The sequence below is a fragment of the Hyla sarda genome, chromosome 1, assembly GCF_029499605.1.
Source record: "Hyla sarda isolate aHylSar1 chromosome 1, aHylSar1.hap1, whole genome shotgun sequence".
Lineage (NCBI taxonomy): Eukaryota > Metazoa > Chordata > Amphibia > Anura > Hylidae > Hyla > Hyla sarda.
Window position 1 is genome coordinate 334161526 of NC_079189.1, and position 144179 is coordinate 334305704.

Below are 144179 nucleotides of genomic sequence, written 5' to 3' on the forward strand. Positions count from 1 at the left end.
ATTTTCCCTATTTTACCCCCCCAAAAAATGCAAAAAAAAGATTTTATATACATATTTGGTATCGGCGCGTGCGTAAATATCCGATCTATTAAAATAAAATGTAAATGATCCCGTACGGTGAGCGGCGTGAACGTAAAAAAAAAAAAATCCAAAATAGCTGCTTTTTTTAATAACATTTTATTCCCAAAAAAAATTAATAAAAAATGTAATAAAAGTTTTGTATAAGTAAATATGGTATTAATAAAAAAGTACAGATCACGGCGCAAAATATGAGCCCTCATACCACCGCTTATACGGAAAAATGAAAAAGTTATAGGTCTTCAAAATAGGGGGATTTTAAACGTACTAATTTGGTTAAAAAGTTTGCGATTTTTTCAAGCGCAACAGTAATAGAAAAGTGTATAATCATGGGTATCATTTTAATCGTATTGACCCAGAGAATGAAAAACACTTGTCATTTTTACCATAAATTGTACGGAGTGAAAACAAAACCTTCCAAAATTTGCTAAATTGCGGTTTTCTTTTTAATTTCCCCACACAAATAGTATTTTTTTGGTTGCGCCATACATTTGATAAAGTGAGTGATGGCATTACAACGTACAACTGTTCGCGCAAAAAACAAGCCCTCATACTAGTCTGTGGATGAAAATATAAAAGAGTTATGATTTTTTGCAGGGGAGAAGGAATAAACGAAAATGTCAAAATAAAATTGTCTGAGTCCTTAAGGTCCAAATGGGCTGAGTCCTTAAGGGGTTAAAGTAATAACCATGATTGCCTCCTACTGCTTTGTGCCTAAACTGATTAGCTCAGGGTCGGTAGGCGGGGTATACCCTTGCCAGGAGGGACCGACTTTTTTTTCTTTGTATGCCTAGTGTCAGGAGCATATACCCACGGTTCTGTGTCCCCCAATGGTTCCGACCAAGAAATTAAATTTTTCATTTTCATGGACCACTGTTCCAAAAATCTATCAGACACCTGTTGGGTGTAAATGCTCACTGCACCCCTTCTGTGAGGGGTGTAGTTTCCAAAATTGGGTCACATGTGGAAGGGGTCCACTGTTTCGGCACTACGGGGGCTTTGCAAACACACAAGTCCTTCAATTTCGGACACATTCTCTCTCCAAAAGCCCAATGGCACTCCTCTTCTGAGCATTGTAGTGCACCCACAGAGCACTTTACATCCACATATGGATTATTTCCATACTCAGAAGAAATGGGGTTAAACATTTGTTTCCTATTCTCCCTTATGAAAATGAAAAATGTAGGGTAACATCAGCATTTTAGTGAAATTTTTTTTTCTCTTCATTTTCACATCCAACATGCGCCACATGCATTTAAGGTCTAAATTGGGGATTTGCATCCGCCACCAAAATACTTTACGTAAGCGTGTCACAAACCGGGTGTCTCCAGCTGTTGCAAAACTCCCATCATGCCTTGACAGTCAGTGGCTGTCCAGCAATGCTGGGAGTTTGTGTTTTACAACAGCTGGAGGCTCCGTTTTGTAAACCGTGCCATACCATAGGTTTATTTTTTTTTGGGGGGGGGGGGGGGGACAGGACTGTGTAGGGGTGTACGTATATGTAGTGTTACTTGTGTAGTGTTTTTAGGGTACATTCACATGGGTGGGGGTTTACAGTGAGTTTCTCACTGAGATGTAGCAAATTTTCCAACGCAGCTCAAACTCCCAAACTTGCAGCAGAAAACTCTGTAAACCCCTCCTGTGTGAATGACCCTGTACATTGACATTGTAGGGGGGGGGGGGGGGGGTGTCAAACCTCCAGCTGTTGCAAAACTACAGCTCCCAGCATGCTGACAGACCATACATGTTGGGAGTTGTAGTTATGCAACCACTGGAAGCACATTGGTTGCAAAACACTGAGTTGAGTAACAAACTGTTTCGTAACCAGTGTGCCTCCAGCTGTTGCAAAACTAGAACTCCCGGCATGTACAATCTCAGTGCATGCTGGGAGTTGTATTCTTACAACAGCTGGAGGCACACTGGTTGCGAAACACTGCATTAGGACACAAACTGTTTCACAACCAACGTGTCTCCAGCTGTTGCAAAACTGCAACACTCAGCACGCATTGACAGTCGAAGGACATGCTGGGAGTTGTAGTTTTGCAACAGCTGGAGTTCCAACTACAACTCCCAGCATGCCCTTTGGTAGTCTGTGCATGCCGGGAGTTTTAGTTATGCAACAGCTGGATGCACACTTTCACAGAAAAAAAATGTGCCTCCAGCTGTTGCATAACTACAACCCCCAGCATGCATAGACTACCAAAGGGCAGGCTGGGAGTTGTAGTTGGAACTCCAGCTGTTGCAAAACTACAACTCCCAGCATGTTGCTTGGCTGTGCATGGTGAGAGTTGTTGCTAAGCAACAGCAGGTGAACAGGCCTCACTTCCTGCTGTATCCTGCTGCCTGCACCGCTCCTGAGGGGACCCCAGCCGGGCCAGGGAAAGGTAGGAGACCCCCCCACCCCAATCAGCAGGGTAGTGATTGGTCGGTCCTGCTGACCGATTAATCACGTGATCGTGAGGTGGCACCCGTGCCGCCTCATTCCTGCTGGGTAAGGATGAATGGGGTCGTCTAGGACAGCCTCATTCTCCCTTCTTTTCCGGGTCACGAAAGACCCGATTGACCCGTACAGGTACGCCCTGTGTCCTTAACTACCAGGATGTCAGGGCGTACCTGTACACCCTGTGTGTTTAACAGGTTAAAGAAACTATACCAAAGAATGAAGGCAGTTCTGATGTTACAAGAGGCCAACAAGATACTTGCGAGAAGTTTTAATCTTCCACCTCAGCTTTACTTTATCTTGTGTGTTTGAGAGAACCTCTGGCTAAAAATAGTGATTTAGTCTGGGATTACATTTGGCCCCCCAAAAAAATTTAAATAATACACAACAGCTGTCACACAATATTTATTGCTTACCGGTCTACATACAAAGGTAAAATTAATCACCTGCTCAGGCAGTTTGACAAACACTTATTTTAAGATATGTAAAAGTAACTGCATTACATAAATAACTGAAAAGACCTCAATGATACCTGGAAGGTCAAAAGGATTTCATCTTTAGAACAAAATGCCTTCCGGATTAGTTTAGCTGGTTAAAATGCAATACTGTATAGACATTTCAGAACAATAAGTTATATTTTGCAACTTTGTAGGAAACAAAAAGTGGAAAACAAACAAACATTGAAACGAGGGCGCAGAAGCCTCCTGCTAAAGGAAAATGTGAAGAAAATTGAAATGGGCACTGTCCGATAGAAAAACCAATAGGTTTTGCGATAGCTTTCATTAGAAAATTCAGTTATTTCATAATGAAATAGCTAAACAACTGCCCCCCCCCCCCCCCCCCCGCCTGCTTGGGCACATCCTAGCCCTGCTGTGTCCAGGCATCATCACTTATGTCATGGACACACGTCCTTGATTGACAGCTGTGAGCGCAGGGCTCACAGCTAGAGGAAAAATCCTCCCACTGTCAGCTTGTGTCCCGCTACTGTCAGTGAGGTCATGCTGGGAGTTGTAGTTTTCCTAATGCTAGGGGAGATGTGAGCAGACAGAGGGAGGGGGTGGAGACTTGCAGTGAGGCCACATCTCCCCCCCCCCCCTCAGACTAGTGAGCTAAATTAAAAGTGTAATGAAATAAATAAAGGTACAAGACACAAAAATTACATGTACATGGTCAGGATTAGGTAATGAGTGATATATTTAAAAAAATATATATATATATTTTTGTTGGATCTGACGGGTATGCTTTAAGTTGCAGGCAGTTTAGGCCCAAAACCTCCTGAAATGTTGATTGTTCCTTTAGGGCCATTTCACAAATTAGAGCATTCTACCCAAACACATTTTAAGCAGGATATCATAGAAAAGTGTATTGCTAGCCATAATTTATACCATTGTGCAACACTGGCAGCAGCAATCCATTAAAGAACATCTGCAGCCCTGCAGGATAGGGGATAAGAGATCGCGGGGATCCGACCGCTGGGACCCCTCGTGATCTCCTACATGGGGCCGTGGCTCTCCCGTGCAGGAGGCATGTCGGCCGAGTATAACGCTGCAGCCAACACGCCTCCTCCATGTAACTATGGGAGAGGCGGGGAGGCAGCGTTCATGCATCCCCTCCTCCCCCATACAACTGTATGGGGAGGGGGCGTAACAGTCGACCTCTCAGGTCGACAGTCCACACATTATCGCTCACACTGAGTGCTAGTGCCAGGGCCCCATTTAGAATATCACTGGGGGTCCCAGCGGTCGGACCCCTGCGGATAGGGGTAAGTATTAATTAGCTGCAGATGTCCTTTAAATTATATAAATTGTTATGTAGCTTTAATTTCAAATATATATATCTTAAGATATCATGCATGATCATGTAAGTTTAAAACAAAAGCCCTTCTCTCTATTCTATAACTTCAATGTCAAGGAAAAAAAATATTCATAAAAATATACCTGCTACCATTTAACCTGTATATCACCTATTCCATATTTAGGGGGGGGGGGGGGGAATAAAAATAAACAAGCACATAAAATCGAAGGTGTTTAGTCTCTGTTCACATCATGTTTGTAAAGTGCATTGAGCATGTTTACCAAAGGCGGGGGGGTAGGGGGACACTCCTGCTGTAGCCACTTACAATCCATACGGTCACAAGTCGGAGAATTTGGGGGCTCCATACAATCTTTGTAGGCATAGAAACAGTTACCCATTTACTGCACCATTTTCACAGATGCCATACAGAAAGACTAAAGCAGTGATGTGCACTCCATTCTAACAGAAGACTAGGGTCCCCATTCTCAAGATCGCAAGGGTCAGACCCTTTTTTTTGTATATTTATGCAGAAAGACAACAGCATATTGCATTCTCAGCAATATGAGAGATTTAAAGAAACCACAGGGGCAGAAAATAAAATATGCAGCAAGTTTATAAACGCCATGTCAATGTATTGCTGTGGGTACACTGCAGAGTCTCTTAACTTCAACTAGGAAAATTTTTTTTTTATAAAAAATTAAAAACATCTGCAGTTGTAGAAAATTTTGATGGGGATCAAAGTGTAGATTTCATATACATTGGTCTTTTTACATTTTAAAATATTAACATTATCCCCTCCAAAATCCACCGGTGCAATTTCACAAAAACCCCAATACAATCTGCATTATGCTCCTGAAGATTTAGTCCAGATTTACATGCAAAAATGGAGGGGAGAAGGAGGGGAGGGGGGGGGGGGGGGAACCCACACATTTTCAACTTTTGTAAAAATACCTAATTAGGTTAGGTTCACATGTGTGTATTTTTGCTACAGATCTGCTGCAGATTTTGCTGCCATTGACTTCAATAAACAGCAAAATCTACTGAAGCAGGTCAGCAGCGGAAAACGTGTGAATGCACCCTTATTGTGGGTTTACTACTTGTTTTTTTATTCTAAACAATGCTTTTCCTGTATAGTAAAAGCTGAAAACTTGTGCAAAAAAAAAAAACTCAGATTAAATTAGGAGCATTTAACGCACAATTAGTGATATTATGCTCTTAGAAGCACACCATTCCCAGAGCAAAAAAGGTAATTCTTATTTTTGAGTGCCAGAACTGTGTCTTCTTCTCCCCCCCCATGACTAAGAACCATATGGTTCGAAATGAGTCGGCGTTTCATCTATGCTTTTAATTCTCACCATCTCATTGATTTTTAAAGGATGAAATAAATTTTGTGTTTTTATACCGTTATTCTATATTTTACGGGGGAGCTGGATTTCCTTTTCCTTCTTGGATTCTATTGCAACTGGCTACATGGCTTGACCTGCATCCGTGCTCCTCCACCAACTACCCTTCCAGTGGCTACTTCTACAGGGCAGTGAGCTGGTCTATTTTTTTCTTTACACAATTACTGTGCTATATGTCTACTAAAAGTGGCATTAAGATTTCTTCTATACAGATTTTTTTTTTTTACTGGGATAGAAACTCTCCCCACCCCCAGTGTAAAATACATGTGATATGAACAAAAAAAAAGTTATAAAAGCAAGATGGGCCTTATTATTGAAGTATGGAATATCTAGCATATTAACCACCAGTGTCCATTGGGCCGCTAATTTTAATGTAGATCAGTATGCCAGAAGACCATTTCTAGTTTGCCTTCATAACTTAACCCATTTTCTTTTGCAGGAAGAAAAGTTTTTGTGAGATAGGTTGCTGACGTTTACCTTTATTTGGCTTGATAAACATTCTAGGCTTTTTAGGCATAGAAACCCCTTAACAGTGTCTCAAATATATAGGATTAAGCATTCTAGGAAAAACAACTTTACATACACAAAATACATTAAGTGCAAACAAAATGTGACTGTAAATAAGCCAAAAGTGCTTCTAAGTCCACCTTTATGGTTCTGCTCTCAAAATCAGGACAACCAATCACTTGTTTAATTTTCAACAGAATTTACAGTAGGTTTGGGAATCTTAAAATACATCTTGCTGATGTGCGACAGCATTTACACTTCTGTACAGATCCATTCAACTAAAAGAACGTTCATAATTCTACAATTTTATTAACTGTCCTACACTGTCATCTGTGCATTTCGTAAGATCTAATATTGGCTGCGTGAAGTCAAAGGTCTCATTCAAAGCTTCAGTACCTAAACAAGAGGGAGAAATAAAAAAAATATATAAAACATTTCAAACTGTACTGGTGTAAAACAGATACATGATAAAATACCGTAATCATTAAAAGGGGTATTCCAAGATTTTTTATTTTATTTGACTATGCTACAGGGGCTGTAACGTTAGTGTAGTTCATAATATAGTGTCTGTACCTGTGTGTGACAGTTTTCTCACAATTCTTATGTGATTTTCTCCCCAATATTATTTTTTAACAGCATACAAAAAGACAGGTCTTGGTACACTGCAACCTGGGAAATCCAAGACCTGACATCACTAGTCAGGTGATCAGAGGAAGTCCTGCTTCAATGGGTGGAGCGACTGCTGGGTAGGAAAGAGTTCCTTTTGCAACAGCTGTAGGTACCCCGATTAGGAAACACTGGTGTATTGCATTGAAGGGATCACAGGTGTTTCAATGGGTGGGGTGGCTGATGAGTGGGAGGGAGGAAAGTGACCTCATACTTACAAACTATGGGATGTACAGGAAATGTTCTGGCAGGTACATACTACTCGAATTTTTTTATTTTTTTACCTATGGTGGATAACCCCTTTTAAAACTTGTAGGAAATCTGTCACTGGATACATTGCACACATTTCATATACAAGGCTAATTATTTCAAGAAAGTTTGTCCCATGCACCCCTTGCAGTTCTGTGCTAAAAGGGATTGTGCCACCTTGTTATTTCCTGGGTTTTCCAGCAGCTAAATGAGGGCAGAAAAGCTGAACACTGCCCAAGCAAGGGAGTTACACAATTGGCACAACTCCCATTAAAGTCCATGGGAGTTATGCAAACTGCATAACCCTGCAAGATACTCAAATGGCCCTCATTTACTATTGCAAACCCTACATTTTTTTCAGGTTGTGCACCAGATCCTGTCTGTGCCAGAATTTGCACCAGAATTGAAGAAACGCGGACTATCCATTTTACAGAGAAAACCCAAAAAAGGGGAGTGTCAGGAAAAGGTGGAGTGGCCACCAAAAAGGGGCATGTTATGACATTTTCACAAAAACCCAACATATTTACTAAGGTTTCCACATAAAATGTGTTGGATTTCAGCTGAAGAAAATCCGACAGGTCAGAGCATGTGTTTAAAAAAAAAAAAAAAAAATGCAGGGAACCTTAGTAAATACTGAGGATTTTTTTTTTACTTTTTTAGGGAATTAAAAACCTACACTCTACTCTTAGTAAATCAGGGCCAATTTACATAAATCCATAACTCACAAACAGTAGCTTGCGGGGCTATGAAATTTGCCTAACTCCAATTAAACCCTTAAAGGACTAAGCCCATTTTGGTTTTAAAGGACAGCTTCATTTTTGGGTGTGTTTTTTCCTCCTCACCTAAAATTTATAAAACTATTTTTCCCATCCACAGACCCATGAGGACTTGTTTTTTTCATGACCAATTGTACTTTGCAATTACACCTTTTTAATTTCCCCACAAAAGTCTTTGGTTGCGTCGTACATTTTTTGTTAAATTAAAAGAAAACTGCAATTTTGCAGGTTTTGTTTCTTAAACAGTGCACTTTACAGTAAAAATGACATGTTTTATATATTCTGTGGGTCAATACGATTAAAATGATACCCATGTTAACACGCTTTACTATTATTATACCAATTAAAAAATCTCAAACATTTAACAAAATTTGTATGTTTTAGGTCGCCCTATTATGACCCCTATAGCTCTTTTTTCGTATACGGGGCTGTATGAGGGCTCATTTTTTGCGCCATAATCTGTAGTTTTTATTGATACCACTTTTGCGTATGTGAGACTTTATAAAATTTTTCTGGAATGTGACAACCAAAATGCAGCAATTTCTGACTTTTTTACGTTTACTCCGTTCACCGTACGGGATCATTAACATTATATTTTAATAGTTCAGACATTTATGCATGCGGCGATACCACATAGGTTAGTTCATAAATTTTTTTTTTACACTTTGTAAAAAGGGAGGTGGGGGGTGGATATTCATCTTTATTGGGGAGGTGCTTATTCACTTTTCTTCCCCCCTACTTTTATTACACTTCTTTAGTACCCATTTATGCATAGGCATAGCACTGAAGACCAGGACTGACACCAGGACGCAAGTGAGGAGACCTCTGCCCGCCATCTTGAGTGATGGGATCCCCGCTGCCACACATGTTCAAAATGCTGCACTGCTGCAGAGGAAGTGATCAGTATTGATCACGGCATTTGAGGGGTTAATGGCAGACATCAGTGTGATCACTGATGTCCGCCATTACCGGCGGGTCCCTGGCTGCTGATAGCAGCCGCGACCCGTCATGTATTGGATGTAAATGTACATTTTGGTATGTTAACTGCCACCACACCAGGACATGCATTTACATCCAAAGTCTTGGATGGAGCTTTTCCGAAGGAGCTGGATAAAACAAGGTGGGACAACTCCAATGCAGTCCTTAGAGAATGAAGTATACATGAAAATCCTGCACTCAACATTCGGCAAGCGACTCGATGCTCCTCAACGGGAAAACCGGGGACACAGGCTGCAGAGATGTGTGCACTCAGAGGCGAACCGGTAGTTTCCACGCAAAACAGCGCTTTTTCCGGCCTCTAAGTCATTGCACTCTGCGTATGAAATACCCTGTGGACAAATTAGTGACTCGTGATTCGTCCAGGTGAACGCCTCAAGGTGAGTAAAGAGAGTTAAAACCATATCCATACAGCAAAATATATATAAAAAAATATAATATATATTATATTTAACAAAGTATAATAATTAATGTGGACCTGATATTTAAATCTCACTGAGAAAAGGGCTTACAAGAATGGAGACATATCTAACCTATCATTAAGACCAAGCAGACCTTGCGCATTTAGACGCATGATCAACCGCGCAGTACAGTAACCCCCCGACCTATGATGGCCCCAACAGATGATAAAATCGACATACGATGGCCTCTCAGAGGCCATCGCATGTCGATGTCAGCATCAACATACGATGCTTTTATATGTCGAGGCCATCGCATTAACTGTTATCCGACAGCGCAAAATGCTTAAGCTGCTGTCGGATAGCAGTTTAAGCATCCCTGGCAGGTTCGCTTACCTATTCCCGCTGCTCCGGGTACACTTCGCGATCCTCCGGTGTCTCGCGCATCTTCTCCAGGGTCCGGGCCTTGCTTTCCGGCGTTGTTATTACATCACTACGCACGCCACGTCGGCGAAGCAGCGTAATAACGTCACCAGAAAGCAAGGCCAGGACCCTGCAGAAGATGCGGAAGAAGCCGGAGGATCGCGAAGAAGACACCGAAGCAGCGGGACAGCATCGGGAGCCCCTGGGACAGCATCGGGAGCGGTGAGGACCTGGTCCGGAGTTTCGGGGACAGGTGAGTACAGCTTCCTATACTTTACATTGCACGGATCCCTCAACATACAATGGATTCGACAAACGATGGGTCGTTTGGAATGAATTACCATCGTATGTTGAGGGACCACTGTACTCGTCTATCTGTGCAGGCATTTTCATGCCTCACTATTGCTCACTAAATGCAAAGAAACAAAAAGGAAATTGGCTGACCAACATTGTCCCTAAAGGAAATTAAAAAAAAAGTGGGAATTGCCCTCAATGCAAATATAGTATTTCTACAGATTCTGTCTGTTTAGGTAACACATATTATGCTGTTAACAAACTGATCATCTGTCGCACTACCTATGTCGTTTATTTTCTGTTATGTAGCTGCATGCGTTTCTATTTAGGTAAAACCATTAGACAATTGCACATCAGGGTTCACGAACATTTACACTATCAAGACCGGACTAGGCTCCCCATGTTTTATACAACATGAGAGATTGTCATGAAGGAAGAATAGAAAAAATAAAATTTGGAGGTCTCGAAATAAAGAGGCATGAAAATGCCGGCACAGATTAGAGAGAAGATTTCTGCGCGCAGAAGCGCAGTGGATCATGTGACTAAATGCGCAAGGTCCACTTGGTCTTAATGAGAGGTTCGATATGTCTCCATTCTTGTAAGCCCTTTTCTCAGCGAGATTTAAATATCAGGTCCACATTATTATACCTTGTATAAAAAATAAAAAAAAGTGTGTATATATACATATACATACACACACATATATACACACACACATATATACACACACACACATATATACACACACATACACACACATATATAAATATTTATTTGCTGTATGGATTGCTGTATTTTGCGCAAAAACTACCAGTTGTTCGCCTCTGAGCGCAGACATTTCTGCAGCCTGGGACCCCGGTTTTCCCGTTGAGGAGCATCGAGTCGCTTGCCAAATGGCGAGTGCAGGATTTTCATGTATGCTTTATACTCTATTAGAGATGAGCGAACTTACAATAAATTTGATTCGTCATGAACTTCTCGGCTCGGCAGTTGATTGCTTATCCTGCATAAATTAGTTCAGCTGTCAGGTGCTCCCGTGGGTTAGAAAAGGTGGATACAGTCCTAGGAGACTTTCCTAGGACTGTATCCACCTTTTCCAGCCCACCGGAGCACCTGAAGCTGAACTAATTTATGCAGGATAAGTCATCAACTGCCGAGCCGAGAAGTTTGTGACTAATCGAATTTACTGTAAGTTCGCTCATCTCTACTCTTTATTACACTGAATCGTTTCCACTACGACCTAGCACCACCCTTGACTCAATACTTTATGTCGGAAGACTGCCAAATTGCTACTCCCCACTAGTGGTTACCGATTACCTTCCAGCAGCGGTGCCGTATCATGTCCTTTCTTTGACACGTATGCAGTCCTAAGTAGATTTGACTTTATGACTAGAGGAGCAAAGTGACAATACTTTGATTCTGCACGAACCTCGCGGCTCGGCGCTTGCCGACCCTAGCCTGCATACATTCGTTCAGCTTTAAGGTGTTCCAGTGGGCTGGAAAAGGTGGATACAGTCCTAGGAGACTGCCCTAGGACTGTATCCACCGTTTCCAGCCCACTGGAACACCTTAAAAGCTGAACTAATTTATACAGGCTAGAGTCTGCAAGCGCCGAGCCACGAGGTTTGTGCAGAATCAAAGTACTGTAACTTTGCTCCTCTCTATCTATGATGCTTGCAGTGGATCTGTAGTTCGATTCCATGGATTTCACGAACAGCACTCTGGCTTAGGCTGCATTCACATTATGTTTGCAGCCTACAGCTGCCGGTTCCGGCTGGGAATTTTCAACCAATGCAGCTTTTCATTCACTTTAATGATCCGACCGGCTCATTTTTGCCCCGTATCTGGTTTTGTGACCATATCTAAAACTGTAGTATATCACGGTTTTAGTTCTGGTGACAAAACTGGATACGGTGCAAAAAATTAGCTGACTCTGGTCAGCTCATTCAAATGAATGCGATGGGGGCCAGGTCAGACAGGGATAAGGGAGCACCTGGTTTTTCCATCCCACAGCCGGATCTGGTCCCCAGACAGCCAAAATGTAGTGTGAACCCAGACTTAAGCTTTTTATCTAAGATTTTGCAACTATGTTTAAGAACTTTCACAAATGTAATACTTATCTCAATGCTTCTATTATCCCAATAAGAGTAATGTAAACTCACCCTGAGAATCAAACACATCTGCATGTTCCTCTGGGCCTTGGACATAAGCATCTTCAGCAGGGGAAAATGAGATTAACTGTGGGAGAGAGAGCTTTCTACCTTTTGGTGATGGCGTCACTAAATGATCTAAGAATAAACCTTTGTCTAAAGGACTAAACAGCTTCCCAGAGTCTGTTATTAAGCTAGACTCTGATTTTTGTTTACCACATCTCCTTAAAGGAGTCTGTTCTTGACAGTTCTCACCCTCTGTTAAAGATGCATGAAAAGTCCTTTTAAGAGCTTCATATCTAGTGCGTATAGAGTTTATGTCCATTTTGCGTTCCATACTATTCCAGCTATAGTCTGTATTCTCCAACAATTGGTCACCTCTTGACACATCCTTTTTTGCTTCAGGTGTATCCATACTAGTTGTACTATTAAGACTGACATTACCAGGTCCTTCTGGAAGGGTTTCATGCAGTATACCAAACTGGATGACCTCATGACTGTCTGAACTATTGTTATAATCTATCATATTCGAGGAATTCCAGGAAAGGGTTGTGTGAGCAGAAGCATTTTCCGTCTGAAGAGAAGATAAAAGTATTGTGTTGTCCATTATTTTACCAGATAACTGGCCTTCACATATATAGGTCTGGTTCTTTTCCACAAACTGAGAATAAATTATTGAATTCTCACACTCCTTGGAGGGGTTAACCTGTTGCAGTGTATTTTTTGAACTTTGTGAATGTAATGTGCTCCGATTTGCAGTTGGCTCCTGGAGTAAGGAAGGCTTTAAAGAGCTTGTATGAACTTGTGTGCCTGGTGACTCATTCTGCTCGGACAAGTGAGAAGTAGACAAGAAGCAAGCCATGCTTAGGTCTATTTGACTGCAATGTGCAGATTCTGGTTCGTTAGGGGACTCCATAAATGGAATTTCTAATGGACTAGACACACCAGAAAATTCTTCTGTTTGGATAGCTTTTCTCCAAGACGTACGGATATCTGAAACTAGAACAGTTAAAATAAGCAACTCTCACAGACCAAAACTGAAAGGGTTAAAGCAAAAATCAGCATTTGCATGGAGTCCCAAGAAAAGGTCTCTGCCACATTCCCTCACCACTGACATGAGCAGTGCAAACAAGACTAGATCGTCCCACCCAGCCTTGATTTATCCTCATCTTATTAATAGTCCTTTTGCTCCTATAGCTTCTCTTATAAAAAGGACACCTCAGATGTGTGAATAATTATGTACAGAAAATTTTAAAACACGTGGAGCAGCAATATTTATAGGCATTCCATAACTTAAGATTTAAGATGGAGCCTGCAAAGCAAAAATCTGATAAATGTCATAAGTTATCCCTAGAGAGGGGTTCTTACGAGGGGAATTTATCAAATCTGGTGTGAGTTTTGGCCGTTATTAGTCCGCAAATGTAGGAGAAAGGATGTGCACCCAATCAATCAAATGGTGCACAGACTGATGAACCACAACAGAACTGTTCTACTTTAGACTGGTTAAATGTCACAGAAGTGGCGACCGTGCAACAATTGTATCAAATGTTGCACGGACCTTAATACAAATGTCGAATAGAGCCATTTCGATAGTTCTATTGGGCAGGGTTGACCTGCCGTGTGACAACTTCTAAATATAGCCAGCGCAACATTGGATTATCGTGACTTTTTGTGAAATGCCGCAACAGTCAGTACTCATAACTTTTCATGGTAATTAAATGTTCTAAATGAAATGTGGCAGAAAATGTCACACAGGACCAGCCTGCAACAAAATTTAAACAAAATGCAGTCTAAATGGTTTGATAAATTCCCCTCTTAGGGTGTATTCATACATACAGTATTCTGCGCATATTTTATGTGGCAGATTTTATGCTGCAGCATTCAATTATCCAAATGACTGAACACCACTTCAAATCTGCAACTTCTAATCCTGCGCAGCAAATATGTGCAGACCCTAAAAAAGAACCCGACCAAATCTGGTTGCAATTGATCAATGTATATTCATAAAAAAAATAATTACTTAAGTTTTCTGGGGTCCTAGGAATTTCCTTTCTAGATAAGAAAGGATCCGAAGACAGCATGCCAAGTAAATCATCAAGCTCCATTCCTCGATTTGACACAGACTTTGGTGATTCATATTCATTAGCTATGTAATCTGCAACCTAGACAAAAAGATAAAGATGCTACTAGTCATTAATTCAGATTCATTGTTAAACCAGTGTTTCCTCCTAGATTTTAAAGAAGCACTGTCATTGTTAAAAACTTTTCATATATTGCAGGACTCATAATAAGACATTTCACAATATACACCTGTTAAATAAAATTTTCACCTGAAATTCAAGCTCAAAATAGCCACCACTAGGGGTCGCCTGTCTTTTAGCCAGACAGACTAGTCTAGATTTTACAGCATACTGGATACCGGCCGTAAAGCATACCGGTATCCAGTATAGGAGATTTCTATTGTGTATGCAAAACTACAGATAAAGGATGTGTGGACATGCTGGGAGCTGTAGTTTTAAAACAGCTGGAGGCAACACTGCTCTAACACAGTAATTTACAAACATTGCAGCTTCAGTTGTTACTAAACTACAACTCCCAGCATGCTGAAATAGTCAAAGCTTTCTCGGACTCCTGAATGACAAAGAAGTTGATCAGACATTCAGGAGTCTGTGAAAGATGAATGACACATAGTGACAGCTATGCTGATTAGCATCCTGCTTTACTAGAAGATAAAACAGATAGAACATGTGTTGATAAAAATGCTGTACTTTTATCTAAAAAATCCTTGCACTAATTTTATAAAGATCTATTCTTATATTTATACATTTTATCCTGTTATGAATTCACCATAATGTCTTCTGATTATTGCAGGCAAGCTCCAAGTAGCTTCCTCTGACACATGACAGCATAAAACCAGAGAGGAAAGGGTTACAGAGTAGAGAGTACTGATTGGCTGACTGCCCAGGATTGCTCCTGTGAGGGAGACAGACTGACACGCCCCCTCCAGCCTGCACAATGAAAAAGTAACTCACCAGCAGATAAATGCTTATATCTCTGTATATATAGGTCAGAGATACGTAAAAATTATATGCACATGATCAGGATTGGGCCCTGAGTAACATATCACTTTTTTTAATTTTTTTGCACTACGACAGGTACGCTTTAAGTACAACTTGTGGACAAAATTTACAAAAACTACCATAGCAAGAAAAATCTTGCTAAAAAGCCCCTGCATTTTCTACCTTAAAGTAATGTGGGAAGGTAGTTGTGTGGGTGACCTGATCTGCTATCTTCTCCATGGCTGTCCCATGCTCAGTCGGTGATAGGCTGAGCGCACTGTCATGTATGACCGGCTGAGACAGGACATCGCTGCGGCACCAGAGGAACAGGATGCAGATACCGGCACAATATGGGAATGTATGAAGGGGAGTTAAAGTTTTTTAGTTTTTGCATCGCGGGCACAGGGAAAGTTAAAACTTTAGCGCCACAATTCTCCTTTAAATCCATTGCCGCTGAAGGGCCATGGCTGTATTGGTATGTGCAGATAGTATCAATAAAAAGATGATGTTCTTAACATCTGTAACATGTACCATCAGCTTTTTCTCTTGCTTCTCCTGCCTCTAAAGTCCACTCCAAGTGTTCCATTCAGGCTGATATTAGTGGAAGCTCACCAGTATGAGGAATCCTGGCACAATGATGAGAAACAGAGGAAACCGTACCCAAGATCTGACAAGGCCCAGTGTACCCAGCATGGGTAGTGGGACAGGAAGTCTACAGAGAAGGCACGGAGAAAGCTTCACAATGGAAGGGAAGAAAATGGAGGCTCAGAGTAGAGGTGCCCAAAGAGTGCTTTGCTTCAGCCTGTTCAACTTTTGTGTTCAGTTTTGGATGCTTCAGTCACACAACAAATCTCATTTTATGATTCTAGAAAGCAAGATTCTAGAAAGCAAACTCCATATACAAACATGTATATAGATAAACACACATACTACAGCTGTGGGAGGAGTAAAGTGCAGCTAAGAACAGCCCATCGCTGTGTGGCAAAGACTACTAGAGAAAAACAAAGGAGACCTGTATCATGAAAATGTTCCACAGTGAAGAGGAAAAAAAAAAAGTTAACAGCAGATACCGGAAAGAACTGCAAGCAAAGTTAGACAGTCACAGTCCACAAGAGTATGTATAGACAAGATGGTGGAAGGCACCAGGAAAAGAACTTGGGGGGGGGGGGGGGGGGGTGAATGTCACAGAGCCACAATGCCCAACACAAGTCAGAGGGACCACGGAATAGGCAGCACCAGAGGGGACCAACAGCAAGTAGCTGAAGTAACCAGAGTGTTCCTGGGGACGGGAACGGAGAGCCGTCCAGCTTCTTACATGACAGTGGGCTCAACCCATCAACGGCCGAGGCGGAACATCGCTGCGGATGGTGATAGGCTGACTGCTCTCCAACGTTCGCATGCTCAGGAAGCAGGTCAGGACCAACGGGGGAACGTAGGAAGGCGTGTTAAAGTTAATTTCATCTTCTGCAGCCCGGGCATAGGGATACAGCGTACAGTACAGAGTTCCAGCACCGGCAGCCAACAAACAGGAGGACGAGAAGGGCAGCGCTTGCGGGTGACATGTGAGTAGTTCCCAGATGGGGGAACAGCGCAACGCTGGGCTGATAATATGGGGGGGGGGGGGGGGGGGAACTGTGCTCGCAGGTCACAAATTAGTTCCCTGAAGTGGTGACAGTTGATAGTTCATTCCCGAGGGGGAGGGGCCCAACCGTTATTGCCGTATTGGAAAAATTCATATCATGCAGGACAAAAATTTCGGTATCAACCGGTATACCGCCCAGCACTACTCCCACTGTTCATTTTTCGTTTCCAATAAGGAATATAAAGATAAAGGGGGAAAAAAAGAAGGTCAGACAATGCAGCAGATGCAAAAAGCCTTAAAGTCATACTAAAGTTACCAAGTGCTTTTTTTAACCAAGACCCAAATAGGCAAATATGAAACATCTACAATGATTTATTTCTCCCATTATTGGCATTATTTGGTCAGGTGGAGTTTTTTCAGACCACCACAAATTCTGGCATTTTTCACCTAGTTTGCATATTATAAAAAAAAATAAAAATAAACCCCCCCCCCCCCCATGAATGACATAACTTGTACATAAAAACTGCATACTGAAGGGGAGGAAGGCGTCAGCCCCTAGAGCAGTGTTTCCCAACCAGGGTGCCTCCAGGTGTTGCAAAACTACAACTCTCAGACATGCTGGGAGTTGTTTGCAACATCTGGAGGCGCCCTGGTTGGGAAACACTGCCCTAGAGGAGTAAGCTGACAGGGAATGCGGTACTACAGACAGAGGTCTGCCTGCCAGGACACTGGAGAGGGAGCTGGCGGACAACACCACCTCAGAGCTTCAAGATTAATACAAAATCCAGCAGTGGTCACAACACCCTGCTAGGTGATTTTTGTAATTTTTATTTTATTAAATGAAGATAGTCATATTAGTGAAAAACAATACTTCTGCCAGTAGGTGGCAGAAGATTATAAGACCAGACCACAAAAAGAGAGCTAATGTGAAAAAAATAAACTAAACACACACACACACACAAATATACACACAAATATACCAGAAAAGGTTAAAAGGACCTTAATATGTACAGCTTGGAAGGAAGATGAGGCAAAAGGGGATATGATATAAACTTTGAATGTCCAATACCATTTATTTTTTTAAATGGGAAAAGGGGGGTGTTTAAAAAGGTTGTTTTATTTTTTTTCATATAAAGCCCTTCCCCTAATAAAAACTAAAGGGTTACTACGGTGCTAAACATCTTATCCCCTACCAAAAGGATAGGGTACAAGATGTTAGATCGTGGGTATCCCGCCTCTGGAGACCCCCGCAATCTCTCCTGCAGCACCCCCCTTTTTTCTAGCTGCACAGAGATCAAGGATCACTGCCACGCCCCCTCCCATAGACTTGCAATGAGGGGGCGGGTAGTGACATCACAATACTCTGTCCCCTGCACCGCCCATCATCAGCCACAGAGTGATCCTCGCTCTGTGCAGCTGAAAAACGGGGGTGCTGCAGGAGAGATTGCAGGGGTCCCCTGCGGTGGGATCCCCATGATCGAACCTCTTATCTCCTAACCTTTTGATAGGGGATAAGATGTTTAGCACCAGAGTACTCTTAAACTTTACTCCCCACACAGCCCTGTGTACTACCTCTCACCCAGCTTTCCCGGTCTCCTGACAGTCTAAAGGCACATGGGGGTGGATCATTTGGCACATGGGGATGGAACATGGAGACTACTTTCCTTTCCATAGGATAGGGGATAACATGCTGATCAGTGAGTTGAATCACTGGGATCCCTGCCAATGCAGAGAAAAGGGATATAATTCTTCTCAGAATGTTGGGCACACAGCGCTGCGCAGACACCGCTCCATTTATTTTTTTATGGAGGAGACGAACGCTTCCATTTTCTGAACTTGAAAACATTCAGCGACAAAAGAATAAATAAAGCAATGGCCGCGAAGGCTGTGTATGCAGAGCACTATGTCTTTGAAGTGTCCTGCAGCTAATGAGCAGATTAGAGAGTGGGTGGTGCGGACAGCCGTCCAAACCGGGTACTTTTTAATATGCATGGAGAGAGTGGCGGGCCTACCACACCTCCAAGATACCTGCCTGGTATAGGATTAGGTATCAGGGACATTTGCACAAGTACAAGAAATATCCAGTATCAGTCCCGATACAGATACCAGTACCAGAATTGGGACATCCTTAATAAAAACCTTTAAATACATAAAGGTGAATAAACAAAGTAAAAGGAGGAGAGTCTATTTAAAAGAAAAACCACCACAAGAACATAGCATAAGAAAACAAACAAGAATTTCCACTGAATAAAAAGTAATTTCATCATATCTTAAGACATAACTAATGTTCTGGCATAAAAAGAGAATTGTGGCTGTATGGCATTAGTTATTCAATCTGTAGTACATATGAATCGGATTGCATAACATTCAATAATAGTTTGTATAAACTAAAGTGCACTGAGCTCAGGAGGATGCTAGACATAATGCCGAAGCATCCACCTTGCATAACCCAAGACCAATTCTAACAGTAATCCCAGTAAGACCTGCATCACTACCACATTTATAACTATCTTGTGGACATGTCACAAATGTTGGAAATAGGAGCACCCCTTTAAGGACCCAGCCCATTTTCACCTTAAGGACCCAAGCATTTTTTTGCACATCTGACCACTGTCACTTTAAGCATTAACTCTGGGATGCTTTTACTTTTCATTCTAATTCGTGACATATTCTACTTTATGTTAGTAGTAAATTGTCGTCGATACTTGCATCATTTTGTGGTGGAACATTGCAAAATTTGATGAAAAATTTTGCATTATTCTAACTTTGAAACTCTCTGCTTATAAGGAAAATGGACATGCCAATACATTTTGTATTGATTCACATATACAATATGTCTACTTTATGTTTGCATCATAAAGTTGACAAGTTTTTACTTTTGGAAGACAGAGGGCTTCAAGTTCATTAAGTTCTTTAATTGCCCCCGCTCTGCCCGCCCCTGGATGCAGCTGTTGCATAATTACAACTACCAGCATGCATGGTCTGTCAGTGCATGCTCGGAGTTGTAGTTTCTCCCCCCCACCCAATGTGGATGTACAGGGTACATTCACATGGGCGGAGGTTTTTTAAAGCAAGTTTTCCGCTTTAAGTTTGAGATGCGGCAAATTTTCTGCTGCAGCGGGAAACACTGTAAACCCCCACCCTTGTGAATATACCATAAAAACACTACACTACCCCTAAATAGAGAGAAAAATACTACATATACACACACACACCCTTACACACTGGGGTATTTCCGTACCTGGGAGAAATTGTGCTACAAATTTTGGTGGGCTTTTTCACCTTATGAAAAGGTAAAGTTGGAGTCTACAACAGCATGTTCGTGTTAGTTTTTTTTTTACTCTAACATGCTGGTGTTGCCCCATTCTTTTCATTATCATAAGAGGTAAAAGGAAATAAAGACCCCCAAAATTTGTAACAATTTCTCCCAAGTACGGAAATACCCCATATGTGGGTGTAAAATTCTCTGCGCAGCACACAACAGGAGTGAGAGCACCATGTACATTTGAGGCCTAAACTGGTGATTTGCACAGGGGTGGCTGCTGGTTACAGCAGTTCTGTGTCTCTTTTTATTAATATTTTTCATCGTATACAGTTAACCACACATTTCATGTACATTCAATCATCCCATACTTTCATACATTTATACCCTTCCACCTGCCAATTACACATCTATCTATCACTCCATGGTGCCCCCTACTTCTATATCCTTTCCTAATCCTTAATGTGTTTCATAATATGCTAACTCGATTTTTCTTGTTTATAGTTAACTTCCTATTTCTCCCCTATATGTCCTCCATAATACCCATTTTTTATAAAAAGGTGTACTCTGATTATTTCCAATTGCTATTTCCTCTAATTTATAGCAATGTTGTATCGTGTTTATTATTTCATTTACTTCAGGGAGCTCCGCTTGCTTCCAATATCTGCATAGAACTAGCTTTGCCACTACTAGAATCTTACATACTAAAAATCGCATCTTCACTGGATATGTTTGGGTTTGTATCAGTAACAACGCTTTTTGAGGTGTCAATCTGTTTGAGATGTGAGTGATGTTTGCTAATAGTAGTTCTACTCTATGCCAATAGTCTTGTGCCTTCAGGCATTGCCATAGGATATGTATAAGGAATCCTGTCTCCCCGCAGTTTCGCCAACATTTTTCGGAATTTACCGAGGACATCTTATGGAGCCTGTCCGGGGAGTAATACCACCTTAGATTTGTTTTAACTATAGCTTCTATATGTGGGACTGCTGTCAATGATGAGTGGGCTAGCTTGAACGCATAGGTCCATTCCTGCTCTGTATATATGTTTGAGAAAGATCTCTTGCCCATGCTAAATATGCCCTACATGTTGGAACTTAGAACGATTATCCATTTCATCATAGATTTGTTGTATTCCTTTTGATGTTACGTTATTTAAGAAAGAAATCAAGATCGGTGAACAATAACACGGAGTAGGTTTACTAGTTTGCAAAAAATGTTTAGATTCTAAGATATCCAAATAACTCTTGACAGTAGACCATATTTACTCTAACTCCGGAAATGATATCTTGTTTTTTTATATATAAATTGTTTAATTTGTGTTATACCAATTTTCATCCATCCTTGTAAATTCAAATCTTTAATTTTACATGAGAGAAACCGCAAAGGAGTGTAGTCCCTATATTCCATTGAAAATGTTTCCTACTAATCTGTGACTTATCTCCCAGCAGCGTATACCATTGACCATCAATGGTGTCATGTCCTTTATTTTTTCATATCTCCAAAACGGGAAAAAGAATAAGCAGAGTGTATCCCTATTCTCAATATATGTCTGTTCAATCTGTACCCAGTGGATATCATATGAACGTGTCCACCATGCCTTAATTTGTTTCACTACTGTCACTATATAGGAGTGAAAAACGTTGGGTAAGCCAAGGCCCCCCCCCCTGCTGCCCTATTCTTGGTCATCATTAAGTATTTTACTTTAGGTTTATGGTTTAGCCAAATATACCTAGTTATTTTAACTTTTCTAAAGAAAGATACTGGAATCCTGATTGGGAGAACCCTATATAAATAAAGAAGTTTAGGTAACAGCATCATTTTAAATGCAGTGATTCTCTCCAACCAGGATACTTCTACCTTTTTGTATTGTTCCAAATCTAACTAATTGTTTAATATATGGCATATAGTTCAATTTATATAGCAAACCAAATGTTGTTGTAATCCAAATTCCCAGGTATTTAATTTGAGTTGTCTGCCAATCTAATTGATTTGAAGACTGAAAATTTAATTACGGTCTGAAGGTTTATGGGAGGGCTTGTGATTTTGCTTTAGATAATTAGTATGAAACTAATCCAAAATTATCTAATAGATCTAAAAAAACTCTTTTCATTGATATAACCGGATTCGATAATATTAGAATATCATCTGCATATAAGGATATGGTGTGGGTCAGTATAGGGATCGACGGATTATCGGTATGGCCGATAATCACGATTTTGGGCATTATCGGTATCGGCAATTACCTTGCCGATAAGCCGATAATGCCCCGCACAAGTATCGACGAAATTTTACAGCTATGTTAAAGTAGAATATGTCACGAAAAAAACTCTCGGAATCAAATTCATAAGTAAAAGCATCCCAGAGTTATTAATTAGAGATGAGCGAACTTGAGGAAAGATTCTCCTAGGACTGTATCCACCTTTTCCAGCCCACAGGAGCACCTGAAAGCTGAACTAATTTATGCAGGATAAGTCCTCAACTGCCGAGCCGAGAAATTTGTGAATGACTGTGCGGGCTGCTTGTAGCATATGGCTGAGGAGGGATTTACGGAACGCTTTTCAGTTTATTTTAGAACCGCAGTAACAGTCACCCCTGTGCAATTAACCTCAAATGTACATGGCACTCTCACTCCTGGGCCATGTTGTGCGCCCGCAGAGCATTTTCCATTAACATATGGGGTATTTCCGTACTGAGGAGAAATTGTGTTACAAATTGTGGGCGCCCCCTCCCCCCCTCTTTTACCTCTTGTGAAAATGAAAAGTATGGGGCAACACCAGCATGTTAGTTTTAAAAATTTACATTTTTACTATAACATGCTGGAGCAGACTCAAACTTTACCTTTTCAAAAAGGGGTAAAAGGAGAAAAAGCCCCCCAAAATTTGTTAGGCAATTTCTCCCGAGTACAGAAATACCCCATATGTTGCCTTGAAATAAAAACAGGGCTCCGAAGTGAGAGCGCGCCATGCGCATTTGAGGCCTAAATTAGGGATTTGCATAGGGACAGGCCAGGATGCAAGAATGACACTTTCCTCGAATACTAAAATTACCCTACGACAGTGTTTCCCAAACAGTACCTACAGCTGTTGCAAAACTCCCAGCATGCCTGGACAGTCAACGGGCGTACTTGTACAGCCGACGGGCATGCTGAGACTTGTAGTTATGCAACAGCTGGAGGTCTACTACTGCAACTCCCAGCATGCCCTTTGGGTGTCAGTGCATACTGGGGGTTGTAGTAATGCAACAGCTGGATGCACACTTTCATAGAATAATGTGCCTCCAGCTGTTGCATAACTACAACCCCCAGCATGCAAAAACTACCAAAGTGCATGGTGGGAGTTGTTGCTAGGCAACAGCCAGAGGCATGGCCTTACCTCCTCCTGCTGCTGCTCTGCCAGATCCTGCCTGACGCCGCTGCCACTGTCTCCGCTCCTGGAGCCCCGCTGCAGGTGAGGACTCCCGACACTCGCCCTCAAGAATAGGGGCGGAGCAGGTGCAGTTAGGGACACCCCCCACAGCAGGAGTCCTGATTAGTTGGCTGTAGAGTCAGGATGATCGTGAGGTGGCACCTATCAGCCATTTTTTTTTACCGGGTCACCGGGGACCCGACTGACCCGAAATCGCCGATCTGAATTGATGGGGTGGGGGTCTCAGGACAGGGCCGGTCTCCCAGGGGTTTGCACGGGGTGCCTGCTGAATTGCACATTGGGGACCAGAATTCCCACGGGCATACAGGTGGGCCCTGGGCCTTAGAGTCCCAGAACGTCAGGGCATACCTGTATGCCCCGGGTTCTTAAGGGGTTAAGGAGGTTCAGAAAGAAGGTAGCAACTGCCCTGCAACAACCTGAATATTAAGGATTAGATAATTTTGACATGCATACATGTTACATAAGAAAGAATTCATACCTGTTGTGCAAGCTGTAGACGTGCAGCACTCCTGGCATTTTGCTTAGTTGGTGTTGGGGTATGATGTAGTAAGCTGCCTGCAGGAGTTTTCCAGCTAGTGTCAGACCTCCTTTTCTGCATTGCAGAGATTGGCGTTTTTTGTATTAAACTCTCTTTCCCATTAGAGGTAGGTGTTCGAAAATCCTGCGAAAGTACAATAATTGTAAAGTGTGATAAAATTATAAAAAATATATTATATTATATATATATATATATATATATATATATATATATATATATATATATATATATATATATATATATATATATATATATATACATATACATATACACACACACACACACATTAATAAATATATATATTAATAAATATATATAAATAAATATAATTATATATATATATATATATATATATATATATATATATATATATATATATATATATATATATATATATATTAATTACACACACACACACACTATGGTGAAAGTACATTTTAGAACAAGTTCATTGACCCATTTATCCCAGTTCTCAACAAGGATGCGACACAGAATTACTAGCAGGTGATGCAAAAGAAAATAAGGTTAGGTTCATGCCGCCTTTGACTCCGGAGGGGTGCGTCGGATATCTAGTATAGTCGAGTGGAAGGGGGGAGGGGTAACTACATGACCGATTTTCTTCTCTGTTCAACTTCAGTCAAACTCATGACAGCGCTTCCTTTAAAGGAGTAGTCCAGTGGTGAAAAACTTATCCCCTATCCTAAGGATAGGGGATAAGTTTGAGATCGCGGGGGGTCCGACCGCTGGGGCCCCCTGCGATCTCTCTGTACGGGGCCTCGGCTCTCCACCTAGATAGCGGGTGTCTACCCCCGCACGAAGCGGCGGCCGACACGCCCCCTCAATCCATCTCAATGGCAGAGCCGGAGATTGCCGAAGGCAGCGCTTCGGCTCTGCCATAGAGTTGTATTGAGGGGGCGCGTCGGCCGCCGCCTCGTGCGGAGGTCGACACGCCCCCTTCCCGCGGGCTGTCGGGGCTCCGTACAGGTGATCGCAGGGGGCCCCAGCGGTCGGACCCCCCGCGATCTGCAACTTATCCCCTATACTTAAGATAGGGGATAAGTTGCTCACCACTGAGTCACCACTGGACTACTCCTTTAAGGGAGTATGGTGGCAGTGTAAAAAGGGCCCCAAGTACTGATCAGGACATCTAAAAGGGCTAATCCACAAGATTTGAGGTTCTCTAATTCCTACCATAGCAAGCTGTTCACAGACTAGCATTTCTTTAACCCATTAAGGACACAGGGTGTACAGGTATGCCCTTGGGTCTTGGAATTTAAGGACCATGGGCGTACTTGAATGCCTTGATTCATTAAGTGGCTTTGATGAGAGCACAGATGTGCAGCACGCTTCAGAGCAGTAAGTATCAGCTATCAGCCTGACGCTTACTGCCGATGACAGGCAGAAGCAATCCTGCTGATGCAGTCATTTAACCCTTTAGACGCAGTGATCAATGCCAATCATGCGTCTAAAATTTGCTAATCGCTCAGGAGGGCTCACCGATCCCCCACAATGTGATCTTGTGGGTTTGGGGAGCTAAAAATGGCAGAGGAGGGTCTCCTTACCTGCTGCCAATACAATCATGTAGCTTGGCTTAGCCAGTGAATGCATTCTAATGATTGTATATAAAAGTCCAAAAAAAAAAAAAAAAAAAAAAGTCAGACAATATGAATAAGCCCATCCCTTAAAAGTTTGGATCACCCCCCCATTTTATAAAATTAAATAATGCAATAAAAAAAATCATATGTAGTAACGCCGTGTGTGCAAATGTCCGAACTATAAAAATATAAATGTTAATTAAAACCGCACGATCAATGGCACACGTAAAAAAATTCCAGTCCAAAACCGCATTTTTTTTGGTAACTATGCATAACACGATAAAAAAAAAACATTAAAACAAAAAAGGTACTGATAAAAACTTAAAAAATTAGCCCTCATACATACCTGTATATGGAGAAATAAAAGTTGTAGGGGGGGGTCATACTAATTTTGGTGCATGTAGTAAAATAAAACCTATATAAATTGGGTACCCTTGTAACCGTATGGACCTACAGAATAAAGATATGGTGTCATTTTTACTGACAAGTGTACGGTGTATAATCAGAAGTTACAAAATGGCGTTTTCCCAATTTTGCCCCACAAGTATTTTTTCTGGTTTTGCCATAGATTTTGTAGTGAAATGATTGATGTCATAATTGGTGCACAAAAAAAATAAATAAATAAAAATAAAAAAAAAGCCCTCATATGAGTCTGTAGGTGCAAAATTTAAAGCATTCTGATTTTTAGGGTGCATTCACACAAGCGGATCCCCAGTGCGTATTACACTGCGGATCCGCCGCTGAAGGACCTCTGTATGCTGCCTTTCCAGGTGCCTGCTCGGGGCAGCAATCTCCGCTGTAAATGCAGCATACAGAAGTTCTTCAGCTCGGGGTAGCATTGCAGAGTTGCCGGGGTAAATAAGGCTGCACGATATATCGCAAAAGCAATCGAATCGCGCTTTTTGCGATATGGCCCCCCAGGGAAAACTTGCGATTATCTGTTCGGGCCGGCTCTCATGTGCTGCTGCGAGAGGTGGCTGGCCAGAGCAGATAAAGAGAATTCTAAATACTGAAAGTCAGTGTTTCCAAACCAGGGTGCTTCCAGTTGTTGCAAAACTACAACTCTCAGCATGCCCAAACAGCCAGAGGCTGTCCGGGCATGCTGGGAGTATTAGTTTCACAACAGCCAGAAGCAACCTGGTAGAAAAACACTGAGCTAAGTGTAAAAGGCCACCGGGAGGAAAATCAAAAATCCTTCTGCTCACCTACTCCCGGTCCCTGCAGATGCCGTTCCCCTCCGTGCGGTCCGGGGTGTCCTCTCTTCATTATTCAACTTGTAGGACCTTTCCCATTTCAGCCAATCACTGGCCGCAGTGGTGTCACTTGTCAAGCCAGTGATTGGTTGAGAGGGGAAAGGACTTGTTCGGCAGCAAATACACTAGGTTTGAAGTCTTCCCGGCAAGCCTAGTGTGTGTTGCTGCCGAACAAGAATGTGACATTGGGGCGGGGGGAGGGAAGAATGTGACATATGGGGGGGGGAGGAGGGAGAATGTGACAAGGGGGAGGGGGGGGGGGAGGAGGGAGAATGTGACATGGGGGGGATGTGAAATGGGTGGTGGGCATAAAATGGGTAGGTACAACACAACGTCAAATTTCCATGCAAAAAATGGTACCACTTTTGGTACAAATTTTCTGACGCAATCATACCGCCAGGGAGGTTAGAGTATTCCAGGATATTTTTTTATTTGACTATGCTACAGGGGCTGTAAAGTTAGTGTAGTTCATAATATAGTGTCTGTACCTGTGTGTGACGGTGGTCTCACAATTCTTCTGTGATTATTGCCCCAATATTTTTAACAGCATACAAAATTACTCATGTCTTGGGATTTCCTAGGTTGCAGTGCATCGAGACCTGACATCACTGGTCAGGTGATCAGAGGGAGCCAGTCCTGCTTCAATTTTGCAACAGTTGTAGGCCCCCTGGTTAGAAAACACTTTCAAATGGGTGGGGTGACTGATGTGTGGGAGGAAGGAAAGTGACCTCAAACTTTCAAGCATGGAACTGTGATTTTCTTCTCTAAACTAAACATCCCAAACAGGAAATACCCAGTTCTGGCATGCAAGTACTAAAATCACCTTATGGTGGGTAACCCCTTTAAGGTTAAGGCCAAAATGGGCCTTAAGGGGTTAATGGTACCTGAAGACAATTGTTCTCAACAGAAGGTAAATACATATACGTCATGGTCGTAAATGTTGGCACCCCTGAAATTTTTCAAGAAAATGAAGTATTTCTCACAGAAAAGGATTGCAGTAACACTTTTTGCTATACACATGTTTATTCCCTTTGTGTGTATTGGAACTAAACCTAAAAAGAAAAAAAAGAAAATTGGATATAATCTCACACCAAACTCCAAAAATTGGCTGGACAAAATTATTGGCACCCTTTCAAAATTGTGGAAAATTAAGATTGTTTCAAGCATGTGATGCTCCTTTAAACTCACCAGGGGCAAGTAACAGGTGTGGGCAATATATAAATCACACCTGAAAGCAGATAAAAAAAGGAGAGAAGTTCACTTCGTCTTTGCATTGTGTGTCTGTGTGCGCCACACTAAGCATGGACAACAGAAAGAGGAGAAGAGAACTGTCTAAGGACTTGAGAACCAAATTATGGAAAAATATCAAAAATCTCAAGGTTACAAGTCCATCTCCAGAGATCTAGATTTGCCTTTGTTCACAGTGCACAACATCATCAAGAAGTTTGCAACCCATGGCACTGTAGCTAATCTCCCTGGGAGTGGACGGAAGAGAAAAATTTGAGTAAGCCAAAATCCTTCTGGGAAAACTTCTTGTGGACAGATGAGACCAAGATAGAACTTTTTGGTAAAGCATATCATTCTACTGTTTACCGAAAATGGAATGAGGCCTACAAAGAAAATAACAGTGCCTACAGTGAAATATGGTGGAGGTTCAATGATGTTATGGGGTTGTTTTGCTGCCTCTGGCACTGGGTGCCTTGAATGTGTGCACGGCATCATGAAATCTGAGGATTACCAATGGATTTTGGGTTGCACTGTACAGCCCAGGGTCAGAAAGCTGGGTTTGCGTCCGAAATATTGGGTCTTCCAGCAGGACAATGACCCCAAACATATGTCAAAAAGCACCCAGAAATGGATGTCAACAAAGCGCTGGAGAGTTCTGAAGTGGCCAGCAATGAGTCCAGATCTAAATCCCACTGAACACCTGTGGAGAGATCTTAAAATTGCTGTTGGGAAAAAGGCGCCCTTCCAATAAGAGAGATCTGGAACAGTCGGCAAAGGAAGAGTTGTCCAACATTCCGGCTGAGAGGTGTAAGAAGCTTATTGATGGATATACGAAGATACAACTGATTTTACTTCATTTTTCAAAGGGTGTGCAACCAAATATTAAGTTATGGGTGCCAATAATTTTGTCCAGCCCATTTTTGGAGTTTGGTGTGTCATTATGTCCAATTTGCTTTTTTTCCCCTCTTTTTTTGGTTTAGTTCCAATACACACAAAAGGGAGTAAACGTGTATAGCAAAACATGTGTTACTGCAATCCTTTTCTGTGAGACATTTCTTAATTTTCTTGAAAAAATATCAGGGATGCAATCATTTACGGCCATGAATAAATTTATTTTAGGGTTGCACGATATATCGCAAAAGCAATCGAATCAAGATTTTTGCGATCTAGCTATATGGCCCCACCGAGAAAACATGCAATTATCTGCTCGGGCCATCTCCCGTGGCGGGGCCGGCCAGAGCAGGTAAAAACAAAAATACCCGTATTTATCGGTGTATGACACTCACCCATGCCTGCATGTTATAGGCAGATAAATCTTCTGGTCACTGATTTCAAGCGGCCGCAGTAGCTTGTGAAGTATTAGCAGCCCGGCCACTTTAAATCAGTGACCAGCAGCGGCTCCTCCCCCCTCCCTCATCATTCCCCTTTTCCCCTGCTTTTTATAGGTTTTTTTATTTTCCTTACGTGGCTGCTTCGGCAGGTCAGACAGCGGGTCTTGCGGGCTGTGTGGTCATGAAGCAGATGAATGAAGTCCTCTCCCGGCTCATCTGCGTGGCATCAGTGACGTCACTTTTCATTTCCTACAGCCACCGCGAGTCAGACTGCAGGAAATGAAGTGACGTCACTGATGCCACGCAGAGAAGCCGGCAGAGGAAGTCACTGATCAGTTTCACTGACCACACAGCCCGCAAGACCCGCCGCCTGACCTGGCCTGCCAAAGCGCAGCCAAGTAAGGAAAGTAAAAAAAAAAAAATTATGTGATGAAGGAGGGGGGAGATAGGGAAAATGAAAAAAAAAAAAAAAAAAAAAAAAAACAGAGAAAGCTGGGGGGGGGGGGGGGGGGGCGGGGAGGAGTGAAAAAGGTGATTTTATGCTTACCGTAAAATCTCTCGAAGGATCCATTGGGGGGGGCCTGTCCTCCACTAACCGACCCAGGGCTTTCATGCAAAAGCGAATGGAAACTGGAGCAGGGTGCCAAAGTCATCGGACTCTTGATAAGAGAGTCAGCCAATTAGTCGGCAGAGTCGAAAGCGGGCAGAGGCCGCGTCGAACTGGAGCCCCAGGAGAGCGGTTGGACTTGTCCCGTTTGACCATCTATCTGAAGTGAGACAAGTCCTGGAGGTTGAGACTAAGACTCTTCAGGATCGGGGCCCTGGCTGGAGCGCCGATTAGGAAGTCGTCCCAGTAAGGAATCATGTAAACAGCTGTTGTCCGTAAAAGGGCTATCACAGGCGCCAGGACTGTGGTAAAGGTCCGCGGAGAAGTGGCCAGACCGAAAAGGAGGGCCACAATAGAAAATGACCGTCCGGAACTGCAAAGCGGAGGTACCGCTGATGACCGGAAAAAAAAAAAATCAATGAAATCTGGAGGCAGGCATCCTTGATGTCCACCGAGGAACGGAAACTCCCCGTGAACCATGGACGCCAGCACCGAACGGAGAGACTCCATTCGGGATGGGAAAGCAGAAAATGCTGGCTGAGATACTCAGGAACCAAGATTGGGCGAACAGAAACGCCTTTCTTGGGGACCACAAAGAGGTTGGAATAACCATGAAAACGTTCCTCTGAAGGAACCGGGACAATTACTTCCTGGATAAAAAAGGGGGCCCGCCCCGAACTGCCTTCGCTAGAGAGGGGAAACCGGAGGGTCTAGGAAAGAAAAAGGCAATCCCATGGAAGGGAAGTAAATTCGATCCTGTATCCGTTGACTACCACATCCCTGACCCAGGAATCCTGAATGTGTGTGGTCCGCGCATCCCGGAAGAATAAGAGGCGACCAACCACCCGAGAAAGGTCGGCGGGTGGGGGCGACCCTTCAGACCGAGGAAGGCCTATGGGTGCCTGATGGGGCCGCAAAAATGGCCGGAACGGATAGCCGACCTCCGGGAGTGACAGGTCCGGAAGGAGAGAGCCCCCTTCCCGAGAAGGTGCCTGGCTGGACCCTTTGTTGGTACCAAAGGTCCGCAGAAACGGAAGGAGGACTTAAAACGGAAAGCGGTTCTGTGAGCCTTATCCAGAGGTAATAAAGAACTCTTTTCCGCCCTTCGCCTTACTTCTAGAAGGCGGCGTCCACATTCCAGGCTTTAAGCCACTGGATCTTTAAACTTAAATGTCTCCAGCCTGATGGGTCGAATGAGACAATTGAAAACATCACATAATACTAATTTGACCAGTGTTCCTTGTTGTTAGATTTTTACAGTAATTGATCTATGTATCTATTTTTATATGTATATTTATATTTTTTATATACACTTACCCTATGTTGACTGTATGTAGTCCGTTTTATCCCTTCCGTCTGTGCGCCGTGATTCTGATGACCACTTCCGGTTTGGCACAGACGGAGTAACCACCCATTGTGAGTTGATTATCTTTTTGTCTGTTTTTTGCATAAATATGTTCCTTTGTCAACATTTGCTATTAACTTAAGACACCCGTCCTGGTGTCGAAATGCGTTGTTCTGCATATAAATGCTATCGTGTATACATCTATAACTTCTCATCCTTTCTGCGCCTATTGAAGTCCCTTGGGAGTATTTGGAGGTTGCTTAAGCCACATGGAGGGACGGTGGCTACCAGGTAGTTTGTGGCAAAGGCAGCACAGTGGATGTGCATGGAAGAAAAACACAGAAAATGTCCAGCTGCGGAGCATCGGAGAGCTAGATTAAATAAATCCACCAGATGGATCTTGAAGACCACCCTAGCGGAGATGGAGACCCTACTGAAAGGGCCTTTGACACCCAGGCCGAAGCAAGAGCAGTAATAACCTGCTGTCTCAAAAGGCAAAGTTTGCCAAAATCTCCACCCTTATGTCCGCTAAATCCTTGAAGGCAGCCGCATCAGCCAACAGCCGGGTAGGTACCTTAGAGAGACGGGAGACCGGCAGATCCACAGTTGGAGAGGAGGTCCACCGAGCAATGAGGTCCATGGCGAAGGGATACCGCGCTTGAACCTTTGTTTCCTGAAAGTTCTGTCACAGTGCCTCCAGGCAGATACCAGCAGGGCGTAAAATTCAGCGTGAGAGCTGAAGGTCTTGGGTGCCGGTCAGGCACGAAGAAAGGAGACTTCTGGAGCCAAGTCCGAAGTTCCTGGGTCCTTTAGATGGAAGGTGACACCACATCAGGCATCCGTGCGTTCCTTCGAGTCGGAGGCCGAATCAGAAACCTCATCCACAAGTTCTCCAGGTGAATGGGAACGAGGTGAGGCAGCCCTGGAAGAGGTCGGGCACGATGAGAGGCAACTTCTGGACCACGTCCGAAGTTCCTGGGTCCTTTAGCTGGAAGATGTCTCTTATGGCCAAAACCAATGAGTACACCACATCAGGCATATCCGTGCGGTCCTCTGAATCAGAGGCCGAATCTGAAACTTCATCCGCAAGTTCTCCAGATGAAGGTGAACGCGGGAGGCTGCCCTGGAAGAGGGAGAGACTGGCTTGGTACGCAGGTCTGGAGAACCAGAACTGCCACCATGTGACCGTCCTCTAGTGGAGTGACGCGAGCTACAAGCTGGAGCAACGGGGCGATGCCTGTGAGGGGAGCGCCCGTGCCTGCCCAGACTCAGGGGATGAGTCAAATGAAACACCCCTGTGACGCTGCGAGAGCGTCAGAATAGGGGGGAGAACGGAACCCTCCGAGTAGAGAGGACCTCTCCAAGGCAGTCACCACATACTGGGAGGCCTGAGCCAAGTTGGGGATCTGGGGGGGAGCAGTGGTGCAGGAGAACAAGTGGGTTTAGCAGAGCCCGCCTTTTTTTTTTTTCGGGCGCTGTTGAATGGCCCCGAAAACTTCCCTCTGCGCGCGCACAGTGCTAATAGGTAACTAGTCCCTGCTGAGAAGCACAGATAGGCCGGGTGGGCGGAGCTAATGCGCCCCAGCCCGCCAAGGTAAATACAGCAGAAGTAATAATGGTGCCCGCTCCTGGCCCCTAGCGCATATGCTACTGCATATGGGGAAAGGAGCGGGCGCAGTACCTCCGGCAGCCTCCCTTGCCGAAGAAAAGAATGTCAGGGTGCTATGTGCGGCCGTGGGAACAAGTTCCCGCTCAGAGAAACCGCGACGGCCGGGTGGGCGGAGCCAAAGCGTCCCGGCCCGCCGAGTAAATGCGGTTGAGAAAATAATGGCGCCCGCTCCCGGCCCCGCTAGTGGGGAAAGGAGCGGGCGAAATACCTTCGGCAATCTCCGCTGCCGAAAGAAATATGGCAGAACTCCTGGCCCCGTCCTAATGTAACAGTGGGCTAACACTGGGGGTCTCCAGAGGTTGAAAATCAACCACCTAAAGGGGAAAAAAAAAAAAAAAAAAAGGGAGGAAAATACTCACCACATGCTGAAGAACATACCTAATTAAGTCTTCAGCCAGCTTTAGTCACCTGCATCATGCCGGGCTACCATGTGCGAGCGAGGTGAGCAGGGAGGTAGGGGGACCCGGACCCATGAGGTACAACCCCAGACGCTGACCATTGGTGAGAGGGGGTTAACAGTACATATACGCAATTTCTGTGCCCCACCTCAATCGCAACGGGGAAACAGTGAGCCGCAGTTCCCGAGTGCCCACCTGAAAACCGGAAAGAAAACGGAACAAAAAACATCCCTAAATCTAGGAAAAATAATAAAACATAAGACCTGGTCTGGAGAGAACTCCAGACCATGTCCGCCTCCTTAAGACACTAAGCTAAAACTGATTACCTCAGGTGCCTGTGGGCGGGTATACCCTGCTGGGAGGAGCCGACTTTTCTGGTTGCCATAGTGTCAAGCCTCCTAGTGACAGCAGCATGCACCCATGGTCTGTGTCCCCCCCAATGGAGCCGATAGAGAACATTTATAATAAATATATATATATGTGTGTGTGTGTGTGTGTATGTGTGTGTGTGTATGTGTGTGTGTGTATGTGTGTGTGTGTATGTGTGTGTGTGTGTGTGTGTGTGTATGTGTGTGTGTGTGTGTGTGTGTGTGTGTGTGTGTGTGTATGTGTGTGTGTGTATGTGTGTGTGTGTATGTGTGTGTGTGTGTGTGCGTGTGCGTGCGTGCGTGTGCGTGCGTGTGCGTGCATGTGTGTGCGTGCATGTGTGTGCGTGCATGTGTGTGCGTGCATGTGTGTGCGTGCATGTGTGTGCACATGCATATGCGCACGGGAAAAGGGGGAGTGATGAGGCATGGGAAGAATGGCATAAGAGGAACATGATGGGGGGCTGATGACAGGGGGAAATGATGAGGGGGGGGAATTATAAGACATGGGGGGGAGGCGATGAGAGGGGAAAATGTGGCACAGGGACTGATAAAAGGGGAGGAATGATGTGACACTGGAGGGGATGGGACCAAACTGAGGTGCAGGAGAAATCAAAGTCGGGGCGGGGGGGGCTGATGTGGCATTTAGTCCAAGTTTAGATTACATTTATTTATTTTTTTACTTAAATTTCCCTGTTAAAATGGGTGTGTGTGTTATACACAGATAAATACAGCACTAAAAGTCAGTGTTTCCCAACCAGGGTGCCTCCAGTTGTTGCAAAACTACAATTCTCAGCATGCCCGGACCGGCAAAGGCTGTCCGGGCATGCTGGGAGTAGTAGTTTCACAACAGCTCGAGGCAACCGGATAGAAAAACACTGAAGTAAAAGGGTGCAGGGAGAGAAAAATAAAAAACCTTCTGCTCACCTACTCCTGGTCCCTGCAGATGCCGTTCCCCTCCATGCGGTCCGGCATCTCCTCTCTTCACCAACTAGTAGGACCTCCCCCTTTTCAGCCAATCACTGGCCGCAGTGGTGTCACTTGTCAAGCCAGTGATTGGCTGATGGGGAAAGGTAATTTTTTTTCGGCAGCAAACACACAAGTTTCCCGCGGAAGATTTGAAAACCGCCCGGGAAACCTAGTGTATTGTTGCAGTACAAGAATGTGGCAAAGGGGAGGAGAATGTGACAAAGGGGAGGAGAAATGGGCAGGTAGGTGGATTGGACATGAAATGGGGGGGGGATTTCACAATTTTATTTATTTTTTTTTATTATATATCGCATTGCATATCGAAATCGCATTTTGGGGCCCAAAATCGCAATCGCACATTTTCCCCATATCGTGAAGCCCTAATTTATTTGAACACTTTAATTCATTACTCACCTTTTCATTTAGAGACAGTCTACGCATACTGGGAGTCTTATTAAATTGTAGAGATTTCCTTAAAAAAGTGAAAAAAAAAGTATAAAAAAAAACTCTCAATGTTCACATCATGCTTAAAAGCAGAGGAGGCCTGTTCAGTGTCTGATCTAGACCAAACAGCAAGACCTCTCATGGCTTAAGGATATCAGCTGTACTGGTTAAATGAGATCCTGACGTGTACTATTTATTTTGCTCAGTACATATTGGGGGGAGATTTATCAAACCTTATGCATGGAACAGTTGTCTATAGTAACCCATCTGGTTGGTTCCATCATTTTTAAAACAAGAAAACCTCAAGTACTAACATCAAACGACAAACTTACACAGAATTAAACTTAATGGAATTGAGTGTCTTAATGAAGGAACACTTACCTTCCAATGGGTGTAAAGAGTGTAGCATCCATAAAACTCATGAAGGAATCATTAGGCTCCTTGTTCTTAACACTAGAATCATCATTTGTTAACTCTAAAAAATATAAAAAATTGCATGTATAGGTGCATTTAACTCATTTAGCATGTGGTCCTATGACTGCAATGTTGTTGCTGTACAGAAAACTACTAGTAAAGTGAAAGTCTACAGATATTGCAACAAGCACTTGCTGCAAAATCTTATCCATATAGCATCCTACTTGGGTGAGTCTCTCATGTGACCTATAGCTATTTCAACACACTGAAAGCAGAAAGAATTAAAGTCCGGCACCACTGATCAGACCTCCAGGTGTAAATAAATATGTAGACAAGCAATGATGAAGCACAAATTTGTGGAATCCCAAATAAAGCCTGAAGTTTTTTTTACTTCATTTGCTTTCCTTCTCAATTTAGTTTACTCTACCAATGTACAATCTTAAATGATCATATTGCTGACCACAAACGTGCAAGGAGAAACATGATAAGAAACCTATTGTATTGCTCAATCTTATCTAAAATCAGAAGTTGGCACAGATTTGTGACCACAGAAAAAGACTTCCTGTATGCCAGAAATGTTTGTTAGTCAGCAATTGGTCCAGCCTTCGGAAGAGAGGTAGTAGAGGACTTCTCGCACAATTCGTTTATTTTGTTACCTTGAAGACAAATAAGCAAATGAAATGCTATACCTGGACTAAGTATACATTTTCAGTAGTATTATTAACCAACAATCAAAATTAATAGTAGCACAGGTGTGTCTGCCCCGTATCTGTCCGTTACGATTTCTCTCATTTCGTCCCGGTCATCAAAAGGCAATTTCACTTTAGGGAGATTTTGTGACAAACAGATCAAGTTAACACTGTTTGGGTATCAATCTCCCATTGCTCACCTTTCATGCCAAAAAGGAATATTAAAAAGGTGAACAGGGGAAAGGTTAAAAAAATAAATAAATAATAAAACACACACACACACACACACGAATGACAAAAGCCTTATATTCATACTGAAAAAAACTGCACTTAAATTTTTTTTGGGGAGCCAATAGTCAAATATGATATTATTTACCTACAAAAGATAAGCTTTTTTATTATTTGGGAAGGGGGGTGGGGGGTCTTTTTTTTGGATCAGGTGGAGTTTCTGCATAACATGGAGTTTTTGAATTTTTTTTCAGCCAGTTTGACAAACATTGCCTAATGAGTCTGGCCTTGGGTCAGAGAACACATTAGTTATCTCCATATGATACCATCAGAGCACTCAGAGATCATAAGTTATATAACTGGAGAAAAGCCCCTGAAATCAGTTTTCAATAGGCTACATATAGAGAAAAGCAAAAGACATGCATGCTCTTCAGAAACTCACTAAAGACCATTCCCATAGAAAAGAAGAAAAAAAAAAATCACATGTAGTTGACAAAGCAGTGAAAATCTCACCAGAGAGAGATATTGGGTATTGACTAAAAACACTGTTTCTTAAAGCATCATCTGCAGCAGGGTCAAATGAAAGAGGAGCCAGGGGAGGTTGAAATTCAAGGACCTGAAAAATAAAACAAGTGTAAAAAGTTATATATCACAGATTTGACTGTACTTCTATCTTTCTCAACTAAGTTTATGGTCATTTATACAAAGAATGCTAGAATATTTTTTTAAAGAGCTAAAAAGTTGCAATACTAACTTACTGGATTCAATCCTTTAAAGAGGCTGAATGGTGACTTGCCTAAAATCCTTTTCCATTTTTTCTCCCAGTCATGCTGTTTATCAGTAATTGACTTGTTAACAGATACAATGTCCTCCCTTCTTATTTTGTGCCTGCACCAAGTAAGAATATCCAGTATTATTAACCAGCAATCACAATCAATAAAAAGCAGAGATTTGTCTGCCCCGTATCTGTCCGTTACGATTTCTCTCATTTCGTCCCGGTCATCAAAAGGCAATTTCACTTTAGGGAGATTTTGTGGCAAACAGGGCAAGTTTTAACACTGTTTGGGTATCGATCTCCCATTGTTCACTTTATATACCAATAAATAAGATGAAGACACAACAGAAAACGAAAGCCTTATATTCATACTGAACACGTTACCTCAAGTGCTTTAGTCTTTGAAGAATTTCAGTTTCAAGTTTCACTTTAGCTGAGAGATACTGGAGATCAACTTGGAATTCTTTGCTGCCTTTGTTGTTGTTTTTCTGTTTAACTATTTTTAAGGCCTCATTTAGTAGCTGAATAATGGTTACAAGATTCACTTTTCCAGCTTCATACACATTTTCCAGTTGCAACTGTGTTTAAGAAGAAAGTTAAAAATTTACCGGTACTTTCAAAAGCTTTTTAAAACCTAACTGGCATTGTTATATTAACCCCTTGGGGCCCGAGCCCATTTTGACCCTAAGGACCAGAGCATTTTTTGCACATCTGACCACTGTCACTTTAAGCATTAATAACTCTGGGATGCTTGTACTTATGAATTTGATTCCGAGACAGTTTTTTCGTGACATGTTCTACTTTATGTTAGTGGTAAATTTCCTTTGATACTTGCAACATTTCTTGGGGAAAAATTCCAAAATTTCATTAAAAATTAGAAAATTTTGCATTTTTATAACTTTGAAGCCGTCTGCTTGTAAAGGAAAATAGACATACCACAATCACTGATATATAAATCAAAATTAGCTAGCTCTAAACTACCAAATCAAGAATTACAATAGCTAAAATATAAACCTTTTATTACAAAATAACCATATTACAGAATAACGTACACAAATCCCCATAAAAACAGTAGATATCAATTAGTTCACAAAGTGCAATGATAATAGGGACAATCCCCCGTAATACATGCCTCACCCGACGCGTTTCCCCGTAATTCAATAATTATAAAAAAAAAAACATACGGTTCATCAGGGGTACAACAGCAATTAAAGTGGTCGCTTTAGGACAAAGGTACACATAGTGAATACATATAGAACATATACATAATCATGCGATGAAAAAAGCTCGGCTCTGCTAATTATCGATGAGAACTGCCGTAACGTGTTTTCAGACCTTCATTGTTGTTCCAACATATTCATGATAGCAAAAGTATGTCTCTTTAAATAGCCGACCTCACACATCTATAGAGGATATACTCAAGACAATATGTTCTCCAGGGATGTCACAATTGTGGTATAGTTCTACACAGATATAGGTAGAGCTATCCAGCTAAGAGCCAAGACTGAGGAACAGGACTATCAGTTGTACAAAAATACCCGAGAAGTGAAAGACAATTCATGTACTCTAGCACTCCTCCTCAGTTGAGATATCCACCATCTAGGCCTTATATTCAAGAGCCAGAGAATCCTTTAGCATAGACAAATAGCAACAAACAGTCCCAACCGGCTGCACTCTAAGGGCACTCTCCTCCGTAACAGGTCCCACTGTTGGTCACCACATTAACTTTTCCTAGCGACCACCACTGCACATGACCACCGCTCCTGATAAAGAGGGATGTGGTGCCAATCTTTATCAGGAGCGGTGGTCATGTGCAGTGGTGGTCGCTAGGAAAAGTTAATGTGGTGACCAACAGTGGGACCTGTTACGGAGGAGAGTGCCCTTAGAGTGCAGCCGGTTGGGACTGTTTGTTGCCATTTGTCTATGCTAAAGGATTATCTCTGGCTCTTGAATATAAGGCCTAGATGGTGGATATCTCAACTAAGGAGGAGTGCTAGAGTACATGAATTGTCTTTCACTTCTCGGGTATTTTTGTACAACTGATAGTCCTGTTCCTCAGTCTTGGCTCTTAGCTGGATAGCTCTACCTATATCTGTGTATAACTATACCACAATTGTGACATCCCTGGAGAACATTGTCTTGAGTATATCCTCTATATATCTGTGAGGTCGGCTATTTAAAGAGAGACATACTTTTGCTATCATGAATATGTTGGAACAACAATGAAGGTCTGAAAACACGTTACGGCAGTTCTCATCGATAATTAGCAGAGCCGAGCTTTTTTTTTCATCGCATGATTATGTATATGTTCTATATGTATTCACTATGTGTACCTTTGTCCTAAAGCGACCACTTTAATTGCTTTTGTACCCTGATGAACCGTATGTTTTTTATAATTATTGAATTATGGGGAAACGCGTCGGGTGAGGCATGTATTACGGGGGATTGACCCTATTATCATTGCACTTCGTGAACTAATTGATATCTACTGTTTTTATGGGGATTTGTGTACGTTATTCTGTAATATGGTTATTTTGTAATAAAGGTTTATATTTTAGCTATTGTAATTCTTGATTTGGTAAAATAGACATACCAAATACATTATCAATTCACATATACATGTTGGCATCATAAAGTTGACATGTTTTTACTTTTTGAAAACATCAGTGGGCTTCAAAGTATAGCAGCAATTTTCCAAGTAAAAAATCAAATTTTTTTAGGCACCAGTTCAGTTTTGAAGTGAACTTGAGGGTCTTTATGTTAGAAATATCCGACAATGGACCCCATTATGAACACTGCACCCCTCAACATATTCAAAATGACATTCTGAAAGTTTGTTAAAGGGTAGCTCCCACCATCCTATTTTTTTTCTGTCCCTGCCTATTGCCAATCTAACCCTAACCCCCTCCCCTCCCTGCTTTTAATTTTAATTTTTACTATATTAAAAATAACTTTTTTTCTGCCTGGTAGTGTGCTCACTACCAGGCAGACTTCCCCAGCAGGCACCACATCACTGATGCCTGCTGGGGGGGACTTACGCCCTTAGTTCATCTACACAGGGTGCCTCCAGCTGTTTCACCACTACAACTCCCAGCTTGCCCTGACATCTATTGGCTGTCAGGGCATGCTGGGAGTTATAGTATTGAAACAGCTGGAGGCACCCTGTGTAGATAAACTATTAGTTAGTTACATGCGGTGCTACGGCGCTAGCCCGTTCCCTCCATGCCATACCCCGTTCCCTCCATCACAAACCTCCGCCCCGCATACAACGTTCCCTCCATCACAAACCCCCTCCCGCATACCCCGTTCCCTCATTACACTTACTGCAGAGTCCGGCAGCGATGTGCGGGAGGAGTGGCCTCCCAGCCAGCAGCCGGGGAGCCAATGCGCTCGCTCCCGCCTGTCTGATTGACAGGCAGGGAGCGAGTGCAGCCTAACTGAAAAAGGATTGATTGCCAGGCCAAAATCAGTCCTTTTTCAGGCGTGACGTCACGCCAGGCATTTTTACACTAACATGTTCTTGTAGACCCATATTTTTTATTTTTACAAGGGTTAAAAGGAGAAAAAGCCCCTCAATTTGTAAGTTAGTTTCTCTCGAGTAAGGAAATACCTCATGCGTGTATGTCAAGTGCTCTGTGGGTGCACTACAAGGCTCAGAAGGGAATGAGCGACAATGGGATTTTGGAGATCGAATTTTGCTGAAATGGTTTTGGGGGGCGGGGGTATGTCACATTTAGGAAGCCCCCATGGTGCCAGAACAGTAAAAAACACCCACATGGTATACCATTTGGGAAACTACACCCCTCAAGGAACTTGAGTGGTACAAAGAGCCTTAACACCACACAGGGCTTTGCATTGAAGTTGGATGTGAAAATGAAAAAAAAAAAAATTTTTCACTAAAATTCTGATGTTACTCCAAATTTTTCATTTTCGCGAGGGGTAATAGGTGAAAATGTCCCCCAAAATTTGAATCCCCATTTCTTGAAGAAATACCTCTTATGTGGATGTAAAGTGATCTGCAGATGCACTAGAGGGCTCAGAAGGGAAATGGTTTTTGGGGGGCATGTCTCATTTATGAAGCCCCTATGGTGCCATAACAGCAAAAAACACCCCAAATGGCACATTTGGGAAACTAAACCCCTCAAGGAATGTAACAAGGGGTGCAGTGAGTATTTACACCCCACTCGCATTTGACAGATCTTTGTAACCGTGGGCTGTGCAAATGAAAAAATTGTTCCAAAAATTGTTCCAAAAACCTGTCAATCACCTGTGGGGTGTAAATGCTTACTGCACCCCTTATTACATTCTGTGAGGGGTGTAGCTTCTAAAATGGGGTCACATGTGGGTATTTTTTGCGTTTAGGTCAGAACTGCTGTAACCAACAGCCACCACTGTGCAAATCACCAGTTTAGGCCTCAAATGTACATAGTGTGCTCTCACTCCTGAGGTCTTTTCCTTTTACCTCTTATGAAATTTAAAATATGGGGCAACACCAGCATGTTAGTTTAAAAAATAAAATTTTACACTAACATGCTGGTGTAGACCCCAACTTTACCTTTTCATAAAAGGGGTAAAAGAAGAAAAGGCCACCAAAAACTTGTAGCGCAATTTCTCCCGTGTACGGAGAGTACTCATGTGTGGCCCTAAACTGTTGCCTTGAAATAAGACCGGGCTCTGAGGGAGTGCCATGCGCATTTGAGGCCTAAATTAGGGATTTTCATAGGGGTGTACCCAGATGTAAGCGTTACACTTGCCTCCTCCACCAAAAATACTGTACGCCAGTTTCCCCAAACAGGGTGCCTCCAGCTGTTGCAAAACTCCCAACATGCCTGGATAGTCAATGGCTGTCCGGCAATACTGGAAGTTATTTTGCAACAGCTGGAGGCTCCGTTTTGGAAAAACTGACACAAGACATTTTTAATTTTTATTTGGGGGTGGGGGGGGGTGACAGTGTAAGGGTGTAATGTTTTACTCTTTATTTTGGGTTAGTGTAGTGTTTTTAGGGTACATTCACACGGGCGGGGGTTTACAGTGAGTTTCCCGCTGCAGCGGAAAATTTGCCGCATCTCAAACTTGAAGCGGGAAACTTGCTATAAACCAGGGGCAGGCAGTGAGGGGGAAAAAGATTTTTTTTTTAACACTTACTGTAAAATCTCTTTCTCGAAGGATCCATTGGGGGACACAGACCGTGGGTGTATGCTGCTGTCTCTAAGGAGGTGTGACACTATGGTAATAAAAAAAATTTAAAAAAAAAAAAAAGTCAGCTCCTCCCAGCAGGATATACCCACCTTCAGGCTCTGAGCTAGTCAGTTTAAGTTCCAGAGCAACAGGAGAAAAACCTAAAACTGTCCAAGGACCAGAAGAAAAAACATAACTGAACACACCCTCGGACAGAGAACCAAAGGAAAAAAAAACAGAAAGGGCGGGAGATGTGTCCCCCAATGGATCCGTCGAGAAAGATTTTACGGTAAGTGTTAAAAAAATCTCCTTTTCTCTATTGGCTCCATTGGGGGACACAGACCGTGGGACGTACCAAAGCCGTCCCTTGGGTGGGCATTTAAGTATTCAGGCAGACGGCCGATCCACTGACGCCTGCAACACTTCACGACCCAGACTAGCATCAGCCGATACGAAAGTATGAACTCGGTAAAACCTTGAGAAAGTGTGCAAAGACGACCAGGTAGCCACCTTGCAAATCTGTGAGGCCGAGGCTCTATTCTGGAGAGCCCAGGATGCCCCAACGGAACGAGTGGAATGAGCCACAACCCTGAAAGGAGGAATCTTCCCCTTACAGCGATAGGCGGACCGAATCCACCGAGAAATGGTGACCTTGGAAGCAGGTTACCCCTTGCGACGACCTTCCGTAAGGACGAAAAAGGAATCACACCGACGAAACGAAGTAGTGATGGAGAGATAAGACCGAAAAGCCCGAACTACGTCCAGCTTGTGTAGTAAGCGCTCCTTAGGATGAGAAGGAGCCGGACAAAAAGACGGGAGGACAATGTCCTCATTGAGATGAAAGGCCAAGACCACCTTAGGTAAAAAGGAAGGATCTGGCCTGAAGACGACCTTGTCCTGGTGGATCACCAGAAACTGAGAACGGCAGGAAAGAGCTGCCAGTTCAGACACCCTCCGGATGGAGGCGATAGCCACAAGAAACGCCACTTTCCAAGAAAGGAGGCTGAGAGACACCTCTCTAAGGGGCTCAAAGGGTGCCTCCTGGAGTGCACTCAGAACCAAATTCAAGTCCCAAGGGGGAGAAGGCGACCGATGAGGAACAGCATGCGCCACTCCTTGCAGGAAGGTCCGGACACGAGAATTAGAAGCCAGGGGTCGCTGGAAAAGAACAGTAAGGGCCGAAACCTGACCTTTAAGGGAACAGAGACAACCCCAGTTCCAGCCACGACTGCAAAAAAAGAGAGAAGATGGGGAACCGAGAAGGTCACTGGGGAGAAGTCCTGAGCATCACGCCAACGAAAATAAGACCGCCAAGTACGGTGGTAAATTCTTGCGGAGGAGGGCTTACGAGCCTTAAGCATGGTGTGAATGACTTGGGAAGAGAACCGGCGGGCCCTCAAAACCGCGGTCTTGACGCCACGCCGTCAAATGCAGCGACTGTAAATTGGGGTGGCAAAGAGGACCCTGAGAGAGTAGGTCCGGGCGGAGCGGAAGGCGCAGAGGAGCGTCGTCCAGGAGCCTGACTACATCGGCGTACCACGACCTTCGAGGCCAATCTGGAGCTACCAGAATGGCGGAGACGCCCTCTGCCTTGAGCTTCCTCAGCACCCTGGGAAGGAGCAGAAGAGGAGGGAACAGATAAGGTAGGTCGAACCCCGGCCAAGGAATCACTAGGGCGTCCACGGCCAGAGCCTGAGGGTCCTGGGACTTTGACACAAACGGAAGAATCTTCCGATTGTGCCGGGACACAAAGAGGTCCACGTCCGGAATGCCCCAGAGCTGCGCGAAGACCTCCGGATGAAGAGACCACTCGCCATGGTCGGGAGAGGACCGACTGAGGAAGTCCGCTTCCCAGTTGAGCACTCCCGGAATGTGAATCTCTGAAATGGCCAGAACTTTGTTCTCCGCCCAGGTGAGAATCTTGGTCACCTCAGCCATGGCTGCCAAGCTGCGAGTGCCGCCCTGACGATTTATGTACGCCACAGCTGTGGCGTTGTCCGACTGAACGCGGACAGGACGGGACTGAAGACGAGACTCCCAATGAAGAAGACAAAGAAGAATCGACCGTAATTCCAATATGTTTATCGGGAGTCCCTGAACCGTCCAATCCCTGAACACACCGCCCCAGCCCGACAGGCTGGCATCTGTTGTAACAACCTGCCAGTGAAGGGGAAGAAAGGACCGCCCTTGGAGAAGAAGGGGGGAGTGGAGCCACTAGAGTAGAGACTGACGGACCCTGCGAGGGAGAACAATCTGACGATCAAGGGACAGGGGAGACCTGTTCCATCGAGAGAGAATCGCCAGTTGAAGGGGGCGGTAATGAAACTGGGCAAAGGGTACGGCCTCCATAGTTGCCACCATCCGACCCAGGACCTCCATACAAGTGCGGATGGAGATTGATACCTGGGTCTGAAGGGAGCGGACTGCCGACTGGAGCGCCAGACGTTTGTCCGGCGGAAGACAAATTCGGGCAGAGGCCATGTCGAATCGAAGTCCCAGGAAGGTTAGAGACTGGGTAGGACAGAGAACTGACTTATCCCGGTTGACCATCCACCCGAGTCAGAGTGTGGAGAGTGACGTCCAAATTCTCCAGAGTCTGGGCTCTGGTTGGAGCCTTGATGAGAAGGTCGTCCAGGTAGGGTATCACCGAGATTCCCCTCGACCGTAAAAGGCCCATCACTGGCGCAAGGATCTTTGTAAAGACCCGAGGAGCCATGGTTAGACCAAAGGGGAGGGCCACGAATTAAAAGTGCCCCTCCGGAACCGCAAAAGCGGAGGTACCGATGATGGCCCGAAATATTGGCACATTGAGGTAGGCATCCTTGATGTCCACCGGTGAAAGAAACTCCCCTTGTTCCAGGGACGCCACCACCGAACGGAGGGATTCCATTCTGAAGTGGCAGATGAGAAGGTGACGGTTGAGACGCTTGAGGTCTAGGATTGGTCGCACAGAACTGTCTTTTTGGGGACCACAAAGATTTGAATAGAACCCCCGAAAAACGTTCCGCTGGAGAAGCAGAGACTGGAGAGCCACTCGAAATTGCTTCACCAGATGAGGAGACCGGGGGGCCCGGGATCGAAAAAAGCGATCCCTCGGAAGGGAGGCGAATTCAATCCGGTAACCGTTGGACACCACATCCCTGACCCAAGAGTCCTGAATGTGCGAAGTCCAGATGTCTCGGAAAAACAAGACCTCCCACCCGAAAAGAAACCGCGGGTGGGGGCCTCACTTCATGCAGAAGTGGGTTTGCGGTTGCCAGATTTGGGCGCAAAACGGCCAGACCGGTTGGAGTCGGACTTCCAAGAAGGGCGTGCGTGGAACGAGGGAGGCTTCTTGTCCCGCACAAGGGCGCCTGCCCGGACCCTTTACAGGGGCCAGAGGTCCGAAAGGAAAAAGGACTTCCTCTGGGAAGTAGGGCGAGCCTTATTTTGAGGTAACAAGGAACTCTTACCTCCCGTTGCCTCAGAAATAATCTCATCAAGGCGTTTGCCAAAGACGGACACCCATTAAGGGAAGCTCAGTGAGAGACCTTTTGGAAGCGGCATCTGCATTCCAAGCTTTAAACCACATAGAGCTGCGGAGAGCCGCTAGGTGACCCACAGCAAAGGCAGAACAACCGCCTGACTGCATGGAAGCTGTGCACAGAAAGTCCCCAGCTTTAGCGCATTGGAGAGCCAGAGCAAATAGATCCTCTGGGGGGGGGGGGGGGGGGGGGGGGAGATGGGATCCCGCTGAGATATCCTGATGAAGCTTTTGGCACCACTCCGACAGGGCCTTGGACACCCACGTCAAGGCGAAGAAGAGAAGAGCCAGCTGCTTCAGAAGCGAACTTCGCTAAAGATTCTACCTTCTTGTCCGCGGGATCCCTGAAGGCAGCGGCATCTGCCAGAGGCAGTGTAGTCGCCTTAGAGATCCAGGAGATTGGTGGGTCCACTGAGGGAGGGGAAACCACCTTAGCGACAAAGTCCTTGTCAAATGGATAACGTCCTTGAATTGACTTGATTCCCGGGAACCTCTTGACTGGATGTTTCCATGCGGATTGTCGTCAAAGTCAGTGTGAGAGCTGAACCTTTCAGGTGCTGGCTTAGCACGATGAAAGGATACCCCTGGATTGACATCCGAAGATCCTGGGTCCTCCAAGTGAAAGGTGTCTCTTATGGCTGTCACCAATGAGTTCACCATTGCAATTGAGACTGAGCGGTCCTCTGAGTCAGATGCCAGCTTGGAAGCGTCGTTCACCAGTTCACCAGGGGAATGTGTATGAGTAGATGCAGTCCTGGAGGGGGGTGACCCAGACCGGGTACGTGGCAGACGAGGTCCTACGCAGGGAAGACCCCTTCAAGGCGGACACCATTTTCGGGGAGGCCTCAGCCACCGAACGGGAGACTTGGGTCAAGTCAGCCATATACTGGGTCAGGGAAGAAACTCAGGCTGGAGGAGCGGCTGAACCCACTGGGTCCGAAGGGGCACCAGGGGGTCTGGAGGAGCAGTGGAGCAGGCAGGGCAAGAGGGCTCAGCAGAGCCAGACATCTTGGTATTACAGTGCTTACAGATATAATAAGTCACTGTATTCCCAGGTTTCTGTTTGGAGGGAGGAACAGCTCTGGGTACGGACATAATGTGAGAAAAAAGAAGACAGGAACTTTCTCACCCTGGTCTGTGTCCCCTGTCAGCTGCAGTGAGGAGAACTCTCTCCGTGCAGCCAGAGAGACTGAACAGGCCAGCCAATAGGGAGGGAGGGGCGTGCCTGAAGCAAGGCACACAGTAAGACCCCTTCACATAGAAAAATCGCACCCACGGCGCTGATTGTTCGCTGCTTCGCGCCTCTGAGAGCTGCCAGCCCAGTGGGCGGAGCTACAGATGGCCGAAGAAGAACTGTCATGGCGCCCCCGCTCCTTGTCCCGAGCGCACATATCAGCCGCATATGCGCTCAGGGGAATAGAGCGGGTGGCCAAAACGCCGGCAGAGGCTGCCGGCGAAAGTGAAAGTAAGCCGGTGCTGAAGCGCCCGGCTCGTAGCAGCGCTGTGGCCGTCAGCCGCGATAAGGCGCTGTAAGCATAACGAAGGTAAGCCAGCGCTGAGAGCGCCCGGCCCGAAGCAGCGCCGCAAATAAGGCGCTGTAGTAGTTGCACCAACACACACACCACACCACATAATAAAGTGCCCCATACTATATGCCCCATAAAGTAAGGTGCCTTATAAGATATGCCCCCTCAGGTGCCACTGCTCCCCCAGCATAACGTGCAGCCCCTGTATAATCATGCCCCATAAAATGAAGGTGGGCCAAAACAGGGGGTCTCCAGAGGTTGCGAAACCGTACCTATGGAGAAAAAAAAGGGGGGGGGGGGAGGAGTACTTACCTCAGTCAGAAGAACTTACCTAATGGAGTCTTCAGTCAGCTTTTGTCCCTGCATCACGCCTGGCTGCTATGCGCGAGCGAGGCGAGCAGAGAAAAAGGGGGACCCGGACCCATGAGGTACCACCCAGACGCTGACTGTTGGCGAGGTATGGGTGAACAGCGCATATACGCAATGTCGGTGCCCCCTTACTCGCAATGGGGAAAACAGGGAACAAGAGTCCCTGAGCCCCCACCTGAAAACGGAAAAGAAAAGGAATTAAAAAAAACTAACACGTCCCTATACTAGGAAAATAAAAAAATCTGAAAATCCAGACCATGTCCACCTCCTTCAGACACTAAGCTTAAATTGATTAGCTCAGGTCCTGAAGGCGGGTATATCCTGCTGGGAGGAGCTGACTTTTTATTACCATAGTGTCACACCTCCTTAGAGACAGCAGCATACACCCAAGGTCTGTGTCCCCCAATGAAGCCAATAGAGAAATTAACTTTCACCCCCGCCCTGTGATTCGCCGGTCAGTCCTGACCGGCTAATCGCAGGGGATAGGAGGAGGTGGCACCCCTTCAGGATGGTCTGAGCTGTCTGACCGCTCCGATCACCCCTATATGCCGGGCTATCGGGTCAGAGACCCGATCAGCCTAGAATCGCCGCAAATCGTCGACATGGGGGTCAGGACCCCCCCCAGGCATTTGCAAGGGATGCCTGCTGAATGATTTCAGCAGGCATCCTGTTCCGATCCCCGTCCGGCTAGTGGCGGGGATCGAAATTCCCATGGGCGTACAGTTATGCCCTTGGTCCTTAAATGGGCACAGTCACCAACTTTATTTTTTGATATGTTGTAGTACTTATGTACAACAACATATCTAATATATTTTCATTATTTTTTCATTATCAGGGTGAATTTTAGGTTTGAAAACCGGCCACTAGGGGTCTCCCTCCTAGTGGCCGGCTGCAGCAAGTCACGTCTGAATTAGGACCGATTGCCCGGCCGCAAATTAATTTACACTGCGTTCACTCCCTGCCTGTCAGACAGGCGGGAGCGAGCGCATTGGCTCCCCTGCCACTGGCTGGGAGGACACTCCTCCCGCACATGTCATCGCTGCCCCTGAACGCCCGCTGCCTGACTCTGCAGCATCAGTAAGTATATTTATGATAATTTAGGGGAGTTGGTGGTTATAACAGGGGTTGGAGGAGAGCAGGGTTCCTGGTTTGAGAACGGGGGGGGGGGGCGGTGTGACGAAGGGAACAGGGTAGTGGTGTGACAGAGGGAACGGGGTAGCGCCAATAGACGGCCCCAGCAGGCATCAGTGACTTTGTGCCTGCTGGTGAAGTCTGCCTGGTAGTGAGCAGACTACCAGGCAGACAAAGTTATTTTTAATATAGTAAAAAAAAAAAAAAAAAAAAATTTAAGCAGGGAGGTGGTTAGGGATAGATGTGCAATAGGCAGGGACAGAAAATATATATAATGGTGGGAGCTACCCTTTAAGTACCTGGGTGCACCCATACGCCCGTGGTCGCCAACAGGTTAACCCTCGAGGTGACTAGGTGAATTTTGAGCTCTCACTGCTGTTATTGAGCACCTGAGCCTCCTACATTGTGTGCAGCAATTTCTCATTCTTTCCATTTTAGAGGGCAGTCCCAGAGCTGAACTGTTTGCCAATAGTTCAGATACAGGGCTTCCTTTCACTTGTCTGAGCAATCACAGGACAGTCTACTCTCCGCTTTGCTATAAACTGCAATTGAACAGGCTGCCACTATGCAGGAGGTTGATTTACAGCACACTACTATGGATGACACGTGAGGAGGAGCAAGGCATACTAATGCACTGTTTGCAAGGTGCTACTTGAGCAAAGAAGAAAGGAGAAAATGCAAAGGTTACATTAAGCACTGAACTGTAACTAATGTAAAAAGTGGAGGTTCCAGTTCTAGGAAGAACAGGAGTCGAAATGAACCTTGATAAGTGCGGTTATGCTCCAGTGATCTCAGGTTAAAGACTAAGGCTGATCTTTGCATTAAATGTATTCGTTCATTTGTTTCTTGAATGCAAAATGAAGCAACTTTCTAGCTTTCATTACATGTTTCCAACATCGTTGCAACTTTAAATAGAAATTTGGCAAAGGGACTTCCTGATCTTCGCGTTAGGCTGCATTCACACCTCGTTTTGTTTACATACGGGTGCTGGATCCGGCTGGGGGAGGGGCAAACCAGGGGCTCCCGTACCCCAGCTGGATCAGCCCGTGACTCCATTTACCTTACTGAGCCGACCGGAGTCAAACGGTGACTCCGGTCGGCTCAGTTTTGACCCGTATCCGGTTTTGGACCGGACCTAAAACAGTAGTATACTACGGTTTCAGGTCCGGTCAGGAAAACGCATACAGGTCAAAACTGAGCCGACCAGAGTCACCGTTTGACTCCGGTCGGCTCAGTAAAGTAAATGGAATCACGGGCTGATCCGGCTGGAGTACGGGAGCGCCTGGTTTGCCCCTCCCCCAGCCATATTTGGCACCCGTATGTAAACAAAATGAGGTGTGAATGCAGTCTTAAAGACAGTTGCAGGGAAAGGGGTAACACAACAGCTTAGATTTTGAACAGAGGGGAGACATACAAGTACATAAGGAGGAAAGAACTAATTACCTAACCCCAAGGCCGTAGCCACAGTTTGCCTCTTGAAAACGCCGAAACATGTAGAGGCAGCAATCTAGTGTTTTAAGTGGGTGTCAGATTAGGCATTTAGGGCTGCTGCAGAGCCCTTGACAGTGGAGCAATGTTGCTCAGATCTTATAAGCACTAACCTACCTGACATCCTATTTTTAATATTCACTTCACTGGGTTTACATTTCTTATTTTAACTGGATATATAATAAAAGTTATGTTTTAGGGGGGACTATTTAGAGGTGTTTTGCACCCCAGGCTACGGCCTTGAGGTTAGGTAATTAGTTGTGTTCTTTGGCCTTTATAGTCCCTTTTGGTCTAATTTGGGGTTTTTTTTATAGGGAGGAAAGCACATAAGAGTTTGCAGGAGAATCATATGTCTAAGTGTGAACAAAAAAATTTAAATAGAGCTATCACACCAAGCTTTAAGAGCTGTAAAAGAAATGTTCAATAAAGACCTATGGAGAAAATGTTAATAAACCATAATAAGTACAGAGCAGGAATTAAAAAGAGTTTTCAAAAGCTGTCTATAGCAATTAAGTCAATGGAATCAAAACGAAAAATAATTTTTATCTTATTTTAGTGAGGAAAAAATATATCCCTACCGTGTACATTTCACTCTCAATTCTAGTAACCAGTACGCCAGGAATATTCAAGGTAACGTTAGATCCATCCAGAGAGAACTGATCCACATCTCCCCCAACAACAGAATCGACCACCTCCATTTCTTTATCCAAAGCTTTCAGTGTGTGCATAATGGTGCACCACATAGACCGGACCTTAAAATAAAATAGGCATTAAAGTCAATGGGATTTAAGCAAATACTTTTGACTTTTCTTACCACCTCTGCCTGCTGCAAACAGGCCAGAGGTGGCCAGAAAAGACATTGCCATGGTGGGACAACCCCTTTGAAAAGGCATACTGTCATTTAAATAAACTTTTAAAAATATTGCACAGATATGTCAAAAGTTTAGATTGGTCAGGGTCTCAGAGCTAAGACCCCTCCAATTAGTTACAGCTAGGTGAAGCGTGCTCGTCTCCCCAGAAGTCTTGTTTCATAGACTTACAGTGGAGCCCATCTCCTGCAATTAGTCAAACTGAGTAGCATGCTGGGGAGTAAAGTGTGCTGCCATGATCTTTACACCTGGCCATAACTAAGGATCAGAGAATGTCTCTGCACCAAGACCCTGACCGATCTAAGCTTTGGACATGTCTGATCTTAAATTGTTTTAACCCCTTCCCGCAAATGGACGTGTATACACGTCCAATACATTTTCTATCACCATGTCCATTGGCATGGTGATAGAAACGTTATCACAGCTGTCCTGGACAGCTGACCGATGATACTATGTAGCTGGGGACCAGACTGGTTAGTGACTGACTAATGACAAGGACTTGCGGGGTTCCGGGCTGATCGAGTCTCTGGTGACCCGATCGCCCGGAAAATAGGGATGATTGGAGCGTGCCCCCTGACTAAGCCCATACGCGAAACGTGCGTTGGGGTGTTGGTGCTCCTGGCCTTTGGGTATATGACAGGTAGTCTTTTTTAGGTATTACCTACCTTGGGTTCCTATTTATGTTTGTTATATTGCATTGCTGCTCCCTATGTTACATCAATGTATGTTAGATATTATATCTATTGTTACGATATCATAAGTATGCAGCTACGCCAGCCTTATATTATGTATGCTCTTGACTGAATGCCTACATTACCCATACCAGGTCCACTGGCACTTGTTGTCTCCTGCGTAAGGTCATCCTCTGCCTTTTACTAATTTTTAAAATTGTTTTTTATTGTCTAATAAAGATTGTTATACTTTTTGAAATAATATTAGTATTGTGGGTCTCTGTTTTTGGCTATATATGAGTTGTAGTTTTGCAACATCTGGAGGCCCACAGTTTGGAGACCACTGTGCAGTGGTGTCCAAACTGTGCTCTTACAGATGTTGCAAAACTACAACTCCCAGCATGCCCAGACAGTCCAGGCATGCTGGGAGTTGTAGTTCTGTAACATGTGGCCCTTCAGATTTTGCAGCACTACAATTCCCAGCATGCCTGGACAGTCTGGGCATGCTTGGAGTTGAAGTTTTTCAACATTTGGAGGGCTACAGCTTGGACACCACTGCACAGTGGTCACCAAACTGTGACCCTCCAGATGTTGCAAAACTAACTCCCAACATGTCTTTCGGCAGTCTGGGCATGCTGGGAGTTGTAGTTTTGCAACAGCTGGAGGCACCCTTTTTGGGAAACACTGAGTTAAGTAACAAACTCAGTGTTTAGCAACCAGTGTGCCTCCAGCTGTTGCATAACTACAACCCCCAGCTTGCACGGACAGCCAGAGGGCATGCTGGGAGTGTTAGTAGTATGCCTCCAGCTGTTGCATAACTACAAGTCCCAGCATGCCCTCAGTTGTCACTGCATGCTGAGAGTTGTAGTTTTTGCAACGGCTGAAGGATCACTGGTTGCAAAGTTTGTTACCCAACAGTGTTTCGCAACCAGTGTGTCTCCAGCTGTTTCAAACTACAACTCCCAGCATGCACTGATAGACTGCACATGCAGGGAGCAACAGCTGGAGGCACACTGGTTGCAAAACACTGAGTTAAGTAACAAACTGTGTTTTGCAACCAGTGTGCCTTCAACTGTTGCATAACTTCAACCCCCAGCATGCACGGACAGCCAAAGGGCATGCTGGTTGTGGTAGTTTTGCAACAGCTGGAGGTTTGACACACCCCCCCCCCCCCCCCTCCCCCATGTGAATGTACAGGGTACATTCACACGGGCGGGAGTCTACAGCGAACTTCATGGTACAAGTTTGAGATGCAGCAAGTTTTCCACCGCAGCTCAAACTCAGCGGAAAGCTAGCTGTAGACCCCGGTCGTGTGAGTGTACCCTAAAAACACTACACTATACAACATTACACAAAATAAAAAAAATAAAACACTACATATACACATACCCCTACACAGCCCCCCTTCACCCCCCCCCCCCCCCCACAAATAAGAATAAAAAAAAAAAAAATTCTCGTTTGACACTGTTTCCAAAACGGAGAATCCAGCTGTTGCAAGACAACTCGCAGTATTGCCGGACAGCGATTGACTTTCCTGGCATGCTGGAAGTTTTGCAACAGCTGGAGGCATCCTGTTTGGGAAACCCTGCCATAGGGTATTTTTGGTATCGAAGGTAAGTGTAATTCTTGCATCCGGTTCCGTCCTCATGCAAATCCCTTATTTAGTCCTCAAATGCGCATCGCACTCTCAGTTCGGAGCCCTGTCGTATTTCAAGGAAACAGTAGAAATTGCCTAACAAATTTTGGGGGGCTTTTTCTCCTTTTACCCCTGAAAAGGTGAAGTTGGGGTCTATACCAGCTGTCATTGTAAAAATGTTTTTACATTTTTTATACTAACATGCTGGGGTTGCCCCATACTTTTCATTTTCACAAGAGGTAAAAGGAAAAAAAAGACCCCCAAAATTTGTAACACAATTTTTCCTGAGTAAGGAAATATCCCATATGTGGACATAAAATGCTCTGCGGGCGCACAACAAGGCTCAGGAGTGAGAGCGCCATGTACATTTGAGGTGATTTGCACAGGGGTGGCTAATCGTTACAGCGGTTCTGACAAACAAAAAAAAAAAATACAAAAAACATGACCCCATTTTGAAAACTACACCCCTCACGTAATGTAATAAGGGGTACAGTGAGCATTTACGCCCCACAGGTGTCTGAGATCTTTTGAACAGTGGTCCGTGAAAATGAAAAATCTAATTTTTCATTTGCACAGCCCACTGTTCCAAAGATCTGTCAAAGGCCAGTGGGGTGTAAATGCTCACTGCACCCCTTATTACATTCCTTGAAGGGTGTAGTTTCCGAAATAGGGTCACATGTGTGGGGGGGGGGGGGGGGCTTTGTTAAGCACATGACCCCCGACCTTCATTCCAAACAAATTCTCTCTCCAAAATCCCAATGGCGCTCCATCTCTTCTGAGAATTGTAGTTTGCCCACAGAGCACTTTACATCCACATATGGGGTATTTCCATACACAGAAGAAACGGGGTTACAAATTTTGGGGGGGCATGGTCTCCTATTACCTCTTGTAAAAATGGTAAGTTTGGGAAAAAAACTGCATTTCAGTGAAAAAAATTTCTCATTTACACATCCGACTAATGAAAAGTCGTCAAACACCTGTGGGGTGTTAAGGCTCACTGGACCCCTTGTTACGTTCCTTGAGGGGTGTAGTTTCCAAAATAGTATGCCATGTGAGTTTTTTTTTTTGCTGTTGTGGCACCATAGGGGCTTCCTAAATGTGACATGCCCCCAAAAAATCATTTCAGAAAAATTCACTCTCCAAAATCCCATAGTCGCTCCTTCCCTTCTGAGCCCTCTACTGCGCCCGCCGAACACTTGACATACACATGAGGTATTTCCTTACTCAAGAGAAATTGAGTTACACATTTGGGGGGGGGAGATTTCTCTACTTTTACCCCTTGTAAAGTTTCAAAAACTGGGTCTAAAAGAACATACGAGTGTAAAAATATGCAGATTTTGAATTTTCTCCTTCACTTTGCTGCTATTACTGTGAAATACCTAAAGGGTTAACACACTTACTGATTGTCATTTTGACTACGTTGAAGGGTGCAGTTTTTATAATGGGGTAATTTCTGGGGTATTTCTAATAGGAAGGCCCTTCAAATCTGAACTGGTCCCTGACAAATTCCGATTTAGAAAATTTTGTGAAAAATTGGAAAACTGCTGCTATACTTTGAAGCCCTCTGATGTCTTCCAAAAGTAAAAACATGTCAACTTTATGATGCAAACATAAAGTAGACATATTGTATATGTGAATCAAAATATCATTTGGAATGCCTATTTTCCTTACAAGCAGAGAGCTTCAAAGTTCGAAAATTGCAAGATTTTCTAATTTTTCATGAAATTTTGGAATTTTTCACCAAGAAAGGATTCAAGTATCGACAAAATTTTACCACTATGTTAAAGTAGAATATGTCACGAAAAAACAATCTCGGAATCAAATTCATGAGTAAAAGCATCCCAGAGTTATTAATGCTTAAAGTGACGACAGTGGTCAGATGTGCAAAAAACGCTCTGGTCCTTAAGGTGAAAATGGGCTTGGTCCTTAAGGGGTTAAAATACTACCTAAAAATTCTCCATAAAACAAACTATCATCAAAATACACAGAAAGCAGTGTCCTTTATCTTGCCACAGTAAAGTTATCCGATACAGTATATTATCCTCTTAGTTATTAGATATTTTTATTAATCTTGTTTATGGAGCTCCTAATGTACAGATTTATGTGAATACATTTTTTTGACATTTAATGGTAAGTGGTACTACTTTAAATACTTTACTCCTATGTTTAAGATGTATTAATGTGAAAAATTTCTAAATCCGCTTACCTCTTCTATTTTGCCATCTCTTCTAGAATTCTCAGACTGTACAGCTTGTGTTGCTCTGAAATAGAAATGTTATATTTCCTTTTAAAGAAAAATTAGAAAAATACCTAGTTTAAAAATATAACCTGGTAACCGCTAACCTCAGACACCTAAATAATTCACCAAAAAGTCAGCATACCTATGTTGGGTCTGCAATGATGCAAATTCAGAGCGTAAGTCCCTAATCTGTTTCACAAGCACCCTTGGAAAACAGAAAAAAAAAGGTTAGAATATATTTTTATTTATTTATTCAGTCTTAGGGTAGGGTCACACATGCAGTTTTTTGCTGCTACGTATTTTACTACCCATGGAATTCAGTGGGTAACAAAATCAGCTGCGTATTTTGCTACTCACCGCCTTAAACAGGTAGGAAAATATGCCGCAAAATACACCAATTTTGACCATAATCTTACAGGTCAGCACAAACAGTTTCACAATATGTTAAAGATTGTTTATCCTATCTAGTCTGTGTACACTGAAAATACAGCCAGTAGCAACAGTTATATCACCCCTTCAGTAACCGCTGGGCAAACTTCACCCATCATTACATACCATTAATTCCTACCCATAGAGTCTAACATCTGAAAGAGTTAGTCATTTACCAAAACATTTGATATGTCAGGAGGTTTTTTAACAGTCAGAGCCTGGGTATTCAGACTCCTACCAATCCCCATGGGGGTTCCTGCCTGCGGGAAAAGCACCTCCCCCCACAAAAAAAAGAAAAAAAAGTTCTCTTTAGTGTTATCTTAAAGAGAGGGGAATTACTTCCCCCTACAAACAAAATCATTAAAACCTTCAGTCTATACCTATGGTAATCTCTCTCCAGTAGTGATATATCATGACCCTTTACTGCTAGGTAGTATTACTACTGTGTGCTTGCAATTAGATATGATATCTATTTCCCCATAGGCAGACATTAAAATTGGGCACGTCCTCCCCAACGTTTTGCCATCTCCGCAACTTTGTCATTGGGTAAGGAGGCTAGCCTCGTCACCCTGAACAAAGCTGTGAAGACGGCGAAAGGGTCATAGCTCCACTTGGTGGTATGAGAGTACTACTGGAGAGATATACCTATTGACATAGACTGCAGGTTTTAACGCTTTAAGGACCGAGGGTTTTTCCGTTTTTGCATTTTCGTTTTTTCCTCCTTGCCTTTAAAAAAATCATAACTCAATTTTGCACCTAAAAATCCATATTATGGCTTATTTTTTGCACCACCAATTTTACTTTGTAATGACGTTAGTCGTTTTGCCCAAAAAATCCACGGCGAAACGAAAAAAAAAAAAAAAAAAAAAACACATTGTGAGACAATTACGTTTTGTAACTTCTGGGGGCTTCGGTTTCTACGTAGTACATTTTTTGGTAAAAATGACACCTTATCTTTATTCTGTAGGTCCATACGATTAAAATGATACCCTACTTTTACAGGTTTGATTTTGTCGTACTAATGGAAAAAAATCATAACTACATGCAGGAAAATTAATATTTTAAAATTGTCATCTTCTGACCCCTATAACTTTTTTATTTTTGCGCGTATGGGGCGGTATGAGGGCTCATTTTTTGCGCCGTGATCTGAAGTTTTTAGCGGTACCATTTTTGTATTGATAGGACTTATTATTCATTTTTTCATTATATAATAAGTGAATTTTTGGCGCGTACGTCATTGACCGTGGGGTTTAATTAACTATATATTTTTATAATTTGCACATTTCCGCACGCAGCGATACAATCTGTTTATTTATATTTACACTTTTTATGGGAAAAGGGGGGGGGCGATTCAAACTTTTAATAGGGAAGGGGTTAAATGATATTTATTCACTTTTTTTTTGCAGTGTTATAGCTCCCATAGGGACCTATAACACTGCACACACTGATCTTTTACATCGATCACTGGTTTCTCATAGGAAACAAGTGATCGATGATTCTGCCGCTTGACTGCTCATGCCTGGATCTCACCATTTTGCTCTCCGTTATTACCAGTTACATTTTTTTAAAACAGGTTTTTAACCCCTTTTTAGTAGAGCTGTACTGGAAAAACCGATGCTAAACCTGACAATAACCAATGTTTTTCTTTGAACATCCGTTTCCCATAGACTTCAATGTTAAATTTTAACATCCGGTCTTTCACAATTTTTTTTGCCGGATCAAAAGTTAATTTATTTTACAGGATGATATCTGTAGTGTGAAAGGGGCCTTACAAAGAAATCCCTATCTGGTCTCAGCAAATACTGAACACAAGCGAGAAAGGCAAAAGTAGATAATTACATCAATCCAGAAAACAATCATTGCTTGGCATCAGAGATTAAGGGTATGTTCACACGAGCGGATCCGCCGCTGAAGGACCGCTGTATGCAGCCCTTACAGGTGCCTGCTTGGCAGACACACTGCGATGTGCGAGTCGCTGCGTGCATGCGCAGTATACTCGCACATTGCGACTGCTCTTCGCCTAGCTCAGGGAGCAGGGGGAGCAACCACGATGTGTGCGAGTACACCGCGCATGTGCGGCAACTCTCACATCGCAGCAGTGTGTCTGCTCGTAGCGGCGTATTGCTGCTCTGGGCAGGCACATCTAAAGGCACCCTGTAGGGGTCCTTCAGCAGCGGATCCGCAGCATAAAATACGCTGTGGATCCGCCGGTCTGAAAGTACCCTAAGGCTAGGTTTGGAAAGTCTTTGTGTGGACATTTCGGAGACTACGTGCATAATATACTGGTGCCAAGACCGCACGGGGATGCAAAGTCATAGACTGCTATGCAATCTATGCGGAGTCCGCAGAAAGAATGAACAGGTTAATTCATTCTGCAGACATGGAAAACATCTGGTGCAGAAATTCTGCCAAGTGGACAGTGGAACAGAATCCCACTGAATACAATGGGACTCTGCTGCTCCAAAATCTCCATCAGAATTCCACATGGAAATTCCAGACGTGTAAACATGACCTAAAAGGTTTTCATGTTATTTTATTTCATTTGGCTCTTACATTTTTGCCAAGGATAGATAATCTCCTTTGAGGCCACCAATCCATGCCTGAACACCAAACAATAATAGACCTTTGTTTAAAATAAAGTGTAGACAAAAGATATACTCTACATTCTTTAAAAAGAAAAAAATACTAACTGTGCTTTCTTCTGATACTCCTTAATCACAATGTTTTCCCTCTGCAATGTTTGCAGGTATCTATGTCGAGCCCCTTTATTCCGAGCCAGAGACTTCTGGGAGTCCTGAATTCTACAATGCAGAGCATCTGGAATAAACATGTGTTCATCTATACAAAAATAAAAAAATATTTAAAAAACCAATAAAATAACTGCAAAGATAAGGCACAGTAGCAAGCAGCAGATCTTTACTCACTGTTAACATCTTTTTTGACAAGTTGTAGCATAACATATTTTGCAAAGTGGTAGAGGAGTTGGACAAACTTAGGACCACCAGGGGACAGAAATATTGACGCCACAACTTGAGGAAAACTATTACCGACTTCTTCCTATGTTGAAAGAAAAAATAAGTATTTAACAATAAATGCTTTGACAAACCAGTGGAGTGGAATAGTCAGATCACTGCTGTGAAACCTACTGAAATCTTCTTCAGCCATTCACACGATGCTTTCCTAAAATCAGCATCTTTTTTCTTGTCTAGTGGAGGCCAGCAATACCTATTAAAGAGATTAGAAAACTTCTTAAAAATACCAGCAGATAAAAGGGGTTGCCTAATCTATTTAAAAATTAGGCAGTAGGCAGATAGGGCTGTAAAATAATTATAATACCCCCCCACCCCCACCCATTATGCACATTATAAAAATCCGACAGGTGCTAGGATCACTCGGAAATGCCATCTCAGACTTTTCTACTCTTCCTGCGGACTCTTTCCACGGCAGAAACTTCTGGCAAAGAAATTCTGCCATGTGAACAGTGCAGCAGAATCCCATTAAAATCAATGGGAATCTGCTACAGTGGAATGTCCGTGCAGACATTTTGCACACGTCTGCCTGTGTGAACAGCGCCTTAGGGTAGAACTGCTGTTCCTTCATTCTTTACATTGGTGGGGGTCTCAGCCACTGATAAGTCAGAGGTTATTTAAAAGTTTAGGTACACTAAGATTTACTGGCTTAAAATTTACTAATAGATCACAATATAAATAATGTGCTGCCCTAACAGTCATGGGCTACTCACCAAATAAATAATATCATTAAAGGGGTACTCCGCTGCTCAGCGTTTGGAACAAACTGTTCCGAACACTGGAGCCGGCAGCTCATGAAGTCATAGCCCAGCCCCCTCATGACATCACACCCCACCCCCTCAATGCAAGTCTATGGGAGGGGGTGGGGCTATGATGTCATGAGCTCTCGGCGCCAGCCCCAGCGTCTGGAACAGTTTGTTCCAAACACTGAGCAGGAATATCCCTTTAATAATAGACAATTCTAGGAATCAAACTGTACATAAGATTAGATTATAGGCTGTAACTAATTTTTTTGAACAAACAGTTGCACACACATGGCAGGTCTGTAAAATGGCATTTACAGAATTCTATGGGACCATACTTTAAGTCCAGTTTTAAAGAAAAAATATTCTAAAATGTTTCCAATCAAGTGTAACCAAAGCAGTGCAGGTGGTTAACTAAAGGTAGCTAAAGGGGTATTTTACCGTAACTTGTTATCGATAGAAAAAGGGAAACAAAAGGGAGAGAAAAAAATAAATAAATAACTCCTTTTCTCCCCATTTTACAAAAATCAAATCAACATACATGGCCACATGTGGAAATGTCCAAAAAAAATAATATTACTGTGAATGGCATAAACACAAAAAATACTCCAAAATTGCTGATTTTTGGTCATAAACACATCACAGACAAAAAAATAAAACGGTAATCTAAGTCACATATGCAAAAGTGGTACCAATGAAATCTACACATCACAGGGCAAAAAATTAGCCATCATATAGTCCATATACGAAAAAAATTTGTTATAGGGGCAATTTTGAACAGATTTGTTAAAGTTTGAGTAGTACAATAGAAAAGCTTGCAAATATGGGCATCATTTTAATTGTATTGAAGATAACATGTCAGTTTTACCATAAAGTGCACTGTGTAAAAACAAAACCCCCTCAAAACTTGCAAGATTGCAGTTTTCTTTTCAATTTCCCACCATAAATATTTTTGGTTGCTCTATAAATTTTATGGTAAAATGAAAGGTTTCATTACAAAGTACAATTAATTGTGCAAAAAACATGTCCCATATGGGTCTGTGGATGGAAATATGAAAGATATGGCTCTTAGAAGGCGAGGAAAAAAAAAAAAAAAAAATATATATATATATATATATATATATATATATATATATATATATATATATATATATATATATATATATATATATATATATATATATATATATATATATATATATATATATATATTATGAAAACACAAAACAAAGACGTAAGAGTACTCAAGGCCAAAATGGGCTGCGTCCTTAAGGGTTTGTCCGGCAAATAAATTGTCCCTCAACCTATTCCCTGCAATCTCCTGTACAGGGCAGGCCCTTACTGTTCAATTCAGCAGTCTCCTGGCCGCTCTAGCCCTTACCTTTGGAGACGTGCTGGTGCTAAACAGAAATGACTGCCCGCGGTCACTCACCATCAGCGGCGGCAGCGGGCGGCGATAACAGGTGGCGGTGACGTGCAGACTACGGAAGCCGGTGAGTTGCCAAGCAACATCTGGAGGGCTACAGTTTGAGACCACTATACAGTGGTCTCTAAACTGTAGCCCTCCAGATGTTGCAAAACTACAACTCCCAGCATCTGGAGGGCTGCAGTTCTGAGATCATTGTGCAGTGGTTTCTAAACGGTGACCCTTCAGATCTTGCAAAACTGCAAATCCCTGCATGCCCAAACAGCAATCAGCTGTCTCAGCATGCTGGGAGTTGTAGTTGCGTACCTCCAGCTGTGGCACAACTACATCTCCCAGCATGCCCTTCGGCAATTAGTACATGCTGGGAGTTGTACTTTTGCAACAGCTGGAGGCACACTGGAAAATACAGAGTTAGGTAACAGAACCTAACTGAAGGTTTTCCAACCAGTGTGCCTCCAGCTGTTGCAAAAGTACAACTCCCAGCATGTTCGGTCTGTCAGTGCATGCTGGGAGTTGTAGTTTTGCAACAGCCCCCCCAATGTGAATGTACAGGGTACATTCACACGAGCAAGTTTACATTGAGTTTCCTGCTTCAAGTTTGAGCTGCGGCAAATTTTCCACCGCAGTGCAAACTCCTAGCAGGAATAATAAAAGGGTAAAACACTACTCATACCTATGTCCACCCCTCAAAAACCATTTCATAAAAACTCACTCTCCAAAATCCCATTGTTGCCCCTTCCCGTCTGAGCCCTCTAGTGCACATACAGAGCACTTCACATACACATGAGGCATTTCCTTACTTGAGAGAAATTGGGTTATAAATTTTGGGGGGCTTTTTCTCCTATTAACCCAACATTCAAAAACTGTATTTACAGGATAATGCGAGTGAGAAGTGAAGATTTTTAATTTTCTCCTTTACTTTGCTGCTATTCCTGTGAAACACCTAAAGGGTTAAACTTTCTGAATGTCCTTTTGAATTCTTTGGGGGGTGCAGTTTTTATAATTGGGTCATTTATGGGTATTTCTAATATGAAAGCACTTCAAATCCACTTAAAACTGAACTGGTCCCTGAAAAATTCCAATTTTGAAAATTGTGTGAAAAATTGCTGCTGAACTTTGAAGCCCTCTGATATCTTCCAAAAGTAAAAAAAGCATGTCAACTTTATGATGCACATATAAAGTAGACATATAGTATATGGAAAAAGGAGCTGACATTGGCCAGGTCAGTGCTGGTAACACATCATGTAATGTACTGAACTGGCTTAATGTAGAGATGGTACAAGGTAAGTTAAGTAAAGTAAATGTAAGCAAATCTCCAGGGCCGGATGGACTACACCCAAGAGTTCTTAGAGAGGTAAGTTCAGTAATATCTGTACCCCTGTTCATGATATTTAGAGATTCTCTGGTGTCTGGTATTGTGCCAAGGGACTGGCGCAAGGCGAATGTGGTGCCAATCTTCAAAAAGGGCTCTAGGTCTTCCCCAGGCAATTATAGCCCGGTAAGTCTAACGTGCATTGTGGGTAAATTGTTTGAAGTACTTATAAGGGATTACATACAGGAATACATAGGGGATAATTGTATTATAAGTGATAGCCAGCATGGGTTTACTAAGGATAGAAGTTGTCAAACCAATCTAATTTGCTTTTATGAAGAGGTGAGTAGAAGCCTTGACAGAGGAATGGCTGTGGATATAGTGTTTCTGGATTTTGCTAAAGCGTTTGATACTGTCCCTCATAGACGTCTGACAGGTAAGTTAAGGTCTTTGGGTTTGGAAATTTTAGTTTGTAACTGGATTGAACACTGGCTCATGGATCGTACCCAGAGAGTGGTGGTCAATGATTCGTACTCTGATTGGTCCCCGGTAATTAGTGGTGTACCCCAAGGTTCAGTACTGGGCCCGCTGTTGTTTAATTTATTTATCAATGATATAGAGGATGGTATTAACAGCTCTGTTTCTATCTTTGCAGATGACACCAAGCTTTGTAGCACGGTACAGTCTATAGAGGATGTGCATAAGTTACAAGATGACTTGGATAGACTAAGTGTCTGGGCATCCACTTGGCAAATGAGGTTCAATGTGGATAAATGTAAAGTTATGCATCTGGGTACTAATAACCTGCATGCGTCGTATGTCTTAGGGGGGATTAAACTGGCAGAGTCACTGGTAGAGAAGGATCTGGGTGTACTTGTAGATCACAGACTACAGAATAGCATGCAATGTCAGGCTGCTGCTTCCAAAGCCAGCAGGATATTGTCATGTATCAAAAGAGGCATGGACTCAAGGGACAGGGACATAATACTCCCCCTTTATAAAGCATTGGTACGGCCTCACCTGGAATATGCTGTTCAGTTTTGGGCACCTGTCCATAAAAGGGACACTGCGGAGTTGGAAAGGGTGCAGAGACGCGCGACTAAACTAATATGGGGCATGGATCATCTTAGCTATGAGGAGCGATTAAAGGAGTTACAATTGTTTAGTCTTCAGAAGAGACGTTTAAGGGGGGATATGATAAACGTATATAAGTATTTTAATGGCCCATACAAAAAATATGGAGAAAAACTGTTCCAGGTTAAACCCCCCCCCCCCCCCCCCCCCAAAGGACGAGGGGGCACTCCCTCCGTCTGGAGAAGAAAAAGTTTAGTCTCAAGAGGCGACACGCCTTCTTTACCATGAGGACTGTGAATTTATGGAACGGTCTACCTCAGGAACTGGTCACAGCAGGAACAATTAACAGCTTTAAAACAGGATTAGATACATTCCTGGAACAAAATAACATTAATGCTTATGAAGAAATATAAAATCCCATCCCTTCCCCAATATCGCGCCACACCCCTACCCCTTAATTCCCTGGTTGAACTTGATTTAACTATGTAACTCTGTGACTCAATATAGAATTTACTTGGAATGTCTATTTTCCTTACAAGCAGAGAGCTTCAAATTAGAAAAATTCGTCAAATCTTGGAATTTTTCACCAAGAAATCACCACTAACAAAAGTTGAATATGAAAAAAATATTAAAAAATTAAACTCAAATTTATAAGTAAAAACATCCCAGAGTTTTAATGCATAAAGTGAGAGGCCAGATTTGCAAAAAATGCTCCCATCCTTAAGGTCATAATGGGCTCCATCCCCAAGGGGTTAATGGGTCGACAACATAAACGCAGTCCATGTAAAAGTACTCTTAGGCTGCCATCACACAGAGGGAGAAGCAGGGAATTTTATTCTCAAAAACGTTTCTTTACTTGTTAGACATAACCTGCAGATGCAGTCAGTGCCTGCCGGGTATGACATTGCCTGGCTCCTGGGTGCGTGTCATACTACTTTTACAACATGGGTCAGGAAGGCCTAACAGAAAGGAACAAGGAGCACCCAACTACTCCCCTCAGACACCAGGAAAAAAATGCTCAGTTGCTGCATCAACCATGTACCTAGGATTTGTCAAGTCCTGCCAAAGAATAAAGGGCTTTACCTTTTCAAAGATATGAATACAATACCATATAATGGTATATTATAGTGACCATAGAATTAAAGAGGTAATCCAGGCAACAAAACATTATAGACACTTATCCCCTAGCCACAGGATAGGATATAAGAGTAGGATCACACTGGGATCCCCCACAATCTCCTGTTCAGGGCCCTAGGCTACTTACATGTCCTCTGAGCATAATTACAACAGCAAACAAATTTTTTTTGTATCAATATATCAGAATAATACTTATTACAATCAACCTATTGTGTACTCCTACACAAATATAGCAGAAAAAGAGAATGGAGACACTTATAATGTAAAAATTATATAACTTTATTAAATATACATTAAAAATTAATTAATTTAAAATCACAAATAGGGAGAAGCATCCACAAAGTGGAAAGACAAAGGCGTTGCTCACAGACAGATCCACATTAATAAGTTGTATAAGGAAAAGTAACATGGTGCATAGTCACACATGTGTGCATTAACAGCACATATATAGGCACAACAATGCTCTAATTATCATACAGTACAATGCACACAGTGAAGACAATAGGCATACCAAACTGTAACATCCAGTTCCTAACAGGGTCTGCTGGAGCAACGCCACCCCAACGCACGTTTCGGCGAGTCCTTCGACCCCCAGGATGAAGGACTCGCCGAAACGTGCGTTGGGGTGGCGTTGCTCCAGCAGACCCTGTTAGGAACTGGATGTTACAGTTTGGTATGCCTATTGTCTTCACTGTGTGCATTGTACTGTATGATAATTAGAGCATTGTTGTGCCTATATATGTGCTGTTAATGCACACATGTGTGACTATGCACCATGTTACTTTTCCTTATACAACTTATTAATGTGGATCTGTCTGTGAGCAACGCCTTTGTCTTTCCACTTTGTGGATGCTTCTCCCTATTTGTGATTTTAAATTAATTAATTTTTAATGTATATTTAATAAAGTTATATAATTTTTACATTATAAGTGTCTCCATTCTCTTTTTCTGCTATGATGTCCTCTGAGCAGAATGGCCCCCACCTTCCTAGAACAATAATATTGACTGCCTGCTCAGCCAACCGCCAGCCGCAGTGATGTTCCCCCACAGTTTTTGATTGGCTGACATGGCAGTCACTTGCCTACGTCCAGGAAGATGGGGGCCAGTGTGCACCATAAGTAGCCTGGGCCACGTAATGGAGATTGCGGGTCCCAGTGGTCAAACCCCCCCCCCCCCCCCCCAGACGCTTGCCCCTATCCATGAACAGGGGATTAAGTGTAGAAAATATTCCACTCCCTAGACTTCCACTTTAAGGCCTTTATCATTCAGAAGCCCTTTGCCCAGGTGCCCATCATTCAGAAGCCCTTTGCCCAGGTGCCCATCATTCAGAAGCCCTTTGCCCAGGTGCCCATCATTCAGAAGCCCTTTGCCCAGGTGCCCATCATTCGGAAGCCATGCATACCACCCTACACAATTGTATACTCTACCTGAAGACTTCCTTGCAGCGTGCACTGTCCAATTTTCCAAACAGGAAGTAGAAGACCACATAGAAGGCATCCTTGTTAGGCTTGTCAAACATGCTCCTACAAAGAAAGGTAAAGAGTGATACACCACACACGGAGCGCTCACATTACCGAAAACACACAATTCAGGCACTTACACGCCAAAGGTGACATGGCTGAGGGTCTTGCCCACAGGTGCCGCCTCTGCTCCCGTCCCAAAGCCCAGAGCCTGCAGGGTCAGCCAAAGGTGCTCCTTCTGCCAGGACGGCTGGGAGCGCGGGGCAACCTGCATAACGGCGGCGCCGGGAACAGAAGACGCTCCGGGACCGCTTGTTGTGAATGGGAGCTGAAGACCAGATGTAACACAGCCCGGGGGCTACTGAAGCTCTGGGCACGTGTCCGCGATATCCAGCTCTATTCCCCAGCCTTACATCTACGGCCGGCGCTCTCATTCACCTCCATACGGGACAGGCTGAACGGCTTCTCTGCGGGAGGAAAGGAGGCCGCCATCTTCCGATTCTAACCGCCAAAACAGCCTTTTCACTTTGTCCAATCAGAAAGCTCCATAGCGCCGGTCGATGATTAGGCGAGGCCAGGCGTGGTCTCCAGATACAGTCAATGAGGAAACAGGAAAGCTCTGGAGGGCGGGGAATAGAATAATCATGTGACTGGCAAGGCTAGAGGTAAAATTGTAAGCAGTCTGGCCCACTGCGGGGAGCGTCTTTTCGTTGCCCTCGTGCAGTTTTGTGCATGGAAAAAAAAATGCACATGACCAAAAACCTTACATGGGGTGCATTCACACTGCGTTTTTGCAATACAGTTCCCGTATCAGGTTTTTGATGAATAACGGATTCCTCAAAACCGGACTCACCACGTTTTGTACATACGGATCCAGCGGGGGAAGGGGATGGGCAAACCAGGCGCTGCCGTACCCCAGCCGGATCAGCCCGTGACTGCATTTACTTTAATGATCCGACCGGAGTCAAACAGTGACTCTGGTCGGCTCAGTTTTGACCCGTATGCGGTTTCCTGACCGGACCTAAAACCATAGTATACTACAGTTTTAGGTCCGGTCACAAAACTGGATATGGGTAAAAAATGAGCCAACCGGAGTCACCGTTTGACTCCGATTTGATCATTAAAGTAAATGCAGTCACGGGCTGATCCGGCTGGGGCACGGGAGCGCCCGGTTTGACATCCCCCCACCGCGCCGCCGGATCCGGCACCCATATGTACAAAACGTGCATGCACACCACGTTTTTGTTATAAAGTTCACGTATACAGTTTCAAGTTAAAAACCGTATGGAACTGTATAGAAAACTGTATGCATTGACTTAACATTGTAAACCACGTTTCTTGGTCCAGGTGAAAAACTGTATTAAACCATATACGTTTTTTTAAAACATGGGAGTCAATGGGAACAGTACAGAACTGTATGTGCATACGGTTCTATCAGGTTTTCACCATACGTTTTTTGACTTTGCACAGCATTTTTTCTTGGAATTTCAATCAAACAAGTGAAACTTTATTCAAAATGGAGTGAAAAGTTAAAAACGTATACTTTTTTTCTTAAAAAACGGATGCAACCGTACATCATTTTTCAAAAAGTATACGGTTTTCAACCGTATATGGGTTAAAATTTGTACACACTTTTTGATACAGTTTAGGGTGCTTTCACACTACGATTGTAGTGTACGGTTGCTGGATCCGGTTGGGAGAAAACCGTCCGCTCCCGTATCCCAGCCGGATCCAGCCCGAACCCCATTAATTTCAATGAGCCGACCGGAGTCAAACGCTGACTCCGGTTGTCTAATTTTTGCCCCATATACAGTTTTCTGACCGGACCTGAAACCGTGGTATACCACGGTTCTAGGTCCGGTCAGAAAACCGTATTCGGGGAAAAATGAGAAAACCGGAGTCGGCTCAATGAAATGAATGGGGTTTGGGCTGGATCCGGCTGGGATACGGGAGCGGACGGTTTTCGTCCCTCCCAACCGGATCCAGCAACCGTACACTACAATCGTAGTGTGAAAGCACCCTTAGTCAGGTTTTGAGGAATCCATTTTTCATCAAAAACCTGATACAGGAACTGTATTGCAAAAATGTGGTGTGAATGCACCCTAAGGGCTGGTTCACATCACGTTTTCTCCCATACGGGAGCGCATACAGCAGGGGGAGCTAAAACCTCGTGCTCCCATATGCCTTCGTATGCGCTCCCCTATGTAATTCATTTCACTGAGCCGGCCGGAGTGAAATGTTCCGTCCGGTCAACTCATTTTTGCGCTGTATGCGCTTTTACAACCGGACCTAAAACCGTGGTTGACCACAGTTTTAGGACGGGGAAAAAAGCGCATACAGCGCAAAAATGAGCTGACCGTACCGAACGTTTCACTCCGGCCGGCTCATTGAAATGAAATACATAGGGGAGCACATACGAAGGCATACGGGAGCGCGAGGTTTTAGCTCTCCCCTGCCGTATGCGCTCCCGTATGGGTGAAAACGTGATGTGAACCCAGCCTAAACTATCACAATGTGTGTAGAAATTTTAACCCGTACACAGTTAAAAACTGTATGCGGTTTGAAAAATGATATCCAGTTGCATCTGTTTTTTAACAAAAAAAAGTATATGTTTTTAACTTTTCATTTCATTATGAATAAAGTTTCACTTGTTTGATTGACATTCCAAGAAAAAAAAATGTGCAAAGTCAAAAACCGTATGGTGCAAACCGTATGGAACTGTACGCACATACGGTTCTGTACGGTTCCCATTGACTCCCATGTTTAAAAAAAAACGTATACAGTTTAATACGGTTTTTTACACGGACCAAAAACCGTGGTAGACTGCGGTTTTGGGTACGGGAAAAAAATCGTACAGGATGCAAAATGGACACAACCTGATGTATCTTTTGGCATACGGTTTTCAATACGGTTCCATACTGTTTTCACAGTGAAAACGTAAACGGGAACTGTATTGCAAAAACGTGGTGTGAATGAACCCTCACAGAACCGGATATGGGGCAAAAATGAGCCGACCAAAGTCATTGTTTGACTCGGTGGGCTCATTAAAGTGAATGGGTTTCAGCGCTGGTCCGCCCGATTTTCCCGTCCCCATCGCTAATATCGCTGCTTTTATAAGTTTTTGTATTTATTACTATTGGCCCCTATTGTATCTAGGGCACTCGCCTGATGACGTAGCTGGCACAGGCAACAGAAACGTGTTGGGAGAACCTTTTATGTTACTGTAAAAATTGGTTTGCTTTGCGTACATAAATCGGCACACTAGAAGGCACTTGATTATTTTTGTTTTAAGAGACTTAATTAAACATTATGTTTTAACGCACATCCTCACACTGGTATGGTCAGCTGGTGATAATATTTCCTTACATACGGGGACAGGATCCAACTGGGAGATGTGAAAACCGGGCGCTCTCCCGTATCCCAGCCGGACCCAGCCCGCATCTCTTTCATTTGAATCAGCCGATTGGTCAGATAGAGACTCTCGCCGTCTCATTTTTGCCCTGTATCCGGTTTTGTGACGGGACTTAAAACCGTAGTATACCATGGTTTTTAGTCCGATCACAAAACCGGATACGGGACAAAAATGAGACAAACAGAGTCACTATCTGACACCGGTCGGCTCATTCAAATGAATGAGACGGGGTCCGGCTGGGATACGGGAGCGCCCGCTTTTCACATCTCCCAGCCGGATCTGGTTCCTGTATGTAAGAATCGTCATGTGAATGCAGCCTAAGAATCGTGATGTGAATGCAGCCTTAGGGTGCATTCACACCACTTTTTCTTTATAAGGTCTCCGGATCCGGCGGGGAAGTGTCAAAACTGGGCGCTCCCATATCCTAGCCGGGTTTGGATCTCAATGCAACAAAGCAAAAATTGTGAGCATTACTCTGATGCACTTCTCTCATGTGCTAAGTAAATCTTAAAGCTCCAACCCCTGTCCTTAGAGAGCGAATGTGTTCCCTAATCCTGTGGAATAGAGGATGTTTCATCTAACCTACATAAAAAAAAGTTATAATCACATTTTTAGACATATATAGTGTAGGTGGAGTGACATGTAATAAATTGATTCAGTTTTTATGCCCCTCACCCCCTAAATTAAGTTCCTTACAGAGCGCAAGGAACAGCACACTGGAACTGTGTACATATTCCTGTCTCAATATATGGACAATGGGGGTGGGGGTATTTATCAATTTTCTACCAGAATAACATTAAACCATGTAGCTAAAAATTAACAATTTTATTTAATCCTCGTAAAAAACCCAATGACAATAGTATAATAAGTATCAATACATAAGAAAAAAAGGGGCTCTCCTATGATGAACAACCGTATATCCCAACGCGTTTCCCCGTGTATCTTGTGATATACAACGGTTCATCAGGGGATGACAACAACAGTATACAAATATATACCTAATAGGCACCGAGATATGGAGGAACAATATATATAAATAGCGTGCAACACATGGACAAAAGCACAGCTCAATGTACAATAGATGAAAGGACATTTAGAACTATACATAACATATGTTATAATACATAACAGCAGGCATAAATACAATACAAAGCACGTGAATGCAGATAGGAGATAGCAAGGCTTATTTGTGGCTTCATTTGAATATCCTCCGACTGATGTAACAACCTCTAGGTAGCAGAGAACGAGATCACTGATAAAGTGAGGACCCTACGATAAGGGCTCCTCCACAGAGAAGGGGAAATAGGCTTAGTAAATGGCCCCCTGGAATAAAGACCTGAAAATAGTTGCTTCCTTACTATAGATAACTCCAGACCACAATTGTCCAATCGCCAGGATCTTGTTTGACCCTCCAGATTATTAGATAAAGAGTTCAGATAATAGTGCCACCTAGATAAAGAAACCTCTATGATGTCCACATAACCACAGTATAGTCCAAAAAATGTCCAGCCATTAACCATGTGTAGTTACCCCATATCAAAATGCCGTAGGCATGATACGTCCGTCTGCGACTGACGATCCACGACTGACGATCCAGCTGCGACGTGGATCGTCAGTCGCAGACGGACGTATCATGCCTACGGCATTTTGATATGGGGTAACTACACATGGTTAATGGCTGGACATTTTTTGGACTATACTGTGGTTATGTGGACATCATAGAGGTTTCTTTATCTAGGTGGCACTATTATCTGAACTCTTTATCTAATAATCTGGAGGGTCAAACAAGATCCTGGCGATTGGACAATTGTGGTCTGGAGTTATCTATAGTAAGGAAGCAACTATTTTCAGGTCTTTATTCCAGGGGGCCATTTACTAAGCCTATTTCCCCTTCTCTGTGGAGGAGCCCTTATCGTAGGGTCCTCACTTTATCAGTGATCTCGTTCTCTGCTACCTAGAGGTTGTTACATCAGTCGGAGGATATTCAAATGAAGCCACAAATAAGCCTTGCTATCTCCTATCTGCATTCACGTGCTTTGTATTGTATTTATGCCTGCTGTTATGTATTATAACATATGTTATGTATAGTTCTAAATGTCCTTTCATCTATTGTACATTGAGCTGTGCTTTTGTCCATGTGTTGCACGCTATTTATATATATTGTTCCTCCATATCTCGGTGCCTATTAGGTATATATTTGTATACTGTTGTTGTCATCCCCTGATGAACCGTTGTATATCACAAGATACACGGGGAAACGCGTTGGGATATACGGTTGTTCATCATAGGAGAGCCCCTTTTTTTCTTATGTATTGATACTTATTATACTATTGTCATTGGGTTTTTTACGAGGATTAAATAAAATTGTTAATTTTTAGCTACATGGTTTAATGTTATTCTGGTAGAAAATAGCTATAGGACACCATTGTGTCCGACTGTCAGTGAAATTATTTATCAATTTTGCCTGTTGACAGTTTCTTTTCACCCACTTTGGTTTTTGCGGACGTGCGACAAATTTATCATTTGGCGCATGTTGTTAGTAATTTTGGCGCAATTGCCGAAATCAGCTGTTCACAGCGCCTTTTACACAGAACTTACCGCCACAGAGGACAGCATATTTTACCTTGTAGAGCAGCCATTTCGGAGTCCCTCCTGCAGTATATCAGCAAGCGACATGAGTTATTTTCTTTTGTGGGGTTTATAGCCACCATGTGAAATTGCTTTTTTTTTTTTTTTTTTTGTAAATTTTTTCTTTTATTATTTTATCTATTTTTTACAAATCCAACAAAGTCAGGAGGGCCTCTCCTGATGGTTCAAGGAATACGAACAATGACAAACTTATAGTGAAGCAGTACAGACAGTAATGGACTAACTCCCAATTATCATGCCATTCCCCCCACTGTCAGCACATCAGGGATACTACAGGTAATTCCATAAAACAACAAACAATGTATAGTAGTTATGTTAGAAATCACCATGAGGCATGAGGTCACCCCACCACGAAACACGGCTTTCACCTAAGAAAATAAAAATAAAATAGAAATAGTGCTTCCACCGACTATCAAGAAGGAAGCCCGAGGCCTCCCAAAGTACCTGCTATGGACTTCCTCAGATACCATTCCGAGTCTTTAAACGGTGTTACCACTAGTATAATTTCCTCATCTGTCAAAAAGGAGGTCAGAAAAGTCGCCCATTTCTTGAGAACCTCTTTGCAGACTTATTAGCAGTCCGACTATATTCCATCCTGTCCCAGTGTAGGTACTTAGTAATTTGAGAAACTACGTCCTCAGTAGAGGATATTGAGGACACTAACCATCTAGCTAAGAGGCAGCGCTTACCGACCAGTAGAAATATGTGATGTAGTAAGGTAAGACGACGATCATCTCCCGTAATATGAATCAGTAATGGATCAACAGGTAGACGTACTCTCAATTTCTCCTCCATAACATTAAACAGGTCTGTCCAGAACCTCCGAGAACGGGGGAATGACACCATTCCATGAAGAAGGTCCGTCCACCGTCTATTGCAGTTAGAGCAAGCCTCCAGTCGGTCAGGTTTACTCGGGGATTTAGGCAGGGTAAAACCATACAGGGCATGGTGCATCACCTTAAACTGTGTCTCCCTCCACGATTCACCTATTACTGCTTTTTTCACCCTCCCCCACCCCTCCAAGATTGGCTTTGCCAGGTCAGTCTTATCCAGTTTGCGTTCCCTTATGTTTTACCTGCCAATATAGATACGATAGAGAGTGAGTATTATCAGCAGTGGACATGAGACTATTAAAGGATGTATGCCTCTAGATGACTGAAACATCCATCAGCCTGGGCCGCAGGAATGCCATCAGTTGACCATATTGAAAGAAGTGGGTCGAGGCTATCCCATAAGCCTCCCCCAATTCCAATAAAGTCAAGTATCTAGGTTCTCGAGAGTGTAAAAGATGTTGCACCTTCACCACCCCCGCCTCCCTCCAACTACCAAACAGTCTATTACCTCTTCCCTGGGGAAATTCGGGGTGTGACCAGAGTGGCATCGACTTGCTAATCAGAAAGGGCAATTGCTTTGTCTTTCTCCCCGCTTTCCATGCTGCAATGGTATCACGCAATAACAAACTATTCTTAACCTCCCAAGGTAAAGCAGCGTACCTGGTGTGTAGCAAGGAGGACAAGGTCCACGGCGAAACCATCCCAGATTCTAATGCAGTAACTGAATAGAATGACGTCCTCTTAACCCAGTCAAGCCCGTGCCGGATGAGGCAAGCTAAATTATAGTGGTGTATGTCCGGGAAATTCAGGTCTCCCAATTCCCTTGACTGCATAAGCTTTTGTAAAGAAATTCTTGGTCGCTTATGAGACCAAATAAATTTGGTGAATGCAGAGTTCAGTCTATTCACATCTGAGTGCTTCAGCAGCACCGGGATAGTCTGCATCGGATACAGCATTTTCGAGAAACTCATCATCTTTATCAAATGGCATCTTGCCATGAAGGGAAGAGGGAGTGAATTCCACCTGTCAAGTTCCCTGACTATTTTTATCAGGGGAGGGTAATTTAGCTGGTAAACAGAGTCCGGGGTACAACCCACACGAACCCCCAAGTACGTGATGCTCGAGTACGAGATGCTCACCGGAGCATTGGTACAAAAGTCCGTAGTCGATCGTGTCGCCCCCTTGAGGTCAAGCAGCACACTTTTGGATTGGTTCACCGAGAATCCCGATTCCCTGCCAAAATCTGCAACAGCTTCAAAAATCCCTTCCAGGTCCCTCATCGGCCGGGCCAGGAACAACAGAATATCATCGGCAAAAAGAGCCGTTGTAAGTGTTGTTGTCCCGACCCGTATTCCGGACGCCACCGACGAGGAAGCCAGGACCCTCGCTAAGGGTTCCAATGCAATATTAAACAGGAGAGGTGAAAGTGGGCAACCCTGCCTGGTCCCCCTCTTCAGGATAAATCTAGGGGACAAGAAGCCCGGGATGGATATTCTGGCACATGGGTTAGAATATAACAAAAGTAAGTAAGTGAGAAACGATCCACTGAAACCCATCGCTCCCATCACCCTCCATAACCACGCCCAATGCACACTATCAAATGCCTTAGTGGCATCAAGCGATAGGATGGCCGGAGAGGGATGCGCCTCGGGACGGATGTGAATATCATCCAGAACCGCAATAACCTTCCTGAGATTGGCCACTGCCGCTCGCCCCTTCACAAAACCCACTTGGGCAGGGGCTATCAGTCTCGGGAGGATAGTTGCCAGTCAATCCGCCATGATCTTGGACATAATGTTTAAGTCTATATTAATTAAAGAAATAGGCCTATATCCTACTGGCGTCCGGGTATCTTTCCCTGGCTTGGGTAATACCTTTATGTGTGCAGTGTTCATGTCCTGCGACATAGGGAGACCATCAAGGTATGCATTGAACAGTTCCAGCAGGGAGGGAGAAATCTCAGTGACTAAAAGTTTATAAAAATCAGCCGAAAACCCATCCGGGCCAGGTGCCTTCCCTGCTGGGAGGTTCTTGATGCATAGGGCCAACTCCTCGCTAGAGACAGGCGTATTGAGCATCTCCAAGTCCTTTGGGGTTATGGATGGAAGGTGTGCCTCACCAATCCAATCCCTTACTTGTGTCTCCTCTTGTGAAACAGTCCCATAGAGGGCCTCGAAGTAGTGTACCAGAACTTTAACTACCGACTCTGGATTAGAATGGGTCCTCCCACTGGCATCTTTCAATGACACTATATGAGACTGTTTAAGGGGACCCTTAGCAAATCGTGCAAGCAACTTGCCAGGCTTGTTCCCGTACCTGAATAATTGAGCATCAAGATACGACCTGTTGATATTTTCCTTACGTTCCAGATAGCCCTCTTATTCCTCCCTCGCCAAACCCCACCTTTGCTTATTCTGTGCAGTTGAGTGCTGTAGGAACTGTGTATACGCCCTCCTCAGTTTCTCCCCGCCTCCCGGAGTTGGCCCGCCAGCCGCTTCCTCGTAGAAGAAACATAGGACAGAATCCTGCCACGCAACACTGCCTTGGCAGCCTCCCAGAACGTCTGTGGGCCAATCCTGGGTGTACTATTATCTGTAACATATTCCTGCCACCAACCCTTATGTAAGTCGACAAACGGGTCATCTCTAACTAGTCCCCTCGGGAAGTACCACAGGTAATCCGTGCCCCCGGGAGCCAAGTCCTTACATGTGGACACTAGAAGGGAGTGGTCCGAAATAACCAGGTCCTCTATGGAGTGGTGCGCAATCCTCGAGGCCAGGGACGATGACGTGAATACGTAATCAATCCTGGACCACGAGTTGTGCGCGTGGGAAAAATGAGAATACTCTCTCGAGTCAGGGTGCAGTAACCTCCACGAGTCCAGCAATCCCAGAGTAGTCGCCCAGGGTTGGAGTGACTGCGAATGTCTCGCCCGCTGCGAGGACCCCACGGGAGTCGTGCGTCTCCTATCCTCCAGATCATCCATCACTAAATTAAAGTCTCCCGCCACTATCCTGTCGGTCACTAAGCTTTGTTGTACCTGAGCTGCCACAAAGTCGTAAAAACTAGCCTGACCCTCATTCGGTCCATAAACGTTAAAAATGTCCAAGTCTCCAGAGGGAGTTCTGACATGCGCCCTGCAGAGTCTGCCCTCATCGTCCTCAGAGTGTGAGATCAATTGGTAGGTGAACTTCCTATGGAAAAGAATAAGAACCCCGGCCTTCCCTCCCTTGGACGGTGAACCTACCACCTCCCCCACCCAACTTTTACGCATCCTTACATAGTCTTGGTCAGTCAGGTGTGTCTCCTGTAAGAGCGCTACATCAGGAGAAAAGCGTTTCAAATGTCTCAGAACCATGTTTCGCTTGTGCAGTGACCCCAAACCTTTAACATTCCATGAAACCAATTGCATTACAGTTAAACCACGCTAAGAAAAATGTAAATGTCTCTGTCAATAAGTAAAGTAATATACCTGCAGTTACAAAAACTCCCCACGTACCAGTAATAACAAAACTCCACATGTGTCTCACACCCTGGCCTCCTCCCGCACCCCCCCCCCTCCCTCTGACTCCCCCGAGCAAGAGGTCCTCACCGTAGTGGAACCCACCATAGCTCCCTCGACTTCACTTTTTTTCCATGTCTGACAACCTCAATCCACTTCCGCTCCACCCCCTCATCCCTAAAATTACCCCCGGTGAACCACATAGCCGATATAGCATTGACATCAGGACATAAACCTACGGAGAGCCAACATGGAGTAATCAGACCCCACCTAGTAAGATAACAACGTCAAGATAACCGTTCAGTGAGAGACGCTCCAGGTATAGTGGCACTCTAGTGCTTCCAGCAAGAACAGTGGCAATAATAACAGTAAGTAGCAAAAATAAAAACATTTTTTTGTGTCCCCTTCCAGTAACATTAATCTCCACCCCCTACGCCCCACCCCCCCTATCCTCCCTCCCCAGCTATTCCTACCCCCCCCCCCCTTCCCCACTACGCCTACCCCCTGCCCTCTAATACCCTCCCCCCCATAGAACTATCCCCTTCCATAGTGCTTACTGAACTGAAGGAAAGTATGCCCCTGTTACGCCTAGCGCTCCGGGTCCCCGCTCCTCCCCGGAGCGCTCACGGCGTCTTTCTCCCTGCAGCGCCCCGGTCAGTCCCGCTGACCGGGAGCGCTGCACTGTCATGGCCGTCGGGGATGCGATTCGCACAGCGGGACGCGCCCGCTCGCGAATCGCATCCCAGGTCACTTACCCGTCCCGGTCCCCTGCTGTCATGTGCTGGCGCGCGCGGCTCCGCTCTCTAGGGCGCGCGCGCGCCAGCTCTCTGAGACTTAAAGGGCCAGTGCACCAATGATTGGTGCCTGGCCCAATTAGCTTAATTGGCTTCCACCTGCTCCCTGGCTATATCTGATCTCCTCCCTTGCACTCCCTTGCCGGATCTTGTTGCCTTGTGCCAGTGAAAGCGTTTAGTGTGTCCAAAGCCTGTGTTACCTGAACTTCTGCTATCCATCCTGACTACGAACCTTGCCGCCTGCCCCCGACCTTCTGCTACGTCTGACCTTGCCTCTGCCTAGTCCTTCTGTCCCACGCCTTCTCAGCAATCAGCGAGGTTGAGCCGTTGCTAGTGGATACGACCTGGTTGCTACTGCCGCAGCAAGACCATCCCGCTTTGCGGCGGGCTCTGGTGAAAACCTGTAGCCTCTTAGAACCGGTCCATTAGCACGGTCCACGCCAATCCCTCGCTGACACAGCGGATCCACAACCCGTAGCCGAATCGTGACAGACCCTTTACTAAGTAGGGCCAACCCTAAACCAGAAACTGTATCACATTAACATGGAATTTTTTTAATTCTTTAAATTCGCGGGCTGCCATCGCCACTTAATAGAAGGATACATCACAGTCTCGTAGTAACCTCCGCAATTCATCAGGAGGTCGTCCGAAAGCAGCCTGGAACAAACGGGAACATATGGGAGCAAACAATTTCCTCCTACGTGCAATGTTTGCGGAATAGTCCCCGAACAGCAGCAGCCTGTGATTGTCCAGATGTAAGACGTCTCTCTTGCGGCGGAAGGCATTCAATATATCAGTCTTGTCAGTAAAATCCAAGTACCGCACGATCACTTGACGGGGCCTAGGCTTATGTTGCAGCGGCAGATCCATACCCGGTTCAGGAGGGGTGCGAAGTTCCGGTCTGAGCCTATGCGCCCGCTCGATTCTGCACCTATGGGGTAGGTTCAGCTGCTGGGGAATCACCGTCTCGCAGATGTGGCGCAGATCCCGCGCAGGCACAGATTCCGTTATGCTGACAATACGCAGGTTGTTCCTGTGGGACCTATTGTCGAGGTCCTCAACCTTCTCCCACAGACGTTTGTCCTCCCTTTCCAGTAGGTCAGAGCGCGAATTCAGCTTGTCGGTCGCCCCTTCCGTCTGCGCCACCCGGACCTCCATTTCCTCTATACGGGCCGCATGCACTTGCACCTCCGTTTGCAGCGCTTGCACGGAGGATGCCACAGTGCACTGGAGGTTAGTAGATAAATGCTTGGCCACCTCCACCGCCAGCTTGGCATAGTCTATTTGAAGCAGATCCCTCATCTCCCCCATCTGAATGCGCACCTTCAGAGCGTGTAAGAGAGGTCGCGCGGCTGGAGCAGGGGGAGTCCGCCATGTTGTCAGGTCCCTCACCACGCTTTGGGGTCTTGTGCTGGCCATTAATCTTTTGTCGGCTCCCCATCCTGAGGCCGTACCTCTCCATAAAGACGCCACCGATCTGGGGTAGGGAACAGGATCCCCTTAAAGGGCTTTAGTGCCGGTTTCAGAGTGAGAAGTGGGGCGAGGTGCGGAGCTTTCGTGAGTTGCGTCCTCACCACATGGTGACGGAACTGGAAGTCCAGATTTAATTTTTAACTTGAGTTATTTTTTTTTTGGTTACTTTAGTGCTTACCTTTCCTGAATCTGTGTGGCCATGTCTGATGCTGGCTCAACGGAGGGTGAAGGTCCCTCAGAGACAACCATGTCACAGGATAGTAATGCGCAGCCCCGGAGGCACCGCTGCTTTCACGAAAAATTTTTTTTATTTATTTTGACGCCTTTACCTTTTTAGACATTGCTATGTGTGTACAAAATGTACAAAATTTATTGGCGGTGAATTGCGGCAAAAAAAAAAAAACACAGGACCGTGTGACTTTGAGCAAGTTTAAAATACAACAGTGGAGAGAATGCGCCAAACTTGGCACAAAAAGACACTGCGCCAGAGAATTGCACCAAAGTTACGAAAAAGAAAAAAAAACACAAATCCGTTGATAAATACCCCCCAATGTGACTATTACTCAAGCATGGCTTGATCTGCATCTACAACACCCTTTAATGGTCTATTCACACGTATAGTATTATGAGCAGATTTGATGCGCAGGATTTTCTGCTGCAGATCTCAATGTAAACTGAATGACTGAACACAGCTTGAAATCCTGTGCATCAAATCTGTGCAGAATACTGTACGATTTATGTAAAGCTAAAGGGGAATTGAGAACACGGATCTCAGAACAACAATTCCTTCTATTCTTACAGAATTTGGATTGTCTCTTTTACAGAATACCATCAAAGATAATAAGTGTGACAAGTTTAGACGAGATAAAAAGGACTTTGACACTATGCAGATATTTACTTGGCATTAAGGAATAAATGGCAAGGGAAGGCAACACAATAAAAGGAATATGTCATTAAAGAAGAAAGTTAAAAGTTCTAATTTTATGACCACAGAATCTGAAAGCAGTGCCTCTATTGTTCCAAGTTCCACCAGCTGTCCCTTTAGAACGAAAACCAGGAGGGGAGAGGAAGATCAAAGAGTTCTAAGAAAAAGAGTACCGGAGCGAAAGACTGTCATCTGGGGCAAATAGCGCAATGTGATAACATTGTTTTTAATCTAACCGATTTGGAGCTAGACAAGCTGATGTTATCTGTGCTCAATAAGGGACTTAATTATGGACTATCAGAACCTTTCGATTTTGTATGCTTTCAGGAAAATTAATTTAAGGGAATACGGAAAATGAATAAAAATTTTTTTTGCAAATGTGAAAAATAATAAAAAGGAAACTGCATTGGAAGGTGAAACCACGTGTACTATAGAACCTTTGGGGTTTAGTATACCCAGAGAAATGAATTAGCAGTAAAAATATAGTCTGGGTGTTCTCATGGAGTTGGCTGAGATTGATGTAGCAGATGGGGATGTGGAGGAGGTAAATCCCTGATATACCCAAAACCTGTCAGTAATGTTACAAGGGAAGAAAGAAGGGCCCTGCAAATATTGAGGCAAAGGGAAGATACAGTGGGGGAAAAGTACTTAGTCAGCCACCAATTGTGCAAGTTCTCCCACTTAAAAAGATGAGTGAGGCCTGTAATTTTCATCACAGGTATACATCAGCTATGAGAGACATGATGAGAAAAAAAATCCATAAAATGACATTGTCTGATTTTTAAAGAATTTTTTTGCAAATTATGGTGGAAAATAAGTATTTGGTTAATAAGAAAAGTTCATCTCAATACTGTTATATACACTTTGTTGGCAATGACAGAGGTCTTTGATGTTTTCTGTAAGTCTTTACAAGGTTTTCACACACTGTTGCTGTTATTTTGGCCCATTCCTCCATGCAGATCTCCTCTAGAGCAATGATGTTTTGGGTTTCTAAAGTTGAGTTGTTCTTTTCGGTCTGAGCACAGTGGTCTCTGCTGACACCTCTGTTTGTCTCAGGAACTGTCCAGAGTAGGAGCAAATCCTCATAGCAAACCTCTCCTGCTCTGGACAGTTCCTAAGACAGACAGAGGTGCAGAGAGCACTGTTGTCAGACATAAAAGAACAACTCAACTTCAGCAGCTGATAAGTACTGGAAGGATTAATATTTTTTTATAGAAGTAATTTACAAATCTGTTTAACTTTCTGGAGCCAGTTTTTTACTGGAATACCCCTTTAAGGCCTATGGTGAGTGAAAAACTATTATTACCTATGAAAGGAATAGTGAAAATTGTATACTTACCGTAATTTTGCTTTCTTCAAGACAGAAGGCAGCACAGAAGGGATATTCCCGGCCTCTTTTATTCCCAGTAGGACCGCCCACCTACAAAAAACTCAAACGGAGATTAGCCAATTGGCAATAGACATACCTCATAAGTAGCCAACACACCTGCACGCAATTGTGTAAATGACTAGACTCTTTTCTGATTGCACAAAAATAAGTTTATTGGGAGGGTATATATGTGCTGCCTTCTGTCTTGAAGAAAGCAAAATTACGGTAAGTATACAATTTTCACTTTCTTCTACGACATCCGGCAGCACAGAAGGGATGCTCGCTAACAGCTGACAAAAAAAGGGGGGGTTCAATCTTGTAACGCAGCAGACAAAACCCCAGAACTGAAGGCTGGACTCTGTGTCTGGATGTCAAGCCAATAGTGCTTGATGAAAGTGGATGAAGTTGACCACGAGGCAGCATTGCAGATGTCATTCAGTGGTACTTGCTGCAGCACGAGTTGAGTGGGCCTTCAAAGGAAAAGGTGGATCCAAACCTTCCAATCTGTAGTCTTCTATGATTGTGGATTTTATCCATCTTGCCAGTGTATCCTTTGCTGCTTTACATCCCTTTCTTGGCCCTCCAAACTGTACGAATAGATTTTCGTCCCTACGGAAACTTTCCACTCTGGCCAGATAAGTTAACAGAGTGCTCTTCACATCCAGTGACTGAAGATTATCTTCATCTTCAGGAGGACAAAAATCCCTGTTCACTTCCCTGTTCACATTGACCTCTGAAGCCACCTTAGGAACAAAGGAGGGAACAGTTCTGAGCAAAACTCTGCTCTGTGTGAACTTTATATAATGGGACTTATATGGAAGACAAGGCCTGTAGCTCACCCAGATGCTTAGCAGAAGTGACTTCCACCAGGAACAAGGCTTTGCACGAGACCCACTTGATATCAGCTTCAGCCATTGGTTCGAAAGGTGCCCCTGTGATACTCTTCAGGACTAATGGTAAGTCCCAAGCGGCAACTGGCGTCTTGACTGTCGGTCTAAGGTTCTTTAGGGCTTTAAAGAATCTAGAGATCAAAGGTTGGTTGGAAAAACGACCATCTGGGAAGGAGTTAATAGCCGTTACATGAACTCTGTGTGTATTGGGCTTCAAACCTTTCAAGTAGCCGTCTTGTAAGAACTGCAGCACTAACGGAAGCGAGATCTCTGGGTCTCCTTTCTCTAACTTCCATGATAATAATTTTCTCCACAATCTTGAGTACATCCGACTAGTAGATGGCTTGCGAGCTGAGAGTAGCGTGTCTATTACCTCTTCAGATAGACCCCTGTCTCTAAACTTTCTCCTCTCAAATTCCACACAGACAGATGTAGGCGATCTAGATGCTGATGGAAAAGACCTCTCTGGAGAAGTGAATCTTCGTGTGGAGGGAACTTCCAGAAATTGCCCTCCAACAAGCGGAACAGGAGCGGGAACCAATCCCTGCGAGGCCAGAACGGGGCTATGAGTAGTACAGTGGGTCTGCCCAGGATAATTTTGTTCAAGACACGGCTCATCAGAGGAATCGGTGGGAATAGGTACACATGAAGCCCCTTCCAGCTCATGGTCAGAGCATCCAGATGATCCGGCTGATCCTTCTTGTACAAGGAACAAAACTTTGCCAGCTTCTTGTTCTGTCTGGTAGCCATGAGGTCCCACTGGGGACAACCATATCTCTGGATAATTTGAGAGAAATATTTCAGGTTCAGCTCCCACTCGTTGGGATTCAAGGTGTACCTGCTCAGAAAATCCACTTGACAGTTCAGCTCTCCCTTTATGTGGACTGCCGACAGTGAGAGAAGATGATGTTCGGCCCAGTTCATGAGCATGCAACACTCGTTCTGCAGAGCCTGAGATCTTGTTCCACCTTGTTTCCGCAGGTAATGGACTGAGACAGAGTTGTCCGACTGGACTTATACTGGAGTGTCCTTGAGAAGGGGAGTAAAATGCATTACTGCTAACCTTATAGCTCTTAGCTCTCTCAGGTTTGAGAAAAACAGTCTTTCTCTTGGAGACCAGGACCTCTGGATCCACTGACCGCAGCAATGTGCTCCCCAGCCGAACTTTGAGGCGTCTGTTTTAATTATAGACGGATCTTGTAGTCTGAAACAGTTGCCTCGAGACAAATTCTCCCTGTCTACCACCAGCGAAGAGTTGATTGTGTGTGAGGTGACAGACACAGAGGGGCTGAAAGGTTTTCTGGATGACAATCCCATTCTTGCAAGATTTCGGTCTGGAGTTCTCTGATGTGGGCTTTGGCCCATGGTACTGCCTCTATGGCAGCTGTCATCAGCCCTAGAACCTTCATAGCTGTTCTGATCTGCGTCACCGGGGTCTGAATCATCTGTGTAATAGACTGGATAATCTTCAACTGTTTGTCTACTGGCAGGAAGACACTCTCGGCCGACGAATCCAAAATTAGACCTAGGAATTTCTTCTGCTTCGCAGGAACTAGGTCTGACTTTGCTCTGTTGAGAAGAAAACCGCACTCTTGGAGGAGATCCAGTGTCATCTGAAGATGATGCAGCAGGAGATCTTGAGATGTTGCGACGAGCAGCCAGTCATCTAGATAGGGTACGATTTGGACTCCCTGAAGTCTCAGGGCTGCTACAATCACCACTGCCACCTACGTGAATACCCTTGGAGATGAAGACAGGCCGAAGGGTAAGGCGCGGAATTGAAAATGTTTCACCTCTCCTTGATGGATGACTGCGAGTCTTAGGTATTTTCTTGACTCGAGGTTTATCGGGACGTGTAAATAGGCGTCCATGAGATCTAAGGTAATCATCCAGTCGTCCTTTTGGAGTAAACTGGTGGCGAATTTTATATTGTCCATGCGGAACTTTTCTCTTTTTAAAAAGCGATTTAGGTATGATCGACGATTAAGTCGATTATGAGTCTCCATTTGCCGCCTGGCTTCGGGACAGGAAAGATCGGGGAGTACACCCCCTGGCCTAGTTGGTTGACTGGAACTGGCTCTAAGGCATCCTTCATCAAGAAGTCTTGCAGGAGAGATTGCACGGCCCCATCGCTTCTGTTCAGGAGAAACCTTTCTGGAGGACAATCTAGGAAATTTAGGCTGTAACCGATGGAGACGATTTCCAAGACCCAGGAGTCTGTTGTAATCTTCTGCCATGCTGCTTGATGTTTTAGCAGTCTGTCTCCTATGGTGTCCCGGGGCCTGACATCAGAATTCTGACTTGGACTGTTTGGTGTCTGCTTTCCTCTCTTGTTGTTACTCTGGAAGCGACGACTGGATCTTCTGTCTTGAAAAGGTCTTTTCTTGTAAAAAGACTTCCTGACTCTGAAGGGACGAAAGGACTTCTTCTTCTCTGCTAGGGGTAACTTTAACTCCTTTGTCTCCTTGTTAAAATATCTTCCAGTTGGGAACCTATTAGGAGTCACGGCTCAAAAGGAAGGGCACAAAAATTAGTCTTTGAAGAGACTTCCCCTGGCCATGGTTTAAGAAAGATAATCCTCCTGGCAGAATTCAAAATCACAAGGTTCTTGGCACAGAACTTGGTTAAATCTAGCGGAAAATCACAGGAAAATTCTGCCGCTGTCTTCAGAGTGGCGACTTCTTCTAGTAGCTCACTCCTGGGAACTCCTTCTTCTATGTCTCTGCTCAATTGGCTGAGCCAGACTCTTAAGGCCCGAGCAACCGGAACTGCTGATAACGCCGCCTTAGCCATAGCCGCTGTATAAGAATAGGTCCGCTTCAGGAGAGTATCTAACTTGTTATCTAGAGGATCTTTAAGAATGGAGGTATCATCCGTCGGAAGAAGAGTACTCTTAGAAAGTTTAGCCACTGGTGCATTCACTTTGGCTGGGTTCTCCCACCTTTCTGAGTCGGCTGGATCTAGCTTGCAGACTGAGCGAAACCTGAACCCCAATTCTAATCTGTGTTCCGGCTTCTTCCACTCCTTTTCCATCACTGTTTTTAACACTGGATGAGCTGCAAAAACATTTGACAGAGGAGAAAGTAGCATCCGGCTCCCAAACTGGATAAAATACTGGCTTTATTGGAAAATATTAAAAACCAAACTGGAACATAATATGGATAAGAACAAACGAAACGCAACCAACGCGTTTCGACCTGTTAACAAGTCTTAATCATGGTAAGTATAATGGACAAAAGATGCATCTTAAATACTGTGATAACCGGTGACATCACATAAGGTTTCTGGAAAATGTGGAGCTGGGAGAATGGGGAAAACCCGAAATGGAGTGAACATCTGAAATAAGTAGTAAAATAGACAAAAAATATATATCTTATTCAAGTAATTAATATATATAACTTAAGTCATGTCTGTAATTAAGTCCAGACGGGAAGCGCGTGTCTAAACACAGTATCCAAAAAGCCTCTCGTCTGAACACGGCTTTACTCCAATCTCCACCTCTCCTGGGCGGGCGTACTCTTTCTATACCTGTCACTGAAATGTTCGGAACAATACCTGCATGATGATCAATAATGTGTTTAGTGAAACCTGACACAGATCTACTGCCGATTTTGTTACTGTCGGGTATGTGTAAGTGTTCTTTAATCCTAACTTTAAGTTTTCTGCTCGTACATCCTATGTATTGAAGGTTACAGGGTATGCAAATGATAGTATAAACAACGTGGTGTGTTTTCAAATTTTTGAATAATAATGATCTGTCATTAGTTTTTACGGGCAGCATTTCAGCTAGTCAAACAGATTTTCTAGACATTACCCTGAGAGGTGACTGTACATCAAATGTTATTCACACTAAATTATTCCGTAAAACCTGTGCAGGTAATAGTTTACTCCACTCATCAAGCTGTCATCCCGAACATGTAAAACGCAACCTACCCATTGGGGAATTTGTACGAGCAAGACGCGCATCGTCTGAACAACACACATACAGGGAGACATGCAAGGATATTAGAAAACGCCTATCTACTAGAGGGTATCAACCATACATCATAAATAGAGCAGAAAATATTGTTAATTCAAAACCGGCTAACCACTATCTTTGTGACAGACAACATATTCAATCTAATACTAAATCGCTTCCCACCTTTACCACACCATTTTCTAGACAATTTCAAGATATTAAACATATTATATTCAAACATTTACCAGTATTACATCTTGATAAAACTATGTCTGAAATTGTGCGACAAGGTGTTCGGGTAGTACCCCGCAAAGCACGTTCACTGCATAATCAACTTTCTCCCAGCGATTTTAGTACAGCTCCCCACACTGATACATGGTTAACATGTAAAGGCAGTTACAAATGTAGCCATCTAAGATGTACAGTCTGCCAATACATGCCCAATACTGATAAATTTCATTCATGTACCACAGGACAGGAATTCCAAGCAAAAAGTTTCATCAATTGTCAAACACACCACGTTGTTTATACTATCATTTGCATACCCTGTAACCTTCAATACATAGGATGTACGAGCAGAAAACTTAAAGTTAGGATTAAAGAACACTTACACATACCCGACAGTAACAAAATCGGCAGTAGATCTGTGTCAGGTTTCACTAAACACATTATTGATCATCATGCAGGTATTGTTCCGAACATTTCAGTGACAGGTATAGAAAGAGTACGCCCGCCCAGGAGAGGTGGAGATTGGAGTAAAGCCGTGTTCAGACGAGAGGCTTTTTGGATACTGTGTTTAGACACGCGCTTCCCGTCTGGACTTAATTACAGACATGACTTAAGTTATATATATTAATTACTTGAATAAGATATATATTTTTTGTCTATTTTACTACTTATTTCAGATGTTCACTCCATTTCGGGTTTTCCCCATTCTCCCAGCTCCACATTTTCCAGAAACCTTATGTGATGTCACCGGTTATCACAGTATTTAAGATGCATCTTTTGTCCATTATACTTACCATGATTAAGACTTGTTAACAGGTCGAAACGCGTTGGTTGCGTTTCGTTTGTTCTTATCCATATTATGTTCCAGTTTGGTTTTTAATATTTTCCAATAAAGCCAGTATTTTATCCAGTTTGGGAGCCGGATGCTACTTTCTCCTCTGCCTAATTGCCGCACCTGGGAACACGGCCCTTGCCTCACTCCGAGTCTTCCAACTGGAGAGGTGTGTTACCATATACATGATCTGGGTCTGAGAACTACAACGGTGAGCTGAATTTTTCTATATTTCCCTGTAATAAAAACATTTGACACCTTCCTTGGAAAACAGTATAGACTTTTCTTATCCTGGGCTGCTGCCTTGTCCTTAGATGACTCAACAATGTCCTTAACTGCAATCACAAGTTTGTCTGCAAACTCTTCTCTGAAGAAGTAGTCGTTTTCAGAAACCACTTCTTCTGATTCAGACTCTGAGCCACTAGTGGCATCACTAGAGACAGGAGGTGAAGGAGATTTTACCACTAGTTGCGTCCTCTCATTTAGCTTACACTTCTTAGTGGACTGCCCCGAGGTGGAGCCGAAACTGAGTGGTGCAGACAGAGGGATAAGCATACAGCCCCTGACCCTCATAGACAGACTCCTTCACATTTTAAGTGGCACACTAAACTAGGGCTACAGCTTACTGTATAGTAAGAACTAGATTCTGAAGTACAGCATGTAAAGTATTAAACCCAGGACCAACACAGATAACATGGTAACAATCCAAATTCTGATTACACTGAAGTCATAATCATCATTGGTGACAGTGTGCCAAAATCAGAGTGTGTGTCTGAACCTCCTAGGTGACAGCATATATACAGGGCAACCGAACAGTGCCCAACAGATCCACTGGTAATATAATGCACTACTGCACCTAGGAGACAGTGTGCTGAATAAGCATCCCTGGTGCCAGAAAAAACAAAGAGCATTGGTGCCAGTGTGCAGCAAACAAACTGCATTGGTGCCAATGTGCAGCAAACAAAACTGCATTGGTGCCAGTGTGCAGCCAACAAAACTGCATTGGTGCTAGTGTGCAGCAACAAAATTGCATTGGTGCAAGTGTGCACATAACTTATCATTGGTGACAGTGTGCATCACTCACCATTACAGGCAAGAAGTTCGGCTGCCTCCGATCCAGGAGACCGAACGCCGGCTTCTTACCTGTTTAAATCTTCTTCCCCGCCGGCTCAATACAGCCCAACTTCCGGTCGCACCAGGAACACGTCACATCCGGCGCTCCTGTGAAGCTGCGCATGCGTGCTGCTCATTCTAACTCAAACGCGGCCGCAGAAGGACCTCCAGACGGAGCTGTAGGAAGAAGAAGGGCGTGAGTATACTTACCGGACGCCTGAGGAAGTGGAGGGGGAGGGAACCATCGCAACTCCCGGCACCTAGCACACAGAGGGGAACGCTACCCCGCAGGGATCTTACCGCATCAAGCACTGTTGTGTAGCCTGTACAGGGGAACAGCACCCCAGACTCTCCCCAAATAAGGATTCCAGCAAGGGGGCACAACATCTCTGCCTTAGCCTCCAGGCCTCTTACCCTCACCCGGGTCACCCACATGGGCCAGTAAGGAATGGCAGGACACCAGGTAGGCCAGGGTCACCCACATTGGCCCTCTGACAAGCTGGAACACTGGTGTTAATTTAATCTTTGTAATTTCAGACCTAAGGAAAAAAGAAAGAAAGAAAGAAATTACAGGTGGGCACAAAAAGAGGTGTAAAACACTGCTTACCAGGAAGAAAAGAGGACAGAAAAAAACACAATTGCGTGCAGGTGTGTTGGCTACTTATGAGGTATGTCTATTGCCAATTGGCAAATCTACGTTTGAGTTTTTTGTAGGTGGGCGGTCCTACTGGGAATAAAAGAGGCTGGGAATATCCCTTCTGTGCTGCCGGATGTCGTAGAAGAAAGAACAATTAAGGATTACCTTAAAAGACGTGAGAATAATGATAAAGATAGTGGTAACTGGTTGACTGATGGTAGGTTATTTCAAATGTGACTCATGCTCTTTTTGTACTTTTAATGCGCACTGTAAGGAACTTAATTCAGGGGGGCCTAAAATCAGTATCAATCAATTTATAACATGTCGCTCCAACTACACTGTATATGTCTTATATGTCATTGTAACCTTTTTATGTAGGTAAGACGAAATGTCCTCTTTTCCACAGGATTAGGGAACACATTCGCTCTCTAAGGACGGGGGTTTGAGCTTTAAGATTTATTCAGCACATGAGAGAAGTGAATCAGAGTAATGATCACAATTTTCGCTTTGTTGCATTGGAGAGGGTGACGTGCTCTCGTAATGGTGTGGATAGACATGCACTGCTACTGAAAAAAGAATCCAGATGGATCCTCAGGTTAGAAGCAACAGGCTTAAATGAGCGCAACGAGCTTAGTGTATTACTTTAACCCCTTAAGGACCAAGCCCATTTTCACCTTAAGGACCAGAGCATTTTTTGCACATCTGACCACTGTCACATGAATTTGATTCCGAGATTGTTTTTTCGTGACATATTCTACTTTAACATAGTGGTAAATTTTCGTTGATACTTGCATCATTTCTTTCTTTCATGAAAAATTTGGAAATTTAGCATTTTTCTAACTTTGAAACTCTCTGCTTGTAAGGAAAATAGACATACCAAATACATTATCTATTGATTTACATATACAATATGTCTACTATATGTTTGCATCATAAAGTTGACAAGTTTTTACTTTTGGAAGACATCAGAGGGCTTCAAAGTTCAGCAGCAATTTTCCAATTTTTCACAAAATTTTCAAAATCGGAATTTTTCAGGGACCAGTTCAGTTTTGAAGTGGATTTGAAGGGCCTTCATATTAGAAATACCCCATAAATTACCCCATTATAAAAACTGCACCCCTCAAAGTATTCAAAATTACATTCAGTAAGTGTTTTAACCTTTTATGTGTTTCACAGGAATAGCAGCACAGTGAAAGAGAAAATTCAAAATCAGCATTTTTTACACTCGCATGTTCTTGTAGACCCAGTTTTTGTATTTTTACAAGGGGTAAAAGGAGAGAAATCCCCCCCAAAATTTGTAACTCAATTTCTCTCGAGTAAGGAAATACCTCATATGTGTATGTAAAGTGTTCGGCGGGCGCAGTAGAGGGCTCAGAAGGGAAGGAGCGACAATGGGATTTTGGAGAGTGAGTTTTTCTGAAATGGTTTTTGGTGGCATGTCACATTTAGGAAGCCCCTATAGTGCCAGAGCAGCTAAAAAAGAACCCATGTGGCATAGTATTTTGTAAACAACTCAAGGAATGTAACAAGGGGTACAGTGAGCCTTAACACCCCATAAGTTTTTGACCACTTTTCGTTAAAATTGGATGTGTAAATAAAAAAAAAAATGTCACTAAAATGCAGTTTTTTTCCCAAACTTACCATTTTTACAAGAGGTAATAGGAGAAAATGCCCCCCAAAATGTGTAACCCTGTTTCTTTTGAGTATGGAAATACCCCATATGTGGATGTAAATGCTCTGCTGGCGAACTACAATGCTCAGAAGAGAAGGAGCGCCATTGGGCTTTTGGGGAGAGAATTTGTTTGGAATAGAAGTCGGGGGCCATGTGCCTTTACAAAGCCCCCTGTAGTGCCAGAACGATGGACCCCCCCCCCCCCACATGTGACCCTATTTCGGAAACTACACCCCTCACAGAATTTAATAAGGGGTGCAGTGAGCATTTACACCCCACTGGTGTTTGACAGATCTTTGGAACAGTGGGCTGTGTAAATGAAAAATAAAATTTTTCATTTTTACTGACCACTGTTCCAAAAATCTGTCAGACACCTGTGGGGTGTAAACTGCACCCCTTATTACATTCCGTGAGGGGTGTAGTTTCCAAAATGGGGTCACATGTGGGGGGGCCCATTGTTCTGGCTCCAGGGGGGCTTTGTAAACACACATGGCCTTCAATTCCAGACACATTCTCTCTCCAAAAGGCCAATGGCGCTCCTTCTCTTCTGAGCCCTGTAGTGCACCCGCAGAGCACTTTACACCCACATATTGGGTATTTCCTTACTCAGGAGAAATTGCGTTACGAATTTTGGGGGGCTTTTTTTCCTTTTACCTCTTGTGCAAATGAAAAGTATGGGGCAATACCAGCATGTTAGTGTAAAAAAAATGTTTTTTTTTTACACTAACATGCTGGAGTAGACCCCAACTTTACCTTTTCATAAGGATAAAAGGAGAAAAAGCCCCCCCAAAATTTGTAACACAATTTCTCCCGGGTACGGAGATACCCCATATGTGGCCCTAAACCATTGCCTTGAAATACGACAGGGCTCCGAAGTGAGAGAGCGCCATGCGCGTTTGAGGCCAAAATAAGGGATTTGCATAGGGACGGACCCGGATGCAAGAATTACACTTGCCTCCGATACCAAAAATACCCTACGGCAGTGTTTCCCAAACAGGGTGCCTCCAGCTGTTGAAAAACTTCCAGCATGCCTGGAAAGTCAATGGCTGTCCAGCAATACTGGGAGTTGTTTTGCAACAGCTGGAGGCTCCGTTTGGGAAACAGTGTCATGCGAGAATTTTTTTTATTTGGGGGGGGGGGGACTGTGTAGGGGTATATGTATATGTAGTGTTTTAAACTTTATTATGTGTAAGTGTAGTGTAGTGTTTTTAGGGTACACTCACACGGGCGGGTTCACAGCGAGTTTGAGCTGCAGCGGAAAATTTGCTGCATCTCAAACTTGTAGCAAGAACTCGCTGTAAACCTGCCCGTGTGAATGTACCCTGTACATTCACATGGGGGGGGCAAACCTCCTGCTGGGGGTTGTAGTTATGTAACAGCTGGAGGCACACTGGTTGCAAAACACTGAGAGTTTGTTACTTAACGCAGTGTTTCCCAACCAGTGTGCCTCCAGCTGTTGCAAAACTACAACTCCCAGCATGCCCAGACTGTCAAGGCATGCTGGGAGTTGCAGTTCTGCAACATCTGAAGAGCCACATGTTACAGAACTACAACTCCCAGCATGCCTGGACTGTCTGGGCATGCTGGGAGTTGTAGTTTTGCTACATCTGGAAGGCCTATAGTTTGGACACCATTACACAGTGGTGTCCAAACTGTGGTCCTCCAGATGTTGCAAAACTACAACTCCCAGCATGCCCAGACAGGCTTTGGCAGTCTGGGCTTGCTGGGAGTTGTAGTTTGGCAACTCCTAGGACGCAGCAGTGAAGATCACTTACCGCTGATTTATAGAGAGCGCTGTGGTCATGACGTCCGCCCTGCTTCCGCCGGTCCCGCGATGCCTCCGCCGGTCCCGCGATGATCACCGGTCCCAGGACATGATCGCCGGTCCCGGGACCCTCCGCCATCTTCCCCCCGCTCTGCCCCGACATCCAGGGGCGGGGCAGAGTGGGGATTTCAACTTTAACCCCCCGCCCCCCTCCTGCCATTGGTCGCTAGTCCTAACAACCAATGGCAGGGGTTTAGGAGCGAGGTGGCAGCTACCACCTCGCTCCTATACCTTAGAATGATTGGGGCGGTCTCTGACAGCTCCGATCATCTTTATTTTCCGGGCGATCGGGTCACCAGAGACCCGATCTGCCCGGAACCCCGCAAGTCCTTGTCATTAGTCAGTCACTTACTGACTGACTAATGACAACGATTAGCAGCAGGGGACCAGTCTGATTGGTCCCCAGCTGCATAGTGTCATCGGTCAGCTGTCCAGAACAGCTGAGATGACGTTTCTATCACCATGCCAACGGACATGATCTGTAGTTTTTTCTCGGTACCACTTTTGCATATATGAGACTTTTTATTCGTTTCATAGCAGGATGTAACCGTGGCTAATGATGGACATCACCGATCACAGATTTGATTGTTTATGCATTTTTTTTCTTATACCTAAAGCCTCATTCACATCTGCATCAGCATCTCCCTTTAGGCCAGAAAACAAAGTGGTAACAGCAAAAAAAATAAAATAAAAACACATAGCATACTATTTTAGAAACTACACCCCTCAAGGAACGTAACAAGCAGTACAGTGAGCCTTAACACCCCACAGGTGTTTGATAAATATTCATTAAAGTGGGATGTGGAAAGGAAAAATTAGATTTTTTTACACTAAAATGCTGGGGTTGCCCCAAATTTTTCATTTCACAAGTGGTAACAGGAGAAAATGTCCCCCTCAATTTGTAAATACATTTCTTTGGAGTAAGGACACACCTCATATTTCAATGTAAACTGCTCTGCAGGTGCACACCAGGTCTCAGAAGAGCAGGAGCACCATTCAGCTTTTGGAGAATTTTGCTGGAATCGGTCAGGGGCCTTGAGCATTTACAGAGCTACCATTGTGCCAGAACAACGGGACCCCCCCCCCCCTCAAGGAACGTAACAAGGGGTACAGTGAGTACTACATTTTTCATTTGCACAAAGGTTAATAGGAGAAAATGCCCCCCAAATGTTGTAACCCATTTGCTTCTGAGTATGTAACCCCATATGTGGACATAAAATGCTGTGCGGGCACACTACAGGGCTCAAGAGTCATAGAGCTATGTTTGCATTTCAGGCCTATGGCATATCAGTAGCTGACGGTTACATATATTGAGCGGAAAATAACAAAAAGAAACACCCCCATGTGACCCTATTACAGACAGTACCCCCACTGGGGAAGGTGTATAGGGGGGACTTCACATTTGGAATGGACGGGTGTTCCCGAAATTTATTTTCCAGGAATGGATGAAGTGTACTATGGGGAAAATTAAAATTAAAATTTTACTACTGATATTCCAATTATGTTCCCAGAATGATGACCCAGAGCATAGCCAAAAGTAAAAAAAATATGCCCACCTCAAACCCTATGCTCTGGATCATCATTCTGTGATGTATGTGGCCGTCCCTAACCTGTTGCCTCAAATGCACACACCGCTCAGGTGGAGAGAGAGCACTGCGCATTTGAGGCAACATAAAACCGGGGTGATAGTGACTCAGTGACTCAGTGACCCATGACTCATTCTTTGAAAAAAATACCCCCAGAGGTCTTATCCTTTTTTTTTTTTTTTTTTTTTAGTACTCCATGGGAGTGTGATACTCCCTGAAGTAATCATTTAATGCAGAGGCCCGGATGATCGGGGCAAGTGTCACAATGAGTGGTGGTATCCTTCCGTATCCCCCTCTTGTGACACACACTGCATTTTTTCTGGGATCGTTCCTTCTTTCCAGTGTGGGGGACCTCGCCTCATGGGGGGCGATCCTGGAACTCCGGCCTGCTTTTTCCTGGCCGCCAAAGATCAGGACCTTTAGGAAATCTTCTTGGAACTGAAGGAATGTCCCTGTGTTGCCAGCGTACCGGACAGTACAAAAGAGTTGTACATGGCAGCATGTACCAAGTAGACTACAACTTTTTTGTATCGTGCCCGGGTTTTCCGCATGGCGTTGTATGGCTTGAGGACTTGATCAGAGAGATCAACTCCCCCCCATATACCAATTGTAGTCCAGAATACAATCGGGCTTGAGGACCGTTGTTGTGGTACCTCGCACAGGGACAGGTGAGCTGCTGTTACCATGAATTGTGGTCTGCATAAGGACATCCCTCTTATCCTTATACCTGACCAGCAGCAGGTTTTCATGGATAAGGGCACGGAACTCTAGAGTATATTTAGAGGGATGCTTCTCTGGTTCTTTGGCATGGTCCCACAAGTGGACGTGGATCTGGCGGCAAGGGATGTGAACATAGGGATGCTGGTACAAAAGTTGTCCACCTACACGTGGTAACTCTCATTCAGCAATGGGTGTACAAAGTCCCAAACAAGTTTCCCCACCAACACCCAGAGTGGGGGGAAATTCTGGGGGTTCAATACGGGAATCCTGTCCCTCATATACTCTAAACTTGTAAGTGTACCCAGAGGTAATCTCACAAAGTTTGTAGAGTTTCACGCCATACCGCGCTCGCTTTGAGGGAATATACTGGCGGAAGACGAGTCTCCTCTTAAGACTGATAAGAGACTTATCTACAGAGAGCTCCCTTAGGGGTTATCAGGGTAATCCAGGCATTTCCATATGGCCTTGAACCATCCCCATGTCATGGCCATACTGTAGAGTGGGGTTTGGTAGAGGACGTCCCCACTCCAGTACTGCCTGACACTGGGTTTTTTGACTAGGCCCATATGCAGCACGAGGCCCCGAAACATCCTCATTTTCGCTACATCGACGGTGTGCCATCTATTGGGCCTAGCCAAAAACGAATCTGGGTGGTGGACAATGAACTGTGTAGTGTACAAGTTCATTTGCTCCACCATTAGATTTACAAAGTCATCACTAAAATAAAAACTAAAAAAATCAATTTCAGTGGACCCGACTATGTCAATCTGGATTCCTGAGTTGCCAAAAAACTCAGGAATCCGTGGCTGATATCCCTCTGGGGGTCTCCAGACAGATTCACCGGAAGGGAGCTCTGGTAGGCTTGTCTGGGGGGAGTCAGACTCCCATTACAAGCAGCATGGATGCTCATACTAGTGTCGGCCACTGGGTCACTATCATGGGGGGTGGTCTCACCTGGTGGAGTCAGTGCTATATGATGAGGAGGATGAGGAAGAACACAGAAAAGTAGGATTTTCCTCGTCCTCACTGGCAGATTAGGTGCCGGAGGCATATGCCTCGTCCACTGAATATGCCCGGCGGCCATCACTTGTATTTTTCTACAGTGGGGGGGTCTGGGGTTTGTGTGTGTGTGTGTGTGTGTGTGTGTGTGTGCTTGGGTGCAAACTGTATAACGGTGTGATTATAAGTCACACACAGGGGCGGACTGACAGGCCGGTCCATTCGGACTTTGTCCGAAGGCCCGGTCGGGAAAAGGGCCTGCTACCTGTCATATAAAATCTACAAATGAGTGGGTAGGTAAAATAAAGGCTTCCATGACCACCCCGTGCCATCCTGCCATACCCTAATTGATAAGAGTCATAGAATGAAACAGATATACTGGGATGAATTGGTTTAGTGTATCCTGGAGGAAAGAATTCTTACACTACTCGATAGTAGCCCCGACATGATTTGTAAACCATTGTACCCAACAAAGCGACAAGTTTTACGCTACCATCATGCCTTTAGTCTTGACAGGACATAGCATGACCATACTTGCCCGTAATTGTGACCGGACATTTACGTAATCATTGTGACTGTAGTCATGGCAGGTCTACCGTATTTATAGTGCCTGTAATCGTGACAGGACACTGCGTAATCATCATGCCTGTAGTCGTGACACATTTGGCATAACCGTCGCGCCTGTAGTCGTGCGAGAATATTGCATAACCATCGTGCTTGTAGTCGTGACTGAACTTTGTAAATCTCATACCCGTAGTATTGATAGGTTGCCTAGATATTGTGTAACATCATATAGTATCATATAGTGACAAGTCTATGCATTCGAAGCGTGTGTATTTGGAACATATAACAGCTCTTGCGAGAGCACAAGTACATTGCCTGATGATGAGCAGTGCACCAAACTGACTATGGGGACAGCTTGAAAGGCGTGACAGACCTAAAAACGTGCGCAACTTACTATTGATGATTTTCATGTGAATCTGAAAACACAACCTGAGAACATGAAAAAATGTGGGCATACTACCGTAGCATCCTGAAAACATGGCCCACCCTAACCCTAGCAGACCCCACCAGACCAGTGTGCACTAACGTGATAATACTAATATCGTGACCGCCTAAGAAACATGACAAGACTGAATACCTGAGGAAACATGACCGGAGTAATGACGACAGCCTGAAATGTAGCAACCTATGAAACGTATCAGTGCCGCCTGCCCTGTGATGCTATATAAAATGAATATATGATCACGACATCTGCATAACCATGATGGAACATTGCACCTGTATGATGGTATGATGCAATCTATACCTTCGTTGTGAGGACGTATGCGTACTTCGCCTCCACGTGAACTAGCAATGTGTTCGTAGATGGTAAAGTGTGCATGGTACCGACTAGAGTAGCGAATGCATTGTGTTTTTTTTTTTCTTTTAACCATAGGTGGACAGTGCCCGCCACCTGAATATGACAGGTCATGAGGTGTATGCCACTGCATTTCTGTGACGTGTGACACATTGCTCTGAAATTGTGTCAGCAACAATAGATGAAACAGTGCATCCCACCTGGAATACGTGACAAGTCATGAGGGGTATGCCACTGCATGTGTGTGACGTGAGACCAATTGCTCTGAAATTGTGTGAGCAACGATAGATGAAAACAGTGCATCCCACCTGGAATAAGTGACAGGTCATGAGGGGTATGCCACTGCATGTGTGTGACGTGAGACCCATTGCTCTGAAGGCGTGTCAGAAACAATAGATGATTTTTTTTTTCTTATAATAAATTATACCGCCAATGAGTATGTGTTATTGCACTGCAGCTTATTAGTAACCCTGTGACGTGAAAACAACCACGTGGTTGATGTGATGCGAGATATTAACGCTGCTGATGGAATGATAGATATTGATCGACTGCGGTGATCATTGATAAATGTGCTGATACCTGATGACAACTACCGTGATGGATTTGGTGCATAAGCATAGAAACTCAAAAGCACCGTCACCAAGTTCTATGCCCTGAAAGAAAAGGACTGAATTACTAGATATAACGTATTGATAAAACGTACCAACTGTTGATTGCAAAGAAACCATGTAGTAATGGAGTAAAAGCTACTGTGTGATTGACATGAGATTGCCATACTAAGAACATATGAGTGAGCATGTAAACGTTTGCCTTTGAAGTGTAACATGTTTTTGATGTATTGCTCTGAAGACATGTCAGTAACAATAAACGCAAGTAACTTCCACCTGAATGTGTGTCAGGTATGATGGGCAACTCACATACTATGACTACGTAAATAGTTCTGAAGGCGTGTCAGTAACAATATGATGCAAGTAACTTGTGTCATGGAACTTGATATTCTTGCCTTCTATAATATCCTTCCATATACTAGAAAGCACAAATAAAGCAGGTGCAGCGCTCAAATCCTCTGCAACCATACATCCTGTGATTGGAGCACTTGAAGTGGAAGCTACGGGCACAGGGTGGACTCACACAGGGTGGACTCATCTCCTGAACTGCTGTCCCAAAATCCACTGATTTGATTTGTTATTTTTATTAATTATTTAAAAAATTTTTTAATCATTTTTTATTTATTTATTTTATTATTATTTTTTTTATATACGCCTGCTACTGACTCTAGCAATGCAAGAATCAACGTCACCAAGAGCTACGCCCTGGAAGATAAATTTGGAGGGCTGGCATTACTACCTATGACGTGAAGGTGAGTTGTAATGCTGTTTGTGAAAAATGCGATGAGTTGACCGTTTCAGCGTTCGATCTTTACCGCGTGCTGAAGATGTCTATGACAGGATATGCGATATACCCCTGCAACATGCGGCTACTAAGATCCCGCAATGTGACCATTATACCTGCATTTTTTTTTATATATATATATATATATGTTCATTTATTATTTTATTTTTATTATTAGTCTTATTATTTTTTATTTTTTTATTTATTATATTTTTTTATAATAAGCTACTCCTTGCTACCACCTTATATGCTTCTGCCCGCAGTATTGTTCTGACGCGTGACATAGAACAATGCGGTAAGTGACTTCCCCCGTAAATACTTCAAGTATACAGGGTCAGCCATTTCTGTGAAGCTGCGAAACGGTATTGCCCTGAAAGCGTGTCAGTTAGCAATGTGATGCAAGTAAATACCCCCTGACCTCGGGTCAGGTATATTGGGACATTACTTCAGCTACCTCTACATAACGGTATTGCTCTGAAAATCGTGTCAGTAGCAATGTGATGCAAGTAACTTCCAACCTGAAAACGTGTCCGGTTATGATGGGCAAGTCGCTTATGCTAAACGGTATTGCTCTGAAGACGTGTCAGTAGCAATGTAATGTAAGTAACTTCCAACCTAAAAACGTGTCAGGTATAATGGGCAAGTCACTCATGCTATACCTTCCTGCCGTGGTTGATCTGAAAGCGTGTCAGTAACCGATGATGTGGGTGAGTTCTACCTGAAAGACGTGTGTCAGGTATGCTGGCAGTCTGCTGAACTGGAAACGTATGCGCAGTATTGTTCTGAAAGTGTCCGTGAACTGTGTGAGCATATGCCACATGACTGTATGTCAGGTACGTAGGTGAATTGTTAATGCCGTCAGGGGCGAACAGCAGGAAAGGGGAGGGAGAGGAGAGAGAGAGAGAGAAAAAAAAATTATTCTCTCTCAATCCTCCCCTTTATTTTTATTTATTTATTTTATTATTATTACTTTTTTTTAGATCTGATACATTTTTTTTTCATTATCTAACTTCATGATTATATATACGTAATATGGGCGGAGATGGTAAGCCTAAAAGCGGACCTGACTGCGTGCTGATACGTACCGACGTTCTGAGTAGCCACATTGAGCCGACACCATTTATTGATATTAGAACCTCAGTAGGATGGGGTCATTCATTCGGGACAGGGGGTCATGGCCCTGCTCTGAAGTTGTGTTGTGGCTCTTTAGGAGCCTTTTTAAATGGTTTTAAATATTTTTTTAAACCTGATCTGCTGTTTTGTACTTAATAAAGACTTTGTTGTTAATTCAGTGGAGTGCACTCTATTTTCAGTAGTAGCTGTTTTTTTTTGATAGTATCATATTATGGTGAGCCCCCCCATACTGTGTTTTCTTGATACGTACCGACAGATGTGTGTAGTTTGAGAGTGATGCATACCACTTAATCTGTACCTGACACACGCAAACAGAAACTATTATAATTACCTTGAACTGATTTATCTATGAATGTATGTTTCAATATGTGTATCTATTAAAAAAAAAATCTTATTTTTTATTACACACCTGTATTGTTAATGCAAAGAGGGAAACGAAAACCCAGAAGTAAATGAGAGAATGATGTATGCCCAACACCTGTGATTCCCAACTAGCATCAATCAGTTGTTTCCTGCATGCTGACCCAGTGCTGCATTCTGATGAGCCCTCTCCCCTGGGATGAATACCTCAGCTGTGCCCAGTGAAAGCTCTGCATACAGCCAGCTCTGGCTAACAACCTGTTTGAAATTCCCTCTACTCTGAAACTGCATAAGCGAAAGGGAATACATCACACTGAGACGTGTTATGCCTCTTGTTATACCTGCTATCACAGCCCACCTGTGGCCAGACCCCCCGCCCAACATGCAGACAACAAACATAACAGAAATATAAATGATTATATAACGTTTGCCAGTGCAGTGGCTAGCCAGCACTGAAATTCCTGTGTAAGCAGTATTAACCCCCCCCCCCCAATCACAGTGCTTAACCCCTTCATGACCCAGCCCATTTTCACCTTCATGACCTGGGCATTTTTTGAAAATCTGACCACTGTCACTTTAAACATTAATAACTTTGGAATGCTTTTACTTATCATTCTGATTCCGAGATTGTTTTTTCGTGACATATTCTACTTTATGTTATTGGTAAAATTTCACTGATATTTGCATCCTTTCTTGGTAAAAAAAATCTAAAAATTTCATGAAAATTTTGAAAATTTAGCATTTTTCTAACTTTGAAAGTCTCTGCTTGAAAGGAAAATGGATATTCCAAATAAATTACATATTGATTCACATATACAATATGTCTACTTTGTGTTTGCATAAAAAAATTTACAAGTTTTTACTTTTGAAAGACACCAGAGGGCTTCAAAGTTCCCCAGCAATTTTCCAATTTTTCTCAAGATTTTCAAAATCGTAATTTTTCAGGGCCCAGTTCAGGTTGGAAGTGGATTTTAAGGGTCTTCATATTAGAAATACCCCATAAATGACCCCATTATAAAAACTGCACCCCCAAAGTATTCAAAATGACATTCAGTAAGTGTTTTAACCCTTTAGGTGTTTCACAGGAATAGCAGCAAAGTGAAGGAGAAAATTCTAAATCTTCATTTTTTACACTCGCATTTTCTCGTAGACCCAATTTTTGAATTTTTACAAGGGGTAAAAGGAGAGAAATCACCCTAAAATTTGTAACCCAATTTCTCTCGAGTAAGGAAATACCTCATATGCGTATGTAAAGTGTTCGGCGGGCGCAGTAGAGGGCTCAGAAGCGAAGGAGCGACAATGGGATTTTGGAGAGTGAGTTTTTCTGAAAGGGTTTTTGGGGGGCATGTCCCATTTAGGAAGCCCCTATCGTGCCAGAACAGTGGACCCCCCCCCACATGTGACCCCATTTTGGAAACTATACCCCTCATGGAATTTAATAAGGGGTACAGTGAGCATTTACACCCCACTGGCGTTTGACAGATATTTGAAACAGTGGACTGTGCAAATCAAAAATTTTATTTTTCATTTTCACAGACCACTGTTCCAAAAATCTGTCATACACCAGTGGGGTGTAAATGCTCACTGCACCCCTTATTACATTCCGTGAGGGGTGTAGTTTCCAAAATGGGGTCACATATGGATATTTATTGTTTTGCGTTTGTCAGAACTGCTGTAACAATCAGCCACCCCTATGCAAATCGCCTCAAATGTACATGGTGCACTCTCCCTTCTGGGCCTTGTTGTGCGCCCCCAGAGCACTTTGCGCCCACATATGGGGTATCTCCGTACTCGGGAGAAATTGCATTACAAATTTAGAGGGTCTTTTTTCCCTTTTACCTCTTGTGAAAATGAAAAGTATAGGGCAACACCAGCATGTCAGTGTAAAAAATTTATTTTTTTACACTAACATGCTGGTGTAGACCCCAACTTCACCTTTTCATAAGGGGTTAAAGAAGAAAAAGCCCCCCAAAATTTGTAAGGCAATTTCTCCCGAGTACGGCGATACCCCATATGTGTCCCAAAACTGTTGCCCTGAAATACGACAGGGCTCCAAAGTGAGAGAGCGCCATGCGCATTTGAGTCCTGAATTAGGGATTTGGACATAGGGGTATTCTATGCCAATGATTCCCAAACAGGGTGCCTCCAGCTGTTGCAAAACTTCCAGCATGCCTGGACAGTCAATGGCTGTCCGGCAATACTGGGAGTTATTATTTTGCAACAGCTGGAGGCTCCGTTTTGGAAACAGTAGCGTACCAGACGTTTTTCATTTTTGGGGGGGAGGGGGGCTGTGTAGGGGTATGTGTAGTGTTTTTTACTTTTTATTTTAGGTTAGTGTAGTGTAGTGTTTTTAGGGTACAGTCACATGGGCAGAGGTTCACAGCAAGTTTGCCGCTGGAAGTTTGAGCTGCAGCGCAAAATTTGCGCCATCTCAAACTTGCAGCACTCACTGTAAACCTCCGCCCATGTGAGTGTACCCTGTACATTCACATTGGGGGGAGGGGGCAAACATCCAGCTGTTGCAAACTCCGAGCATGCCCTTTGGCTGTCCGTGCATGCTGGGAGTTGTAGTTTTGCAACAGCTGGAGGAACACTGGTTTGGAAACACTAAGTTAAGTAATAAACTTTGAAGTGTTTTGCAACCAAACTTAGTGTTTCCAAACCAGTGTGCCTCCAGCTGTTGCAAAACTTCAACTCCCAGCATGCATGGTCTGTCAGTGCATGCTGGGAGTTATAGTTTTGCAACAATTGCAACAGCTGGAGGCACTGAGGTAGGAAACGGACAATGTTTCCCAACTAGTGTGCCTCCAGTTGTTGCAAAACTACAACTCCCAGCATGCCCAGACTGCCCAGGCATGCTGGAAGTTGTAGTTCGGCAATATCTGAAGGATCAGATGTTGCCGAACTACAACTTCCAGCATGCTTGGGCAGTCTGGGAGTTGTAGTTTTGCAACATCTGGAGGTCCACAGTTTGGAGAGCACTGTATAATGGTCTCCAATCTGTGCTCTTCCAGATGTTAGAGAACTACAACTCCCAGCATGCCTGGACAGACTGAGCATGCTGAGATTTGTAGTTTTGCAACATCTGGAAAAGCACAGATTGGAGACCATTATACAGTGGTCTCTAAACTGTGTGCCTCCAGATGTTGCAAAACTACAACTCCCAGCATGCCCAGAAAGCCAAAGGCTGTCTGGGCATGCTGGGAGTTTCAGTTTTGAAACTCTCAGAGGCAGCAGTGAGATCGCTTTACGGCGATCTCACTGCTGCCAATGAAGATCCGCACTGCTGCTGCAAACTCACCTCCGGGACGCAGCGCCGCCGGGACCGCATGGAGGACGCCGCTCGCGCCGGGACCGCTCGGGACGCTTAGCAGAGCGGTGTGTGTCCCGATCCCCGTGATCGGGACTCACACACCGCGCTGCTAAGTATTTTCATAGCGAAACGCTGCTATCAGCTAGTCAGATTTGACCAGCTGATAGCAGCGATCGCTGGGGGGGGTGGGGGATGAAACCCCCCGTGGTCGCATGGTAAGATGGCTGGCTATCAGTGATAGCCACCATCTTTCCGGGCGCTGCGGGATGCCGTGAGTAGCGGCAGTAATGTTCATGACGTACCTGTATGTCATGGGTCGGGAACACCTTGCCACCCATGACGTACAGGTATGTCATAGGTCGGGAAGGGGTTAAACATGATAAGATACAGTAATGCCGCGGCAGTAGACAAATGCCATGGCAGGCTGAAATAAACCCAAGCAGTTACCCCGTATTTACAGGGTACCAGAACTCGCGTATCCTGGCCTCTACAATTTTGTACCAAACACCGAGACCTCCTGTCCTCTGAGCTAGTAGCAGTGCTTCTGGTAACAGAGAACTGCACAAACGAAAGACACGCCCTGAGGTAGGGGATTCTGGGTGTTATATATCCCACGCCCCTCCCACAAACACAGCCCTGCGGGCTTAATTACTTGTACGGGTTTTACAGCATAAGCATTGCCTAATATTTATTATTTCCTTAAAGGGTAGCTCCCACCATCCTATTTTTTTTTCTGTCCCTGCCTATTGCACATCTATCCCTAACCCCCTCCCTGCTTTTATTTTTACTATATTAAAAATGCTTTTTGTCTGCCTCGCAGTGTGCTCACTACCAGGCAGACTTCCCCAGCAGGCACCACGTCTCTGATGCCTGCTGGCGGGGACTTCCGCCCTTAGTTCATCTACACAGGGTGCCTCCAGCTGTTTCATCACTACAAGTCCCAGCTTGCCCTGACATCTATTGGCTGTCAGGGCATGCTGGGAGTTGTAGTATTGAAACAGCTGGAGGCACCCTGTGTAGATAAACTATTAGTTACATGCGGCGCTAGCCCGTCTCCCTCCCCCCCGCACCATACCCCGTTCCCTACATCACAAACCCCCCCCCCCCCATTACACTTACTGCAGAGTCCGGCAGCGGGCGTGCAGGGACAGCGGCGGCGACGAGGCGGCGGCGATGTGCGGGTGGAGTGGCCTCCCAGCCAGTGGCCGGGGAGCCAATGCGCTCGCTCCCTGCCTGTCTGATTAACAGGCAGGGAGCGAGCGCAGGCTGAATGAAAAAGGACTAATGCCCGGCCGCATCAGTCCTTTTTCAGGCGTGACGTCACGCCAGGCTGCAGCCGTCCACTAGGAGGGAGACCCCTAGTGGCCGGTTTTCAAATGTAAATTAAACAATTTTAATAAAAAAATAAAAAATAAAAGTATATTAGAGATATGTTGTAGTACATAAGTACTACAACATATCAAAAAATAAAGTTGGTGACAGTGCCCATTTAAGTCCTAACCAGTGGCACATATGGGGTATTTCGCCCCCGTGGACCGGTGGAATTTTTTTCTGTCCTCATGGACAGTGTTAGGATCAGTGGTGGGTCCTCTGGGACCCGCTGCTTTTTTGTTTATTGCTTGGTATATGCGCATACCTTTTTTCTATCTACTTTTGCCAGTGTTCTCCTCTGCGCCTGGCACTTGCGGCGCATGCCGCCTCTATCCTCTATGACCGGGGGGCGGTTCGGAGCTCCCGTAATGTCACTTCAGGGTTTGGGGCTCCTAAATTTTTCGTTCTCTAGGCTTCAAAACAAGTTTTCCTTGCCTACACATGTTTTTCAGGATAGCTGTGAGGACACGTTTTCTCCTTATTTTAATAAACTATTGTTTATGTTCCTGTACCTCCCACTTGGGGGCGGGGTCTAAGGTTTTTGGTGCCCAGGAGGCTATTTAAACCTGCTGAGGCAGTCTGTAGGTCTCCTGGAGTAGTGCTGCAAGTTCCTTGGTCTCACTTACCTTGAGTCCTTAGTGCTATAGCCTTGCTATTAATATTATAGCAGCTTTTGTGCCATTTTCCGTACTATTGTTCGGTAAAACTTTTTTCTCAGGGAAATTTTTTTTCATATTTTTCTGTTTCTTTCCCTTTTTCTCTGTTAATCATTCTTGCTCTTCTTTTCAGAGCATGTCTTCTGCTTAAGGGTCCAGGGATGCTTCCTCTAGAAAAGCTGTTTCTAAGAGGAAACATCTCCAGCGCCACAACTGCCTGGGGCTTCTGGAGGATGACTATCAATACTCCCGTTGCCCGTCTTGCCGTGCTAGAAATCAAGCCCAGCAAGAGCCGACCATGCAGGATATGGTCGTCTGGGTGAAAGACTTTGTCTCATCCAACAGGTCTACCATGGGGGCCTCCAATGAGGAATTGAAACAGCTTGTGTCCTCCAAGCATGCCAGACCATCGTCTCCTTCTAGGTCCATGGAGGTGTCGGGGGAAGCTGCTCAGGAAGACTCCCAGTCTTCGTCATCTGAGGAAGAGAATAAATTCCAGTATATGTTCTTCCCTGAAAAGACCCAGCGGCTACTTAGGTCCATTAGGTTGGGGGACCATGATGTTGACGGGGGTTAAGCCTCTACTTTTGCCTCTAATGGGCCTAGGGCCTTTAAAGCAGATGATTCCCTCCTGTCTTTGATGAAGACAGAGTGGAAGAAACCGGAGAAAGGTCCCGTTTTAACCGAACGGTTTAAAAGTATGTTTCCCATTCAGGAGGACCAGGTGTCTTCCTGGGGACCTATTCCTAAGGTGGATTTGGCCATCTCCAAACTATCCAAACGGACCCTGGTGCCATCTGATGATGGTTCGAGTCTCCAGGATTCGCAAGGCCGAATGCGCCCTCAGGCGCTCTTACTCTACTGCCTCATCTGCTGCTTCGGTAGCTATTTCTTCTACTGAGATAGCTAGATTTTTGAGAAACCGTTTTTCTCAAATCCAGTCTGACTTGGACCAGGGGGTCTCAAGAGATGACATCCTTGCCTCCTGTAAGACTACTAGTTTAGCGATTGACTTCCTTTGTGATGCTGCTCCTCAGCAATTAAAGCTTGCTGCCAAATCCATGGCTCTCTCTGTTGTGGGCCGTTGCCCGCTGTGGCTTAAACCTTGGAGGTCAGATAGGTCCTCTAAGCATACTCTATCTGCTATGACCCTGGCCTTCTGTTTGGGACCGAACTCAACCGTATTATGGAGGGGCTGTCTGATAGGAAGGGGAAATTTCTTCCTCAGCAGTCCTTTCGTGGTCGATGGAAAAGGTATGGAGCCAGGTCTGGCTCCCAAAACCAAACCCAGAAAGATTGGGGGTCCCAAAGACAAAGGAGCGCCAGACGCTCCAGGGGTTCCAAGGGCGGAAAGTCCTCAGCGCCCTGACTACGGGCCTCTCCGAGGCTCTTGGATTGTTGCCAGTGCTCCCGTTTTTTATCAACTCCCTTCCCCTTCCATTCCTGCGGGCCGTCGCCTTCAGCATTTCCTGCCTCCCTGGGAAGTTCATATTCAGGACCCTTGGGTCCTTAGGATAATTTAGGAAGGGTACAAGGTAGAGTTAGACAGCATTTCTCCAGACAAGTTTGTCAGGACCAGACTCTTACCTTCCAACAAACAAACAGTTTTGGAAGCTTACATCCTAGAATATCTCCAAAAGGGTGCCCTAGAAGAGGTTCCTCTTCAGGGGCAGGGGCAGGAATCTATTCTCCTGTGTTCTTGGTCCCCAAAGCCACTGGGGACTGGAGAATGATAATAGACCTAAGGTTTTTCACCCGGTCTATCAGACTCAAACGTTTCCGGATGGAAACAATACAGTCTGTCATCAATCTTCTTATGCCAGGGGACCTCAAGGATGCTTACCTACATATTCCCATCCATCCTGGCTCCAGAAGATTCTTAAGGATCACTGTCCAAATTCAGGGAATGTTAAAGCACTATCAGTTCCTGGCCCTCCCATTTGGAATTTCTTCAGCCCCACACACCTTTACCAAAGTGGTAGTTTCTGTGGTGGCATCTCTAAGACTTCAGGAACTATGTATAGTCCCTTATCTAGATGATTGGCTTCTCAAAGCCTCTTCTCAAGCGATCCTTTCCCAACATATTCAAACAGCTGTTTCCTTCCTCCATCAAATAGGATGGATAATCAATTGGAACAAGTTCAATCTTCAACCAGCCAGTCAGATTCCTGGGGTTCCTGATAAACTCGGTAGCTATGACTATTCATCTAACTCCCGAAAAGAAGCTGCGAGTTCAGGAAACAGCCCAATCTCTCTTAGTTCCCAGGAGGGTAACTCTCCTTTATCTAATGAGAATGTTGGGACTAATGTCAGCAACCGTGAAAACGGTTCCTTGGGCATTATGGCACCTACATCCGCTTCAGGCAGAAGTATTAGCCAAGTGGGATCACAGTCCAGAGGAACTAAATTCCGTGCACTCCTCTAGTCCGGTCCTCTCTGAGATGGTGGAGTCATCTCCAGGACAGCAGATCCCTGATCCAACCCGATTGGATCATACTTACCACAGACGCATCCCTTGTAGGCTTGGGAGCGCACTTGTAGGACAAAACTGTCCAGGGGTCCTGGTCACCCCAGGAGAAGAGGTTATCTTCAAATCTCCTAGAAATCAGGGCCATCCTTACATCCAAGGAAAGCTGGTGAAGGTTCAATCAGACAGCATGACGGCTGTCCTATATATCAACAAGCAGGGAGGCACAAGGTCACAAAGTCTCCTGAGAGAGATAGGTGTGATTCTGGATTGGACAGAAATGAACCTCACCCATTTGTCGGCCGTCCACATCCCGGGCACTCACAATGTGATTGCGGATCGCCTGAGCACAGGTCTTCCTACCGGAGAGTGGTCTCTTCATCCAGACATCTTCAAGGAGATTTCACTCAGGTGGGGCATGGCAGAGATCGATCTCATGGTGACGAGGTTCAACGCCAAGGTGCAAAGGTTTTGCTCCCTTTACAGGGAGGACAATCCTGTGGTGGTAGATGCACTGTCAATCCCTTGGAGGTTCAGGCTGGCCTACATCTTCCCTCCAATTTCCTTGATCCCGAGGGCATTGATGAAAAACGGGCAAGACCAAGTCTCTGTCATAGCCATCATTCTATACTGGCCCAAAAGAGCTTGGTTCACCCAGCTCATTCAGATGAGTTGGGGTCAATTTTGGAGAATTCCCCCAGAGCATGCACTAGTGTCAGGTTGAACATTTGGAGATTGGAGCAGCTGTGAGTGTCCCCTGACAGCCTGGAGGTTGACCAGTCCCTTCCACATGTAGAAGGGCTTTCAGGGGCCTTCTTGAGGACCTTATCGCAGATCCCCTGGTTAGAAGGTTCCTTAAAGGAGCTTCTAGAATCAAGTCTACAATCATTCGACCTATCCCATTTGGGATCTATCAGTCGTGCTCAGGGGGTTATCATCTCCCCCCTTCGAGCCTTTGGAGGAGGTGGATCTTAAATATCTCACCTTGAAGATTACCTTCTTGTTGGCCATCACCTCTGCAAAATGAGTCGGAGAACTCGAAGCTTTCTCAGCATTTGAGCCCTACACTCAGTTCCTCTCGGACCGCGTTCTTTTGAAGTTTTTGCCATCTTTCATTCCTAAAGTGCCAACTTTTACTAATATCAACCAGGTTGTTTCTCTTCCTGTGTTAGCTACACTCCCCTCGTCGGAAGAAAAAAGAGGCCTTCTCAGCCTCGACCTATCAAGATGTCTTCGGATTTAACTGGATCGATCGAAGGAGTTCCGGAAGGATGAAAACCATATTATCCTTTTTTCTAGTAGCCATAAGGGCCACAAGGCTTCCAAACCAACTATCAGTCGCTGGATTAAGGAAGCTATTCGGGATTCTCATGTTTCTCAGTGTCTGGAGCCCCCTGAATTTGTTAAAGCTCACTCTACTAGAGCAGTAGCTACTTCTATTGCAGAGAGAAGCTCAATTCCTTTGGAACTCATCTGTAAGTCAGCTTCTTGGAGTTCTCACTCCACCTTTATTTCACACTATAGAGTGGATTCCAGAATAGCTAGCTATTCCTCATTTAGGCGGATGGTTCTATCCTCCGCCAGGCATGAGTGCCCTCCCATAGAGGTATATGCTTGCTAAATCGCATATGTGCCACTGGTTAGAACATAAGGGAATCGTTAATTTCTAACGATAATTTGTGTTCCCTTAGTCCTAACAGTGGCACAACAATCCTTCCCTATATATTTCTGTATGTTTTTTCTCTACTTGCTATAACACAAGGGGGCTGGGTGTTTCTCCTCCTTATATGGAGAGGGTGGGAGGGTCTAAAGACTTAAAGGCGTACTCTGGTGCAGACCTCTCCTGCTCCGTCCTTCAAAAAAAAAAATGAAAATAAACCATCACTCATGTTCCTGGGTTCCCGCGGAGCGCCACTACAGCTGATCGGTCCTCCGGTCCATCTTCTTCATACTTCCGTGTGAACGAAGCATCACATGGCGCTCAGCCTATCGCCGGCCGCCGCGATGTTCTGCCTCGGCCCATAATAGGCTGAGCGCCATATGGCGCTTCGTTCACACGGAAGTATGAAGAAGATGGACCGGAGGACCGATCAGCTGTAGTGGCACTCTACGGGAACCCAGGAACATGAGTGATGGTTTATTTTCATTTTTTTTGCAGCCCGGGCAGGACGGTGCAGGAGTAGTCTGCACCAGAGTACTCCTTTAATTACTTGCTGTGTGTGATTAAAATTCCACCGGTCCTAATCGGTTCCACGGGTGCGAAATACCCCATATATGCCACTGTTAGGACTAAGGGAAAACAAATTATCGTTAAAGCAATTAAAATGTAGTATAATCGTTAATTTCTATCAGTTGGTATCCAATCTTGTTTATTTCCTAACCACCACATCGGACGCATGTGCCCTGCTAAGATGTTGGTTATTTTTCGTTTTGAATACAACTAGCCATATCGTCTTTTATCTACACTTTTATTTCTAATTACATTTCATATATTGTGCTGCTGAGGGATGCTAGAGAATTACTGCTTGCAGTATTTTTTGTCCTCTCAGGTCCTGCTAATTAAATGCATTCTGTGATGGAGCTCCAAAATAGATGTGAACACAGCCTAAAAGCAGCAGTGGCTCCTAAACACAAGATAATACATTTTTATCTTGGATCTAGTCCTGGTTTTTAGTGAAAAAAAAATGATAGTAAAAAAAAAAAAAAAAAAAACTAAAGCTATATCATTACACCCTTAAAGGGGTACTACCGTGCTTACAACTTATCCCCATCTAAAGGATAGGGGATAAGTTGCCTGATCGTGCGGGGTCCCACCGCTGGGGACCCCCGCAATCTCGCACCCCGCTCTCATCAGGCCCCGGAGCGAACATCCACTCCGGGTCTGATGACGGGGCCGGTGATTGAGACGTCACAGCTCCGCCCCTCAATGCAAGTCTATGGCAGGGGGCGAGACAGCTGTCTCGTCCCCTGCCATATACTTACATTGAGGGGTGGAGTGTGACGTCACATGGGGGCGGAGCCGTGACGTCACGATACTCCGGCCCCGTAATCAGACCCGGAGCGATGTTCGCTCCGGGGCCTGATGAGAGTGGGGTGCTGCATGCGAGATCCCGGGGGTCACCAGCGGCGGAACCCCACGCGATCAGGCAACTTATCCCCTATCCTTTAGATAAGTTGTCAACACGGTAGTACCCCTTTAAGGCTGAGTTCACACAACAGAATCTCTGCCCAGAAATATTCAGAGTGGAGATCTGCTGCATGCCCCAACTGAATCAGTCAGCACTAGGACAGCTGAGAAGTGCAGTGTCTTCATAGACAACAATGCATATTAGAACAAATTCCACCAAATGAATAAACAAGATCAGTGCCACAATTCCATTGAAAACTATTTTCCTGCTCAGAAGCTTCTGTATTTGACTCCCAAATCGCTGATCGGCTGCTCACTCATTCTGATATCCACTGCTCAGGAAGGGGTGTGTCCGAGGCAAGCACTGATCCCGCCTTCACTCACCATGCACTTGTGCCCTGAGTCTGCTGTGCAGTGCTGGCTCTCTTCATCCAATCACTGCAGGCTGCTCTAACCTCTTTTTCTCATGCTGCAGTCACATAGGACAGAGGTGAGCACAGAGGAGTGCTAGTCATGCCCTGACTTCCTGAACATTGTCCCAGTCCGTGCTTTAGCAGGGATAGGGTTATGTTCTAGATGGTATGGAAACCCCAGTAGTCTTCTTTTATAAGCCATTATTTCCATTAAAAAAAAGGTATGAACATTTTTTATTAAGTATATTAAAAGGTTAATGTTTTGCCAAAATGTACAACATTTAGGCTAGGTTCACACTACCTAATTTCTGCCTGCAATTCCACTTTGAAATTGCAAACAGAAACTCTGCTTACTAAAATGTACAAACTAGTCATTGGCTTTTCCGTCCACCAATTCACATCTCATAATTTTTGAAGCAGAATTTGTGAACGGATAATTTGCTTTCACGTTTGCCTGAAGAATGATGGCACTCATTCTTCAGGCAGATCTACTCGCAGAAGACATAGCCGTCTATTGGGGACAGCAATGTCCGCGAGGTCCTAGCGCCAACCGATTCAGTCAGCGCTGGCCGCACTCGGAATCTCTAGATGGAATTTTTCCCATCTAGAGATTCTGCAGTGTGAACCTAGCCTTAAACTTTTTGATTTTGACAGTGCCCACTTAAGGGCATCACTAGACTAAAGCCTAGTGTCTTGAAGCCTATCCCCAGGTGAAATCTTTCGGTGGTGCTCAGGTGGTTGAGTGCTCCACTCTTTGGAGTTGAAATTCCTCACCAAGAAAGAAATGTTGTAAATGGCAATAACATTGACTAAAAGAGTGGTAGAGCTTTTACGGTGAACCCAGAAAAATAATATTTGTGGGGCAAAATTTGAACCCCCCCATTTTGTAACTTTTGGAGGCTTCAGATTCTATGCAGTGCACTTGTCGGTAAAAATTACAACATATATTTATTCTGTATATCTATATGGTTACAATGATACCTAACTTATATAGGTTTTTCTTTATTTTAATACTAAAAATTATAAATACATGCCCCAAAATTAGTATGTTTTGTAAAGGGTTTCACTCTGGGATCGTCCTTTGCCGTAGCCAAAGGACACGTTTTTCCACAATAAACCGGCAAACAATGAGTCCTTTCTGCAATTCTGGCTCCTCGCCAGGTTTATTAACCGGGATGCAGGATAAACAAAACATAAAAATAACTCCTAGGCCGTCTAGCCACTCACTACACATGTAGCATGCCCTGACTAATAACTGATGGGCTTTTCCCTGTCAGTTTAAACACAATAAGTCCTGCAGCCTTATAAGACACAGTTCACATTTGAACATAAAGTCCCATTCGTACAGCCACCTGCTATATGTTACAGGAGCCGCGTCTCTCACTCCGGGAGTCCACGCTTGTGTCCTCAGCAGCCCTTGCTGTGCCCGCCTGGCACTGGACATGGTGTCTCCCCCCTCTAACAGCCACTTCTGTCTAGGGGAGATCCCAGATTATTCTGTTTCTCTTGCTTTTAAGGACCCTTCCCCTTTCTGCTGCCTCATTGATTAGTCCACAGGTGGAGATTTCTGCAGGATCAGTGTGGGAAATGCACCCTTTCCTTGCCACACTGTCACAGTTTGAAATTTTCCTCTTTTTTATTTTTCCGTATACAGGGTGGTGTGAGGGCTAATTTTTTGCCCCATGATCTGAAGTTTTCATTGGTACCATTTTTGTTTTGATGGGACTTTCTCTGATGGGCGATCTAAAGGGTTAATTGCCGGCCGCGGCGATCGCACATGTCGGCGCTTAACAGCGGCCCTCAGCCGATTGTCGCATGTCGGCTATTAACGGCGGCCCTCAGCTACAAGAATCAGCTGAGGGCCGGCCGATATGGCGTGGGCTTGAGTTGGGAGCCTGCGCCATACCCCGTTAACGGCACAAGGACGTGTATGCATGTCCTTGGTTGTTAACCAGTTAAACAGATTTGTAAATTGCTTCTATTAGGAAAATCTTAATCCTTCCAGTACTTATCAGCTGCTGTATGCTCCAGAGGAAGTTGTGCAGTTCTTTTCAGTCTGACCACAGTGCTCTCTCCTGACACCTCTGTCCATGTCAGGAACTGTCCAGAGTAGGAGCAAATCCCCATAGCAAACCTCTCCTGCTCTGGACAGTTTCTGACATGGACAGAGGTGTCAGCAGAGAGCACTGTGGTAAGACTGAAAAGAACTTCACAACTTTCTCTGTAGTATATAGCAGCTGATAAGTACTGGAAATATTAAGAATTTTTTTCATAGAAGTAATTTACAAACTTTAAACTTTCTAGCACCAGTGGATTAGAAAATAATAGTTTTCCACTAGAGTACCCCTTTAAGGAAGTCAGAAAATCTGTACCTTGTGCAGGGAAAATAAAGATCTAAAAGCTTATAAGCCTACCTTATAAGTAAGTGAAACAGAAGCTTTACAAGAGTTATCCTCTACTCCATTTTTTGGTACAGTCCATTCTATTTGGGCTGTCTCTACCAGCTATGCTGAAAGGCCTATAATACCCCTGGACCAGATTTGCACTACAGTTGGAGCAACTATAGGCTACATATAAAAGTTTAAAACGTTTTGTAAGAAATCAAGTCTTAAAATGCTCAGATCTGACCTCTGTAACTATTTTCCCATATACAGGGCTGTATGAGGGCTCATGTACAGTGACCCCCCGACTTATGATGGCCCCGACATATGATCATTTCAACATATGATGGCCTCTCAGAGCCCATCGTATGTTGAAGGCAGCATCGACATATGATGCTGCTGTGTGTCGGGGCCATTGGACAAACAGCTATCTGACAGCGTTGACAACTTCAGCAACTGACAGATAGTTGTTTAATGTGCCCCATGTGTCCCATTCTGCCTCCTGTTACTCACATGCTGTCCTGCTAACTCACGCAGGCTTCCACTGTGATTTCTGTGTAAGCCCCGCCCCCCCAAGTGCAGCCATAGCCAATAGCCTGCAGCATCTTGCTGCAGGCACCCAATGAGCTGCTGGCTGCCCTCCCCTTCCGTTCCTATAGAGCTGTAGTCGGCAGGATCGTAATGGAGGACATTATGTCCCCCCTGAAGGTATTTAAAGAACTGTACAGTACTGTATGCGATGTCACACATCACATACAGTACATATACACACTATACACCCCATAATCAATGTTTCCCTATCAGTGTGCCTCCAGCTGTTGCAAAACTATAACTCCCAGCATGCCCAGACAGTCAATGGCTGTACATGCATCCTGGGAGTTGTAGTTGTGCAACAGCTGGAGGCACCCTGGTTTGTTAAACACTCCCCATACACTCCACATACAATGGTCATCCCAGAACCAATTAGCAGTTTCCCATAGAGATATGTATTCAACATACAATGGTTCCAAGGCCCCAGAACCAATTACCATTTTTACATAGACATATGTACTCGACATGTGATGGTTTCAACATATGATGGTTCTACTGGAACCAATTAATATCAAATGTTGAGGGACCACTGTATACCTGCTTTCATTATCTCTTACTATTGTTGGCTATAAATGTTTAAAGGAGAATGTATCCATTGTGCCCGGGGGCTGCAAAAAGTAAAATAAACTTTAAAGGGGTTATCCACCATAAGGTGATTTTAGCATGTACCTGGCAGACAGTAATGGACATGCTTAGAAAGGATCTGCGGTTGTCATGGGCTAAATGGCTATGTTGTGAGATTACCATAACACTGGGGCTAGCTTTTTGTGAACTTGTATTTCCTGTTTCATTATTTTTTTTTTTTACTACAAATCCCATAATTCCATTTTCCTCCCTCCCACACATCAGCCACCCCACCCATTGAAACAAAAGACCTGTGGTTTTCAATCAGGGTGCCTACAGCTGTTGCATTAGTTGCAGATTGATCCCTCCACCCATTGAAGCAGACAGGCTCCCTGTCATCAGCTGACTAGTGAGTCAGGTCTCGGCCGCATTGCAAGCTGGAAAAAATCTGAGTCATTTTGTATGCTGTTAAAAATAAATAGTGGCGTGAAACTCACAGAAGAATTGTGAGAAAACCGTCACACACAGGTACAGACACTATATTATGAACTACACTAACATTACAGCCCCTATAGCATAGTAAAAAAAAAAATCCTGGAATACCCCTTTAATTCACCTTCCGCAACTCCCCTGATGTGCTGATATTGGTCTTCTGGACCTAGTCCTCTTCTGCATCTCCCTGCTGCCCGGGCTTGTTACACGACAGTGCGCTCAGCATATCACCAGCCAAAAGGCAGGACATCGCCCAGACAGAACACAGATACTGGCACATCGGGGGAGCAGTGGAATGTGAGTTTAAGTTTTTTACTTTTTGCAGCCTGGGCACAATGGATACATACAAAAAAAAAAAATCTTGTGCCAACCACTGTATATTTGTTTATGTTCTATTTGTCTACATTGTTTTATATTTGAAAAGGGGATGATCTACATTTTTTTTTTTTTAGCATTTTAGATTCATTTTTTAAATCAGTTTCTTTAGATCTGGGCTGTATTGCCTATTTAGTACATAGACAGATTGAGCATACCAAAGTTTGTTCATAAAATCAGAAGTGAAAAGTATTGAAGCTTAGAAAGGGATATGGATATGTTAGAGGTCACACACATCTCTATGGAAGCTCTAATACACCTCTATATGAGCTTTAGCATCACTTCACATCCTTCTAGGATGTGTGAAATCACGACTAATGCAATACTGAAATGAAGATATACTCCCAAGTCATACACGGCAAAGAAGCTTATAGTCAAAAGAGCTGGAGTTGAAGGAATGGCAAATACACCCCTTTATACCAAAATAGGGCTAAATTACATAAGTATTATGTAGGACTTTCCTTTTAACCTATATGCTATCCTATTAAACTAGAATTTCGCAACCACCCAGATTTTATTGCTCACTTGCATATTGTAAAAAGGCTGGGAAAAATAACCTACACAGGCAATATCCAAGTTTTGCTGTGAACAAGATTCTTTAATATATAATATTGACACCAATAAGCTAGAAATCAAAGCATTCTAGAACAAAGCTTTCAGTATTTTAGGACAGACAGTAAGCTGTAAAAGGCAATTGTAGTGACTCCCATTGGTGTTAGTGCAACACTCCTGTGCATCTGTTCTATATGCTTTTATAAAGCCGATCATGTTCTGGTCTGAACTCTGACCAGTTACGTTTTATATTAGTTCTTTATAGGAGCCACCTTATTTCAGTTATGACGCATGTTATGACAGCCATGTGATGTTCTGAAAGACCGCTTCTAGCATCTTCCAAACACATGTATTACTTATTCTTTGTTTATTACACGACCATTTGCTCTGGAGAAATCCTGCAGTTCTTCCTCATCTAGGTTTCCATCAGTTTCTGAATCAAGGTCATTGATGCTGAAGTCTGGCACCTAGAAAGACAAAATGTCAGTGTTTAGGAGGAAAAAAAAAATTCCAATGTAACACTCAAAGGCTGCTGTATCTAAGAATCTCATGTCAATAACTAGACAGTTGGAGTAGGCTGACTGAAAAAAAAAAAGCTACATAAGTCTGAGAATGTGGAGTATTAGGTTTTTCCACCCTACATGAAAAATGTTCTAACATTACTGTTAATTGTTCCTACTCTAACAAATCCATACAGAATATGCAACAAGTCTTCCACACCTATACATAAATCTTAGAAAAGCATGACCCAATACTACACTATCAGGATAAAAGGTTCTGTTCACACTATTTACAGGTGTGACCAGCATTTCTAACATCTGCAGCACTTCTTGGCATCAAAATACTGACATCCCCATTCTAGTCAGATCATTTTATAGGGTATCACTAATGCATAGCTTGGCTAAGTGCAATGTTGATATCTGGTGGAAATAAACTACCCTTCATGTAGTGGTCACCCAATAAGGCTCATTTAACAATTTAATCCAGCATAGGTGTGGTACAGGGTATTGTTTAAATAGCCCCTCAAGCTTAAGTTACTACCAATTAAACTTTGGTGCTAAGTATTCTCACACCTTATGCCACTCCACAAAAGAAAACAAAAATCTGGCACTGCTATAATTCCTTCCATAAATGTGTAATTTTAAACCAATGTGTGCCGTTAGCTGAACATCCATAGATCAGACGTCAGGGCCATATTGCACCCTTTGGTGATTAGTCAGGCCTGACAAAGCACCAAAGGGTGCGATACAGCTTTGGCCCTGACGTCCGATTCCCCCTGTAACATCTCAGCCTCCCCATCCTTCTGTCACCTCATCCCTTGGAACTGGTGAGCTGCTCCACAATTTCTCTTGGGTGTAGATTCTCACATTAGTTTGGTGAACAAGGCAAATAAAATATTGAGACAAGAGGTAGGACATGTATGAGATCAGGAAGGGGGGGGGGGGGGGCGACCAACTACTAGTTTTCTAAGTGCTACTGTGACTTCCATTGTAGGACTGCTATTTAGACTCCCAAGCAATTGCTATAACAATCCTAGGGAATCTTAGATAACTATGGCACCTGTCTGTCCAACAAAGGTGCTTAGTCAAGCATTTACCTGGGTTGTTCTAGCAGTCAATGGGGTCTTAACACCCACAAACTTTTGACATCTGTGACAGTAAAACAATTCTCAAGTGACACTTGGTGGTGTTCTACACCAAGTTACCAGCTGTATCAATGCAAGCTTTAGCTGCAGTTTAGTATTCTAGTTACTAGCACACTGCTGGCCATGTGTCAGTCTTGCCTTATTATATTGAGCATTTGTCTTACTAGGAGAGAACTTTATAGAATCAGAACCACACTACGTGCATATTAGATCATAATTTGGTAGAAAAGTTGTATGTACACAGACAAGTCAATTGCAGGCATTTTATTAGTACAAAAGTGCACAAAACGTTAAGTGTACATAGTGAGGTTTACAGACAGTGATGCAGGTTACATTTTGCTAGTTAGTGAAAACCCAAAAGTAAGACAAAGTCCAATATTTGAGATGTTTTTTACAGGGCCTGTGAACACCCTTACTATCTCAAAGTATATGTCACTGTGTTGTGTAGTTAGAGTTTGCTCATTTATGTGCAAAGTTGCTCCTTTAACTGAAGCACTCTTTCAATCCTTGTTGGCAGAGTCTCCCCCATCAACTTCTTGCTCCCCTTGTTGGCTACAAGCTCGTTGTGGGTAAAAGGGACCTACCAGCCAATTTAATGGAGTGTTGTTAACAAAGTAGTCCATCAGATCATCCATGGAATCCCTCATTTTTGTGAACTGATCTTTAGTGGTAGTTAAGATGCCATCAGAGATTTCTTTGAAGGAAGAGGCAGAACGGAAGTTTTGATAGACATCAGTAGCCATGGCACTAACATTATGAGCTTTGTTCTGAATGTTTTGTGGAAGACCTTGAACACTTGTGACCAGAGAAAGGCATGTCGTTTGCAGTTGTTGTGTGAGATTCCGGGCAATATTCAGAGTACGGGATTCAATCTGCTGTAGAGAGAAATTGACATGTTACCAATTTTTTCAGTGTATAAACACTACCTAACACTTTACAGGGGGCCTGTCATTACCTCAGCACTTTTGTTTTCATCATTAGCATCCTGTCCTGCGCCTTTTGTCCAGTCTGCCCATTTATTGTATATCTTCTCCTGTGCATCATGCATTTTCTGGTTGGCATCATTCATGTTCTTTCTTGCATATTCAATCTTAAAGAGTAATGTTTACAGTGAGTCAGATAGTACAAGGTGTATTAAATGTACTGCATATAATTTATACATAAAAGACTGGTATGAACTCACTGACTAGAATTTATTGCTGTCTTTTCTTTAACACAAACTTTATCTGCAGGGATTCCATAAGGTGCCCTCTTAGTGATATTTTGTAAAGTTAGTACAATAGAAGATAATGTAGACATGCATCATTTTACCACTGAAATCCAGAAACATATGCCACTACTGATAAAATTAGAGACCTTTTGGAATGGTTTTAAGATTAGAAGACTGCTCTTAAAATAAAAAGCCACCCTACTAGGGGTTCCCATACCTACTGGGACAATAACTAGCAGCATTAGTCTTGTCCACAAGTCATGGACAAGGCTGCATGAGTAGACACCCTAATCACCTCCCACCACAAGGGAGGGACACATCCCCTTGCCCTAGAGGATTTCTAACTGAGCACAACACCAAGATGTATATGGTCAGGATCAGGTACTGCTTAACACTTATGGGATCTGACAGGTATGCTTTAAGCTTAGTTACAGGAGTCTTGAGTACTAGTGTACTAACCAGGTTCACTGTGTCCTGCAGTTGAGCAATGGCTTCCTGACTTCGGCATTTTGCATCCTTGATCCGGGTTAAAGCCTGTTGATAAGCACGTTTGCGGGCCTTAGTAGAGAGGGATCCCAGGCGAACATAGTAGCTGGGCTTATCTTTGCACAACTCAAAGCCTTCTGTTGTGGTCGCTTCCTTTGCTTTAAAATATAAAATTAAAATAAAGTTACATCTACTCCAGGTCAGTTATGCTCCAGAATCATTTAGTTACATCAGCAGAAGCCTTGATGCAGCAATGCAATAGTTCTGTAAATATGAAGGAGGTAGTTGCTATGCTAGTGTTTAATTTCTGCCCCAGCGGCAGGGTAAGAGATTAGAAATTAAAGGTACACTGAACCCTTTTGGGGCTACATAAGCCGTGAAGAGAAGACCTCCTTGGACACAGGCTGAGGTGCTTTCTCTCTGGGTGAACCCTTTTGAGATGCAGGCACAATACAGCAGGTGCCAAGCTTTGTTTTCTGTAGCTCAGTATGCTTCTTACCTAACTCTTCATCTGTTGGAGGAAGGTACTGTTCCAGAAGAGTTTCAGACTTTGTCAGTGCAGTGTTGACATGGCTGCTCATGTTCTTCACTACACCACTTCCCAGAACAGTGTTAATGCTGCCATTTACTGCAGCCTTTGTCATCTCCACACTATCCTGCACAGCTCCCTTTGTTCTACCAACTACGCCTGTAATACTCTGTATCACAGCATCTTTGGCACCAAACACAGCATCTGAGGCATTAGCCACAACCTGGGTAAAAAAAAAAAATAAGTTTTAAAGATTCAATATTAATTTAACTCTTCCCATCAAGCCACATATACTTAAGTTTCTGCATACTAGGCTAGTTTACATTTATAAGCATCTGTGTAGCTTACCTTTTCAGAAGGCTGATAGAGGATAGGTAGCTTCTCTTCGATCTTGTCCAATCCAATACAGGCAATGCTGTTAGCCATGGCAACTAAGGGAAGAGAGTTCTCTTTAATAGACTGATGCAACTAATAGTCATCTGTACACTGCAAACCAGCAGATCTAGTGAATCACATCAGGACATTACATTTAGCCTACTTCCTACACCAGGAGGGACAGCCTGCATATTGTAGCAGAGAAAGCTACAGCCTTTATGTTTAATGAAAAACCAAAGACATGGAGGGATTTATCAGTTTTACCCTATTTGTGTTGGTTATTTGTCAGTTTAGAGACTTCATTTCCACTTTTGCATTAGATGCGTGTTCTAAAGTTGCCTAGCTATGCCATAGTCTGGTTAATATTTTTCCAGTGGTTATAACTATCATGTGCAGCTTCTCAAATCTTCATATCCCACACCCAGCATTTGTAGACCACCACTTTTGACACAACAGATTGCCAAGAAGAACTATACAAAGTGGTGTACTAAAGTGAAATTTCAGAAGAGTAATGTGTACTAGCATAATATTTATCACGTGCCCTGCAACATTTAAGTTTGGCACACCACCAAACAATAAAAAGGTATCAAAAAATAATTTTACCTACACCCCATAGCCTTGCTATCCTTCCATTTCTAGACACTCTTTCCTAGTTAACACTCAGCAAGCAAGAGCAAAAGCCACATTGTGTTTCAGTAGTCTCCCCCATAATGGAGAGATATACTGTGTTGATTATCAAAGTTTAAGAAAGATTAGAGGAAAATAACCCTTATTTCATACTTAACATACTTTGAGGCTCCAGTTTCTGTAGGATTGGCATGGCACTGGTCACAGCTACAGAAGTGATAGTTTTCACGCTCTTCTCCGCAACATCACATACAGACTTAAGGTAGGGATGGTTGTCCTTGGTGCTCACATAGACAGAGGACACCATATCATATGTTGAGCTCACCAATGGGAGGTTGATCAACCTTACCACCACATTCTAAAAAAAATTAAAAATAAAGCTTTTTATATATGATAAAGTTCTATCCTATGTCTTCCCTCTTCTGGAGTAGTGCATCTTTACTTACTAGCGGAGGGTTAGCACAAGTTAGAGAGCTTGTTTATACTAGTACAAAATACATTCAGAAGCTTTTGTAGTGCTTTTCACAATAACGAACATCTCTACATATACTCTTCCACTGCCCCCCCCCCCCCCCCCAGGGGAGAATAAATGGATGGTTTTCCTTGCAAGACAACATTAATGGTGATGTAATAAAGAGAATGATGAACCGCCACTTGCACTATTTAAGGGGGTTAAATTCACAGCTGTTTGCTAGTAACCTAGCCTGAATCTGGGGTGTATAATCCCAATACCATTAGTGGTGAGGCTCACTTGGCATGATAAAGGGGCATATGATAGTGCTGACTGGAGTAAGGGTGGGTTACCACTACAACCAGTTTTAGGTCTGGTCAGAAAACCAGATATATAGTGTCTCAAATTGGCTCATTTTTTGCACCATGACTCCAGTCGTGTCATTCAAATGACTAAGATACAGGCCAGGCTGGGATACAGGAGCACCTGGTTTTTCACTGCCCCAGCTGGATCTGGCTCCCATCTCTTCAAAATGTAGTGTGAACCCACCCCAACAGACCCTTCATTCTAATCTGTAAGGACAGGAGTCCTTAATAGTGCCATGCTGATATTCTGTCCTAGAAAGAGGACTTCCCAAAAGGAAATACCTCTATGGATTTAGCAAAGAGAATAAAACCTAGCTAGGCACCAGAGGACTCACCGAACCCAGGCTCCTATAGCAGTGTAGTCATATGCCTGCAGACAGGAATAAGCAACAGCATTTCCCACTCAAGCTGCAGACTACAACTCCCAGCATGCCAAGACATCCTTTGGCTGAGGGGTGTAGTTTCACAACAGCTGGAGGCACACTGGTTAGGAATCACTTTTATAGTGAATTGTTGTAAATCTCCAGTTTTGAGTTAGGGCTCTGTTCATACTAGCAGCATGTACTGTAACCTATCACAAGCACTTCCCCAGGAGTGTGTGTGTATATATATATATATATATATATATATATATATATATATATATATATATATATATATATATATATATATATCTCTATCTTACACATAAATTATATAAGAGTGGACAAAACATACACTATAACATCACCCATTACATAATGGTTACCTGCTGCTGCTGCTCCACCATTTCAGCCATATTGATCGGTAAACACCTACAGGATACAAGGCACAGGGTCAGACACAACCAGGCACAGCCCACCCTCCACAACACCTGCCCAAACCACAAGCAGCAGCACCCACCCTGCCTCTCCAAGACAAGAACACACAGGAACTCCAGAGCAAGGATATGAGAGCGCTCCGGGTGTCTGCCTATTTATAGTCGGCTAACCACGCCCACCTGCACTTCCCGGTGGTCAGCTGACTGGTGGCGTCATACCGCCTGCTCTTCTGAGACGTGTACGGCGGCGGTCAGAGGTCAGGTGTGACTGTACGTGTATAGGACATACTGCATTACGTCCCCTCATGTTTTATTGTTACAGTACAGAAGTGTTTCCCAATCAGTGTGTCTCAAGCTGTTACAAAACTACAACTCCCAGCATGCCCGGACAGCCTTTGGCTGTCCGGGCATGCTGGGAGTTGTAGTTTTGCAACAGCTGGAGACACACTGTTTGGAAAACACTGCATTACAGAGTAGCTCAGCGTTTTACCCAACCTTTGGGCTTCCAGCTCTGGCAAAACCATAAAGGTTGTTTGCCATGCTGGGAGGTATAGTCTTGTAATAGCTAGAGAGGCGCAGCTTGGGTAGGGCTAAGTTTCCATTTTTATTTTTTTATTTATTTTTTGCAAAAACACAAAGAAAAATGCCAAATCTGCCGCATGGCGTTTTTTTTTCAGGGAAAAAAACCCGCTGTGGCCAGATGTTAGCTGCAAGTCAATAGAAAAAGCAAAATGCCTTTTTCACGTTGCGGTTTTCAGTTTGGTGTTTTTTTTTCCCCTTTTGGCGTTTTTAACCCCTTAAGGACCGGGGGTTTTTCCGTTTTTGCATTTTCGTTTTTTGCTCCTTGCCTTTAAAAAATCATAACTCTTTCAATTTTGCACCTAAAAATCCATATGATGGCTTATTTTTTGCACCACCAATTCTACTTTGTAATGACGTCAGTCATTGTGCCCAAAAATCTACGGTGAAACGGGAAAAAAATCATTGTGAGACAAAATTGAAAAAAAAAACGCCATTTTGTAACTTTTGGGGGCTTCCGTTTCTACGTAGTACATTTTTCGGTAAAAATTACACCTTACCTTTATTCTGTAGGTCCATATGATTAAAATGATACCCTACTTATACAGGTTTGAATTTGTCGCACTTCTGGAAAAAATCATAACTTCATGCAGAAAAATTTATACGTTTAAAATTGTCATCTTCTGACCCCTATAACTTTTTTATTTTTCCGTGTATGGGGCGGTATGAGGGCTCATTTTTTGCGCCGTGATCTGAAGTTTTTAACGGTATCATTTTTGCATTGATAGGACTTATTGATCGCTTTTTATTCATTTTTTCATGATATAGAAAGTGACCAAAAATGCACTATTTTGGACTTTGGAATTTTTTTGCGCGCACGCCATTGACCGTGCGGTTTAATTAACGATATATTTTTATAATTCGGACATTTCCGCACGCGGCGATACCATTTATGTTTATTTTTATTTTTATTTACACTGTGTTTTTTCTTTTATGGGAAAAGGGGGGTGATTCAAACTTTTAATAGGGAAGGGGTTAAATGATGTTTATTCACTTTTTTTTTGCACTTTTTTTTTGCAGTGTTATAGGTCCCATAGGGACCTATAACACTGCACACACTGATCTTTTACATTGATCACTGGTTTCTCATAAGAAACCAGTGATCGATGATTCTGCCGCATGACTGCTCATGCCTGGATCTCAGGCACTGAGCAGTCATTCGGCGATCGGACAGCGAGGAGGCAGGTAGGGGCCCTCCCGCTGTCCTGTCAGCTGTTCGGGATGCCGCGATTTCACCGCGGCTATCCCGAACAGCCCACTGAGCTAGCCGGCATGGTTTCGGTTTCACTTTAGACGCGGCGTTCAACTTTGAACGCCGCGTCTAAAGGGTTAATAGCGCGCGGCACAGCGATCAATGCCGCGCGCTATTAGCCACGGGTCCCGGCCGTTGTTAGAGGCCGGGCCCGAACCGCTATGACGCGGGGCCACGCCGTGGCCCCGCGTTATAGATCGGGAGTGGACACATGACGTTCCAGTACGTCATGTGTCCTTAAGGGGTTAAGCTCCTTGGCAGCTTTTCAAAAACGCAGCATGTTGAGCCTATGGCGTTTTTTCCACTGAAATCTTGGCGTTTTCATTGAGATCATTGTGCTGCGCACTATTAACCCTTCAGACGCGGCGATCAAAGTTGATCGCCGCGTTGAAAACTAAGGTAAAAGCTTCCCGGCAGCTCAGTCGGGCTGATCGGGACTATCTCGATAAAATTGTGATGTCCCGATCAGCTAGAACGTGAGCGGAGCCCCCCTTACCTTGCTCCGTCGCGTCCGATCAGCATTTGATTGCGCCAAGCCTGAGCTACAGGCTTGAGCAATCGAGCCCCTAGAACGCTGATCCATGCAAAGCTATGGCTTTGCAGGGATCAGGGTAAAAGATCAGTGTGTGCAGTGTTATAGGTCCCTATGGGAGCTATAGCACTGCAAAAAAAAAGTGAATAAAGGTCATTTAACCCCTTCCCTAATAAAAGTTTGAATTACCCCCCTTTTCCCATAAAAAAATTAATAAATTACTGTGTAAATAAAAATAAACATGTGGTATCGCTGCATGCGGAAATGTCCAAACTATAAAAATATATTTTTGATTAAACCGCACGGTCAATGGTGTACGCGCAAAAAAAATTCCAAAGTCCAAAATAGCGTATTATTGGTCACTTTTTATATAATAAAAAAATTTATAAAAAGCGATCAAAAAGTCTGATTAATGCAAAAATGGTACCGATAAAAACTTCAGAACACGGCGCAAAACATGAGCCCTCATACCGGCCCGTATGCATAAAAAAAAGTTATAGGGGTCAGAAGATGAGAATTTTTAACGTATACATTTTCCTGCATGTAGTTATGATTTTTTCCGAAGTACGACAATATCCAACCTATATAAGTAGGGTATCATTTTAACCGTATGGACCTACAGAATAAAGATAAGGTTTTATTCTTACCGAAAAATGCACTGCGTAGAAACGGAAGCCCCAAAAAGAAACAAAATGAAATTTTTTCTTCAATTTTGTCGTACAATGAATTTGTTTTCCGTTTCGCTGTGGATTTTTGGGTAAAATGAATAATGTCACTGCAAAGTAGAATTCGTGGCGCAAAAAATAGGCCATCATATGGAATTTTGTGTGGAAAATTGAAAGCGTTATGATTTTTAGAAGGTGAGGAGGAAAAAATGAAAATGCAAAAACGGAAAAACGCTGAGTACTTAAGGCGTTAATGCAGGTACTACAGCTCTCAGCATGGAGCAGAGTGTTCTCCATGATGGGAGCAGTAGTACCTGCATTAATAGACCGATCGGCTATCACTTCTGATCGTCCTGTATAAGCTATAGAAGTGGGCGAGCGCACTTCTATGGTCCTCTTCACGGCACTGTAGTCTGTGATGTGAGGTTATCTTCACATCACAGATTTGTATATGTCACTGGAATTTGTGATTGGCTGGAACCATCCAGCCAATCACACCTCTCAGCGGGAATTATGAATCTGTGATATGAAGAGAACTTTACATCACAGAGTACAGTGCAGGGGAGCGGAGAAGTGCGGCCGCGCCGCCCGTTTCTATAGATTATATAGGGCGATATACCCGGAGCGATGTCTATTAGTACATGTACTACTACTCCCATCATGGAACAGTCTGTTCCATGCTGGCGGGGTCATCTTTAATTTTGATTGGACCCTGGGCTAGCAATTTTTGGTGGCCACTGCTGGAGATGATGGAGCGCTGGAGATAATAGAGCGCTACGCGTCCGGGGGAGGGGGGGTGGCGATGGTGCTGCTGGAGAGAATGGAGCGATCCATGTCTATGACAGTGTGAGTGGGTGGGCATGCCTGTGACTGCATGTCTGGGAGGGGGGCCTCCTGCCTGGACCGGTGATGTGAAACATTCTGTATCTTGAAGAGAATTGTGTCCCGAACAGCTGTGGCTAGCTGCTTTAGCATGGGGCTAAAGGGCCAGCTGCTTTGGGCCCCCAGGAATGACAGGGCCCAGGGCAGCTGCCCCTCTTGCCCCATGTTAAAGATGGCCCTGCATGCTGGGAGTAGTAGTACTACCTAAAAAAAAAAAAATGTATATGATTTAAATGGCCCCATTCTACAATTATAATGTTGCATTACATTTTTAGGTCCCTGCTGCCCACATAAATTGGTCCCTGTTTAAAAATTAATAACAATTTTGTTAAAAAAATATTCATTCTATTAAATACAATTTTTTCCATCCCTACTGCATCCTTTTTTTTTTCTTTTTGGTACCCAACAACTTCTTAAAAAAACGCCAAAGGGGCCAAAAGTGCAGTTTCCACTCAAAGGCAAAAACGCCAGGAAAAAGGCAAGAAAGAAAGGCCAAACGCAGGGAAATGCTGTGGCTTTTTTGGGCCAGAAGTCGAAACTGTATACGCCATGGATTTGATGCTGCAGATTTTGTGCAACGAGTTTTAGTTATATTGACTTTGCATAAAATCTGCATTGTATACAGTACGTGTGAATATATCCTTAGCATGCCACAGTTAATTATCCCTTTTCTAAAGCCTGTGACATTGATCATCATTATCTGATGTGACATTCATCATAGTTAAACGTGTCCATTTTACATGTTTCTGTTAGGATCCATTTTTTAACAGCTCAGGCTGCTTTCACACTATAGAATTCTCAGTTTTAAAGATCCGTTATAATGATCTGTTACCATTACCATTAAACCATTAAAAATGGCCGTTGAACGGCCGTTACAAAATCCCATTATAGTCTGTGGGATTTTTACATTACCCGTTTTAACCCGTCATAGCCCGTTATTAACCCCTTAAGAATGCAGGATTTTTTCACTTTAGCATTTTCATTTTTTCCTCATCACCGACTTGACATTTATATATATTTGCAAATGTATGTAACTTCCGGTGCCCTACAATTTGTAATAGAATATTTTAGATGGGAATGCCCCTTTAAGCTAAAAACAATCTCTTCTTTGGGAAACTGAACAACATTTGGAGTATAGCTACAAAGCTGAGGTGAATATAAGCCTTTGTATTAGCACAAATCCCCTTAGTGCTGATTATGTTTCATTGTAAACAGTGTAAAATGAGGCATTGTCTTTTCTCAAGACTTGGTCTTCTTAGCACGTAAACATAAAATATTCTGTAGACAAAACAAACTGTGTACAAAGGAACAGAGCAGTCTGTATGCGCAGACTCTGGAATATGGGTTTTGTCAAAATACCCCAGGAAATAGACAATATGGGACAGTAGTGGTGTTAAACCGTGTTTTAGATGCAATTAACCCCTTAAGGACTGAGCCCATTTAGCGCACCCATCAGATCCAACAAAAAACATTTTTTTAAATATATCACTCAGTACCTAATCCTGACCATGTACATCTAATTTTTATGTGTCTAGCACTTTTATTTATTTTTTTATTACACTTTTAATTTAGCTCACTAGTCTGAATTCCTCTCAAAGGGAGGGGGCGTGGCCTCACTGTGCAGGTCTCCGCCCCCTCCCTCGGTATGCTGTCTGCTCACATCTCCCCTAACATTAGCAAAACTACAACTCCCAGCTTGTCCTCACTGACAGTAGCGGGACACAAGCTGACAGTGGGAGGATTTTTCCTCTCACAGCTGTCAATCAAGGATGTCTGTCCATGACAAAGGTGATGATGAATGGACACAGCAGGACTAGTATGTGTCCAAGCAGGCGGGGGAGGGGGGGAGCAGTTGTTTGACTGGCTTTTTCAGTGTGAAATACTGAAAAAATTCTAATGGAAGCAATTGCAAAACCTATTGGTTTTGGATGCTTTACAACATATCAAAAGTTTTTGTATCTGACAGTTCCCATTTAGAGAGCATTTTTTGCAAACTTTTGTAAGCATTTTTTTACTTTTGGAAGACATGAGAGGGCTTCAAAGTTCAGCAGCAATTTAAACATTTTTGACAAAATTTTCAAAATCGGCATTTTTCAGGGACCAGTTCAGTTTTGAAGGGGATTTGAGGGGCCTTCATATTACAATTACCTCATAAATGACCCGATTATAAAAATTGCACCCCTCAAAGTATTCAAAATGACATTCAGAAAGTGTGTTAACCCTTAAGGTGTTTCACAGGAATGGCAGCATATATTAAACAAATTCTTCTCCACTGTATTCACCGATGAAAATGAAATGCCAGGTGAAATACAGCGAGATAAGGTAAACTCCTCTTTACAGGTCACCTGTCTAACCCGGGAAGAAGTACAGTGCCGCCTACAAAAAATCAAAATAGACAAATCACCAGGTCCAGATGGCATTCACCCCCGTGTTCTAAAGGAATTAAGTAATGTAATAGACAGACCTCTATTTTTAATATTCATGGACTCTATAGTAACAGGGACTGTTCCCCAGGACTGGCGCATGGCAAATGTGGTGCCAATATTTAAGCTTTTATGAGGAGGTGAGCTCAATACTGGACCATGGGCAATCACTGGATGTCGTGTATCTAGATTTTTCAAAAGCATTTGATACGGTTCCACATAAACGGTTGGTGCATAAAATGAGAAGGATGGGGCTGGGGGACAATGTGTCTAAATGGGTAAGTAACTGGCTCAGTGATAGGAAAGAGAGGGTGGTTATTAATGGTACTTATTCTAATTGGGTGACTGTAACTAGTGGAGTACCACAGGGTTCAGTATTGGGTCCTGTCCTGTTTAATATATTCATTAATGACCTTGTAGAGGGGTTGAATAGTAAAGTAGCAATCTTTGCAGATGATACTAAATTCTGTAAAGCGGTAAACACAATAGAGGACAGGGCACTGTTACAAATGGATCTGGATAAGTTGGAGGCTTGGGCTGGGAAGTGGCAGATGAGGTTCAACACTGATAAATGCAAGGTATTGCACATGGGGAGGAAAAATCCGTCCTGGGATTATGTATTAAATGGGAGCACACTAGGGACGACAGACGTGGAAAAGGACTTGGGAGTTTAAGTTAACAGTAAATTTAGTATGACCAGTAGTGACCAGTGTCGGGCAGCTGCTGCCAAGGCAAATAAAATCATGGGGTGCATCATTAGGGGCATAGATGCCCACGACAAGGAAATAATTCTACCGCTGTACAAATCACTAGTCAGACCACACATAGAATACTGTGTACAGTACTGGGCACAAGTGTACAAGAAAGATACAGTGGAGCTGGAGAGGGTTCAAAGATGGGCAACCAGGGTAATACGGGGAATGGGAGGACTACAGTACCCAGAAAGATTATCAGAATTAGGGTTATTTAGTTTAGAAAAAAGAAGGCTTAGGGGAGACCTAATAACTATGTATAAATATATCAGGGGACAGTACAGAGATCTTTCCCATGATCTATTTATATCCAGGACTGTATCTATAACAAGGGGGCATCCTCTACGTTTAGAGGAAAGAAGGTTTCTACACCAGCACAGACGGGGGTTCTTTACTGTAAGAGCAGTGAGACTGTGGAATTCTCTGCCAGAGGAGGTGGTCATGGGAAACTCTGTAAAAGAATTTAAAAGGGGTCTGGATGCATTTTTGGAGAGTAATAACATTGCTGGTTATGTAAATTAGAATTATAGGGACAGAACGTTGATCCAGGGATTTATTCTGACTGCCATATTTGGAGTCGGGAAGGAATTTTTTACCTCTAGTATGAGTTTTTTTTTGTCTTCCTCTGGATTAACTCAGTAGGGACTCCTTAGGGATATAGGTTGAACGTGATGGACTCTGGTCTTTTTTTCAACCTTATGAACTATGTTACTAGAGTGAAGTAGAAAATTCAAAATCTTAATTTTTTACACTCGCATGTTCTTGTAGACCCAGTTTGTGAAATCCCCACAAAATTTGTAACCCAATTTCTCTCGAGTAAGGAAATACTTCATATGTGGATTTAAGTGTTCAGCGGGCGCAGTAGAAGGCTCAGAAGGGAAGGGGCAACAATGGGATTTCGGAGAGTGAATTTTGCTGAAATTGTTTTTGGGGGGCGTGTCGCATTTAGGAAGCCCCTATGGCGCCAGGACAGCAAAAAAAAAACTCATAATGGCACACTATTTTGGAAACTACACCCCTTGAGGAACGTAACAAGGGGTACAGTGAGCCTTAAAACCCCACAAATGTTTGACGACTTTTCTTTAAAGTCGAATGTGTAAATGAAAGAAAAAAAAATGTTTTCAGTAGAATGCTGTTTTTTCCCCAAATTTTATATTTCTACAAGGGGTAATAGGAGAATATGCCCCCCAAAATGTGTAACCCCATCTTTTCGAGTATGGAAATACCCCATGTGACGACATAAAGTGCTCTGCTAGTGCACTACAATGCTTAGAAGAGAAGGAGTCACATTTGGCTCTTTCAAAGCAAATTTTGCTGAAATGGTTTTTGAGGGGCATGTCACATTTAGGAAGCCCCTATGGTGCCAAGACAGCAAAAAAAATTAACACACATGGCATACTATTTGGGAAACAACACCCCTCAAAGAACAACAGCAACAATGAGCAACAGCCCCTTGAGAAAGGATGCAAAACAGCGTTTGGGGAACAGAGCAACGACAAAATGGGTAAGCATTAGGCACCGAATACAATCATGTCATGCACTTTATTCAATTTAAGTAGCATTTTTGCACTTTCTTGATTAGTGATATGTGGAGCGATAATTATAGGTATATTTAGTACCCATTTGGCAGTTACACTGCTGTGGGGAAAATTACAGGATGTATTGACTTAGTCCCTTCATTAGATGTGGATTAAAGCCTTGACATTTAGATAGGTGCTCCCAGGTATATTTTGTTACTATATATGCTCCTCTGTTTGGTTTCTCGGCCTATTGTCTGAGGCCCTTACTTTGTTCAGTTTTTAAGACAGCTGTCCATATTTTATCAATTTTGTTATTTTAATAAAGTAATATATTTTATATACGCGGTATAGTGTGAACTCTAGTGTGAGCCTTTACACCCCACAGGTGATTGACAAATTTCCGCTAAAGTTGGACGTGAAAATGAAAAATGAATATTTTTTTTACTAAAATGCTTTATACCAAAAATACCCTACAGCAGTGTCTCCCAAACATGGTGTCTCCAGCTGTTGCAAAACTCCCAGCATGCCTGGACAGTCAATGGCTTTCCGCCAATACGGGGATTTGTAGTTTTGCAACAGCTGGAGGCTCCGTTTTGTAAACAGTGCCATAGGAGACGTTTTTTTTTTTATTTGGGGGGGGGGGGTGTAACTGTGTAGGGGAGTGTGTATATCTAGAGTTTTACTTTTTATTTTGTGTAGTGTAGTGTAGTGTAGTGTTTTTAGGGTACATTCACACGGCGGGGGTTCACAGTATGTTTCCAGATGGGAGTTTGAGCTGCGGCAAAAAATTTGCCGCATCTCAAACTTGCAGCGGGAAACTCACTGTAAACCCCCGCCCAAGTGAATGTGCCCTGTACATTCACATGGAAGGGCAAACCTTCAGCCGTTGCAAAACTACAACTCTCAGCATGCCCTTTGGCTGTCCGTGCATGGTAAGAGTTGTAGTTATGCAACAGCTGGAGGCACACTGGTTGCAAAACACTGAGTTTGTTACTTAACTCTGTTTCGCAACCATTGTGCCTCCAGCTGTTGCAAAACTACAACTCCCAGCATGTACCACAGGGGTCTCAAACTCTAATAGCCGGTCTGAATCGCCAGTCTTAGGACCCCCCAGGGGTTTGCACGGGGTGTCTGCTGAATGATTTCACCAGGCATCCCGGTTGCCGCCCCACGAGCAGCAGGGACCGGAATTCCCACGGGCGTACAGGTACACTCTGGGTCCTTAAGTACCAGGACGTCAGGGCGTACCTGGCCCTGTGTCCTTAAGGAGTTAATGGAAACCTGTCATCAAATTTTACCATATTAAATGTGTGGTAACGTGTATGGTAAAATTTTCTTCCTTACCATGTCTAGGAGATGTTCCTGCCGACAGCGATGGTAAAGATAAGAGGGGAGATTTATCAAAACATGTGCAGAAGAAAAGTTGCCGAGTTGCCCATAGCAACCAGTCAGATTGTTTCTTTAATTTTTGAAAAGGCCTCTGAAGAATATAAGAAGCAATTGTTTTTAGCCCCGCCCACTCCGGCTGTAATCATGCCCCCTCAGCATGATTGACAGCACGCATCACCGCTCTGCTCCCTAAGCAGATGGAGCAGAGCAATGACGTGGGCCGTGTCCGAGCTGTCAATCACGCTGAGGGGGCGTGATAACAGCCTGAGCAGACGGGACTAGAAGAGGATTGTTCCCACCCAGGGGACTACTTAGGGGCCGGCAGGGGATACCTTTCAAACGTCATCTTCCCCATCGCTGCCAGCAGGAACATCTCCTGAGCATGGAAAGGAAGAGAATTATACTATATGTAACACATGTTAAATGTATGGTAAAGTGTATTGACAGGTTCCCTTTAACCCCTACAGGACCCATGACGTAACAGTACGTCCCGACACCCTGGGTCTTAAGGACCAGGGACGTACATATACGTCATGGGCAGTTCTGGTCCCCGCCGTGCACCGGGCGGGGATCGGAGCGGGATGCCTGCTGAAATCATTCAGCAGGCATCCCGTGCAAATGCCCAGGGGAGTCATCAGACGGCGGCGATCGCGGCAAATCGCAAGTGAATTCACACTTGCGATTTGCGCGATTCCGGGTCATTACGTATAGTGACCCGGTGACCCGGAATGTAAGGGGGATCGCGGGTGTCTAAGACAACCAGGATCCCCCTGAAGCGATAGGAGTGAGGTGGCAGGGTTGCCACCCCTCCAATCCCTGCTATTGGTGGTCTAGACGCAACCACCAATAGCAGATCGGGGGCTGGGTTTATTTTCGTTTTCCCCGTCCTGCCCTCCCACAATAGGCGGGGCAGGACGGTTAAACGACGGGGACCGGCACCGAAGATCCACTTACCGATCCGGGCGGGCGACGGAGGCTGCGGGCGACAGAGATCGCAGGCGGCGATGACGTGCGGCTGGATCTGACGGAAGCCGGTGAGTTGCCTAGCAACATCTGGAGGGTACAGTTTGAGACCATTATACAGTGGTCTCTAACTGTAGCCCTCCAGATGTTGCAAAACTACAACTCCCAGCATGCCCAGACAGCTGTTTGGGCATGCTGGAATATGTAGTTTTGCAACAGCTGGAGGGCTACAGTTCGAGACCACTATATAGTGGTCCCTAAACTGTAGCCCTCCAGATCTTGCAAAACTACAACTCCTAGCATGCCCAAACAACTGTTTGCTGTTAGGGCATGCTGGGAATTGTAGTTTTGCAACAGCTGGAGGACCACAGTTTGGAGATCACTTTGCAGTGTTCTCTAAAACTGTAGCCCTCCAGATGTTGCAAAACTGCAAATCCCAGCATGTCCAAACAGCAATCAGCTGTCTCAGCATGCTGGGAGTTGTAGTTGCGTACCTCCAGCTATTGCATAATTACATCTCCCAGCATGCCCTTCGGCGATCAATGCATGCTGGGAGTTGTAGTTTTGCAACAGCTGGAGGCACACTGGTTAGAAAATACTGAGTTAGGAAACAGAACCTAACTGAAAGTTTTCCAACCAGTGTGTCTCCAGCTGTTGCAAATGTACAACTCCCAGCATGCACGGTCTGTCAGTACATGCTGGTAGTTGTAGTTTTGAAACAGCTGGAGGTTTGCCCCCCCATGTGAACGTACAGGGTACATTCACACAGGCGGGTTTACAGTAAGTTTCCTGCTTCATGTTTGGGCTGCGGCAAATTTTTCGCCGCAGCTCACACTCCTAGCGAGAAACTCACCGTAACACGTCAGTGCGAATGTACCCTAAAAACACTACACTAACACATAATAAAGGGTAAAACACTACATATACACCCCTTACACTGTCCCCCCCCCCCCCAATAAAAACGAAAAACGTATTGTATGGCAGTATTTCCAAAACGGAGCCTCCAGCTGTTGCAAAACAACAGCTCCCAGCATTTCCGGACAGCCACTGACTGTCCAGGCATGCTGGGAATTTAGCAACAGCTGGAGGCACCCTGTTTGTGAATCACTGGCGTAGAATACCCCTATGTCCACCCCTATGCAATCCCTAATTTAGTCCTCAAATGCGCATGGAGCTCTCTCACTTTGGAGCCCTGTCATATTTCAAGGAAACAGTTTAGGGCCACATATGGGGTGTCTCCGTACTCGGGAGAAATTGCACTACAAATTTTGGGGGGCTTTTTCTCCTTTTACTCCTTATGAAAAGGAAAAGTTGGGGCTACACCAGCTTGTTAGTGTAAAAAAATAAAAAAATTTACACTAACATGCTGGTGTTGCCCTTTACTTTTTATTTTCACAAGCGTTAAAAGGAATAAAAGACCCCCAAAATTTGTAACGCAATTTCTTCTGAGTACAGAAATACCCCATATGTGGGCGTAAAATGCTCTGCGGGCGCACAACAAGGCTCAGGAGTGAGAGCGCACTATGTACATTTGAGGCCTAAATTGGTGCTTTGCACAGGGGTGGCTGATTTTACAGTGGTTCTGACATAAACGCAAAATAAATACCCACATGTGATCCCATTTTGGAAACTACACCCCTCACGTAATGTAATAAGGGGTACAGTGAGCATTTACGCCCCACAGGTGTCTGACAGATTTTTGGAACAGTGGTCCGTGAAAATGAAAAATTTTATTTTTCATTTGCACAGCCCACTGTTCCAAAGATCTGTCAAACGCCAGTGGGGTGTAAATACTCACTGCAACCCTTATTAAATTCTGTGAGGGGTGTAGTTTCCAAAATAGGGTCACATGTGGGGGGTCCACTGTTATGGCACCACGGGGGGCTTTGTAAACGCACATGGCCCCTGACTTCCATTCCAAACTATTTTTTTTCCCAAAAGCTCAATGGCGCTCCTTCTCTTCTGAGCATTGTAGTGCGCCAGCAGAACACTTGACGTCCACACATGGGGTATTTCCATACTCAGATGAGATGGGGTTACAAATTTTGAGGGGTCTTTTCTGCTATTAACCCTTGCAAAAATGTGAAATTTGGGGGGAAACACACATTTTTGTGATTTTTTTTTTTTTTTTTTTACATAATCAAAAGCCGTGAAACCTCTGTGGGGTATTAAGGCTCGCTTTATTCCTTGTTACGTTCCTCAAGGGGTCTAGTTTCCAAAATGGTATGCCATGTGTTTTTTTTTTTTTTGCTGTTCTGGCACAATAGGGGCTTCCTAAATGCGACATGCCCCCCGAGCAAAATTTTCTCTCAAAAAGCCAAATATGACTCCTTCTCTTCTGAGCATTGTAGTTCGCTTGTAGTGCACTTCAGGTCAACTTATGGGGTACCTGCATACTCAGAAGAGATGGGGTTACAAATTTTGGGGGGTATTTTCTGCTATTAACCCTAGCAAAAATGTGAAATTTGGGAGGAAACACACATTTTAGTGAAAAAAACTTATTTTTTACATATGCAAAAGTCGTGAAACACCTGTGGGGTATTAAGGCTCACTTAATTCCTTGTTACATTACTCAAGGGGTCTAGTTTCCAAAATGGTATGGCATGTGTTTTTTTTTTGCTGTTCTGGCACCATAGGGGCTTCCTAAATGCAACATGCCCCCCAAAAACCATTTCAGAAAATCGTACTCTCCAAAATCCCCTTCTCGCTCCTTCGCTTCTGAGCCCTCTACTGCGCCCGCCGAACAATTTACATAGGCATATGAGGTATGTGCTTACTCGAGAGAAATTGGGCTACAAATATAACTATAAATTTTCTCCTTTTACCCCTTGTAAAAATTCAAAAATTGGGTCTACAAGAACATGCGAGTGTAAAAAATTAAGATTGTGAATTTTCTCCTTCACTTTGCTGCTTTTCCTGTGAAACACCTAAAAGGTTAAAACACTGACTGAATGTCATTTTGAATACTTTGGGGTGCAGTTTTTATAATGGGGTCATTTGTGGGGTATTTCTAATATGAAGACCCTTCAAATCCACTTCAAACCTGAACTGGTCCCTGAAAAATAGTGAGTTTGAAAATTTTGTGAAAAATTGCTGCTGAACTTTGAAGCCCTCTGGTGTCATCCAAAAGTAAAAACACGTCAATTTTATGATGCAAACATAAAGTAGACATATTGTATATGTGAATCAAAAAATATTTTATTTGGAATATCCATTTTCCTTACAAGCAGAGAGCTTCAAAGTTAGAAAAATGCTAAATTTTCTAATTTTTCATCAAATTTTGGGATTTTTCACCAAGAAATGATGCAAGTTACCACAAAATGTTACCACTATGTTAAAGAAGAATATGTCACGAAAAAACTATCTTGGAATCAGAATGATAACTAAAAGCATTCCAGAGTTATTAATGTTTAAAGTGACAGTGGTCAGATGTGCAAAAAACGCTCTGGTCCTAAGGTGTAAAATGGCCTGGTCCTTAAGGGGCTAATGGGTCAGTCCAGTAAACAGCAGTATAGTTTTTTTTAACAAGTAGAAAGCAGTGACTTCCCTAAGTCACATATGCCTTGTAAGGGTATGTTCACACGTACAGGATCTGCTGCATATTTTTGCTGCATATTTTCTGCAGCTGATTTTGATACCCATTGAAGGTAATAGTTAGCAAAATCAGCTGCAGAAAATATGCAGCAAAAGTATGCAGCAGATCTTGTACATGTAAACATACCCTAAAATGGCATTGGCAGCATATACTGGCCTTTGCCCACATGATGGCAAGTCCTCCCAAAGTATACTTCCAACAGAGGGCTAAAATATAAAATGAGTGTTAAAGGTGATGTCAAAAAAGGTCAAAGGTCAAAAAGGTTGCATGCATTATGTGAAAAAAATATATTTCAATGTATGTACAAGCCTTTGTGAAAATGTGCTGTTTGTGAGGTACATACTTACTAATCCTTCATGTACCTACTTTGTTTTGATAACCTGCTGCCAATAAGATGGTCACAAATGCCCAGTTCAACTGCAGTGTCCTGGTCTGTTCAGGAAGTACTGGCTGTTAGTTAGGCCCTGTTCAAACTACAGAATTTCCCCACACTCTGGAATAAGCACTGTCTAAGTGGCTAATATTTTACACAGAAACAATCATGCTAAAGAAATGGGATTCTGCCTTAGAATTCTGCCAAAAGAATAAACATGTTAATGTTTCCAGAATGCCATTAAAATTATTGGGAGGCTACTGCAAGCAGATTCTGCCAAGAATTTCGTCTTAGAAATTTCTGGGGGGCATTTCTGTAGTTTGAACAGGGTATTAGTCCACACTAGGGATCGATCGATATCGGGTTTTTAGGGCCGATACCGATAATCGGTGGAGGTTAGGGCCGATAGCCGATAACTTATACCGATATTCCGGTATAAGTTATCGGCTATTCATCCCCCCGCTACACCGCTGCAGATCATTGATTTAAAGCGGGCGCTTTAAATCAATGAACTGCAGTGGCTTATGTGGTGCCATAGGCCGCCGCCACCCGCTTCTCTCCCCCTGCCTGTCCGGGGGTCCTGAGTCCTATCAACGCCCCCCCCCCCCCACCGCTCCGCCGCACCGCTCCCCCTACCACCGCGCCGCACCCCACACAGCCCCGGCCCCATTGCCTCCCCCATCCCCGGTTTTATAATTACCTGATCCCGGGGCCCGGGGTCCACTCTACATCTGGCTCCGGTGGCGTCCTCCGAGTCCTGAGCTGTCACTGTGCGCACTGACGGTGACGTCACATCGCATCACGTCACTCGTCATTGCGCACAAAGTAACGCAGGACGCAGCAGGAGCCAGAAGTAGCGTGGACCCCTGGCCCCGGGAATAGGTAATTATAAAATGAGGGATGGGGGAGGCAATGGGGCCGGGGCGGAGCGGTGGGGGGTTGACATGGTGCGGCGGGTCGGCGGTGGCGGTGCGGGGGACGGGGCATTATCGGCTAATCAGCAAGGTAATTGCAGATACCGATAATGCCCAAAATCGGGATTATCGGCCGATAATATCGGACAAACCGATAATCGGTCGATCCCTAGTCCACACTGCACATGGAAGCAATAGGAATGTGGTACAGTGTGTGCTATTTTGCCTGGCAACAGCAGGGTCACAGTTCAGAGGGGAGATCTATGGGGGAAAAGAACCGTACAGTGATATGTTACCTTACTCAAATGTATGTGGTACACATCTGATTTTACTAACTTGGCTTTGTCTAACAACCCCTTAAATGCTATCTACATTATAATTTGTGATATTCAATAAACATAAGTTTCAACCCCCAGCCCCCACCCTGAAAAGGTGGTTGTAAGAAAAACGTTGCCCAATATGCTTTTTCTGTATCCCTGATAACAACATTTATGTTCCAGAGGGGCTTCCCTTCCCCCCCCCCCCCCCGTATGAGCAGGACTGTAAGGCCATGTTCACACGTCGAAGAATTCGCTGCAGCAGAGTCCCGTTGAATTCAACGGGATTCTGCTGCGCTTTGCACACAACAGAATTTCCATGCCAGATATTTCCGGCACGGAAATTCTGTTTTTCCATGTCCGCAGAAAGAATGAACGTTTGTATGGTTTTTTGAAAACATCTAAAACATGTCCTATTAATTACACTAAAAATGTTACTATTTGTTTTCAAAGATTTTGGTTAGCAAGCTGTAGTCTACATGCAATTGCCCTGTTACATGTGCCGGTGACTTTGAACCGATGATGCAATATGACCTTCATCCACTTTGAGTTCATTGCTCTGCTGCTATTTTTAACTAGTGTCTCCAGCACTGTGCTTTACTTTATACAGTTTATCTTTGTTAATATATAATTGCTTAAGTCATTTACATGTAAGCAATTAGTATTGAAATCTTAAATTCCCCAAATAAAATAGTTAACTTATCCTGACAACAATTCTGTATACAAAAGCTACACTGTCAAGCTACTGTTCACTGAAAGTCTAGCTGCTGGTACCCCAACAATCAGCTGATACCACCAGGAAAAGTTGTAGTCAGCAACAAATTTCTAATTAACATAGTTCATAAGGTTGAAAAAAGACCAGAGTCCATCAAGTTCAATCTATATCCCTAATGAGTCCCTACTGAGTTTATCCAGAGGAAGGCAAAAAAAACTCATACTAGAGGTAAAAATTCCTTCTCGACTCTAAATATGGCAGTCAGAATAAATCCCTGGATCAACGTTCTGTCCCTATAAATCTAATATACATAACCAGCAATGTTATTACTCTCCAAAAATGCATCCAGACCCCTTTTAACCCCTTAAGGACCGGGGTTTTTTCCGTTTTTGCATTTTCGTTTTTTGCTCCTTGCCTTTAAAAAATCATAACTCTTTCAATTTTGCACCTAAAAATCCATATTATGGCTTATTATTTGCACCACCAATTCTACTTTGTAATGACATCAGTCATTGTGCCCAAAAATCTACGGTGAAACGGAAAAAAAAATCATTGTGCGACAAAATTGGAAAAAAAAAACGCCATTTTGTAACTTTTGGGGGCTTCCGTTTCTACGTAGTACATTTTTTTGTAAAAATGACACCTGATAGGTCCATACAGTTAAAATGATACCCTACTTGTACTTCTGGAAAAAATCATAACTTCATGCAGGAAAATTTATACGTTTAAAATTGTCATTTCTGACCCCTATAACTTTTTATTTTTCCGTGTATGGGGCGGTATGAGGGCTAATTTTTTGCGCCGTGATCTGAAGTTTTTAACGGTATCATTTTTGCATTGATAGGACTTATTGATTGCTTTTTTTTTCCATTTTTTCATGATATAAAAAGTGACCAAAAATGCACTATTTTGGACTTTGGAATTTTTTTGCGCGCACGCCATTGACCGTGCGGTTTAATTAACGATATATTTTTATAATTCGGACATTTCCGCACGTGGCGATACCATATATGTTTATTTTTATTTACACTGTGTTTTTTTTCTTTTTATGGGAAAAGGGGGGTGATTCAAACTTTTAATAGGGGAGGGGTTAAATGATGTTTATTCACTTTTTTTTTTCACTTTTTTTTTGCAGTGTAATAGCTCCCATAGGGACCTATAACACTGCACACACTGATCTTTATCATTGATCACTGGTTTCTCATAAGAAACCAGTGATCGATGATTCTGCCGCTTGACTTCTCATGCCTGGATCTCAATGAGCAGTCATTCGGCGATCGGACAGCGAGGAGGCAGGTAGGGGCCCTCCCGCTGTCCTGTAAGCTGTTCGGGATGCCGCCCACTGAGCTAACCGGCATGCTTTCGGTTTCACTTTAGTCGCGGCGTTCAAGTTTGAATGCCGCGTCTAAAGGGTTAATGGCGCGCGGCACAGCGATCAATGCCGCGCGCTATTAGCCACGGGTCCCGGCCGTTGTTAGAGGCCGGGCCCGACCCGTGGCCCCGCGTTATAGATCGGGAGTGGACACATGACGTTCCAGTACGTCATGTGTCCTTAAGGGGTTAAATTCTTTTACAGAGTTCACCATGACCAACCCCTCCGGGAGAGAATTCCACAGTCTCACTGCTCTTACAGTAAAGAACCCCCGTCTGTGCTGGTGTAGAAACCTTCTTTCCTCTAAACGGAGAGGATGCCCCCTTGTTATAGATACAGTCCTGGGTATAAATAGATCATGTGAGAGATCTCTGTACTGCTCCCTGATATATTTATACATAGTTATTAGGTCTCCCCTAAGCCTTCTTTTTTCTAAACTAAATAACCCTAATTCTGATAATCTTTCTGGGTACTGTAGTCCTCCCATTCCCCGTATTACCCTGGTTGCCTGTCTTTGAACCCTCTCCAGCTCCACTACATCTTTCTTGTACACCGGTGCCCAGTACTGTACACAGTATTCTATGTGTGGTCTGATTAGTGATTTGCACAGCGGTAGAATTATTTCCTTGTCATGAGCATCTATGCCCCTATTCATGCACCCCATGATTTTATTTGCTTTGGCAGCAGCTGCCCGACACTGGTCACTACAACTAAATTTAAAGTTAACTAAAACTCCCAAGTCCTTTTCCACGTCAGTCGTCCCAAGTATTCTCCCATTTAATACATAATCCCAGCCCGGATTTTTCCTCCCCATGTGCATTACCTTACATTTATCAGTGTTGAACCTCATCTGCCCCTTCCCAGCCCAAGCCTCCAACCTATCCAGACCCATTTGTAACAGTGCCCTGTCCTCTATTGTGTTTACCGCTTTACAGAGTTTAGTATCATCTGCAAAGATTGCTACTTTACTATTCAACCCCTCTACAAGGTCATTAATAAATATATTAAATAGAACAGGACCCAAGACTGACCCCTGTGGTACCCCACTAGTAACAGCCACCCAATCAGAATAAGTACCATTAATAACCACCCTCTGTTTCCTATCACTGAGGCAGTTACTTACCCACTTACACACATTCTCCCCCAGCCCAATCCTTCTCATTTTATGCACCAACCGTTTATGTGGCACCGTATCAATTCCCCTTGGTCCAGTGTGGAGCTCACCTCCTCATAAAAGCTGATCAGGTTACTTTGACAGGACCGATCCCTCATAAAGCCATGCTGATATGGAGTCATACATTTATTTTTATCAAGATACTCCAAAATAGCATCTCTTAGAAAACCCTCAAACAATTTACATACAACAGTGGTTAAACTAACAGGCCTATAATTTCCAGGGTCACCTTTTGTCCCCTTTTTAAATATTGGCACCACATTTGCCATGCGCCTATCCAGGGGGACAGTCCCTGTTACTATAGAGTCCATGAATATTAAAAATAGCGGTCTGTCTATTACAGTACTTAATTCCTTTAGAACACGGGGGTGTATGCCATCTGGACCTGGCGATTTGTCTATTTAGATTTTTTGTAGGCGGCACTGTACTTCTTCCCGTATTAGACAGGTGACCTGTAAAGGGGAGTATACCTTATCTAATAGAGTACTTAATAGAACCCATATACAGATGTAGCCAGCACCAACTTAGTTGGCATGCTACATCTATCACAAAGATGTCTGTGCTCCTTTTCTTAATTTCCATGGCACCCTACTTTATGTGCAGAGGATCTGGGAAAGTCATCCAAAGATGCTTTATGCAAACCCTATGGCAGGGAGAAGTGAATATGATGTGTATGATATTTACTATGTTTATTTTTTTTCATCAAATTTTCTTTTTGCAGATTTGCAAGATAATTTAAATAAATATTATTACTATTATTATTTAAATCCATGCGGTTGCCCTGCTTTTTGATATACAGCCAGATACAAGCAAAGCAACAACAGCCTACTATTACAAGGGCAGGAAGGGACAGTGATCTTGGCCTTTCTCATATAACACCAGACTAAAGCCACTCCAGGCTTTGATTGTCATTTTTGATGCTCTGGACCTGAGGCTACCCAACTCTTCCCGATACCTCTGGTGGTGGTAGGTACCAGGATAAAAATAATAAGGAGCTTAGTGTTAGCCATTTTATTGGCTAACACTAAGCCTCTGCTAAGAAAATGGATACGGTCTATCAGACGTCTCTGTTAAGCCAATAGGTAAAAAAACAAAACAAACACACAGCACTAGGGAAAAAAACTTTAGTGTTGTTGACCATTTTAGTAAACAAAATATCTAAATTCTACGTTGTCATGCAAATCGGTAAAAAACAAAACAAAAAAGAAGGGAAAATGTAAACAAATAACGTCAACAGTGTTGACTAGAACAGAAGGTGCACTACATTGCCTATTGGGTGGTGTAATGCGTCAAAATCAGCCGCCCTTCTGCTTTTTGTGTGGAGAACTCTGGAAACCTAGCGCTGGCTTTGGCCTTGTTCACACGTGGGAATTTACATGCCAGATCTGGCACGGAGATTTCACTGCAGCAGAGTCCCTTTGAATTCAACAGGATTCTGCTGCACTGTGCACACGGTGGAATTTCCGTTCCAGATGTTTCTGCAATGGAAATTACATTTTCCATGTCCGCACAAAGAATGAACACGTTCATTCTTTGTGCGGAGTCCGCATGGAATGCATAGCCGTCTATGAGACAGCGCATTCCTGTGCGGTCCTAGCGCTGGCAGATTATGTCTACGCCCTTCAGTGTCCGTAATGTCCGCACGGAGATGCTTCGTGTGGACATTCTGTGGTGTGAACATAACCTAACTCTTGTGCACAACAAAGACTCCTTGGGTC

General features: G+C 43.9%; 2 protein-coding genes and 2 non-coding genes across 7 annotated transcripts; all 4 read right to left on the reverse strand.

The window, feature by feature from the left end:
- Nucleotides 1–2916: 2916 nt before the first annotated feature.
- Nucleotides 2917–67244, reverse strand: HAUS6 (HAUS augmin like complex subunit 6). 2 transcript variants are annotated; one of them, XM_056519842.1, is made up of 17 exons: nt 67031–67244; nt 66560–66655; nt 59558–59636; nt 59336–59468; nt 59102–59249; nt 56125–56187; nt 55950–56004; nt 51146–51319; nt 37737–37930; nt 37336–37465; nt 37091–37193; nt 35628–35721; nt 35217–35274; nt 23984–24166; nt 14195–14336; nt 12187–13173; nt 2917–6618 (listed from the first exon to the last, which is right to left on the reverse strand). In XM_056519842.1, the coding sequence occupies exons 2-17, from the start codon at nt 66649–66651 to the stop codon at nt 6521–6523; spliced, it is 2733 nt and encodes a 910-aa protein (XP_056375817.1). In that variant the 5' UTR covers nt 66652–66655; nt 67031–67244; the 3' UTR covers nt 2917–6520. The 2 variants fall into 2 exon arrangements, with proteins under 2 accessions (XP_056375817.1, XP_056375809.1); XM_056519834.1 differs by having other exon boundaries at nt 66733–67098.
- LOC130345609 (small Cajal body-specific RNA 8) lies at nt 36413–36541 on the reverse strand. Its single transcript, XR_008884282.1, has one exon. It is a non-coding gene; the product is annotated as a small Cajal body-specific RNA 8 (non-coding RNA).
- On the reverse strand, nt 37527–37657 carry LOC130345598 (small Cajal body-specific RNA 8). The gene has a single exon (XR_008884281.1). It is a non-coding gene; the product is annotated as a small Cajal body-specific RNA 8 (non-coding RNA).
- Nucleotides 67245–116565: 49321 nt separating the features above from the next.
- PLIN2 (perilipin 2) lies at nt 116566–123235 on the reverse strand. Of its 3 annotated transcripts, none has more exons than XM_056519861.1 (9): nt 123128–123235; nt 122994–123039; nt 121592–121787; nt 120776–120858; nt 120398–120650; nt 119872–120056; nt 119158–119292; nt 118787–119074; nt 116566–117024 (listed from the first exon to the last, which is right to left on the reverse strand). In XM_056519861.1, exons 2-9 carry the CDS (start codon nt 123021–123023, stop codon nt 116914–116916), a joined length of 1281 nt encoding a protein of 426 aa, XP_056375836.1. In that variant the 5' UTR covers nt 123024–123039; nt 123128–123235; the 3' UTR covers nt 116566–116913. The 3 variants fall into 3 exon arrangements, with proteins under 3 accessions (XP_056375836.1, XP_056375830.1, XP_056375845.1); XM_056519855.1 differs by having other exon boundaries at nt 118787–119077; XM_056519870.1 differs by lacking the exon at nt 116566–117024 and having other exon boundaries at nt 118453–119077.
- Between the last annotated feature and the right edge of the window lie 20944 nt (nt 123236–144179).

Bases quoted from the DNA above. Each gene is read 5' to 3' on its own strand.
- HAUS6 (XM_056519834.1), bottom strand. From the start codon at position 66,866: ATGCAGGTTGCCCCGCGCTCCCAGCCGTCCTGGCAGAAGGAGCACCTT. The intron at 37,931-51,145 runs GTAGGGATATAT...TCTTAAACACAG, and splicing joins TTGAGAGTGAAATGTACACG to TTGCAACTGGAAAATGTGTA. The intron at 35,275-35,627 runs GTAAGTGTTCCT...CACTTTTTTAAG, and splicing joins CTCTTTACACCCATTGGAAG to GAAATCTCTACAATTTAATA.
- PLIN2 (XM_056519855.1), bottom strand. From the start codon at position 123,023: ATGGCTGAAATGGTGGAGCAGCAGCAGCAG. The intron at 119,293-119,871 runs GTTAGTACACTA...TTACTCTTTAAG, and splicing joins TGCAGGACACAGTGAACCTG to ATTGAATATGCAAGAAAGAA. The intron at 119,078-119,157 runs GTAATGACAGGC...TTCTCTCTACAG, and splicing joins ATGAAAACAAAAGTGCTGAG to CAGATTGAATCCCGTACTCT.